Genomic DNA, 144,179 nt, shown 5'->3' with positions numbered 1-144,179 from the left:
TGTGTGAGTGCTGTGGGATGAAGTGTAGTGCTTGTGTTTGCCTGTGCCACTCTTGTTTGCTGCCTTGTGTGCATGCTCGTCTGTCTGTGTGCTTGGGATGGAATGGGGTTGAGGAGAATGGGACTGGGAAGTGGAAGTTGGAGGGGGGAGGTAGAAACAGGGACAATGGCTGCCATCAGAGAGAAGGCCAGAGCCTGCATCGATCTCTGTTGGGCCGCCAATCCACCATGAATGCCCTCCAGGAATGCATTGCATTGCTGCATCTGGGATGCCAGTCCCTGTATGACAATCACAATTGTTGACTGCCCTACAGAGACTGATCTCAGGAGTTCAATAGCCTCCTCACTCATGGCAGTAGGGCTCACTAGGGCAGGGCCTGAGGTGCCTGGGGCGAAGGAGATGCCCACCCAACTGGGTGAGCGGGCAACTGGCAGAGGGGCTACTGGGAGGGTGCTGCTGGTACGGGGTGACGGCTGTACCTGCAGCTGGGGTGGTCACAGAGGTGTCCCCCACCACCAGGGAGCTCCCATCGGAGGAGGTATCAGTCTGTGTTGTCCCCTCCAGTCTCCGCTGTGGTGCTCCCCTCACCCTCCGTCCCACTGGTTCCCTCAGCGTCAGTGGACTCTGCCTCCAGGGTCCTGTGGGATGCAGCTCCCTCTGTCGCTGGTGCCCCAGCTCCTCCGACAGATGATGCTGATGCACACAAGGACAGGATGACAAAACAAGAAAGGGGGGAGAGACAAAGGATACACTGGTCAATGACTGCACCAACACCACCATTGGCGTACACAGCACCCTCACTCATAGGGAACAGGCCTACACACCATGCATTGCACTACCAGTGAAATGGCTAGTCACCAAGGCATGAGAAGGAGCACACACGCCAACTACATCACACCTGCGACCCACGTAGCCCTGACTAGCAGTAACTACTAACAAGCAAGGTTACCTGTATTTGCCATGCAACCATCACCCTTCAGAGGACCCACGCTGCAATGCCTGGCCTGGCCTTAGGGGCACCCACTAATACACAACTACTACCCGGATACCACCCCACCAGCCATAAGTTGTAATGATACCCACTGTAGTCACCCCCTTGTGGCTGCTGTGATTCCCTCAAGTGCCGATCCAGCTCAGGGGAGGCCACTGCCAGTATGCAGGCCATCAAGGGGGTCAGGGTCCAATGGGCACCCCTTCCTTGTTGGGAGGTCATCCCCAGCTGGGCCTCCGCTGTCTTCCGTGCCCAGCGTCTCAATTCCTCCCACCATTCCCAACAGTGGGTGCTCCGCCTGCCATAGACCCCCAAAGTCTGCACCTCCTTGGCCATGGCACACCATATTCCCTTCTTTTGATGGGTGCTGACCTGCTGAAGCAATGAAGACAGGAAAACACCATTAAACTAACAGTCCAGGCTGTCACACACATGGCCTACCATGTCCGTTTCCATCACCATTGGCACACACATGACAGGTACACCACCAACAGATAATACTCCCTTACACAATGCCTTCACACATATCCCCATGCATCCATGCCACATGCATCATGCCCACAGTGTACACACCTGTTGGTCTGGAGGCCCATACAGCAGTCCATACTTGGGTAGGACCCCATCCACCAGTCGCTCCAACTCCTCTGAAGTGTAGGCTGAGGCCCTTTCCCCAGTCACTCGGACCATGGTAGGTTCCAGACATGGTTCACAGCAGCACATTCAGTGTAGTCTTCGCCTGTGGAAGGTCAGGAAACAAGTGAGGAATGATTGAGAAAATGGTGGTCACGTCCACAGCGGTGTACACTGTCACCTCTGGATTACAGCCCCATTGGCCACTGTACACCATAGGGGCCAATATTATCCAACGAGAGATAGCACAGCGGTTCACGACCGCCTACCGCTACAACGCACAACGTCAGCTGAATTACCTCACTTCCACCTGTCCCTCCACACAGGCAGTGGGTCGCCATTTCAAGGGGGGTGAACAGGCCTATCGATAATTGCTGCATCACAGGATAAATAGGCACATACTTTGAAAATTACACTGTCAAAATACATGATTGCACAATGTGGACTGCTGATGTGGTATAGTTTTTCAGGCTGTGACAGCCCACTCACTCTTGTGCCCCTTAGATACCTAATGCTGCGGATGAATAGGCGATGGAGACATAACCCCATGTACAGACCCCTGATGGACTTAGCTACACTGGAGAGCAGGCATATAATACTCACCTGTAGACTGGACAGGGCCACAATCACAGAGCTGTGTGCCCAGTTGGAGCCTGACCTGATCTCAGCTATCAGTCATCTTACTGGGATCCCCCCTCTTGTGCAGGTTCTATCAGTGCTCCATTTCCCGGCATCAGGTTCTTTCTAAGTGACAGTGGGCTTGGCAGCAAGAATGGTACAGCCAATGTTCTCAATCGTGCTGGCAAGAGTCTTGTCTGCCCTGGTGAAACACATGTGCAGCTACATTGCTTTCCCCCTGTTGGAAGATTTGGCCACTGTGAAGGCCAGATTTTATGCAATGGGACATATCCCCAATGTTATTGGTGTGATTGATGAAACACATATTGCGGCAGACTGAACAGGTGTACAGCAATCGTAAGAGTTTCCACTCCATGAATGTGTAGATGGTGTGCCTGGTGGACCAGTACATCTCCCACGTCAATGCTAAGTATCCTGGTGCGGTTCATGATGGTGGTGGTCCTGAGGAATAGCAGTATCCCAAGTGTGATGGCCAAACTACAGAGGCACAGAGTGTGGCTTATAGGTGAGCCTTGGTCCCCACCCAGTGTGTGTTAGTGTATGCCTCTGGTGTTTACCTCATAGGATAGTGTGTGGCTAAATGTTGTCCGTCAATACCTGCAGGTGACTCTGGCTACCCAAACCTATTGTGGCTGCTGACCCCTGTGAGGAATGCCAGGACAAGGGCTGAAGAATGTTATAGTGAGGCACGTGGGCAAACCAGAAGGATCACTGAGAGGACCTTCGGCCTCCTGAAGGCTAGGTTTAGGTGCCTTCATCTCACAGGTGGATTCCTGTGCTACTCACCCGAGAAGGTCTGCCAGATAGTAGTGGCATGGTGCATGTTGCACAACCTGGCCCTCAGATGCCATGTACCTTTTCTGCAGGAGGAGGAGACTGGGGATGCCCCTGTGGCAGCAATGGGCCCTGAGGACAGTGAGGATGAGGATGAAGACAACAGAACATTGGTGACCCATCAGTACTTCCAATGACGCACAGGTGAGACAGCACAACCTCACATTTCTATGACTATTGTTGTATTCTGTGTGGCAGTGGCATGCTGGCATTACCCATTTGTTACCTCTGCTTTCTGTCACCTATGGATTATCATTTAACAGATGTTTGTGATATGACAACAATGGCCTGATGTGATCAATACAGCCAGCAACATCTCATTCACTCTATGCTCTCACTATGTACAGTTCATTTGCAATAGATGTAGCAGCTTCAATCAATACAAATTTGCTCTACATAAAATACTAGTAGTCGAGTTTTATCCAAGGCTGTTTATTGTAGTCTTAAGAAAATGAGGGTGAAGTGCAATGGAATAGGGTGATGATGGAGGAAAGTCCGGGGTATTTTTCAAGTCTGTTTGTAGCACAGGTGCAGTGTCCAAGGGGACATAGGAAGGGGAGAAATGGCAGTTCAAGGTGGTCAAGGTGACTGAGTGGGACACAAGGGGGACAATCAGGAGAGTCTAATTTCCTGGAGGTGGTCTTGGCAATTGTCTCTGGATTCGGTCTGGGTCGCAGGGAATGTTTGCGGGTGGTTCACCTTCTGCAGGGGGAGGGATGCTGGTGGCCTGTGGGTCCTGTGGCGGGGCCTCCTGGCCACTAGCAGCAGCAGAAGTGGAGGGCTGTTCAGTTGACTGGCTAGTGGTAGGGGCCCGCTGCTGTGCTATTGCCTCCCTCATGATGTTGGCCATGTCTGCCAGCACCCCTGCTATGGAGATCAGGGTGTTGTTAATGGCCTGCAAGCCCTCCCTCATCTCCTGATACTGTCCCTCCTGCTGCCACCTGTTCTTCTGCACATTGTCTAGGATCTGGCCCATCATATCCTGGGAATGTTGGTAGGCTCCCAGGATCTCAGAGAGTGGGTTCCCTGCTCCTATCCTCCCCATGGTGCATAGCAGTCCTCCTAGTGTCCCTATTGGCCTGTGCCTCTGTCCCCTGAACTGTGTGCCCACTGTCACTGACCCCAGGTCCCTGATTGTCTTGGGGGCGAGGTGTGGACTGGGGTTCCTGTACAGGTGGGCACACTGATGATTGATGTGCCCTGGGGACAGAGGTGTGGGTACGCTGAGTGGGAGCTGTGGTGTTGGTTCCTGATGGTGGAGGCTCTGTGGTGGTCTATGAGTGGGCTTGGATGACTGGCTGTCCAGTGTTCCCTGATGGGCCAGGTAGGTCCTCCAGATCCTGAAGTCCAGAGTTATTGTCATCACTAGGGGTCTCTTCTGTTGGGGGAGTGGATAGTGGTGGAACCTCCTGTCCACTGACATTGGCTGGGGTACCTTTGGGGATATAAATGATGTATTATGCTTCAAGTGTCTGACATATGTACTTCCCTAGCTTCCCTTCTATTTTTGGTGTTACTCTGCCAGCTTTTGCTTGTGTATGGTGATATATTGTGGTTATGTTAGTTTCCCTATGCTGTGCATGCTTTAGTGATGGGTGTCCATGCAGGGCTGGGAGGGGTGTCTATGCATTGGTTTGGCATGCAGGGCTTGGCATGGCAGTTAGTGAAATGTGTAGGTGCAGTGTGTGGGATGGAGTGGAGTGATGGGAGTGAGGGTGTGGGTGTGAGCTGGCATGCAGGTATTAAGGGGGGTGATAGGTAGTGAGCTGTGGGGAGGAGGTGGGGGTTCACCGCCAGTCCTCTGATTGGCGAGCTGGTGTCTTGCTGCTATGGAACATACCTTCCCCTGTAGGTCGTTGTTCCATGGCATTGACCTTGTCCACGATTCTCCGCCACAGCTCCATCTTCCTTGCTATAGATATCTGCTATACCCCTGCTCCAAACAGCTGTGGCTCTACCCTGACAATTTCCTCCATCATGACCCTTAACTCCTCCTCAGTGAAACGGGGGTGCCTTTGTGGTGCCATGGGTGTTATGTGATGTGGAGTGCATGATGGGTGTAAGTGGTGTGTGTGTCTAGTTGTCTCTGTGCTCTTCTTCTCAGTCTCTGGTGGCAATTGTTGTTCATAAAGGGTTGTGGGTAATATGGGTGGGTGTTTTATAGTGGTGTGGGTGTGGTGTGGGTATGGGTGTCAGGTGTGTGTATGGGTGTCAGGTATGTGTTTTTAGTATTGGCCAATGTGGTGTTGTTTTGCATGTGGGTGTCCATTCTGAGCATGGCGGTATGTACCGCCAATGGTTTACCACCATTAAATGTCCGCTGTTGTGATTTGTGGGTCATAATGTGATGGGCATTGTTTTGTTGGCATAATGGTATGGCTTTTGGGACCGCCAGTTTATCACTGACCTTTGGTCTGGCGGATTTCTGTATGTGGCTGTAGTCAGTCGGATTGGTGTGTGTGTGTCATAATATGGTGAATGGATGTCGGCCACCGCAGCGGTATGTTGGCGGCCATCAGCATGGCAGTAAGCGGAATTTGCCGCCAGTGTTATAATGAGGACCTTTGTTTTAACAGTACGTATCCAGTTGAACATTCTTGAATTTGTTCTTGTGGCAGAGCTGAACTTTGAAATAAAATGTCATTGTCACTTGACAGACTGAGACATTATACCTTGGATGTGATTATTAATGATTTCGAGCTGTGCATTAAATAGAGACATTTGAACTTTATAACAGGTGATTCATGGAATAGAAAGAAGATTTTTTCATTTGAACTTTGTTGGAAGACAATTGCTTGCTATGTGCTTTGCTCACAACAAAAAGACTAAAAGAACTGAAAGAGACAGTTGCTATTTTTGCTGCCACCATTTGCATTTTTAAATTTTCACATTTTATTTTTTTATTTTGATTACCGGTCTGAACTTAGAGAACTCATGGAGCCCACTAGAAAAAGGAGCAGTAAACTTAGATACTTATGCGTAGGAGTGTTAATTGTGACAGTTATCCTGATGATCGCTTACCTATACCTTCTAGATCAAGAAATGTTAGATCAGCAAGAACCCCGAATTCTACAGGGCCCACAGACAATGGAAGGCACACACTAGATGATAAGGAATTACATGTAGACAGCTCAATAGAAGAGCTTTCCTCAAATGCTTATTACAATTGCTTTATAAGTACATTGATACTATGGATGCTAAGAACTGCTATCTGCTATGTCTGTACACAATTACCTGCATCAGTTAATGAGGGAATTACCTATCACAATTTACCCTTGACATATGCTATTTCATGTAGTTTGTTGATGAGCCTTTTATGTGAACAGGAACAGTTTCAGTATTATTGCTCCAATTATGATCTTGTCTTTTCGGAAGTACCCATCATGAGACACCTGAATAAAGCAGCCAAAGGAAAAACCATAGATAAAGTAGGAGGGTTTTTTGAGCCTCCCTTGACATTTGGTACAGTTTATGGCCATAGAAATAACTTGACCTGTATTCTTACCCCAGGAGAAAAAGAAGTTTAAGAACAAGTTGAAGATAGAAGAAGAGGAATGAAAACCAAGACAAAAAGAGGAGTAGTTGTACACGTTTGGGGAAAAGAAGAAGCCCATTCAGCAGCGGGAATTTAAGCTATTTTGACTTTAGATTGGCAACATGTAAGGAAATTATGCCTATATAGACCCATGTTGAAAACAAACACAAAATTCATAGGGACAAATGAGCGCAGACATGTATTCAAATTTCAGAGTAGTTGGACATTTATTTTTAATAGACAGGATTCAGCAATTACAGGAGTTTATTTCAATTGTGGAAAACAAGCTTATATCAGATTACCGAAAGGATGGTATGGTATATGTTTTTTATGAATAGTTTTTCTAAAAAATTATCTCTTTGATGATCCTGTGTGGGGTGAGAAGTCAAATACGGGAATCAAGAGAGTTGGCAGTGTTTCAGAGATTGTATGGGATATTTTTGGTCCTATGATTTCATCTGTATGAGTGATCTTGAATGATCTGAAGATAAGGAAGTTGTCAGCTATTGTAGATAAGTTGGCTACAGATACAGCAGGTGCCTTCTTGTTAGTCAACACTGAAATAGTTGAAATAAGATCAATGGTTTTGCAAAATTGTCTTATTTTAAACATCCTTCTTGCGAAAGAGGGCGGAGTTTGCAAGTTGCTTAAAGTTCAACAATGTTGTACTTTTATACCGATAATAGCGAGGAGGTGAGAAAGTATGTTAAGAATATGACTGATCTGAAAGAGGATTTGAAGGAGTTAGAAGGAACAGGTGCTTGGGAAGCTATAGGAAGTCGTTTTTCAGCAGTTTCAAGAAAGTGTTTTGGAAATGTAGGTAGTGGAATTATTGGCAGTATTCTGAGACCTTTGCTGATAATAGCTTTATGTGCCTTAGTTGTGTTTGGTTCCTTCACATTCTACAAGAAAATGAAAGCGAAGAGAGCAGAGAAGGGGAGAAGAAAAGAGGATTTTGAACTTGACAATAGACCAAGTATCTATCACAGTGACATTAAGCAGTTAGATGAGTCCAGAAGATCCTACCTGGCATGACCTCAGAGATTTTGATCTGTCTCATTAATATGAGAGAATATAATCTGATGTGATTGCTTGATTCGAATGGTGTAGCTGAGACTTGGCTGTTACAGTTGATGTCACAATGAACATCTATATGTGACCATATTTGTATTACATTGTCTGTAGCTCTAACAAATTAACTGTGAAGTGATGCACTGAGAGCCTATATTGAAGTGCATTCATGTAGACTAATGATTTGATGTATGTGGTATATAGATGAATTTAAGTATAATCATTTCATTTGATTTCCTATGTTTCCTTATGACGTCAAGAAATAGTTTTGATTAAAATGATAATTAATTTCTTTATGAATATGCCTTAAACGTCATATGCCAATGTCTCAAATTGAAGTTCCCCATTATACCGATTAACATGCCTAAACAAGTTATATTACTTTTGAAATCGGCTGTAACATGAATATTGACAAGAGTTATTAATGAGCTATTTTTATTCTATTTGCTTTAGTTTAGCCATAATGATTTGCTGGGACTCAATCTTGCAGAATCTGAGAAATGCTGTTTTCTTTTTGCTAACGTGTCATTTCTTTACAGATGGCGCTCCAACAGAATGTTAGTTTGGAAATAGATATGCTCTTGTTTTATTCATGGAGAGCCTCAGAAAGTAATCTTGAAGTTGTTACACTGAGAATCGGAGAACATTATAATTTGTTGCAAAGTCGTACAGGAAAGCTAAAATGGATACCTTCCTATGACGGTCCTGGGAACCTGCCCTGATGTTGCAGATGACTTTCGTATGATGTGTTACGATTGGACAGTGAAACGTTTGGATTTGTATAGCGTTACCCATGGACAGATCATTATTCACTTTGGAGTTTAATTTACTGTTTCCCAATTGGATTTGAACAGACATCATCCAAATTTGGAGAGACACCATTTGAACTTTGAGAGTTACAGACCACTTTGCCCCGAACCTCTCCAAGTGCCAAACTGACAGAACTTAGATTTTTCTCCTGACCCATGAGAAGACTTGACCAAGCTTCTGAAATGCTTACACCTTCTCATTTTACCTACTTTTTCCCAACCTTGGTTAGCCTCATTTTGCACCAGATGTCTTTTTTCCAAAGTCTTTTTGTACTTTATTTCCTTTTTAGTTTCTTGCCCCCATATATTGTAGCCCTGCACATTTAATTTAGTGACTTGTCACCTTTATGGATTTCCCTTGCTTAATCAACGAACTTAGGTGATTTTCAGATTGCCTTAATGCTTAGAAGAGTTGGACGGCGCTTGTTGCTGAGTACCACATTCACTGCTATTGTTCTGCATAGGCTTGATTGAGTGTTTAGTATGTATTATGCTAATCAATTTTGGATTGTTTCAAGGTTTGGGTCATCCAATGGTAATAATGTATATTTATGGTCTTTTATTGCGAGTTGTTTACATTTGCCTGAGTTTGAACTTGTAGTAAAACGCTTTAACTTTATTTGTGACTTGGGTTTTCCTTGTGTGGCTAAATCGGTCATACTGTAAATTTAAATGTTAATTGAATGTGTTGTTGATTTTCTCTTACCCATTAGCTAGGGTGAAAAAGATCTGTCAACCTCATTTAAGGTCATACTAGAAATACTCCAGTAGTCTTTAGTGAGGTTTGCAGCCCAATTGGACGGCTTACACTTGATGGGATTCTGGGATGTTAGTCACTAATGGGGTTGCCTCATAGGGAACTCAATCACTGCTAGGCACAGCACCACAGGGGTCCTCAAGCACACACAATGCTTTGCAATGTTGAGGGGATGGAGGGAAGTCAGAAGACGATTGCTCTCATTTCACAATGCACATTCACAGATGACTGGTTCTACACAGTAAAGAGACCTCAGCTTAGTGTCTGCAGGGAAAGCCTGTGCTCATCTCTGATCCTTACAGTCTTCATTATTTGAAGGTCTTTATGGCAGCACTGTCAGCTGGCTGTGGTTGCTCATGGCTGATATGAGGCAGGTTCTCCTTTACCTCAGGTTGCATCAACTGGTCTTGACAGACAGCATTTCTGTCTTGTTTCTCCCTAATCCTCCAGATACGTATAGAGTCTCATCCAAGTGGAGGATGAACACTAAATAAACCAAATGAGGTAGCTTACACCCAGAACAACAACATTCATCCTTCAGCTAACTGACCACTCAAAGTTACTGTTTTTGGCAAACATTTGGATCAAACCAATCATGTTTTCCTTTCAGGTGGACCACAGCTTAGTGACATTTAGCTTCAAGGCAACTCAAACTCTTAGGCATGGATTGGGGTCCATACAGACTTTGATATAGCTGAGCCTCTTGTTTTTCTGGCGGAACAGGACTCATGAGGAGGTCGATGGGCAGGCTGACCATCTCTCTGTTATAGAGATACACCTTTAGCATGCCCTTGGCTACAACCTTTATAAGTGTACCTGTCTGAGAATAAAGTCTGACCTGCTGGAACTGGTTTGGTCCAGATAAGGCAAGTACCAAGGATCCATTCTGCTCCATTCAGTAGAAGTCTGTTGAAAACCAGGCTAATACACAAAGCTTTACAGTGGTTTTTAGGGTGGAATGAGAGGGAATGGGGGAGAAGAGCATTGTAGGGCGGCAAGAAGAGAAAAGAGAAGACAGTGGCACTATAACTAAACCTGAAGAAGCACCCTACAACCCTAGGTACTACAAACTAATGGTGAGGCCAAACTTGGACACCAAACCTCTTACATGTCATGATATAATACTCTTTTTTACATGGGGAAAGTCTCAAGACTATCTCAGCATTGAGGCACATGTAAAAAGAAAAGATCTGTGTCCCAATACTATAGCAAGCTGGCACCAACTCTTAATAGTATCATGACCTGGTCATGGGGACAGTCCTCATCTGAATTAAAAGGAATATCAAGTTGAGTGGATGCCTATCACCCAACATTTGGAAATCCTTTGGTGTGCAATATACAACATCACCTAGAGAATTAATCAGGAGACTAATGTCAGTGGTTTTCTGAGCAAGAGAACAAACTGAGTTTGACCGAATCAGAAAATGAGAATTAGGATTGTGGCTTGACACTGCAAGAGGGTATTTTGACGATAGAGAACCAACAGTATCCTCATTCGTAAATATGAGCCAGGGATCACTGGTACATAGGTAGGATGCACAGCTTTTTCTTCATTGCCTTGTTATGTGGCAGGGAACTATTAGCCTACTTTATGCTGGAGCAAAATAGAGATTCTTAGAAGGCTGTCCTGAGATACCTGCAGAAGAATCCATTAGGGTCTCCTTGACCCCTTCCCAAAGACCACTTGAAAAAAGATGTAATTTCTGGATGTTCTACATTTTACACCTCTCTTAGCAGTTTTGTTGGCCTGGTGCATATTTTTGGTGCTAGATGAGTAAGGATTCCTTTATTTCTGTGGGGTATGCCCTATTGAAACCTAGGGCATGCCTAAACAATACATTGACAGCTACTTAGATCCTTCACATTCCAGGTTTCTAGAAGGTTAGAAGACTATCACTACTCAATTGCATGAGAAAATCAAGAAGAACACCTTGCTTAAAAAACAAGGGGCAGATTTAAGAAAAGTGGCGCTGCACCCACTGCAGTGCCACTTTTCTTGTGCCCCTTAGCACCCCCCTACTGCCACCATGTGTTTGCCATATTTAAAATATGGCAAACCATGATGCAGGGTAGAGGACAATAGCATCAACATTTTCGATGCTATTGATATACTGCTCAGGGTTAGCGCTAAAATTTTAGCGCTAACCCTGAACAGCCCATAGGGGCCCATTGTAACCAATGGTGTGGCCCCTTTTAATGCCTGCTCTGAGCAGGCATTACAAATGCAGCAAAAAGTGGCACAAAGAAATCTTTTAGATTTCTTTGTGCCATTTTTTCTGCCCCCTTAACGGAGGAACGCCCCTCCTTGCATACATTTTGCCTGGCGCAAAGGGTTACAAATCTGGTGCGGTGATTTTGGCCTCGTTGGGCCACCTTAGCATTAAAACAAAGCTGCTAATGTGTCTCAAGGAGGCGCTAGGCCCTCTTAAATCTGGGTTCAACAGCCTGGCATCCACTATGTAAATAGTAACCAGAAAATGCAAATCACAGACAGTGGAAACCTTTCTCTATTTCAGGGGTGTAGCTATGAATGGGCCTGCAAGTGTTGTGGCTTCTGGGATAAAGGTCCTCTTACCAGATGTGTCATATGCTTCTGTCAAAACTGAAAATTACCCTCTTTATGGCGAGTCAATGAGATTTGTGGTAAAAAATTGTCTAGCACCTTTCTAAGCTTGCTCACCATGACCCTATACAACAGGTAACAACGTGGCAATATATGCAAAATCAATTTGCAATCAGCCAAAATGGTTTGTAACATTTCTCAAGGATCCATAGTGGCTCCTACTCTTTCCAATTTGTACAAGGAAACATAGGGCCTTCAGTTGGAGAGATCATCATTTCCAATTTAATATTATGCTGATGTCACCCAGCTATACCTATGAATTTTAAATATCAGCAACATCCACTTTGTTAAATCTGCATCCAAATGCTGGGACCATAGGTAATTAAAAAAAATATTTTTTCTGTCCCAAAATCTCCAGTCAGACAAAATCCCTTGGAGTTACTTTAGATTTGTGTTGGAAAGGAATGTCCACTTTATGGTAAACAGAATTGCACCCCTGCCCTGAGTGACCTAACCTTAAATGAAACTCGCATCCTGACTTTCTTTTGGCCCAGTCCTGCATAAATGCTGAGACATAGACCCAAAACTGACCCTGAGACCCATAGTCTGGCTCATAGGTTAAGGAGGAGTACCAAAAGTGTGCCTGTTTAGCGACACAAGACCATCATTTATGTCCCTGAGACATGCACCATGAGCACTGGTGCAGCATTCTGTTTTTGAAAACTTAGTGAGGGACAAGCCTTTCTTCTGTTTCAGAATTAAACGTGTTGCCTGTTGTTCTACTCATGTGCCATGTCTAGGCTCTGTGCTGGCATCTGTGTGTGTGTCAAGAGGATGTGTGTGTGTGGTGGCATCTAGCAGAAATATGTGTTGCTTACAAGCATATGTATGCTAGAAGCCAGTGGGATCTACTTTGGATTCCCTTTGGGTTTGACATGGCACAAGGCAGAGGTGGTGATACAGTCTACCCAGGTAGTGGAAGTTTATTGCCTGTATTCCTGAGCTGGAGGGAGAAGCCTCAGACACTTACGTGTAGAGGGAGGGAGATAGGCATATTTTTAGAAATTTAATGCAACCTATTTAGCAAGTGGCTGCTGATTTGAGTAATAGAAGGGAACGGGGGTGAGCCAAAAGGTTCTTTGGTTAGTGGGAGAGGAGCTTCTAGGCATGGTCTCAGTCTTTTATCTTCCTCCACGTGCTTACAGGTCTCAGAGGTTCATTTGAATAGCCAGGTCTTTAGGGCTCCTTGGAATTCCAGATGAGAGACGATGGTCTAGAGATGCATGGGGAGGCTGTTTCAGGTTTCTGCCGCTATGTGGAAGAAGACACATCCTCCACTTCTGCTTCGGTGGATGTGTGGAGAGTGGGCAAGCAACAGGGAGGCAGAGGATAGTCTTCTTGACTGTTGGTGGAAATTCAGGTAGTCGTTAATGTAGGCAGGTTCTTGGTTGTGTAGAGCTTTATGTGTGTGGGTCAGCAGCTTGAACACATGCCCCTTCTGCATGGGAAGCCAGTGGAGTTGCCTGAGGTGTGGTGTGATGTGACATCGGGGAAAGTCAAGGATGAGTCTGGCTACGGAATTCTGTATGGTCTGAAGTCTTTGTAGGAATTGCAAGGTGACTCCTATGTAGAGGGTGTTGCAGTAGTCTAGTCGATTGGTGATGAGGGCCTGTGTCATGGTGCATCTCGTGTGTGGTGGTAGCTACTTGCAGAACTTACGTAGCATGCACAGAGAGAATAAGCAGATTAAGGAGACAGAGTTAATCTGTGTTTCCATGGTGAGCCTGTTGTCCATGATGATTCTGAGTTTCTGGCATAATAGGGGGGAGTGGGAGTTCAGGAGTCGTTCCATGTGTTGCTGCTCTTGCCGAAGATCAGAACTTCAGTCTTGTCTTTGTTTAGCTGCAGGCAGTGTTCTTTCATCCAGGTGGAACCACTTCTCATGCAGCTGTGGAAGTTGATTTTGGTGGTGGTGGGGTGGTCGATGAGCGAGAGGATGACAAGAGTGTTGTTTGCAGAGGAGATTATGTTGAGGCTGTGGGATCTGACGATGTTGGCTAGTGGTGTTATATATGAGTTAAATAGAGTGGGGCTGAAGGAGGACCCTGCAGGTGATGTATTTTGGTTTGGAGGTGAACGTAAGTAGATTAATCTTCTGGGTTCTTCCAGTGAGTAAAGAGGTGATCATCTGAGTGCAGCCCCCTGGATGCCGATGAGGATGAGTCTTTTGATCAGCGTGTGGTGGGATAAGATATCGAGGGCTGCCGAGGGGTCGAGGAGGATCAGGGCCACTGTTTCTCTTTGGTCAAGGAGGGTACATATGTCATCCATGTCTGTGATCAGGGCAGTCTTGGTGCTGGGATTTCTGCAGAAGCCGGACTGGGCTTTCCTGCTTGGAGCCAGCAGCATCACCATCTGCTGTGACAGCCATCATCTTACACTAAGAATTGTCTGTAGTGCCTTGACCTCCCTGTTAAACCAAAGACCATGCTCATCAACAAAGACTTACCTGAGCACCTGCTTCTGCGACTGCCACAGAGTAAGATGGAGAATCTGTATTGACTTTGACGTTGCTGAACCTAAGGACTACATCTCAGAGGGAACGGATTCCACGCTGCAAGTGCTTGAGTCATGTGTCTATCATTGATCCACTACACCCAAGATGGTCTGATGCAGAGAGGAAGCAGTGCTGCTGAGATGAGCCCCAGTGACCCTGAACACAACTGCTAATTCTGCAATTGCACACCGGTGCTTAAATGATCTAAAATGCATATCATTACACATGGAGAGAGGAAGAGGGAGGAGGGGGGATAACTATGGAGGAACACTCCGTACTTAGCTCCCTATAATTCAAAGTACACACGAAAGTACGGGGTTCTCTAGAAGCGGACGTCGCGGATATTAGCGTAGTCCTAGGTTGTATGTATTCCTATTTGGAAGGGTAACGTCAGTGGAATGTCAGTTGGAAATTACCGAGTGGAACAGCGAGGGGTGGGAAGAAGGGAATTTCCTTTTACGGACTAGGTGGTCTCACACACTATATAGTGTCATGCTTCATCATTTGACCACCTAGACCCACCCAGGTAGGACATTGCCACCTGGGCGGACTCAACCTCACTGTTAAAGGAACAGGAGGGAGTGCGTAAATAAACTTGTTTCTGGAAAGATCGGGATCCAGCTAATCTACTGAAAAACTAAAAACACCTAAGCAGACACCTGTGAAGAGCAACAAATTTAATGGTGGTGTCTGTCTGGTGTAGTTAAAAAAGGGGGGGTTGGGACACCTCTGTGAGGACAAGGACTCACAGGGTCACCTAACTAATTACTAGCCAACATGTTTCTGCCCTCAAAAGTGAGCCAATGAAGGTCTCGGGGCATTCGTCAGGGCCTAGGATCCCTACGTCTCACGTTGGAGGAAAATACTCTATGGGGAAATCAAAGAGTGAGAAAATGAAAAAAGAATGATCTACATTACCCAAGGAATTACCTTGAGGCGGCCTATGGGGAGAAAAACAATTAATTAGCACTCTGGTGGCACACAGCACTGCAAAACCAACCGACTACACACGTGTCAAGGGGATGCATTCATGCACGAAACACATATGTTCAAAAAAGGTAAAATACATGCGTGGAGTGACTGAGTGGGTATATCTACACAAGTGGACAGTCCTATCACTGCAGGGAATTATAGTTCTTACCCTTTTCTTAGAGGCAGCTAGCCTCTGGTATCCAGGAGGGGGAGTGTCCCCTTATAGTCACACACTAAGGGATAGAGATGAACATAAGGACGAAGTGAGGAGAGGAACAGAAGTAGGCAGAATAGATACAGAGGGAGCGATAGGGGGGGGGAAAAAAGCAAGTTCCCAGTAGGAACCCACTATTGCTGGTAGAAAAATACTGGTTAAGAGAAACCGAAGTGACTATAGACAAAAAAGGTAAGATTAAAAGCAATAAGGGCTTATCTGTGTTGCCTGTGATCCGGTATGCCACTCACTACATCAAAGGGGACGCTCGCCGTGCGCCTACTTCGTCCTCTCCTTGGACCGCTTGTGACAAGTGGCTGAGGGAGAACGGTCTATTTATGGCTGTAAGAAATTCCAGGTGCGCCCTGTTAGCGCGTAAATTGGAGTTCAATTAATGTTAATCACCGCCGCGGGCCTCTTTGCGTTACTAGCCTCGATATGATTGCCGTAATGGCGGGCGCACCGGCCAAGCCGGGGCGCCGGCATGAATGTGATCGAGTTCAAAGGCGGGCCTCTTTAGGTTGATGGCGCGATGTGCTTAGCCGCACCCGCGGGCGCCCCAGCAGTGCTGGGGCGCCGGCATGAATGCGGGCGAGTGCAAGGGTGGGGCCCGAGCCGGAAGATTCCGGCCCGAGCGCCACCAGCGGAAGGCTCGCGTTTACAGTGGCCGCTGGGAAATGTAGTTCCCAGCGGTCCCGTAGCCCAAAGGGCTAAGAAAGAAAGAAAAAACGAGGAAAAACGAGGGGAAGGATAAAGAAAAGGAAGGAGAGGGTGGGGGGAAAAAAAGAGGGGGGGGAAACGAAAGAAAGGGAGGAGGGAGAAGGGATATTGTAGAAGAAATGCAACCGGGGGGGGGGGGGGGAAAGGGGATAGAAAAAGATAGAGCAGAAGCGGACGGAAGGGAGGACTCATAAATTAGTCAGAGAAATCATTTATTGAGTGTGAACCAAGGGATCTCATCATTAAGACCATTGGTGTCCGTGTGTAATCTCCAGACCCAACGTTGTTCGGCCTGGAGCAATCTCTGTGTCATATTGGAGGACGATGGAGATAGTTGCTCAATGACCGTCCAGTGTAAGTCATCTGCCGAATGTTTTTCCAGAAGGAAGTGGTTAGTCAATTTAGTAGCCTCTCGTTTACAACGGATCGTACTCCTATGTTCACAGATTCTCGTGGCGACCTTTCTAGATGTCATTCCCACGTATTTAAGGTTACAGGGGCATCTAATCAAATATATCACGTTTTTGCTGTTACAGTTGGTTAGGGATCTTTGAGCCCATGGAGTCTTAAGGTCTAGGTCTATTGTGGTTGACTTTTTGGTGAAACAGCAGACACTGCAGTTGCCACATGGGTAGTGTCCTCTTGGTGGTGGGAGGCCCCATAGTGTGGTTAGTGTCGTCAGGGAATTGTTTTTTTCTTCTTTGGGTCTTGTGTGGACAACCATGTCCCGTATGTTTGTGGCTCTTTTAAACGCATGTAGTGGCTGCTGAAAAGGTAAACCACCAGATATAAGGATTTTCCACTCATCATTGATGATTTTCTGAATCTTATTGGATAGTGGATTAAAGGTAGTCACACACACAATTTGTTCAGTGTCAGACGTCCTAGTGCGTGGTTGTAGTAGTTGGTCCCTATTATTATTCCCCGCTCTTTTGTATGCTCTCTTCACCAGATGTGTGGGATAATCCTTGGTTTGCAGCTTACTAACCAATTTCTCAGCGTGTTTACGGTAGTTTGTGAGGGTGGAACAATTCCGTCGTAGACGTAAGAATTGACCAACCGGGAGATTCTCCCTCAGGGACCTTGGGTGGAAGCTTTTGAATTGGAGCAGGTTATTCCGATCTGTGGGTTTATAATAGACCTCTGTGGCTAGAGCCCCATTGCTTTCATAGATTGATAGGTCAAGAAATGCTAGTTGGTTGTCACCTATGGTCATGGTGAAGTTCAGGAAAGGGTTAGCTGTATTTAACCAATTTACAAAATTCATCGCCTCATCTCTAGTTCCTGTCCAGACCAATAGAATGTCATCTATATATCGTTTCCAGAGTTTAATCTGCTGGGAAAACGGGTTGTCATCGTGGTTGACTACCTGTCTCTCAAAGTGATCAACATAGAGACATGCTAGGCTAGGTGCGAAAGTGCTACCCATAGATGTACCCTGTATTTGCAGGAAAAAGTTATCCTCAAACTTGAAGTAGTTCCTTGTGAGAGCCAAATGTGCCAAGTCAAGTATGAAGTCAGGCGGTGTACGTGACTCTCCTCTATTGGCTTCCAAAAGGTCGCTAATGACCTGCAGAGTGGCCTCCTGGGGAATGTTGGTGTATAGGGATTCTACATCCAGGGTGATCAACAGTTCTCTAGTTGTGTCAAAAGCCACAGAGTCTAATAAGACTAACACATCCGTCGTGTCTTTTAGGTAAGTAGGAATTCTTCTGACCAATGGCTGAAGGAAGAAATCCACAAATTGAGACAGGGGTTCTAGAACCGATCCGATCCCGGATACAATAGGTCTCCCTGGTGGGGGAATTTTCCCTTTATGCATTTTAGGGAGAATATAAAAGTAGGGAATCCTAGGGTTAGCCTGTATCAGGAAGTCTGCCTCATGTCGAGTAATCCAGTCGTTCTCTAAGCCCTTAATCACGAAAAAGGAAATTTCATCTTGAATATCAGGTGTGGGGTCTCGAGATAAGCGTTTATAATGGTGGGTGTTACCCAACAGACGTTCGCACTCATCTCTATACATTTTAAGTGGAGAAATTACCGTTGCTCCCCCTTTGTCTGCTGGTTTAATGATTATCGTGGGGTCAGATGTCAGGCCTTTCAGAGCTGAAAGCTCGGCCGTACTCATATTCTGGTATGTTTTTTTGGTGGTCCCAGTAAGTGCGTTGACTTTTAGGGATACTGATTTCTCAAAAGCCAGGACCTCGGGGGGCATCTGTCCCGTAGTTGGGCAGAAGGTGGACTTTGGGCGCAGGCCAGTGTTTTTGTCTGAAGCCTCGTAATGTTTCTCCAAGAAGAACGTTTTCAAGCGTATCTTTCGAAACAAACCCGCTAGTTCTGTTCGGGTTTTAAATAAGTCAATTTTGGGCGTGGGCACAAAGTTTAAGCCCTTGTTTAGTGCCTTAGTTTCAATTTCACTCAGAACCCGGTTACTCAGATTGATAATGTTATCTGTTTGATTATCCGTCAGGCTCGTTACAGTGTTTTGCTTGTCCCTGGGAGGGGTTCCCTTTGTGCAGTATTCTCTGGGGTGTCCTCTCTTGGCCTCCAATGTACCTCTTTCCTTTTTCCTTTTCCCCTCCCGTTGCCTCTGTCTAAAAAAGGCTGCGGTGGCTCAGGAAAAGACCATTGTGCAGGGTGTTGGAAAAAGGGCGCCTGGTATTGAGGTGGGAGTCCATATTGGGAAGGCCAACCCCATTGTTGATTATGGTATGGAGGGCAGGGGGGTAACATAGGTGGGTGATTCCACCTTCCCCGGCGTTGCCCACGTCGTCCGCGACGTTGCCGCAAATTGTCTGATGATGAACTATCATTATCTGAACTGGTGTTACCACCAGATGAGGTGTCGGATATGTTGTTAGTTTTCGCTACATAATCCGATTTGGTATAAGGGTATATCTTCTCGTGGGAGAACCGATCGAGATCTTTTTGGAATTTAGAAATCTTTCGCTGAGTGAGATATTCCTTATGCTCGTTCATATTTTTGTTAACCTCCTCTAGTTTCTTTTTAAAGGAGAGAATGCTCATCCCTGATTTAAGGTTATTCTCACTCGTTTTTATCTGAATTAGGAGTGCCTCGGATAACCTTGTCGCTGTTTTTATGATCAGGATGAGCCAATCTCTAGTACACTTCCATGCTATCAAAGCCCAATCCTTTCTAAATTCTAGATCTTCAAGGAATATACGTGGGGCATTGGTGACCAACAGTCCATTTGGTGCTGTATTGCTTCGGAGGTATTCAGTCAGAACGGCCCCGTGGAGAATAGTTTTGACATGAGATCGTTTTAGTTCTACTAGTGTATCCCAGTCGCCCAACTGGGACAAACTCTTGGAGAGGGTGGTATCACCAAGAAGTGAGGGGGCCGACAGAATGGCTGTCAGATCCTCATCACTGAAGGAGAGTCCTTCCGCCATACTGGGGAAGAAAGAGCACCGATATGAGGCAGTAGGGGGAGAGGGGAAAAGAGAGGGAAGAGGACAAACAACCTTAGTGTTGGTGTGTGGTCCTGGACAAAGGAGCAATAATTACTCACTAGAGGGGGGGGGAACTCTCGCAGCTAGCAGCTGCTCAACTATCATTACACATGGAGAGAGGAAGAGGGAGGAGGGGGGATAACTATGGAGGAACACTCCGTACTTAGCTCCCTATAATTCAAAGTACACACGAAAGTACGGGGTTCTCTAGAAGCGGACGTCGCGGATATTAGCGTAGTCCTAGGTTGTATGTATTCCTATTTGGAAGGGTAACGTCAGTGGAATGTCAGTTGGAAATTACCGAGTGGAACAGCGAGGGGTGGGAAGAAGGGAATTTCCTTTTACGGACTAGGTGGTCTCACACACTATATAGTGTCATGCTTCATCATTTGACCACCTAGACCCACCCAGGTAGGACATTGCCACCTGGGCGGACTCAACCTCACTGTTAAAGGAACAGGAGGGAGTGCGTAAATAAACTTGTTTCTGGAAAGATCGGGATCCAGCTAATCTACTGAAAAACTAAAAACACCTAAGCAGACACCTGTGAAGAGCAACAAATTTAATGGTGGTGTCTGTCTGGTGTAGTTAAAAAAGGGGGGGTTGGGACACCTCTGTGAGGACAAGGACTCACAGGGTCACCTAACTAATTACTAGCCAACATGTTTCTGCCCTCAAAAGTGAGCCAATGAAGGTCTCGGGGCATTCGTCAGGGCCTAGGATCCCTACGTCTCACGTTGGAGGAAAATACTCTATGGGGAAATCAAAGAGTGAGAAAATGAAAAAAGAATGATCTACATTACCCAAGGAATTACCTTGAGGCGGCCTATGGGGAGAAAAACAATTAATTAGCACTCTGGTGGCACACAGCACTGCAAAACCAACCGACTACACACGTGTCAAGGGGATGCATTCATGCACGAAACACATATGTTCAAAAAAGGTAAAATACATGCGTGGAGTGACTGAGTGGGTATATCTACACAAGTGGACAGTCCTATCACTGCAGGGAATTATAGTTCTTACCCTTTTCTTAGAGGCAGCTAGCCTCTGGTATCCAGGAGGGGGAGTGTCCCCTTATAGTCACACACTAAGGGATAGAGATGAACATAAGGACGAAGTGAGGAGAGGAACAGAAGTAGGCAGAATAGATACAGAGGGAGTGATAGGGGGGGGGAAAAAAGCAAGTTCCCAGTAGGAACCCACTATTGCTGGTAGAAAAATACTGGTTAAGAGAAACCGAAGTGACTATAGACAAAAAAGGTAAGATTAAAAGCAATAAGGGCTTATCTGTGTTGCCTGTGATCCGGTATGCCACTCACTACATCAAAGGGGACGCTCGCCGTGCGCCTACTTCGTCCTCTCCTTGGACCGCTTGTGACAAGTGGCTGAGGGAGAACAGTCTATTTATGGCTGTAAGAAATTCCAGGTGCGCCCTGTTAGCGCGTAAATTGGAGTTCAATTAATGTTAATCACCGCCGCGGGCCTCTTTGCGTTACTAGCCTCGATATGATTGCCGTAATGGCGGGCGCACCGGCCAAGCCGGGGCGCCGGCATGAATGTGATCGAGTTCAAAGGCGGGCCTCTTTAGGTTGATGGCGCGATGTGCTTAGCCGCACCCGCGGGCGCCCCAGCAGTGCTGGGGCGCCGGCATGAATGCGGGCGAGTGCAAGGGTGGGGCCCGAGCCGGAAGATTCCGGCCCGAGCGCCACCAGCGGAAGGCTCGCGTTTACAGTGGCCGCTGGGAAATGTAGTTCCCAGCGGTCCCGTAGCCCAAAGGGCTAAGAAAGAAAGAAAAAACGAGGAAAAACGAGGGGAAGGATAAAGAAAAGGAAGGAGAGGGTGGGGGGAAAAAAAGAGGGGGGGGAAACGAAAGAAAGGGAGGAGGGAGAAGGGATATTGTAGAAGAAATGCAACCGGGGGGGGGGGGGGGGGGGAAAGGGGAAGAAAAAGATAGAGCAGAAGCGGACGGAAGGGAGGACTCATAAATTAGTCAGAGAAATCATTTATTGAGTGTGAACCAAGGGATCTCATCATTAAGACCATTGGTGTCCGTGTGTAATCTCCAGACCCAACGTTTTTCGGCCTGGAGCAATCTCTGTGTCATATTGGAGGACGATGGAGATAGTTGCTCAATGACCGTCCAGTGTAAGTCATCTGCCGAATGTTTTTCCAGAAGGAAGTGGTTAGTCAATTTAGTAGCCTCTCGTTTACAACGGATCGTACTCCTATGTTCACAGATTCTCGTGGCGACCTTTCTAGATGTCATTCCCACGTATTTAAGGTTACAGGGGCATCTAATCAAATATATCACGTTTTTGCTGTTACAGTTGGTTAGGGATCTTTGAGCCCATGGAGTCTTAAGGTCTAGGTCTATTGTGGTTGACTTTTTGGTGAAACAGCAGACACTGCAGTTGCCACATGGGTAGTGTCCTCTTGGTGGTGGGAGGCCCCATAGTGTGGTTAGTGTCGTCAGGGAATTGTTTTTTTCTTCTTTGGGTCTTGTGTGGACAACCATGTCCCGTATGTTTGTGGCTCTTTTAAACGCATGTAGTGGCTGCTGAAAAGGTAAACCACCAGATATAAGGATTTTCCACTCATCATTGATGATTTTCTGAATCTTATTGGATAGTGGATTAAAGGTAGTCACACACACAATTTGTTCAGTGTCAGACGTCCTAGTGCGTGGTTGTAGTAGTTGGTCCCTATTATTATTCCCCGCTCTTTTGTATGCTCTCTTCACCAGATGTGTGGGATAATCCTTGGTTTGCAGCTTACTAACCAATTTCTCAGCGTGTTTACGGTAGTTTGTGAGGGTGGAACAATTCCGTCGTAGACGTAAGAATTGACCAACCGGGAGATTCTCCCTCAGGGACCTTGGGTGGAAGCTTTTGAATTGGAGCAGGTTATTCCGATCTGTGGGTTTATAATAGACCTCTGTGGCTAGAGCCCCATTGCTTTCATAGATTGATAGGTCAAGAAATGCTAGTTGGTTGTCACCTATGGTCATGGTGAAGTTCAGGAAAGGGTTAGCTGTATTTAACCAATTTACAAAATTCATCGCCTCATCTCTAGTTCCTGTCCAGACCAATAGAATGTCATCTATATATCGTTTCCAGAGTTTAATCTGCTGGGAAAACGGGTTGTCATCGTGGTTGACTACCTGTCTCTCAAAGTGATCAACATAGAGACATGCTAGGCTAGGTGCGAAAGTGCTACCCATAGATGTACCCTGTATTTGCAGGAAAAAGTTATCCTCAAACTTGAAGTAGTTCCTTGTGAGAGCCAAATGTGCCAAGTCAAGTATGAAGTCAGGCGGTGTACGTGACTCTCCTCTATTGGCTTCCAAAAGGTCGCTAATGACCTGCAGAGTGGCCTCCTGGGGAATGTTGGTGTATAGGGATTCTACATCCAGGGTGATCAACAGTTCTCTAGTTGTGTCAAAAGCCACAGAGTCTAATAAGACTAACACATCCGTCGTGTCTTTTAGGTAAGTAGGAATTCTTCTGACCAATGGCTGAAGGAAGAAATCCACAAATTGAGACAGGGGTTCTAGAACCGATCCGATCCCGGATACAATAGGTCTCCCTGGTGGGGGAATTTTCCCTTTATGCATTTTAGGGAGAATATAAAAGTAGGGAATCCTAGGGTTAGCCTGTATCAGGAAGTCTGCCTCATGTCGAGTAATCCAGTCGTTCTCTAAGCCCTTAATCACGAAAAAGGAAATTTCATCTTGCATATCAGGTGTGGGGTCTCGAGATAAGCGTTTATAATGGTGGGTGTTACCCAACAGACGTTCGCACTCATCTCTATACATTTTAAGTGGAGAAATTACCGTTGCTCCCCCTTTGTCTGCTGGTTTAATGATTATCGTGGGGTCAGATGTCAGGCCTTTCAGAGCTGAAAGCTCGGCCGTACTCATATTCTGGTATGTTTTTTTGGTGGTCCCAGTAAGTGCGTTGACTTTTAGGGATACTAATTTCTCAAAAGCCAGGACCTCGGGGGGCATCTGTCCCGTAGTTGGGCAGAAGGTGGACTTTGGGCGTAGGCCAGTGTTTTTGTCTGAAGCCTCGTAATGTTTCTCCAAGAAGAACGTTTTCAAGCGTATCTTTCGAAACAAACCCGCTAGTTCTGTTCGGGTTTTAAATAAGTCAATTTTGGGCGTGGGCACAAAGTTTAAGCCCTTGTTTAGTGCCTTAGTTTCAATTTCACTCAGAACCCGGTTACTCAGATTGATAATGTTATCTGTTTGATTATCCGTCAGGCTCGTTACAGTGTTTTGCTTGTCCCTGGGAGGGGTTCCCTTTGTGCAGTATTCTCTGGGGTGTCCTCTCTTGGCCTCCAATGTACCTCTTTCCTTTTTCCTTTTCCCCTCCCGTTGCCTCTGTCTAAAAAAGGCTGCGGTGGCTCAGGAAAAGACCATTGTGCAGGGTGTTGGAAAAAGGGCGCCTGGTATTGAGGTGGGAGTCCATATTGGGAAGGCCAACCCCATTGTTGATTATGGTATGGAGGGCAGGGGGGTAACATAGGTGGGTGATTCCACCTTCCCCGGCGTTGCCCACGTCGTCCGCGACGTTGCCGCAAATTGTCTGATGATGAACTATCATTATCTGAACTGGTGTTACCACCAGATGAGGTGTCGGATATGTTGTTAGTTTTCGCTACATAATCCGATTTGGTATAAGGGTATATCTTCTCGTGGGAGAACCGATCGAGATCTTTTTGGAATTTAGAAATCTTTCGCTGAGTGAGATATTCCTTATGCTCGTTCATATTTTTGTTAACCTCCTCTAGTTTCTTTTTAAAGGAGAGAATGCTCATCCCTGATTTAAGGTTATTCTCACTCGTTTTTATCTGAATTAGGAGTGCCTCGGATAACCTTGTCGCTGTTTTTATGATCAGGATGAGCCAATCTCTAGTACACTTCCATGCTATCAAAGCCCAATCCTTTCTAAATTCTAGATCTTCAAGGAATATACGTGGGGCATTGGTGACCAACAGTCCATTTGGTGCTGTATTGCTTCGGAGGTATTCAGTCAGAACGGCCCCGTGGAGAATAGTTTTGACATGAGATCGTTTTAGTTCTACTAGTGTATCCCAGTCGCCCAACTGGGACAAACTCTTGGAGAGGGTGGTATCACAAAGAAGTGAGGGGGCCGACAGAATGGCTGTCAGATCCTCATCACTGAAGGAGAGTCCTTCCGCCATACTGGGGAAGAAAGAGCACCGATATGAGGCAGTAGGGGGAGAGGGGAAAAGAGAGGGAAGAGGACAAACAACCTTAGTGTTGGTGTGTGGTCCTGGACAAAGGAGCAATAATTACTCACTAGAGGGGGGGGGAACTCTCGCAGCTAGCAGCTGCTCAACTATCATTACACATGGAGAGAGGAAGAGGGAGGAGGGGGGATAACTATGGAGGAACACTCCGTACTTAGCTCCCTATAATTCAAAGTACACACGAAAGTACGGGGTTCTCTAGAAGCGGACGTCGCGGATATTAGCGTAGTCCTAGGTTGTATGTATTCCTATTTGGAAGGGTAACGTCAGTGGAATGTCAGTTGGAAATTACCGAGTGGAACAGCGAGGGGTGGGAAGAAGGGAATTTCCTTTTACGGACTAGGTGGTCTCACACACTATATAGTGTCATGCTTCATCATTTGACCACCTAGACCCACCCAGGTAGGACATTGCCACCTGGGCGGACTCAACCTCACTGTTAAAGGAACAGGAGGGAGTGCGTAAATAAACTTGTTTCTGGAAAGATCGGGATCCAGCTAATCTACTGAAAAACTAAAAACACCTAAGCAGACACCTGTGAAGAGCAACAAATTTAATGGTGGTGTCTGTCTGGTGTAGTTAAAAAAGGGGGGGTTGGGACACCTCTGTGAGGACAAGGACTCACAGGGTCACCTAACTAATTACTAGCCAACATGTTTCTGCCCTCAAAAGTGAGCCAATGAAGGTCTCGGGGCATTCGTCAGGGCCTAGGATCCCTACGTCTCACGTTGGAGGAAAATACTCTATGGGGAAATCAAAGAGTGAGAAAATGAAAAAAGAATGATCTACATTACCCAAGGAATTACCTTGAGGCGGCCTATGGGGAGAAAAACAATTAATTAGCACTCTGGTGGCACACAGCACTGCAAAACCAACCGACTACACACGTGTCAAGGGGATGCATTCATGCACGAAACACATATGTTCAAAAAAGGTAAAATACATGCGTGGAGTGACTGAGTGGGTATATCTACACAAGTGGACAGTCCTATCACTGCAGGGAATTATAGTTCTTACCCTTTTCTTAGAGGCAGCTAGCCTCTGGTATCCAGGAGGGGGAGTGTCCCCTTATAGTCACACACTAAGGGATAGAGATGAACATAAGGACGAAGTGAGGAGAGGAACAGAAGTAGGCAGAATAGATACAGAGGGAGCGATAGGGGGGGGGGAAAAAAGCAAGTTCCCAGTAGGAACCCACTATTGCTGGTAGAAAAATACTGGTTAAGAGAAACCGAAGTGACTATAGACAAAAAAGGTAAGATTAAAAGCAATAAGGGCTTATCTGTGTTGCCTGTGATCCGGTATGCCACTCACTACATCAAAGGGGACGCTCGCCGTGCGCCTACTTCGTCCTCTCCTTGGACCGCTTGTGACAAGTGGCTGAGGGAGAACAGTCTATTTATGGCTGTAAGAAATTCCAGGTGCGCCCTGTTAGCGCGTAAATTGGAGTTCAATTAATGTTAATCACCGCCGCGGGCCTCTTTGCGTTACTAGCCTCGATATGATTGCCGTAATGGCGGGCGCACCGGCCAAGCCGGGGCGCCGGCATGAATGTGATCGAGTTCAAAGGCGGGCCTCTTTAGGTTGATGGCGCGATGTGCTTAGCCGCACCCGCGGGCGCCCCAGCAGTGCTGGGGCGCCGGCATGAATGCGGGCGAGTGCAAGGGTGGGGCCCGAGCCGGAAGATTCCGGCCCGAGCGCCACCAGCGGAAGGCTCGCGTTTACAGTGGCCGCTGGGAAATGTAGTTCCCAGCGGTCCCGTAGCCCAAAGGGCTAAGAAAGAAAGAAAAAACGAGGAAAAACGAGGGGAAGGATAAAGAAAAGGAAGGAGAGGGTGGGGGGAAAAAAAGAGGGGGACGGGTGCGGCTAAGCACATCGCGCCATCAACCTAAAGAGGCCCGCCTTTGAACTCGATCACATTCATGCCGGCGCCCCGGCTTGGCCGGTGCGCCCGCCATTACGGCAATCATATCGAGGCTAGTAACGCAAAGAGGCCCGCGGCGGTGATTAACATTAATTGAACTCCAATTTACGCGCTAACAGGGCGCACCTGGAATTTCTTACAGCCATAAATAGACCGTTCTCCCTCAGCCACTTGTCACAAGCGGTCCAAGGAGAGGACGAAGTAGGCGCACGGCGAGCGTCCCCTTTGATGTAGTGAGTGGCATACCGGATCACAGGCAACACAGATAAGCCCTTATTGCTTTTAATCTTACCTTTTTTGTCTATAGTCACTTCGGTTTCTCTTAACCAGTATTTTTCTACCAGCAATAGTGGGTTCCTACTGGGAACTTGCTTTTTTCCCCCCCCCTATCGCTCCCTCTGTATCTATTCTGCCTACTTCTGTTCCTCTCCTCACTTCGTCCTTATGTTCATCTCTATCCCTTAGTGTGTGACTATAAGGGGACACTCCCCCTCCTGGATACCAGAGGCTAGCTGCCTCTAAGAAAAGGGTAAGAACTATAATTCCCTGCAGTGATAGGACTGTCCACTTGTGTAGATATACCCACTCAGTCACTCCACGCATGTATTTTACCTTTTTTGAACATATGTGTTTCGTGCATGAATGCATCCCCTTGACACGTGTGTAGTCGGTTGGTTTTGCAGTGCTGTGTGCCACCAGAGTGCTAATTAATTGTTTTTCTCCCCATAGGCCGCCTCAAGGTAATTCCTTGGGTAATGTAGATCATTCTTTTTTCATTTTCTCACTCTTTGATTTCCCCATAGAGTATTTTCCTCCAACGTGAGACGTAGGGATCCTAGGCCCTGACGAATGCCCCGAGACCTTCATTGGCTCACTTTTGAGGGCAGAAACATGTTGGCTAGTAATTAGTTAGGTGACCCTGTGAGTCCTTGTCCTCACAGAGGTGTCCCAACCCCCCCTTTTTTAACTACACCAGACAGACACCACCATTAAATTTGTTGCTCTTCACAGGTGTCTGCTTAGGTGTTTTTAGTTTTTCAGTAGATTAGCTGGATCCCGATCTTTCCAGAAACAAGTTTATTTACGCACTCCCTCCTGTTCCTTTAACAGTGAGGTTGAGTCCGCCCAGGTGGCAATGTCCTACCTGGGTGGGTCTAGGTGGTCAAATGATGAAGCATGACACTATATAGTGTGTGAGACCACCTAGTCCGTAAAAGGAAATTCCCTTCTTCCCACCCCTCGCTGTTCCACTCGGTAATTTCCAACTGACATTCCACTGACGTTACCCTTCCAAATAGGAATACATACAACCTAGGACTACGCTAATATCCGCGACGTCCGCTTCTAGAGAACCCCTAAAATGCATATCAACAATCAGGTGATACAAACATCTGAAGAATAATGATTGTGGACTGGCTAAACAGAGCTTCTTGGTGGAACTTTGAGAACCTCATTGAAACCTACATATCTGAACTACCTAATTGAGTGTCTGGTGTGACCTACGGTTTACAGACTACAGGGAAGCTGCTCCACTTTAGCCATAGTGTGTCACGTTCTTCAGTTGACGAACTTCTGTTTGCAGCCTTAGAGCGATGGGAAAATACGCAAGTCCAGGTTTACACTATCCTTGTCTTCCAAAGGTATGGTTGACCCCTTCTGGTAGCCATGATGCCACCAATGATGAAATGTCTAAGCAGGCAGTGCCCTCCAGGTGTAGCCCCCTAGAGGAAAAACCCCAAAGTTGGAGATTTACAGGAGGCCAATAAGGACTGGTACTGAAGGTTGAAGACCAGGACCACATCAAGGCACAATGGTGCAGATAAGGCAAGTGGAAATGTCAAGAACCAGGTGAATAGAAAGGTTCAGTAAGGGAAGCAACAGGAGCAAGAATCAGAAGTCAGCAATGTTGCAATGCAAGGAGAAAGACAATTCTGCTCCCTATATACCTAAAAACAGGAAATGACACTGAGGAAGAAATGAGGCAACCATGATGGATTTGGAAATGCTGGCAGGAATGCATGATAAGCCTCCATGATGGATTGGGTAAGTAAAAAACGTTCCTCAGGAATTCTGGGAAGGAGTAGCTACAGACAGCAAGAATATGGCCCCCAAGGAGAGGAATGGCTCAAACCCACTCGACAAGCGAGGCAAAGAATTACCCTCTGAGACCCGCTGCAGGACTCCCTAGCCTACAATTAAGTGTTTAGGATGTCCCGTTGTGTAACGTGGGATGCCGTTGAGGTCCGGGGCTTTTCAGGGAATTGCGGAAAACATCGGGGATCCAGTGTATGAGCATGAACAGAGGCAGCAACTTCCCAAGATCTCTTGCTAGGAGGATAACCCTTCTAATTAATCAGAAATCACAGATGTACTGAACCTCATACTCAGGAATAGGATGAAAGAAAACATACTGTTAGGGATAAGGAATGTAGGGATTCAATTGAGAGTTATGAAAGGCAGGATGCACCTTCCATGAACGTGGCAACTGGGATTTTGATGTGCATTACCCTGAAGAGCCTATAAAACTGTGGTTTATATTTGTTTAAGGAGAGATGGTGAGGCAAGTATTTGGAAGATAGCCAAACCTTGTCACCTGCTTGATAGGATTAGGACTGTCGCCAGGGAGTGCCAGAGGAGGCCTCATCTTCTGCTTGGACTCCCATAGATTAAGGAAGACTTTTTGTTTTATCTTTTGAAGGTGTTGTGTAAAAGAAGCAGCTGCTGGAACTGACGTAGAGTCCTTTAGGCCTGATGGAAAGGTTCTAAGGTTCTTGGATGATATCTGTATAAACAAATGAAGGGTATTGTTTTTAAGGCACCATGGACTTTATTGTTATAAGAAAATTCAGCCAGAGATGGATAGGTAGACCAGTCATTTTGGGTTGAATTACAAAAACAATGAAGATATAATTCTACACTTTGGTTTAGGGGTTCGGTCTGACCATTGGTTTGCGGATGGAAGACTGAAAATAGTGCTACCTCGATGTGCAAGGATTTATAGAGATGTTTCTAGAAGCAATATATTTACAGCGGACCTCGGTCTGAGATAATGGTTTGAGGAATGTTGTGCAGTTGGACATATTTCATGCATAAATAAATAAAAATAAATCCAGGATTTGTAATGTGCGGCAAATCACCTGTGAGGGTCTCAAGCGCTGAATTGGGGGCACAGACAAATTTGCCCAGAATCACACAATGTTGAACTTATGCCGAGACTCAAACCTGGTTCCCCCAGCTCTGAAGTCAGCAGCTCAGGTCGTTAAGCCACACCCTCTCTCCAAAAATGCATAAAAATCTTCCCCAATATTTAACGGAAGGGAATTTTCTTAGAGGGGTGAAATATGCCATCTTAGAAAAGTAGTCTATAGTCACCATTATGACTTGATTACCTGCAGAAGGGTGTAAGGCTGAAATTAAATCAATGGACACCCTATGCCAAGGTTCATGAGAAACCGGTAGGGGATAAAACCTTGGCCGAGTATGAGATGACTTAACTTGAGCACAGATTGGACAAGAGGTGACAGACTTCAGCATTTTCACATACAGATGCCACCAGAAAAAAATCGAAGGAATAACTCTGGTGGACTTGGCACATTGATGACCAGCTATAAGTGAATCATAGCACATCTGAAAGGCCTTGAGCTGTGATTACTTGGTTGGAAGAAATATGTCTGTGTCACTACAGTCTCTCGTTTATGAACCAGGTTTTGTAAGGAATTCCGGTCCTCCTTGTTATTCATCCTGTCTGGACTTTATTTAAAAAGACTACGTTTTTCCCAATATGTATTGTGGGTCCAGGATATTCAGCTAAAAAGTAGACTCTCAGGATATTGTCTAGAAAGAGCATCAGCAATTATGTTCTGGGATCCTGATGTATTGATTGAAAATTAGTCCCATCTTGCTCGGCGGCTGTTCAAGCATTGCATGTTGCGAAGACATAGGTTTCTGTTATACCTGACAGCGTTAAGCTGGTTTTCTACCCAACCTGTTGCCTTCCTCCTCCATTTTTCCTCCCTTGTTTTTGCTGGTATTCGGATTCTGCACTTTGCCACTGCTAACCAGTGCTAAAGTGCTTGTGCTCTCTCCACTAAACTTGGTAATATTGGCTTATCCCCAATTGGCATATTAAGGTTACCTATAAGTACACTATGGCCCTCATTACAACCCTGGCGGTCGGTGATAAATCGGCGGTAACACCGCCAACAGGCCAGCGGTAAAAAAAATTGAATCATGACCACGGCGGAAACCGCCAACACAAACAGCCACTTTAAAACACCGACCGCCACGGTGGTAGCAACAAACACCGTGCCGATAACCGCCAACAGCCAGGCGGAAGACAATGTACTGCCCACTGCATTACAACATGCCTATCCGCCAGTTCTTCCGGGGCGGTACCAATGCCATCAAAAGAACGGCAGAAACAGTACTCTGAAGGGAAACAACTCACCTCTCGACACTCAAGGAAGAACTACGACGCCATGGAGCCCGAGCTACACTTTTTCCCAATGCTGGAGCACCTTCTCATACACCAGGAACATGAACAGCAGCGAAGACGACCACGGTGAGTACTGCAACTAGCACACAAGGGAGGGGGGAGGAAAAAGAGAGTGACACACACACACGCAACATGCAACACCCCCAACACCATAAACACAAACAGATGCAACAACATTACATATACACCCCGTAACCCTCACGAATAACACAAGGACAAAAGGAATGGATTAAACTGAGTGTAATGTTATAAATTTAGAAAAATACATTCTTAAAGCAACAAACAGTATGTACAATATATACAAAAGGAGGGACACTGCCCACTCCAAAATGTTCGTGGCACGCTGGGTCAAAACACATGGGTCAAAGCCACACTTGACTGCAGCCTCAATACAGAGAGAATACTGCAGGGACATCAGGTTGAAAACACACAGGCACCTCAGGGGGAAGGGGAATGGGGGGATACCTCAGCCGGAAGATGGTACACGCCACTGGCCTGGAGGGGGCTCCATGCCCACAGCTTGGTCCTGGGGAGTGCAAAACCACAGTCTCTCTAGTGGGTGGATTGCCCATTGCTTGGTCCTGGGGAGTGCAAAGCCACAGTCTCTCAAGAGGGTGATTTGCCCACTGCTTGGTCCTGGGGAGTGCAAAGCCACAGTCTCTCAAGTGGGTGGTTTGCCCTCTGTTTGGTCCTGGGAAGTGCAAAGCCACAGTCTCTCAGGTGGATGTTTTCTTCCACTGGTTCTGGAGGGGGGCTTGTGCCCAGTGTGCTTCACCCTGGCAAGGTGGGGCTGAGTGGATGCCTTCTTCCACTTGTTCTGTAGGGGGCCTTGTGCCCAGTGTGCTTCATCCTGGCAAGGAGGGAGTAAGTGGATGCCTTCTTCCACTGGTTCTGGAGGGGGCCTTGTGCCCAGTGTGCTTCATCCTGGCAAGGAGGGGCTGAGTCGATGCCTTTTTCCACTGATTCTGGAGGGGGCCTTGTGCCTAGTGTACTTCATCCTGGATGGGGCAAAGTCACAGTCTCTCACCTGTGTGTGCAGGGGCCAGGACGCACTGCAGCCCATTTAGTCACCACTACACACTGCTCGCCGACGGTGACGGCTGCTCAGTGGATGCCAATTGCGCTGCAGGTGGCGGTGCTGGCAGTGGTGATAATAGCCTCCAGGCCTTCTCCTGCAGCCTCGGACAGCTGCCCACTGGGGCTGCTGCTGTCAGTGCTGCTGCTGGCGGCGGTGCATGTGGCAATGCTAGACACGGTGCAGGTGGCGGTGCTGGCCGCTGTGCAGGTGGCGGTGCTGCCAGAGGTGGTGGTAGCCTCCAGGCCTTCACCTGCAGCCTCGGATGGCTGTCCACTGGGGCTTCTGCTGCTGGCAGTGGTGCTGCTGGCAGCTGTGTATGTTGTGGTGCTGGATGCTGTGCAGGTGGCGGTGCTGCCAGTGGTGGTGGTAGCCTCCAGGACGTCACCTGCAGCCTTGAACGGCTGAATTGCCATGGCTGGTGTTGTGTGCCCCTTCCTGCCCATAGGAGATGGTGGTGCCTCCTTGCTTCTGCCAGCTGGTGTCTTTTTGTTGCCCTTGCTGGCTGGTGTTCTCTTCTTGCCCTTGCTAGATGGTGGACCCTTCCTGGCCTTGGCAGGTGGTGCTGGCACACTGGCTGGGCTGACGGGTGACTCCTTGGAGCCTCTCACACCTGCAGTTACTGCAGACACCACAGTGGCCATGGACTGGGTGGCTGAGGTGCTGGGCTGGGTTCTGGCCACCGGTGCCCAAGCTGAAGGACAGGAAAGGGTAGGGAATAGGTCAATGTTGACAAGGAAAAGCTTCTTAGGGACACTAGGGTGGGAAGAGTGTGAAGGTTTGGGAGTGGAGGAAGAGGGATTGGTTGTAGGAGGTGTCTGTCTGCTGTTTTTGGGTGCAGGTGCACGGGCTGGATGCTGTTCTGTTGTGATGGCTGTTGGGTGTCTGTGTGCTTGCGTTTGTCTACTTTGGGAGGGAAGGTCAGAGACACAATGGGAGAGGGATACAGGGGACGTGTGCATGGATGTGGGGGTGGTGACAGCCAGTGAGGGGCGTGTAGTGATAGGCGTGCTGGTGATGGAGGTAGTGGATGAGGATGTAGTGCATGCAGGTGTGAGTGGAGACGCTACTTTAAGGAAAGAGGGCGACGAGGAGGAAGGGGACACAGTGGCGGCGGTGGATGTTGGTGTGTCTACATGGGGATGGTGCTTGTGTGAGTGCTTGTGAGATGAAGTGTGGTGCATGTGTATGCCTGAGCCACTTCTGTGTGTTGATTTGGATGATTGCTGGTCTGAAGGTGTGCTTGGGATAGGCTGTGGTTGAGGAAACTGGGTAGAGGGAGTTGGAGGGGGGAGGCTGGAGACAGGGACAATAGCTGCCATTAGTGCATTGGCCAGAGCCTGGAATGCTCTCTGTTGGGCCACCACACCAGAATAAATGCCATCCAGGTATGCATTTGTTTGTTGCAAATTCCCTGCTACACCCTGGATGGTATTCAGTATGGTTGCTGCCCAACAGAGAGGGATCCAAGGAGGTCAATAGCCTCCTCACTGAGGGCAGCAGGACTGACTGGGGCAGGGCCTGAGGTGCCTGGGGCGAAGGAGATGCCCACCCTCCTGGGTAAGTGGGCACGGGAAACTCACTGAGGGGCTGCTGGGAGGGCGCTGCTGGTACTGGGGTGGCAGATGTGCCTGTAGTTGGGGTGGCCACAGAGGTGTCCGCCACCGCCAGAGAACTGCCATCGGAGGAGTTGTCGCTGTCAGTAGTGTCCCCTCCTGTCTCTGTCGTGGTGCTCCCCTTGCCCTCCGTCTCACTGGTGCCCTCACCATCGGTCGATTCGACCTCCAGGCCCATGTGGGATGCAGCTCCCTCCCATCACCGGTGCCTCTGCTCCTCTGCCAGATAATGCTAATGCACACAAGGACAGGGCGACTAAACAAAAAGAGGGAGGAGAGACAGAAGATACACTTGGTCAATGCCAGCAACAACACTACCGTTGGCGTACACAACTCATAGGGAACAGCCCTATGCACTAGGCCATTGCACTACCAGTTACAATGCTAGTCACCAGGCAATGGGGTACAATGCCTAATGCTATTAGCTGCACACCTGAAACCCACAGGACCCTGCCTAGTAGTAGATGCCCACTAACATTATTGGGGTTGGAGTGCATCTGAGCTTGCCCATCATTGAACATACCCTGCCATGCTCGCCCTCACCTAGGAGCACCCACAGGCCACATCCCCCACCCAGGTAATACCTTAACACGTGCAAAGTCATGATTATGAATCTGTACTCACCCCCATTGTGGCTGCTGTGATGCCTTCAAGCACCCATCCAACTCTGGATAGGCCACCGCCAGGATGCGGAACATCAGGGGGGTCAGTGTACGACCGGCACCCCTTCCTCGTTGGGAGGCCTGCCCCAGCTGGGCCTCCACCATCTTCCTTGCCCAGCGGCGCATGTCCTCCCACAGTTTACGGCAGTGGGTGATCGGCCTGTCAAAGACCCCAAGGGTCCGCATATCCTTGGCGATGGCACACCAAATACCCTTTTTCTGATGGGCGCTGAACTGCAGAAAAAAAACAGTAGAAAAGGTATTAGTCATACCGTCCGGATTGCGTCCGGATTGTTATACTCATGGCCCAACATATCCCCCATCTCCTTACACACATACATGCAGCACTCTGCCCAGGACCCCTCAGATCCCCCCACATGAGGCTTACACACACAGCAATCCAAACATTCATGGCCTACGCATCATGCCCACAGTGTACTCACCTGTTTGTCTGGAGGACCATAGAGTAAAGTGTACTGGGGTAGGACCCCATCCACTAGTCTCACCAGCTCCTCCAAAGTGAAGGCAGAGGCCCTTTCCCCAGACACTTGAGCCATTCTCGCTTCCAGACACAGGTCACAGCAGCACTTGCATTGTAGGTCCTCTCCTGTTAAAGGTCAGGTAGCAAGTGAGTGAACAGATAGAAAATGGTGGTCACGTCCGTGGCGGTGCGTACCGTTACCACCGGCATACATCGCCATTGCCTCCTGGAACCCATAGGGCCCAATGATAACTAATGCGGTGTTGCGCGACGGTCGGTGACTGCCGACCGCAACGGCAAACAACGCCAGCGGAATTAACTCATTTCCGCTTGTCCCTCCTCACAGGTCAGGCAGTCGCCATTTCAGGGGGGCTCAGGCCATGGTACCTAACTGCATCACAGCCGACATTGGCACATCAACTGACTTACGACTTCACATACTGTTTCTGTAAAGAAACAAATTGCATATTAATGTTGGAATATGTGTGTATATGACCATCTGCTCACCGTTTTTCACCCTAGAGTTCAACCACTGAGGATGAATAGGAGATGGGGACAGCCCCCCGTGTACAGACCCCTGGTGGACCTGACGACAATGGAGGACAGGCACATTATCCTGACCTACAGACTTGATAGGGCCACAATCCAAGAACTGTGTGCCCAATTGGAGCCAGACCTGATCTCAGCTATCCGCCACCCTACAGGTATCCCCCCTCTAGTGCAGGTCCTGTCAGTCCTCCATTTCCTGGCAAGTGGCTCCTTCCAAGCGACAGTGGCCATGACATCAGGGATGTCACAGCCTATGTTCTCAAACGTGCTGACCAGAGTGTTGTCTGCCCTGATGAAACACATGCGCAGCTACATTAAATTCCCCTAGGTGGAGGATTTTGCCACAGTGAAGGCTGACTTCTATGCACTGGGGCATATCCCCAACATCATTGGTGCCATTGATGGTATACATATTGCATTTGTTCCCCCCCCCCCGTAGAAATGAACAAGTGTTCAGAAATAGAAAAAGCTTTCACTCTCTGAATGTGCAGATGGTGTGTTCGGCGGACCAGTACATCTCCCATGTCAATGCAAAGTATCCTGGCTCTGTGCATGATGCATTTATCCTGAGGAATAGCAGCATCCCATTTGTGATGTCTCAACTCCAGAGGCACCGGATGCGGCTAATAGGTGAGCCCATGGTCCCCACCCAGTTGATGTAGGTATATGGGTTTGGCCCCAAGGGTGAGTGTGTGGCTAACAGGTATCCCTCGATATTTGCAGGTGACTCTGGTTACCCCAACCTCTCATGGCTACTGACCCCAGTGAGGAATGCCAAGACAAGGGCAGAGGAATGTTACAATGAGGCACATGGGCAAACAAGGATGATAATTGAGCGAACCTTTGGCCTCCTGAAGGCCAGATTCCGGTGCCTCCATCTAACAGGTGGATCCCTGTACTACTCACCCAAGAAGGGGTGCTAGATCATCGTTGCATGTTGCATGTTGCACAACCTGGCCTTGAGACAGCAGGTACCTTTTCTGCAGGAGGATGAGCCTGGGGATGGTCGTGTGGCAGCAGTGGAGCCTGTGGACAGTGACGAAGAGGAGGCAGAGGAAGAAGATGTGGATAACAGAACTACACTAATTCAACAGTACTTCCAGTGACACGCAGGTAAGACACTGTATCTTCACCTTCCATTGGAGTTTTTTGTTTGACATTGAACATGGCAGTCTGAATTCCCTATTTCTATGGCCACTTATTGTACCCTTTGGCATCTCTATTTTCAGGTCTCTGTGCCCCACTCTGGCTCCCAGTGTGTTTACTGCTGCCCACTACAGGTCATACCTATGTAAAGTTTGAAGTGCATTTGAATAGCAATGTTTACAGTTTGTGAAACTAATACATTTGTCAAACAATTTACAGACTCCATATTTGATTTTGTTCCAAGGGTGTTTATTTTTGTTCTAATAAGTGGAGTGGGTATTGCAATGGGCTAGGTTGCTGATGGAGGAAAGTCCAGGGTAGAGTTCAGTCTATTTGTAGCACAGGTGCATTGTCCAAGGGGGCATAGGAAGGGGAGCAATGGCAGTTCAAGGTGGACAGGGTGACCGAGTGGGACACAAGGGTGACAATCAGGGGCGTCTAATTTCCTGGCTGGGGTCTTGACAATGTTCTCTGGCTTCTGCCTAGATCACAGGGAACGTTTGTGGGGTGGTTCTCCTTCTGCAGGGGGTGAGGTGCTGGTGGCCTGTTGTTCCCGTGGCGGGCCTCCTGTCCACTAGCGTCGGCGGAGGTGGAGAGCTGTTCTTCGGTGTGGCTAATGTCAGGGGCCCGTTGGTGTGCCACTGCCTCCCTCATGGTGTTGGCCATGTCTGCCAGCACCCCAACAATGGTGACCAGGGTGGTGTAGATATCCCTCAGGTCCTCCATGATCCTCAGGTACATTCCCTCCTGCAGCCACTGGGTCTCCTGCAACTTGGCCAGTATCTGGTCCATGGTCTCCTGGGAATGGTGGTATGCTCCCAGGATGTTGGTGAGTGCCCCGTGGAGAGTCGGTTCCTTGGGCCTGTCCTCCCTTCTCTCGCACAGCAGTCCTCCCAGCTTCCCTATTGTCCTGTACCTCTGTTCTATGAACTGTGTGCCCACTGCCACTGACCCCGGGTCCCTGATTGTCCTGTGTTTGTGGGGTTGCCTGGGGTCCCTGTAGTGGTGGACACACTGCTGATTGACGTGTCGTGGGGACAGAGGGATGGGCCCGCTGGGTGGGTGCTGTGGTGGTGTTTCGTGAGGGGGGAGGCTCTGTGGTGGGTTGGGACTGTGCCTGGGTCACCGACTGTCCAGAAGTCACTGATGGGCCAGGTTGGTCGTCGTGATCCAGGCGTACAGAGCTGCTGTCATCACTGTGGGCCTCTTCTGGGGGGGGACTGGATGTGGCTGGCACCTCCTCTCTGGTGACGTTGAGTGGGGGTCCTGTGGGGATGTAAATGCAGTGTTATTGTATCTGCATGTGCCATTTTGTGCATGGATATGTTTCCATCTATGGTTGTAAACAGCAAGGCAACTTTGGCTTGTGTGAGTTGTGATTGGTTTGGCTAAGTGATTGTCACTAGTGTGCATGCTGTGGTGATGGGTGTCCACGCAGGTCTGTGATGGGGGTCCATGCATTGGTGTTGCATGCAGGGCTTGGTATTGGGATAGGTGGGTTGTGATGGTGGGGTATATGTGTGGTGGTGAGGTGATGGGGGTGAGGGTAGGGGAAGGTGTTTGTGATGGCATGCAGGTAGGGTAGGGGATAAAGTAGTAAACATTTGACTTACCAGAGTCCAGTCCTCCTGCTACTCCTGCCAGGCCCTCAGGATACATGATCACCAAGACTTGCTCCTCCCATGTTGTGGGGGAGGAAGTGGGGATCCACCACCAGTCCTCTGTACAGATATCTGGTGTCTTGCAACCACAGATCGCACCTTCCCCCGTAGGTCGTTCCACCTCTTCCTGATGTCATCACTTGTTCTGGGGTGCTGTCCCACCATGTTGACCCTGTCCGCGACTCTCCGCCATAGCTCCATCTTCCTTGCAATGGACGTCATTGTGGTGCCATGGGTGTAGTGTGAGTGGTATGTGTGAGGGTGTGTGGGGTGATGTGTTGGGGTGCCTGCTGTGAGGTGCGTGGATGGTGTATGGGTGATGGTGTTTTGTGGCTCAGATTCAATGGGTGCTCCTGGCTTGTCTCTCTCTCACTTGCCAAAATCTTTGGGTCGTAAAGGGTTGTGGGTAGTGTGAGTGTGTGTTTTATAGTGTTGTGGGTGTGTGGGTGTGGTGTGTGTATGTCTATCAGGTGTGTGTATTTTGAATTGTCCAATGTGATGTTGTTTTGTTAGTGTGTGGGTATTTTGAGCGCGGCGGTGTGTACCGCCAATGGGTTACCTCGCTGTGGTGATTTGTGGGTCATTATGCTGTGGGCGTATTTCTGTTGGCGTAACGGTGAAGGTTTTGGTACCCCCAGTTTATCACTGACCTTTGGGCTGGAGGACTTGTGTGTGTGTGTCTGTATAGTGGTGGATTCCTATGTGTGGGTCATAATACGGGTAGCGGTATACTGCCGTGGTCGCGGTATGTTGGTGGCAGTCAGCATGATGTTAAGCGGCACTTACCGCCAATGTTGTTATGAGGACCCATATGTGCCTACGATCTGTAAATTAAATGTTACTTGTGGGGCTGCAACACTGATTGTACCACCCACTTAAGTAGTCCTTTAAACATATCTCAGGCCTGCCATTTCAGAGCCTGTGTGCACAGTTGCACACTGCCATATTGACCTTTAGAATAACCCTTTTGCCAGGCCCAAACCTTCCCTTTTTATATGTATACGTATAAGTTACCCCTAAGTTAGACCCTCGATAACTAAGGGGGCAGGAGGCATTGTTTTTAAATGGCAGGACATGTACTTTTGAATTTTATATGTCTTGGTAGAGAAAATCTCCCAAAGGCATTTTTCAATACAGAAAGGTCTATCTCTCCCTTAGGAAAACATTGGGATTGCCTTATTACATTTTATAAGTGTAATTTTCAATCTGGAAGAGATTTGTTTTTCAAGTTTTGTGTGTCTTTAAGCACAATTTAAAATCACATCTTATGGTGGATTCGGATTTTAAATTTCAATTCTGAAAATGTCACTTTTAGAAAGTTGGCATTTTCTGACTTTAGCCATTTGGTGCCTGCTGTCTGTCTCTGATCACTTTTCTGGGATGGGTGACAGCTGGGCTTTGTGTATTTCCTCTAGACAGACACACCCAATGGGAGCTTAGGTGTGACTTGATGGGTCATCCTGGCTGTTAGACTTTTCATCCTTGGCGTGGTCTCCCTTAACTTTTTGCCTCTGTTCCCCAGGTTGTTGATGTGTGCTGGACTCTGATTTTGCTGTTTTTGTTACTCTGGGCACTTTACCACTGCTAACCAGTGCTAAAGTGCAAGTGCTCCTGTTTAAATTGTATGTAAGTGGTTCATCCATGATTGGCATATTTGAATTACTAGTAAGTCCCTAGTAATGTGCACTAGAGGTGCCAGGGCCTGTAAATCAAATGCTACTAGTGGGCCTGCAGCACTGGTTGTGCCACCCACATAAGTAGCTCTGTAATCATGTCTCAGACCTGCCCCTGCAGTGTCTGTATGTGTATTTTTACACTGTAAATTCGACTTGGCAAGTGTACCCACTTGCCAGGCCTAAACCTTCCCTTTCCTTACATGTAAGGCACCCCTAAGGTAGGCCCTAGGTAGCCCCAAGGGCAGGGTGCAGTGTATGGATAAGGTAGGACATATAGTAATGTGGTTTATATGTCCTGACAGTGAAATACTGCCAATTTCGTTTTCACTGTTGCAAGGTCTGTCTCTCTCTCATAGGATAATATGGGGGCTACCTTTAAATATGATTAAAGTGTAGATTCCCCTAGAGAGTAGATGGACATGTGGAGTTTGGGACCCCTGAACTCACAATTTAAAAATACATCTTTTAGTAAAGTTGATTTTGAGATTGTGCGTTTGGAAATGCCACTTTTAGAAAGTGAGCATTTTCTTGCTTAAACCATTCTGTGACTCTGACTGGTTTGTGGATTCCCTGTCTGGGTCAGTTTGACAGTTGGGTTGTTTTTCACCTCACACCAGACAGTGACACAAAGGGAGCTGGGGTGTGATCTGCATTTCCTGATTAGCCATCTCTGCTAGGAGGGAGGGGTGGAGTGGTCACTCTCATCTGAAAGGACTGTGCCTGCCTCTGACAATGCTGTCTCCAGCCCCCTGGTGTGTGTCTGAGGCCTTGCCTGGGCGAGGCAGGATTTCACAAGAAGGTGTGAGTCCCCTTTGAAGAAAGGTGACTTCAAAGACTAAAATGGGTATAAGAAGGGCACCCAAACTTACAAACTTGAGAAACACTTCTGGAATCAAGAGGAACCTCTGCCTGGAGAAGAGCTGATCGCTGAGGAACAAGTGCTGCCCTGCCTGTGACTGTGCTTTGTGGAGCTTTCCTGCAGTGCTGCTTCTGCCTGAGTAAGAGGGCAAAGACTGGACTTTGTGTGCCTTCCATCTTGAAGAAGAAATCTCCAAGGGCTTGATGTAGAGCTTGCCTCCTGTTGTTGAAGTCTCAGGGATAGCAAAGACTTCTTCCTGCCAGCACCTGGAGTCTCTGGAGAGACCCCTACTCTGCTCTGTGGTGCCCTTCCAGTTCCTGGGACCCTGAAAGGAGAGGCTGGCAGCCTAAGGACAAAAATACACGCACCGAGCACCGTGCGGAGAAAAGATCGACGCGAATCCGATCGCGGCTGAGAAAACGACGCGACGCCGGTTCCGCAGCTGAGAAACGACGCCGCAGGAAACGCGACCGAAAAACCGACGCCCGGAGCAGGAGAAACGACGCGCAGCATCGCTGACGGAGGCTGAGAGATCGCACCCTGCGCCGCGGGACTTTCGGATCGTCGTGTGGCTGGCTTTTTCAACGCGCACCGCCGTGCCGAGTTGTTTTCGACGCACACAGCCGTGCAGGGTTACTTTCGACGCACACCGCCCGTGCGGGGTTATTTTTGACGCAAACCAGGTACATTTTCACGCTAGCAGCGCTAGTGTGGTGTTACAACTACCTAAAGACTCTTTTTATTTTAAACCTTTAAAAAATCATAACTTGACTTGTGTATGTTGGATTTTTGTCGTTTTGGTCTTGTTTTGTCTAGATAAATATTTCCTATTTTTCTAAACTGGTGTTGTGTCATTTTGTAGTGTTTTCATTAAGTTACTGTGTGTGTTGGTACAAATACTTTACACCTAGCACTCTGAGGTTAAGCCTACTGCTCTGCCAAGCTACCAAGGGGGTAAGCAGGGGTTAGCTGAGGGTGATTCTCTTTTATCCTAACTAGAGTGAGGGTCCTTGCTTGAACAGGGGGTAACCTGACTGTCAACCAGAGACCCCATTTCTAACATTGGCAGAATGGGTGGGAGGGGCTGAGCACAGCCTTACTTACATCTGAATAGGCTGTGTCCTGTCCCGATATAAAGGGGGTAATAAACCCTTGTAGTGGATCTGGAGCTAGGACAGGAAGGGCAGGACCCTTGTGCACTTCAAAGGCCTGCCTTTCAAGTCTAACCCACTTCAAAAGCCCAACTGGTTATAAGCACTAGACCTCTGACACCACCAACTCAGTACACTTCTGGACCTGTGAATACCATGAAGAAGAACTGCTGTGCTGCTGAAGGACTACCACTCTGCTGGACTCCAGCTTTGCTGAACACATGCCTTGTTGTGCTGTCCTGCTGCCTATTCTTCCCCTGAATGGGTGAGAAGGACTGGACCAGCATCACTTAAACCCATCACTGGCATCCTGATCCGAAGTCTCAGGGACAGAAAAGACTTCCAACCTCCCTGCTCCTGCACCTGGCCTCTGCCTTCTAAGTGGGCCTAAGATGCTCTGTCTTCTGTGATCCTCATGGGAACTAGCACAAACCCCACAAAACCTTACTGCACAGCTGCCAGCCTCACCGAAATTGATGCTGGGCAGCGCAAAGTCCCACAAACTCTCACTGCACAGCTGCCAGTCCATCAGAAATGATGGAATGCAATGCCAAGGCCCACATAGCCTTGCCGCACAGCTCCCTGGGATTGGCACGAAGTGTCGCCAAGCCCCGCAAAGCCTTGCTGCACAGCTTCTTGGAACTGACGCCACATGACTTAAAGCCTTCCAAAGGATTGTGGCGCAGACCGTGCACCAGGACTTAAGGTACTGTGTTTAGTGTGCTCTAGTGCGTCCCTGTAGTTGGCCCCACTCAATCACAGTAGGCCTGAACTTGTGACTTTGCCCGTTCTGGTACGACCAAATAAGCACAGTTGACGCTTTGGGCTTCTATGAGCTATTTTCACTTAAATCTTTATAGTTGCATATCTCAGGATCTACGTATTGGAGCCTAGTCATTTTGGTCCTGTTCTATTTATTAAATTAAACTTTATTTTTCTAGGCTGGTGTGGATAATTTTTTGTGCGGTTTTCACTGTTGTACTGTTTGAAGAGTTGTGCACAAATATTTGATATATTGCTTCTTAAGTTAAGCCTGACTGCTCTGTGTCAAGCTACCAGAGGGTCAGCACAAGTTAACTTTTAGTGTGTATCTGACTTACCCTGACTAGGACTGTGGTTCCTGCTTGGACAGGGTGCATATCTCTGCCAAACAGAAACCCGATTCCTAACACAGACCCTGGACTTCGTAGCCTGGAGCTATTTGTGTTGATAACATGCAACCCTCCACCCAAAGTTCTGATTGTTGCCAATGGTGACTGCACTGCTAGCTTGAACTTCCAATCCAGGACTATGACTTCTGCAACCCGCTGTCAACGAGCATCTCTCTGGATCCAGCCTGCAGCCTGACGACCTTGTCAATAAGTGCTTCTCGTGTGAAACTGGACTATATTAGAAGCTAAACTTACCACTGGGGCAAATCTGGTTCCTGTAACCGATCTACGGTTCATTGTGGTCAGCCTTAACTTTTGACTTTGACCAGGTCCGAAATGAGCACTTAGGCCCTGATTTATAATTTTTTTGTGCCACATTACCGTTATTTATTGATGCAAAAGCGGCCCAAACGTACAAAATACAATTGTATTTTTGCGCTGCATTACTGTCATTTATTGACGCAAAAGCGGCGCAAACTTACAAAATACAATCGTATTTGTAAGTTTGCGCCACTTTTGCATCATAAAAGGACGGTCATGAGGTGCCAAAAAGTATAAATCAGGACCTTAGTGCTTGTTAGTGTATTTTCTAACGAAAGTTTTTTAAATTCATATCTCCGGTTCTACTTATTGGATTTTTGTCATTTTGGTGTCAAACAATTTGTTAAAATTTACAGTGCTTTTCTAAATTGGTATGGGGTTTATCTTGTGTTGTGCCAGCAGTCTTCCCTTTTCTCAACTTCTTTATGGTGAAAACAAATTCTTTTAGTAAGATAAGTAAAATTGGCCTTGTTGCTTTGGACTTAGCATGGGCAAATGTACACAAGTAAACCAATCAATTACTTTAGTTTAGTCAAGGGATATATTTTATTTGAACATTTCCTTAAAGTATTGAAGTGTAACAGGGTTTTGTTGACTAGCCTGTTGCTAATGCGGTCAAAAATTGATCTTCCTTCCATCATAAGCTTTGGTTTTCCAAGCCTGAAATGAACTGTAATCTTCCCTCCCTTGCAGTACTGTAACCCACTTACTTTTCACGTCTTCCTGTTTATCTCATCTGGTTGGCATCCTAGCTCTTTCTGCAGGTTTGCAATTTTTTCTATTTATTGAGTGTATTGATTAGAGCCTAACACTAAGGAAGATCATCTCTGGCAGTTGTCTTTCAATGGTTTTGTGCTATTTTAAAAGTATTTGCTGCCTGTATACCCTGCTGAGTCCTTACCCTCCTAATGAAGGCTTTGAAAGCATCCAAGATGACCTCTGATCTGAGAGACTTATAGATGACTTAGGTGGTCATTACAACCCTGGCGGTCGGTGTTAGAGCGGCGGTAAGACCGCCAACAGGCCAGCGGAAAAAAAAATGGAATCACGACTGTGGTGGAAACCACCAACATAGACAGCCACTTTAACACTCCGGCCGCCACGGCGGTACAAACAAACAGCATGGCGGTCACCGCCAACAGACAGGCAGAGGACAATGTACCGCCCAAAGTATCACAACCTACCAATCCGCCACCTTTTCCGGGGCGGATTCACCGTGAACAAAAACACGGCGGAAACAGGACTTCAAAGGGAAAACGCTCACCTCTACACACTACACGAGGAATCCGGACGCCATGGAACCCGAGCACCAGATCCTGCCAGCCCTTATATTCTTTCTCCTCTACCAGGAGCACGAACGCCGGCGGCAAAGACCATGGTGAGTACTGCACCTACGACACAGGGGAGGGAGGACCAAAAAAACAGGGACACACAAATGCAACACCCCCACCCCCACCCTCACCCACTACAGCACACACACTAATACAGCATGATACATTACAGTTACACCCCCTAAACTCCCCAGAAGAATGCAAAGACAAAAGGAAATGAGTGTAACCATTGTAATATATTAAAATCCAGTACGCAAAAATATATATACACTATAAACAAATATATACACCAAGAATAGTAGTCCAGGTAGTGCTCCATTGAAGTCCGTGGAACACTGGGCCCACACGGCATGGGCAAGGCCCACACTCAATCCCCGAACATGACGGAGAGAACACTGCAGGGGCATCAGATAGCAATAAAACAGGCACCTCAGGGGGAAGGGAAGGGTGGGCACCTCAGCCGGTTGAGTGCACGACGCCAAATCCACGTGGGGGCCACATGCCCACTGTTCAATCCTGGGGAGTGTAAAGCCACAGTCTCTCAAGTCTCTACAGTGGGTGGGTTGCCCACTGTTCCATCCTGGGGAGTGCAAAACCACAGTCTCTCAAGTCTCTACAGTGGGTGGGTTGCCCACTGTTCCATCCTGGGGAGTGCAAAGCCACAGTCTCCCAAGTGGATAACAGTCTCCACTGGTTCTGGAGGGGGCCTTGTGCCCAGAGTGCTTCATCCTGCCAAGGACTGAGGTAGTGGATGTGAATCTCCACTGGTTCTGGAGGGGGCCTTGCTCCCAGAGTGATTCATCCTGCTCGTGACGGACTCAGTAGCATCAGTGCCCTTGGCGCTCATGGGCCAGCGGTGCTTGTGGCGGCAGTGTCCTGTTCAGCGGTGCTTGTGGCGGTGGTGTCCTTGGCAGCGGTGCTTTTGGCGGCAGTGTCCTGTTCAGCGGTGCTTGTGGCGGTGGTGTCCTTGGCAGCGGTGCTTGTGGCGGCAGTGTCCTGTTCAGCAGTGCTTGTGGCGGCGGTGTCCTTGGCAGCGGTGCTTGTGGCGGCAGTGTCTTGTTCAGCGGTGATTGTGGCTGTGGTGTCCTGTTCAGCGGTGCTTGTTGCAGCAGTGTCATGTTCAGCGGTGCTTGTGGTGGCAGTGTCATGTTCAGCGGTGCTTGTGGCTGCGGTGTCCTGTTCAGCGGTGCTTGTGGCAGCAGTGTCCTGTTCAGCGGTGCCTGTGCCGGCGGGGTCCTTGGCAGTGACTCAGCTGCTGGCGGTCCTGTCTGGCCCAGCGGGGCTGGTTCTGGCGGTCCTTTATGGCCCAGAAGGGCTGGTGCTGGCGGTCCCTTATGGCCCAGCGGGGCTGGTGCTGGCAGTCCCTTATGGCCCAGCGGGGCTGGTGCTGGCGGTCCTGTCCTGGGCAGCTGGGCTGGTGCTGGCGGTCCTGTCCTGGGCAGCTGGGCTGGTGGTGGCCTCCTGTACAGCAGGGCTGGTGCTGGCGGTGGCCTCCTGGGCAGCGGGGATAATGGCGGTGGCCTCCTGGGCAGCAGGGCTGGTGCTGGCGGTGGCTTCCTTGGCAGCGGGGATGATGGTGGTGGCCTCCTGGGCAGAAGGGCTGGTGCTGGCGGGGGCCTCCCGGGCAGCGGGGATGATGGCGGCGGCCTCCTGGGCAGCGGGGATGATGGCGGTCTTCTCCGCCGTGCTGCTCTTCCCAGACTTGCTGAGTTCCTTGTGCCCCTTCCCCACCTTGGAAGGTGTCACAGCTGACTCCACACTCCCACCTGTACCCCTGGGAGCGGCTTTGGTGACTGGAGTCTTCCCCCTCTCTCGCCGGGCACTGGCCAACTTTTGATGCTTGACAGGTGGGGGACTGTCCGTGCTGTGCCTCCGTGCCACACTGGCTGCCCTGCTGCCCGGTGCACTCCAGATTCCGGTGACTACAGGCACCACTGGTCCCGGAGATGTTGTGGCTGAGGTGCTAGGTTGGGACCTGGAGAGTGGAGACTGACAGGGTGGGGGAGGTGAGGTTAAGAGGTCAAGGGTGGACAGGAAAAGTTTCTTGGGAACACTGGGACGGGTAGCTGGAGGGGGTTTGGGAGTGGAGGAAGAGGTTGTGGTTGTAGGAGGTATTCGTTTGGTTACTTTGGGTGAAGGTGCATGCGCTGTAGGCTGTTGTGAGGTGGATGGCTGTTGGGTGGGTGTGTGGCTGCGTTTGTGTATCTTGGGAGGGGACGTCACAGACACACTGGGAGAGGACACGGGGACGTGTGAATGGTAGTGGGGGTGGTGACTGCACGTGAGCAGGATGTGGTGGTGTGTGTGCTGGAAGTAGTTGCTGTAGATGTAGTGCATGCAGGTGTGAGTGGAGACGAGACTGGGAGGGAGGAGGGAGACGAGGAGGAGGGGGACACAGTGAAGGCAGTGGACATTGGTGTGTCTGCATGTGTGTGATGCTTGCCTGAGTGCCTGTGGGATGTGTGGTACTTATGTTTGCCTGAGCTACCCTTGTGTGTTGACGTGTGTGCATGCTGGTCTGAAGGTGTGCTTGGGATAGGCTGAGGTAGACGGGATTGGGTCTGGGTGGAGGAAGTTGGAGGGGGGAGGCTAGAGACAGGGACAATAGCTGCCATCAGTGCTGAGGCAGAGTCTGAAAAGCTCGCTGAAGGCCCGCCTGACCAGAATGAATGCCCTCCAGTAATGTATTTGTTTGTTGCAACTTCCTTTCTACACCCTGGATGACATTCAAAATGGTAGACTGCCCAACAGTGAGGGACCTGAGGAGGTCAATGGCCTCCTCACTGAGGGCAGCAGGGGTGACTGGGGCAGGGGCTGAGGTGCCTGGGGCAAAGGTGATGCCCACCCTTGTGGGTGAGCGGGCACCGGACAAAGGCTGAGGGCCTGCTGGGAGGGCGGTGCTGGTAGGGGGGGAGCTCCCATCAGAGGACGTGTCCGTATCACTGGTGTCAGCTCCTGTCCCCGCCGTGGAGCTCCCCTCGCCCTCCGTCCCACTGGCGAATTCTGAGTCCGTAGTGTCACCCTCCTGGGCCATGTGGGATGCAGCTCCTCCCTGCTCCGGTGCCACTGCTCCTCCGCCTGATGATGCTAATGCACACAAGAACAGGGAGACCACAAAAAGGGGGGGAACGACAGAAGAAAGACATGTTGAGTGCATGCATTACCGCTACCGTTGGCAGACACGACAGACACAGAAGCCCCCTGCACTACGCCATGCACTTGGGGTCCACTGTTCAATCCCTGGGACATGGCCTACAAGGCTATGGCCGACATCTGCACACATAGATGTCACAGGAGCCTGACTAGGTGTACTTGGCACTGTACACAGGTGGGGTGGGGTGCCACAGGGTCTGCCAGAACAAGGGGACCTAACTAGCACACTCGCCCTGGCCTAGGGAAACCCACAGCCCACCTCCCCCACCCAGACACCTCCACTGCGCGCAAAATCAGCAGAATGAGAGTGTACTCACCCCCTTGTGGCTGCTGTGATGCCCTCAAGCGCCCATCCAACTCCGGGTACACCACCACCAGGATCCTGAACATCAGGGGTTCATGGTGCGACGGGCACCCCTCCCACGTTGGGAGCCCATCCCCAACTGGGCCTCCGCTGTCTTCTTGCTCCAGCGGCGAATTCCTCCCATCTCTTACGGCAGTGGGTGCTCCGTGTTTGGTAGACCCCCAGGGTGCGGATGTCCTTGGCGATGGCACGCCAAATATCCTTCTTCTGGTGGGCGCTGACCTACATGAATTGTACAGGGGAAAAAGAAAAGTTATTACCAACTGCACCGTCACAGTCATTGGGCCCCATCCCTACCCTTGCCATGTGCCACATGCACTCACTGTCGATTCATGCAGGCCTCAATCTCGCCCCCCATCTTTCATCCACCCCACTCCACACAGGCATAGCCCATGCAGCATGCTCCCAGTGTACTTACCTGTTTGTCTGGAAGACCGTAGAGTAGCGTGTACTGGGGGAGGACCCCATCCATGAGTTTCTCCAACTCCTCCGATGTGAAGGCAGGGGCCCTTTTCCCAGACGCACGAGCCATTGTCTCTTCCAGACTGAGGTCACAGCAGCACTTGCAGTGTAGGTCCTCTCCTGTCGAAGATCAGGTATCGAGTGATTGAACAGACAGAAAATGGCGGTCACGTCCACGGCGGTGCATACCGTCACCGCCGGCCTACATCGTCATTGGCTCCTGGGACCCATAGGGTCCAATGTTAACCAATTCAGAATTGCGCTGCGGTCTTCGACCGCCTACCGCGACATTGTATAACGCCAGCGCAGTTCCTCACATCCCATTGTCCCACTTTACAGGTCAGGCAGCCGCCTTTTCAAGGGCCCACATGGCTTAATTTTTAACTGTGTCACACATCCCTAGGCCTTGCCTCAACACTCATACAGGCCAAATTTCGGATTATGATTTGTGTTCTGTATAAGATGTGGGTACGTACCTCTAAGTTGGTTGACTCTGTGCTCGCTGTTGTCCTTCATAGGCACCATCCGCTGGGACATGTGAGGAGATGGCGGCATCCTCCGGTGTACAGACCGCTGGCGGACCTGTTGACAATGGAGGACAGACATGTGATCATCACCTACAGGCTTGATCGTGCCACAATCCTGGAACTGTGTGCCCAGCTGGAGCCAGACCTGATGTCAGCTATCCGCCATCCCGGAGGAATCCCCCCTCTAGTGCATGTGCTGTCAGTACTCCATTTCCTTGCAAGTGGGTCATTTCAAACAACAGTGGCCATAGCATCAGGGATGTCCCAGCCTATGTTTCCCAACGTGTTGTCCAGAGTGTTGTCTGCCCTGCTGAAACACATGCAGAGCTACATTGTTTTCCCTCAGGTGGAGGATTTGCCTACAGTGAAAGGTGACTTCTATGCCCTGGGACATATCCCCAACATCATAGGTGCCATTGATGGGACACATGTGGCTTTGGTACCCCCCCGCAGGAGTGAACAGGTGTACAGAAACCGGAAGAGTTATCATTCGATGAATGTGCAGATGGTGTGTTTGGCAGACCAGTACATCTCCCATGTGAATGCCAAATTCCCTGGCTCAATGCATGACGCTTACATCCTGTGGAATAGCAGCCCTTATGTGATGGGTCAACTCCAGAGGCACTGTGTGTGGCTATTAGGTGAGCACCTGGAAGCAAGTCAGTGGGAATGGTTGTCTGGGTCTGGGGATATCCCTTTAGGTTAGTGTGTGTCTAACAGTTGCCTCGCCATTTGCAGGTGACTCTGGTTACCCCAACCTGTCATGGCTACTGACCTCAGTGAGGAATCCCAGGACAAGGGCAGAGGAACGCTACAATGAGGCCCATGGGCGGACTCGGAGGATTATAGAGCGGACCTTCGGCCTCCTGAAGGCGAGGTTCAGGTGCCTCCATATGACAGGTGGATCCCTATTCTACTCACCAAAGAATGTGTGCCAGATCATCGTGGCCTGCTGTATGCTTCACAACTTAGCTTTGTGATGACAGGTGCCTTTTCTGCAGGAGGATGGTCCAGATGGCGGTGTTGTGGCAGCTGTGGAGCCTGTGGACAGTGAAGACGAGGAAGCAGAAGAAGAGGACATCGACAACAGGAACTCGGTTATCCTGCAATACTTCCAGTGGGACACAGGTAAGAATACAAACATGCCTACTACATGTACTTTAACACTACTACCTCTCTACTGTCTGTCATTTTCACCCAGTGTATGGTCACTGAGTCGTCACTTTCCCTTACGATTTCACAGATGTTGGTCCCACTGTGTGACATCTGCTTTGTTTCCTCATGGACTAGAGCTGTGTGACATAGGGATGTTGACATTACAATTGAAAGAGCATTTTGTCACTGTAATTGCTAATACACTATTTCGAACTCACAGACAGGCTCCAGATTGTTTTGTGCTTTAAGGGTGTTTATTTCAGTGCTCATTATTGGAGGGGGTTGTAAAATGGTGAGGGGTGATGGTGGAGGAATGTCCATGGCAGAGTCCAGTCTATTAGTCTCACAGGTGCATTGCCCAAATGGGCATAGGAAGTGGAGCTGGGGCAGTTTGAGGATGGACAGGGTGACAAGGTGGGACAGAAGGATGACATTCAAGGTGGTCTCATTTCTTGGCGGGGGTCTTGGCATCATTCTCTGTATTTGTCCTGGATCTCAGGGACCGTTTGCGGGGTGGTTCTCCCTCTGCAGGGGGTGGGCAGCTGGTGTGGTGGTCCTGTGGCGGTGCCTCATGTCCACTAGCGCCGGCGGAGGTGGTGGGCAGTTCATCGTCCAGGCTAGTGTCAGGGGCCCCTTGTTGTGCCACAGTGTCCCTCCTGGTGTTGAGGACTTCCTTCAGCACCCCTACGATGGTGCCCAGGGTGGAATTGATGGATCTGAGTTCCTCCCTGAAGCCCAAATACTGTTCCTCCTGCAGGCGCTGGGTCTCCTGAAACTTATCCAGGACCGTTGCCGTCGTCTCCTGGGAATGGTGGTAGGCTCCCATGATGTTGGAGAGGGCCTCGTGGAGAGTGGGTTCCCTGGGCCTGTCCTCCCCCTGTCGCACAGCAGCCCTCCCAGTTCCCCTGTGTTCCTGTGCCTCCGTCCCCTGGACCGTGTGCCCACTGCCACTGCCCCCAGGTCCCTGTTGTTGGGGTGGTGGGTTAGCCTGGGTTCCCTGTAGCGGTGGACACACTGCTGCTTGACGTGTCCTGGGGACAGAGGTATGGGCCCGCTGGGTGGGTGCTGTGCTGGTGTTTCCAGAGGGGGGAAGCTCTGTGGTGGTCTGTGACTGTGTCAGGGAAACCGACTGTCCAGAGGTCCCAGATGGGCTGGGCTGGTCATCCAGATCCAGTTGGACAGAGCTGCTGTCATCACTATGGGCCTCTTCTGTTTGTGGTGTGGACATGTGTGGACCCACCTGTCCGGTGACGTTGGGTAGGGTTCCTGCAGGGGTATAAAAGGATGTTTATTACATCTGAGTGTGCCATGGTGTGCAATGGGTGGGTGACCCTGTACCCCAGTGCTTGCATTCCTGTGTGGTTCCTTGTGTGATGGTGGTTTAGGGGGGTTTATGGGTATGCGCGTGGCCATGCTTTGGTGATGGGTGTCCATGCTTTGTTGTTGTATGCAGGGCTTGGTGTTAGGATGTGTGGTTTGTGATGTTGGGACATTTGTGAGGAGTTGGAGTGATGGGGGTGAGGGTGGGGTTATGTGATAGCATGCAAGTAGTTTGGGGGAGATGTTATTAGTTGTGGGGGAGGAGGTGGGGGTCCGCCGCCAGTCCTCTGTACCGCAATGTGGTGTCTTGAGACCACGGAACGCACCTTCCCCGGTTGGTCGTTCCACCTCTTCTTAATGTCATCCCTATTTCTTGGGTGCTGTCCCACTGCGTTGACCCTGTCCACTATTCTGCGCCATAGCTCCATCTTCCTAGCTATGGAGGTGTGCTGCACCTGTGATCCAAATAGCTGTGGCTCTACCCGGACGATTTCCTCCACCATGACCCTGAGCTCCTCCTCAGAGAACCTGGGGTGTCTTTGCCATGCTATGGGGTGGTGTGGGTGATGTGTGGGGTGGTGTGTGTAGTGATAAGTGGGGTGATATTTAGTGGTGTGTTGTGTGAGGTGCGTGGAAGTTATGTGGGTGATGGTATTGTGTGCCTGTGGATGCTTGGTAGTTGTTTGTAGTGTCTCTCTCTGGCCTTCTCTCGGTAATTTTGTCGTAGCGGTTTGTGGGTGATGTGGGTGTGTGTTTTATATTGTAATGGGTGTGTGGGAGTGGTGTGTGTATGTGTATCAGGTATGTGTATTTGGAATTATCCAATGTGGTAATGTTTTGTAAATGTGTGTGTATTTTGAGCGCGGCGGTGTGTACCGCCAATGGAATACCGCGGTTGAATGACCGCCACGTGGATTTGTGTGTTGTGATACTGTGAGTGTATTTCTGTTGGTGTGACGGTGGAGGTTTTGTTTTTGCCAGTTTATCACTGACCTTTGGTGTGGCGGACTTGTGTGGGTGTCTGAATTTTGGCAGATTCCGAGCAGTGGGTCATAATGACCGTGGCAAAATTCTGCTGCTGCGGCGGTGTGTTGGCAGTCTTCTACATGGCGGTAAACGGCTTTTGCCGCCAATGTTGTAATGAGGGCCTTAGTTATTTCTCTTACTCCTCCCACAAGTGTGTCATTAATTTGGAAATAATGTAATCTTGAGAAATACCCATTTTTGGAATTAAATATAAAGCCTATTGTTTTGGAGCGCTTCATCCTTCAAAATGCCTATCAGGCGCAACTCTTTGATTATGTTATGTAACAGTGTTCTAGAATTGCTGAACGTAATATAGGACACTGATGATGATTGAACTTGTATTTCATTTAGGAATATATTAAAATATTCACTCACCATATATTGATCTGGAAATTCCAATATTTTTGCCAACTATATCTGAAATGTTTTTTGGAGCATGTACATGTGAGCCATAAAAGATAGGACTCTAAACATGAAAGGATCTACTTTAATTTAGACTAACGTCCATCTTCCCACAGTGCCTGCTTTGGCACAGATTATTTCCATCATGAAATGGGATGGGATTAGGACTGCTGCCCCTTTTGTGTTTGCAGGTTTGCTGAGAGTATATACTGTTCTTTCGCCACCCGCCAACCACAAATCTTTTTATTTCATCTTCTAGAATATGTGGTACTTATAAAAGCATTAAATCAATTTTTATTTCTTTAAATATTCCAGGATTTTAACTATCCACTCAAGTTTTCTTAAGCTGCTACCATTCTGTTAAGGTATCTCCCTCCCTACTTTATTTATTTCTGTTTAGTCTTTCTATTCCTATTTTGCTGCGAAACACAGCTCAATAATATCTAGTGCTTTACAATTTTTCAGGATTAATTCATCTACATCTGTGGTGTGTTTGTAGTTGAAAATATTGTTTCTCTACATTATTATTATTGCCTCTGGGAACTTTATTAGAAGAGTGGCCCCTAGGTCTGTTAAGTCTTGCCTCTACTTTCCAAGTTCTCACTGTGTATCTTTGGTCATTCAACTCATGTCAGGCTGAATGAAGAAGTTATAGGTTTGGTACAGAAATGTTTTGTCTTTTAAAGCTGCAGCCTTTTTTCTTTCAGACTGTAGGTCAAAAAGTTCACTAAAATTATCCATGATCATCCAGAATGCAGCAAACGTAGAAATAGGAAAAACAAGAAGAAACAAACAGGTCTACCACTAATGATAAATCTGGGATTGCACCATACTACATGTGTGGATGTGTGGGAACACCTACACTCCACCCATGTAACGCCTTCCTTGGCCAGAGTAATACAAGGCAGTGATTTGCGCTGCCTTGCGTTATTCCAGATTTATCAAGCTTCTCAGAGCAACACAAGGTGGCCTTGCATGGCTTGATAAATCTGACTTTTGCATCGCCCTTGTGTCTCCTTGCATGGCACTAGACCAACTCAAAACCATGATAAAACTGGCCTTTAGAGTCTGATTCACAAAGTGCATTTTGTAGTACCTTTTATAATACTAAATTAGTACTATACAACATGCTACAAAATGCTATTCATAAATGGCAACTTTAAAGTACTACTGCAGAAAAGCAGTAGTAAGTCAAGCACCTCAAAAGGCCAACAACTGGTACTGCCACATCCTCCTGTAGAAAATAATGGAGGTAGGGATGTTAAATAAAACCCTTAGGAAATAATGTTAAATCAAACACAATGCTTTTAATGGTTAAAAATACAAATAGATATAATTTAATGTTAAAAAAATCTAAACGTACTACATATTTATTATTCAATTGTAAAACATTTTAACATTTTTTAAATTTAAATACTAATGTAACTTTTTTGTTTATTAAAATATAATTAAATGATAGTTCATTTTATTCACCCCTTTTAATAATTAGGAAAGCATAACAAAAATAATGTTTCTTTAGATGGAAATATATTATTTTATTTTAACTTTGGAAAATAATTTTAATGTGATTTATTATATTTACATTAATTAAAGAATACATTCAAACTAAAGTTAGTAGTGCTGCAACATTTTTCTATTATGCTCCACACTTAAAATAAGTCTAAACAGTTACATTGTTATCTAACATAAAAAATAATCTTTTTTGAGTTAAATAAACTTTTTTAATTTAAGCACCACAATGTCCAAAAAATGTATGTCTTTATTGTTGTAAATTATTCACTATTCCAGATCACAAAACATTTTTGACTGGTACTATTACATGTCCTTGATGGTACATTAAGGGAGTGTTTGCTCTCAGCAGCTTTTACCAACGTATTAGTTAAACATGACTCAAGATGTGGTAATGTCTGATTTGTGCATGTGTGTTGAGTGTCATGTGCTTTTTAATTTTTAATTGTGTTATTATGTGGTTTTGTATTTTCTATTGTGTACTATTGTGTTATGTTCTGGTGTCCACTTTAGATACTTCAAGCAAGGCTTACTACCATCTTCAAGCAGAAGCAGCACATGCTTCGAAATATCATGTGACATGCAAAAAGTTAAATGATGCTGTTCCCACCTCTTCAACTACTTTAGAAACTATCCAGATCAAAACTGTGGCAGAAACCAAGTCATAGCTGAACACTTTAATTACTCACTTTTTGTTATATGACTCATGGTCTCTTACACAGTTGTGGCCTGACTGGTGGCTTAAATAACTGAAAAGCAAGTACAGTGCTATTTTACCTCTTTAGATACTAATGGATGGTTGCATCTCTCATGAATTTGAAAAGGTATGTGCCGCACTGGGTTGGACTTACAGCAGTATTTGCTGACGTATCTAAAGTGAACAACAGAACACACAATAACACACCAAGGAAATAACCAACAACACAATGAAAACATAACAGAAGACAAAACACCCACAGTAAAACACAACTATATTACATAGCAATAATAGAGCAAATATATTACCACCCCAATAAATGCTACAAAGCAAATTTGAAAAACATTATTGTCATACCTCGATTATTGTCACACCCGTCATATTATGGGAGTACTAAGTGTACTCAACAAGCACTCGCCTAACTTAGCACCAAGTTTGTGCAATAGCCCAGTCAGACATATTTTGTGATTCCACCCTGGACCCTTACTTTGTGTGGTGTCCAGATATGTTCCTCACTATTTGAAGAAAAAGTAATTTGTATCTTGGTGTGAATAGAATGTTCTAAAGAGGTTGTGTGGTAAAGCACAATAGGACCCGCTTAGTACCTGCATTTTAGAATGCACATTTTAATTTAGCATTTCCTCTCTGATTGTGACCCTTTTACATGACTTTTCACTCGTGCAATAATGTAGTGAGAAATCACTGTACATGCAGCTTGTTTCTTGTAAATGTTGCTGCTATCTGGTCTGTACACTCTGTCCATGGCTAAGCACACAGAATGCAATACCCTAGTATTGTGATTGTCCTTTGAGCCAGCTCTTCACTTACAGAAATATCACAGCATCAGCCCCGCACCTCTGACACAGTGTGACACGAACAGTGCTGGTATTATGAACACATTCAGCAGAGGAGCAGTTCTGCTAGAATTATGCTTGAATGTGGTACACAGGGACCCAAGATGCAGCGTTGCTGTCTCTGATATAGGCTATGATGTCTACCCTGCACAGGACAATACCTCAAATTACACCAGATCAGCTTCCTAGCTTCCTGGTACATCTTATCCAGGTATGTGGGTATAGACTATCCCAATTGATCTGGCATAGAGGACTCCCACTATGCTCTTGATAGTGTTGGTAGCAACATATAGGAGTGTACCAACCTAATAACACTACCAGGGTTGAATTATTTACCTTTTTCACCATTTTCATACTGATGGTCACCATGCTTTCTCTCGTTTGCCTCATAATCGCAACTCATGTTTTTATGCAGGAATACAATTGTTGCAATAATTGTTCTAAAAGACATTTCCGTATCTTTTTTGTGTCTCATCTTGGTACAAAGGGTGACAATGAAAGGGTAGATCTGTTTCCACAATTCCCTTGGGAATCTGAGTAGTCATGTTCGAGGTTGCAAATGCCATCTGGTACCCTGGGGTTTAGGGGATCAGATGGAACACTTTGAGCTAGCTAGGAACTGTGGCAACATTTCCTGATGATATAAGCAGACTGAGTCCCTATATACTGACATTTATGTTGTCCAGATACACAATCCTACTTGATTTGTGGAAATAATTTACCATGGCGCCACTAACATTCTATGTCAGGTAGCTATTTAATGGGTTTCCTTAGTAGTAGATATGTGTGCCCAAGGTCCCCCTTTTCACCTTTCTATAAAGACGTTTGTGGTGTTAGAGATTTATCCTCCTTAGTTGAATAGAAAATCCGTATTTTAGTCTGTAGATTGCTCAAGCTTGAACCTTTAAAAATATCCCTCCACTATTGTGTTACCTCTCTGAATCCTAGTCTGTAAAATGGTGAATGCAATGAACATTCCAGTTAATTATCGAAATACTGCCACAACATATTTGGTACAATAGGGACTCCCTCTCACAGGTGGAAAAGTTACCTTCATGAAAGAGGTCAACAAAGATATAAATGTAGTTTTTTATTAATGGGTCGACTTCCCTACAGTAGACACAAATGCACAAACATTTCATACATACACTGAGGTAGCAGCACCTAATAATACAGACCCTACCACCAATTAAAAAAAGCATAAACATATCAGGAACATCACAACTGATTCAAAGTTACCCTTCCGCATATACTATAAAAAACAAGACTGGGTCCTGTAAGTAATGATGGGGCAACCTGGCCTGTCTTAGCCGGCTACACACCATACCCAAATTCAGCACCATTAAGTGTGGGTGAACTTCGTACCCCATAAACAGAGTTAGTTAGACTATGTAGACATCTTACCCAGTTTGTTTTGCGAACGATAACAACTTCCCCAGCGAGCGCTATTCAAGCTATCCAGCCACAGTTAGCTGTGCCTGCAATTAGTCCTGTCACTATTAATGCAATTATGGGTAAGGTTTCCACCAGACAGTTAGAGATTCTGTTCTGGGTTGCTCAAAAAACATATCAGCTTGAAGCAGTGTTCCCCCATAGAGGACCCCAAGATAAACATAGGATTCTCACTATGTGCCTACCACTTGAAATGGTTCCCCCTATTGAAGAATGTGGCACTTAGGGCACCGTCTTTGCTGTTGTTTATTCCATATCACATGGTACACCATCAATAGCTGCTTTGCCTGAGGTTCTAAAATAGATTCAGAACAAATACAGGGCCACCATTCACTGGACTTGGGAATGAAATTAATTAGAAGCTTGGTCTCAGTTTCCTCAGTTATATTAAGTGCTTGCGGTATGCCAACAACTTGTGCAGGTTCCTGTATAAGATCAAGAATATGAGTTACCAAAAATTATTTCGGACACCAATAGCTCTATAGGTCGAAATAATTTAGGAGCCAGGCCTAATAAACTGCAGCTGAAGGGCAAATCTGACCAAGATAATTTCAAACAGGCACCTGAGTCCTTTAAAAAATGATGGGAAAAACAAATAAATAAAGATAAAATGAAAACCCTGGGTGGATCTCTGCAACCAGAGCCCACTGAAAAAGCATCATAGTTTGCATAACTGTGATACATTGAAACAGCCTGATAGGTATAAGTATGGTGATACATGTCCTTATTCCTTTCAGGACTAACCAGACAAACAGTCTGAGAGATGAGGACAGTCCTAGCCAGGCATGAAGAGTATGTGAAACCTATAACAGACTCATAATGCTCATCTAACATCATCATAAAAAAGGAAGCGAAATTTCCACAACAAAATCCCCAATTTAAAAAGTAGAAAATGGCAGGTATGTCTGTTAAGTATGCCACATATACTTAGAAAACTCCTTCAGATCAAGACGTTGGCATTGACACTGCTAGACAGTGCAGCAAAGGTCATGATGGTTCACTGGAATCTTCAAAAGTTTCTGGTTTCAACAGCACCTAGTAAACTTGTTCAAGTTGAAACACCAGATCAGCAGGTGAGGCCTCCAAACAGACTTTATGAATTGGAAATTTGAACTGAGGATGACATACTGTGCACTATGAAGGTGATTTTCCGGGATAAATTAACGTATACATATGACATTCTCGGGGCTGATGGGGATTGGCTGCCCGAGTTTGTTACGAAAGACCTACAAGTTGAAGATGTAGTACTACCCTTCTCTGTTCTTGTTCCTAACAGAGTTAAACAAGTGTATGGCAAAGACTGGGCTCTTGCATAAGCCCCCACACTATACTACAATCACGTAGGTTAGGATGAGGGTTTCCCCTGTGGTGTAGCCATTTTAGTAATAGCTCCATGCACGTTATGTAACATACTAGGCCTGCCACTGTGCACTTTAACCTAGATATATTTTATTCGGCTATGCTTTATTATTGTTACAATAGCCACTTTTATGGTCTTGTTTTATTTCTTTCTATCTAACTGTTTTCGCCTAGGCCAGCACTCCGTTCTCAAACAAGACAATCCTGCTCAGTCGGTGCTTTTACCATGGTTGCAGTAAGATAGGTTGCCGTGAACGTGGTAAAAGTTTAGTCTCTGACATTCATAGAAAACACAAGTCCTTACGTAGGGACATTTTCTCAGAACATCAGCTGTTTATTAGAAAAACACTTCCCTGTCCCTTACACGTTAGAGGGAGATTCCAGCCAGAGAACCACAACTGTATGCTGATTGCCGAATGCTCCGCTACAGCTTTTTTTTGCAGACTTCAGGCCTTTGCTCAGGGATGTGGGATGATGTTTTCCCAGGGGAACCTGAAGGGCAGAATTAGAGTTTAACACGCTGTGCTCTATTATAGCCTAGGTAATAATTAGTCTATTGACTAGTGACAATATGGTAGCATTATTTTTATGTTTTACTCTCCTTGTCACAATTTTAATCTTGTCATGCTGTATTTGTCCTGGTTATTGCAGTCCACTCTTTGCTTTCTAAGATGCAGTTGCTTTATTAAAGCAGTATTGAAATATATACTGCCTCTGTTTGTCATTGTGTATGTGAGATTAATGTAACTAAGAGAAATGGATGAGACCTGAGTGAGCATGGCTTCCCTGAGAAACCAGTTATGTTATGCGCTCGGCTGCCCAATCATCCCTGCTTTTGGGTAGAGATGAGGCACTTCTATTTAGCCGGAGCGGAATCCAGATTGGAGTGACAAGTGGCACCTGTAGTGGGTCAGGCTCAGTCTCCACACCGCATGTGATTCTGCCAGTCAAAATACAGTAGTCTTATTAGAATAATGAGAGTCTACGCGACATGGCACCGCCAATGTTTGGTCAGGCTCTAATTTTTGAGTCCTCCTAAGTATCTCTGTCTCATTATATACATGGACACCTCAGTACTATGTACAGAGACGTCCGTGGTATTGAGGATTTCCTCCTCAGCTAAGTAGGACACCCTATCTGATGCTGGAGGTTGTTCAAGCTTGAACTCTAAAAGGAAAATACCTATTTGGCGTGCCATCTCCGAACAAATTTACCATCTATTATGGCGAATCCGCAACAGGTAGCAATTGCAGTAAATATGAGACAACCCCTGACTGCACAATTACAGGCAAATGGCCTAACGGCCCAGTGGGGTCCAGTCACATTTGTGGTGGACACCCATCCAGCTTAAAGACCAGAACTTTTCTACTCTTAGGTCACATTTCTAGCAGTTGATGGGAACACAAACACATTTCATCACTATACACTTGCAAATGTACCTGGACAATACAGAGCATATGCATATTTTGAAATACCTTTATCTTATCAAGAACATAATAATTGGCTTGATGGCACCCTACTCCACACAATCTTACCAGTTAGGTTAGGTCCTCTTAGTAATAATGGTCCTACCTGGCCTTTATTGGCCAATTATACACCTCACCCTGCAATAGCAAATTTAGCAGTAGCTGAGGTTCGTTGCTTATATACTGAACTGACAGCGATATACAGACGATTAGTACAGTTTGTAATGCAAACATTGAATACAAACCCAGCATGGACTGCTCCAGCGCAACCACATGCAGTAACGCCAGGTATTAACCCTGCAACTGTACATTCAATTATGGGTAAAGTACCCACCAAACGAGAAGAAATTCTGTTTTGGATAGCTCAAAAAATAAATGTACTGGAAGCAGTATTTCCCCATAGGGGACCTCAGGATAAACATAGAATTCTAACGATGTGCTTGCCATTTGGGATGGTCCCCACAGTAGATAACTGTAATACCTGGGGCACGAGATTTGCTGCGCTCTATACTACCGCACACGGTACACCCACACTTGCCAACTTATCGGAAGTGTTGAAACAAATTCAAGATGAATACGGGGCTTCCCCGGCCCTGGATTTGGGGATGCAATTAATGGGCAATTTTGCCACAGTATCCTCAATTATTTGAAGTAATCTTAAAGGGGAAGCAGTCGCACTAGCAGTGTGCATGTGGCTCCGTGGTGTTCCTCAACAGGATCAGAAACGCGAGCTGCCATAGATTACCGCAGAGACCTATTCTAGATTTGGTCAAGACAGTCTAGGGGCCAGACCAAGTAAACCACAATTTCAGGGCAAATCTAATAAAGATTTTTCCAAGAAAGCTCCTGAGGAAACGCTGGGCCAAAAAATGACAAACTCCTAGAAAAGAAAGGGGAGAATGTATAATCTCCGAAATAGAGATAATATAAAAACACCTGATAGATATAAATATACTAATGCATGCCAATCTCGTTCCTTTCAGGATTCATTGGAAAAATGCAGTGAGAGAGGTAGGCGATCAGAGCGAAGAACAGAGTACGTGAAACCGAGACAGCAATCACAACGCTTATCAGAGGTTTCTGTTAAAAAGGAAGAGAAGCCTCCCCAACAAAAAAACCCAATTTAAAAAGAAAAAGGTGGCAGCAGTTGCAGTACAACATGCCGCTCAAGAAGAGGGTTCTCTTGAAGAACAGGAAGTGGGCATTGGCTCTGCTAGACAGCGGGCAGAGGTCACAATAGTTCGCCGGAGTCTCTTTTAGAGCATCTGAAGGTGAAAGCAACTGATGACTTTCTACAATTGGAAATTGTGGACTTGTGAGTCTCCACTCCTGATAGGGTGAATAAAGTAACGCTACAGTGAGAAGGAGACATCAAAGGAGACATCGAACGCACAATAGACGCAATCTTTTGGCATCGCGTGGTAAATATATATGATATCTTGTTGGCCAAACAAGATTGGCCACCTGAATTTGTCTGTCCCTGCCCATGCGGGGAAGATGTTATTAAACATTCTTTCTCACTCCTTGTTCTGGAGGAACTCGCAGAATCCTACGCCATCGATTGGGCATTGGCGCAGGCACCCGCATTATATCGCAGCCATGTAATTCTTATTAAAAACCAACCCTATCCTCAATCTCAACATCCAATAAAACATGATGCAAAAGAACCCGTGAGAGAAATTCTCACACAACTTGAGTACCAGGGCGTAATTGAACCTTGTGTCTCCCCAATGAATAACCCTCTATTTCCAGTAGCTAAACCAGGCCATTCGTACACAATAGTCTTAGACTACAGACACTTAAATAGTCATACACCCACATATGTTATACAAAATTGACATAGAACAGCACTGATGAACAACATAGTGCGTAAAAAATACAAAACAACACTGGATAATTCAAATGTTTTTTTTCTGCCAGAATATAGCGCCTGAGAGTAGAGACTTAACAAGTTTCAGTGCACTAGGCTCTCAGAATTTTTTTTTTTGTTTACCCCAAGAACAGCCCAGGGCTGTTCGCAGCTCGTGTGACTGCAATTTTGCACGACATTGACCCTGAAGCATTGTCCTATGTAGATCTATCTTATCGATGATGAATTGCTACAACATTTAAAACGGTAGCCCGCATTGTTGTGGGATTTGCTGAATTTGGCTACAAATTCACCTTAAAAAAAACAAAAATAGCCTTCCTCAGCGTCCTGTTTCTGGGATATGAGCTATCGAGTGAAGGAAAGAGCCTAGCGCCACAATTCTTAGAAAAATGTGCACAATTACAACCTCCAAATATAATTTAAAAACTCCAATCTCTATTGGGTTTCCTAAGTTTTGGCAGAACTTACATTCCAGATTATGCATCACGCATAAAACCCTCATATGACTTAATACTTCCTGACTTTTCAAGTACATTTTGGACAGTCGAACACACACGTATTCTCAGGGACCTGCAGACAGACATGCTTGCAGCACAACATTTACACACAAGGGGCAACAAAAGACACCTGGTCATCAGAGTAATTGCTGGTGCCATTGGTTTCACCTATGTGACCTTTAATGAGGGTGAGACCGTCCCGATTGCATACAAATCACATTTGTACTCAACAGCAGAACAACGCTTTGCTCCCACGGAGAAAATTCTCACTGCTATTCAGTTGGCTGTCATTAAAGAAAGACCTCTAGCCCAGGGTAAACACATTATTGTTGTTTCTCCCATCCCAGCCCTAGAGGCTGTTACAAAAGCCAGTGTTCCTAATGCTAAAGCATTACATCCACGTTGGATACAATGGGCCACGTCTTTGACAGCCACTGATGTAGACTACATTTTTTACCCAAAATTACAAACTCAAGAATTTTTGCAATATGAACTAGAATACCCAGTTCCAGCAAAAACACTGCCTATTGAACAATATCATAGAGTCATGTACACCGATGGCTCTGCACAACCTGCAATTGGCACAAAGCACCAGTGGCTACATGGAGGATAATAAAGTTTGTACCCAACAGACATTCACACAAACCCTAGGGGATTGCACCGCACAACTAGCAGAGCTGAACGCTCTGGTGATGGCACTGGAGCATACGGATCCTGCACAGCACACGCTGATTGTTTGCGATTCGTACTATTGTGTCCAGTCCTTCAATGAATACCTGCATTACTGGCAACAGAATGGGTTCAGAGATTCTAAAGGCAACACCATCAAACACAGACTTCTGTGGGGGAAAGTAGCGGATGTGAAGGAAATGCTAACTAATGTCCATGTTGTGCATACACTTGGACACCAGCGCGTTGGAATACATGTGGCTGGAAATACACTGGCTGATGAAGCCACAGTCAGCACTTGCTAGAGCCACTGCTGCTGCAGTAACTCGCTCAGAAGCGAAACCGGACTCAGACATATGGGCTGCTGTGAAAGCTACGGCTGATGGTGCACCCTATCCAAAAGCATTCTCTGCTAAATATTCCTACCGAATGGGAGGCTGCCTAAACGCTGAAGATAAGATATCAAGCGTAGGGGTTCGAGAAATTCCCAATAAAGATATGGGACCAGAGTTGATTAAAGCAGCACATGAGGGGGCAGCATCTGCCCATGCTGGTGTAGCGGCTACGATATCATTGTTACATGGAACTATCTGTGGCTTTCTTTGACTGTACTAGCCTTCCTGCTCTGGATTGGGTTTGTCATCACGTTCTTTTCGGTCATTTTCTTCCTGAAAAATCAACAGTTGAACTGGTGGATGAGGCCCTAAAACCACACTTTTCTTCTCACAAGGTCCGCAGAGACTTGTCTTTTGTGAACATTTCTGCTATACCAATTCCTGATTGGATTGTTTGGGATAAAGTAACATTCGATATACATGGCCCTACGAAGGTCATTCAAATACCAAATGTGTTTAAACTTTCGATGAATGACATAATAATACCTGGAGTTGTTTCTGATGATTGGGATGTAAAATCAGTTGATTCTTTGATAACTGAATTGCAGTATTATACTGTATTTGAAAACGAAGATGTTTATCAGTCTAAAGAGAATTATAGTGATATGTTTTGCTATAATTATTATGGGCACCATTTCATCCACAGAGCAAGCACCCCAAAGACTGTTTTTAACTATACACAATGGGGACATTGCCCGACTCCACCATAAGGGAGTTCCAAAACATACTCTGAAAAGTTTACATAGTTTTCTAGGCACGATGTTAGAAATGCTAAGTCGTATTATTTTAAATTGCCGCCTACAGAAAACAAATGCATACTATTGGCAAATACGATATTTAAATATTCGGATTCCTTTGTTTCCCGGTTGACCATAGAAGGCTATGAACATTGGCTGAAGTCGATTGACTTAAAAAGTGTGAGTGGGGAACTAGACATCGGCAAATAAGGGGGAAGGAAGCTTTATTTAGAGCATGCCTGATACCTGTTCAACTGATATTTTTTAATGAAACTGTACAACAAAAGAGTTGTTTAGGCTTAGCAAAAATTAAGGAATTGAACACGCCCAGCATACCTGCCCCAGCTAAATTTTATAAATGGCAAAAATATATCAATGGAAATGACGATCAGCTCGATGAATGGTTCCAGAATGGCACATTTAACATTTCACTGACATGTCCTGGCGGGTGGTTATTGTGACCAATAGATACCAATGGGTGTCACAAATGTTTTATCAACTCCTCGGGGGGTTTTAGAACTAGTAGGCCGGACCCTCGCTATATATCATCCGAACATGCGGTTATAGTAACAACATACAGTGTAGGGAAACTATGCAAGCAATGGTTAAATTCTTCCTCACTAGATGCGGTTGGAGAACACCTAAGTCTCCTGTCTAATAACACCGACTTGCAGGACTTCCTGTTAGGCCCCAGAAAACAGTGCGGAAAACGCTTCCTGTATGAATTATGTTATGAAATTTGGAAGCTTTCACAACAAGAAGCTGCTGCCCGGTTAAAGCAAATGGACCAGGACAATTTAGGCAGCAGAATCACCTGAATTGTGGGGTACTAGGTACAAGTCCATGCCATGTGACACCTGTTGGCCTAATCTGGGTTTCCGGGCTAACTAGCAGCGCCTCATCTCTGCCCAAAACAGGGATGATTGTGGCAACCGTACGCATGACAAGAAAGACTCCTCAGGGGAATTGTGGTCAATAAGATCTAACCACTTTCTCTCAGTTACAATATTCTCACATAGGCAAAGATAAACAGAGGCAGAATATAGTTCAATAATGGTTTACTGAAGTAACTGCATTTTAGATAATATGGTATGTATAGCAATAACTAGAATGATAAAACACACTAAAAGCAAAAAGGTGACTAGCAGTGTGAAACACAAAAACGATCCCACCAAACTGTCACTAACAGTGATATATATCTCTCCTACCCAACCTATGTTAGAGCACAGCATAATAAGCCTAATCTGCCCTTCAGGTTTCCCTCCTGGGAAGACATTATTCCCCATACCTGAGCAAGGAAGCCTGTAGTCTAGAGAGACACAGTCCCCATATGGGCCAGCGACTCGGTACTCTAAGCAAGCAGCTGGAGTGAAGGCAAGTGGCATACAGTTGTGGTCATCTGGCTGGAATCTCTCTCTAACATGTATGGGACAAAGGAATGTTTTTATAATAAAACAGTTGACATTCTAAGAAAGGGTCCCCACATGGGAATATGTGTGTTTCTGTGAATGTTGGAGATACAGCCTAACACTTTGCCGGCAACCCTATCTGACTGCAGCCTTGAGGAAAACACAAAGTGAAATTAATGTCCTGCTAAGAATGTAATGCTTTCCTAGGCGATTGAACAGCTAGATAGAGAAAAAGAAAACAATACCGCAAATGTGGCTAATGCTAGAAAAATAAAGCAATGCTGAATAAAATGTAAGTGGGCTAAAGTGCACAACGGCAGGCCTGGTTTGCTAAATCACGTGTCTAAACTATGGCTAAAATAACTATACAACACCCTCCCCATGCCAGTTCAAAGGTGGTTTAAAGCCCAAAATAAAATAAAAGCCTAATAAAGTCTATTTATAAAAACATATAAACATAAATGTCAATAATGTCAAGTTAAAAGACAATTGAGCATAGAGAAAAGGAAGGACAACTTAAAACTTCAGTAGTGGTGCCAAAAAAAAAAAGAAATTCAAAAGTCAGTGTCATTTTTAAAAACGCCAATTATGTCTGGGACAATTGAAGCCAGGAAATGTTCCACTGCGGCAGGTGGTAAAATATCCAAATCATTGCCAAAGAAAACCATAGAGCACTCGTGTTCCAAAGCCTGAGCTCCAGCAGAGGCAGCAGCATTCCATGTTGTACCCAATATTGAGTTAAGAGTCGCATTGTCCACAAAGGGAAACTCATAAATGGCTTCCCGTTGCAAACGCACCCTGAACGTGCATGTCTGGTAGTGAGCCCTCATCAAGAACATCAACAGATCCGCGTCCAGTGAGAGTAAGTGCTGCGTAGCAAGACAGACTTTCAGTGCACATTCGAAAAGGCATCAAGGACATCAAACACAGGCTGCAAACAATATAAGATCGGTCGGAATGACAGAGACCAATCACACTCCAGTTGCTCCAGGAATGGTGCTCCGAAATACTGCATCATGCATTAACGACACAGTTGCGCTGGTGGAAGCACTTTCAGTCCTCCTTTGCTGTGGAGAGACATCCATTGCACAGAAAAAGTAGCAACAGCAAGATGCCACCTATTATAACCAAAGCAATCGGAAATCCACTGAAAATACTCGAAAATATTGAATGTCTGGCCGAAGGTATTAAGCTAAATATAGAGGAGAAGGTGTGAATGAAACCAGAACCAACAGCCTTAAAGAAATGCACAATTCCAGTAGTACTGAACACGTTAAATATTCGTCTCACAAGTTCATCAAAGTATCTCAGAAAGTTTGTACTTAAAAGTGACTGAATCTCTGCCGATGACCTCGCAACTTGAAGCGCATAGGTCTTGCGTGCAGATGTAAGCGTCACATGTTTTTGAAACAATAAAGCCTTAAGGGGCATATTTATAATTTGCTAGCGCCACTTTGCGCCACATTTACGTCATTATTTTTTTTGTTAATGTGTCCCAACAAGGCCAAAATCCCTGTGCTGTATTTACAGAGTGCCAAAATGCATGCATTGTGCCACTCTATAACCCTTTGCACTACATTATGCCTGCACCAGGCATAATGTATGCAAAGGGGGCGTTTCCCTGTTAGAGGTGCTGGAAAAATGGCACCATTTTTTACGGCATTTTTAACACTTGCTTAAGAGCAGGCATTAAAAGGCGTCTTTCATTCTTTAGAATGGGGCCCTATGTACTCTTCAGGAGTAGCTCCAATATTTTGCAGAGTACATCAGTAGCGTCACGAAAAATGACACTATTGCCCTCTACCTGGCACCATAGTGCGCCGTGTTTTAAATATGGTGCACAAATGGTGGTGATAGGGAAGTGCTAAGTGGCGCTGGGAAAGTGGTGCTGCACACAGTCCAGTGCCACTTTCCAGAAATCTGCCCCTAAGTCTCCTCAACTTGTCAAAATTCACATCTGAAGTAGGAATATGAGGCCAAATATCTGCTACTTCTCGTTGTTGTCTGGGGGGAAGAGGACATTTCTGAAACATGTGACAATTTGGCAGACCAAAATGACATAAGCCATTTCAGCTTGCATTCCACAACAGCTGTCACTCTGTACTAAGTCTATTGCAGAGAATACAATGTTGTTTAAAGTGTATGTCTGGTTGGGCAAGGTGTTAATACTATAATCTACAATGGCTAATGCTTTCTGATAGGCATACCCACACAAGTGAGGTACCATTTTTATCGGGAGACTTGGGGGAACACAGAATAGCAGAACAAGTGTTATTGCCCCTTGTCTTTCTCTACATTTTTTCCTTCCAAATGTAAGACAGTGTGTAAAAAATAAGTCTATTTGAGAAATGCCCCGTAAATTCACATGCTAGTATGAGGACCTTGGAATTCAGAGATGTGCAAATAACCACTGCTTCTCAACATCTTATCTTGTGCCCATTTTGGAAATACAAAGGTTTCCGTGATACCTATTTTTCACTCTTTATATTTCATCAGATGAATTGCTGTGTACCTGGTATGCAATGAAAACCCATTGCAAGGTGCAGCTCCTTTATTGGCTCTGGATACCTAGAGTTCTTGATGAACCTACAAGCCCTCTATATCCCCGCAACCAAAAGAGTCCAGCAGACGTACCAGTATATTGCTTTTGAAAATCTGACATTGCAGGAAAAAGTTACAGAGTAAAATGTGGAGAAAATAGCTGTTTTTTACCTCAATTTCAATATGTTTTTTATTTCGGCTGTTATGTTCTGTAGGGAAACCTTGTAGGGTATACACAAATGACCCCATGGTGAATTAAGAATTTTGTCTACTTTTTAGAAATGCTTAGCTTTCCGGGATCCAGCATTGGTTTTAAACCTATTTCTGTCACTAACTAGAAAGAGCCTAAAAGCACAAAAAATTGTAAAAATGAGGTACGTACCAGTAAAATGCAAAAATTGTGTTAAAAAATTTCGTTTTCTGACTCAAATCTGTCTGTTCCTGAAAGCTGGGAAGATGGTGATTTTAGCACTGCAAACCCTTTGTTGATGCCATTTTCAGGTAAAAAACCACACGCCTTCTTCTGCAGCTCTTTTTTCCCATTTAAAAAAAAAAAAGACATTTTTGCTGTATTATGGCTAATTTCTTGGTGTCCTCCAGGGGGACCCACAAACTCTGGGCACCTCTATAATCCCTTGGATGTTGGGAAAAAATTACGCACATTTGGCGTGGGTAGCTTATGTGGAAAAAAGTTATGAGGGCCTAAGCGTGAACTGCTCCAAATAGCCAAAAAAAGGCCTGGCATCTGAGGGGGAACAGGCCTGGCAGCGAAGGGATTAATGTGCCTATTCTACATTGCGACCTCCATTTTAGTAGTCACAAAGCCTGTGCAGTCACGGTGTTCTGACAAGAATAATACTTTTGACTTCTGGCTTCATATCTCTATATTAAAAATACTGAGGTGCCCGCTATTGTATTGAAGGATCGCGATTCGGCCATATTTTGGTCACAATGTCATGTACTGCACCTATTTGTTTATAACCTACCAGTGGCGGCCCGTCCTTTAGGGCGGAGGGGCTACGCCCCCCCACCCCATGAAGAGTGTCTGTCAGGCTGAACAAAGGTCAGCCTGACAGACACTCTTCATGTTCAGGTCAGGCAGCCAGGAGCAGACATGCGCGATTTGTGCATACTCCTGGCTGCCTGAGCTGAATTTTGCTGGGCTGAGGAGATCACAACTCCTATGGGCGTGACCTCCTCGGCCCAGCAAAGGTGCTTCGAGGCCCTCCCCTGGGTGACGAGGAAAGCGTCACCAATTGACACTCTCCCTGGGCGCTTCAGTTTAAGCCCTGAAGCGCCCAGGGCGAGTGTCAATCAGTGACACTTCGTCACTGAGTGGGGTGGGGTCAGTAGTCTCACTGACACCATCCCACTCTGTGACGAAGCTGGGACTGCTGCCTTCCCTCATTGGCTGACCTCAGGTCAGCCAATGAGGGAAGGCAGCAGTCCCAACCCTCCTGGGACCTGGAGGCTAAAGGTAAGTGTGTGTGTGTGTGTGTATGTATGTGTGTTATGTTTTAAATTGAATGTTTGGTGCGCGCGTGCATGTTTGAGTGTTATGAGCGTGCACGTTTGAGTGTTATGAGTGTTGTTAATGGATGTGCGTGCGTGCGTGTGTGAAAGAATGAATGTGTGTGATCTTGTAAACTGAATGTTTGGTGCGTGCGTGCATGTTTGAATGGAATGAGTGTTGTTAATGGATGTGCGTGCGTGCGTGTGTGTGTGTGAGTGAAAGAATGAATGTGTGTGATCTTGTAAAATGAATGTTTGGCGCGTGCGTGCATGTTTGAATGGAATGAGTGTTGTTAATGGATGTGGGTGCGTGCGTGTGTGTGTGAAAGAATGAATGTGTGTGATCTTGTAAAATGAATGTTTGGTGCGTGCGTGCATGTTTGAATGGAATGAGTGTTGTTAATGGATGAGCGTGTGTGTGTGTGTGTGTTCCCCGCCCGCCCCCCTCCCAAAGCTGCCTGCCGCCACTGTAATCTACATATTTAGAGAATTTGAAACTGTAGCATTGATAGCATTATCTCTATTTTTTTGCTTTAACATTGAGTCAATTTCTCAACGTTTCTATGTAGGAGTTATAGTTTATTCAGCATCCCTTTCCATCAAAACAAAATACCCCAATTAAAGAAATACATACCACAATCCACAACCGCGCTATCAGAGAAAACTATTAGCACATTACGAGTAAAGTTAGTAGGCTATTTCTAGCACTACCAATATAAATTAAAATACTCCAATCAAATATTTTTAAATCATTTAACAAAAGACAGCAGGGGCTTATGTGCCTATCATCCATTTTGTAGAATAGCAGAGTAGAAAAACACATTTGGGAAGAATGCGCGTGGCAAATAACCTTATAGGGAATATATAGGCGAAAAATATGTACAGAAACTAACATATGTAAACCGAAAGCAAGGGGGATACATCCGTTCCCAGGGAAACGGGTATTGTTTTTTCTCTGGTGAGCTCTCAGATGTAACCATGCCATTCTCCCTGGTTACTTAAGATCAAACGGAAAAGTACGAATGACAAGTGCTCTGGCATTAAGTACTGGGTTTGAAAATTAACTGCATAAATAAGATTAGAATGACTGCATTCAACACATCTTGAAACATACAGGGGGTGGCGGCCGTCGTCAAACTCAAACTGATCAGTGACAACAGGCAAGTGAAAAACGCCCACGTGAAAATCAAATAATTATTGTAGAGATTGGTTGGAACAAGGATGCTCTTTGCAGGTAATAGCTCTTATTTGAATGGATTCCGAAGACACAAGAAAAATACAAATACACTGTTCGAGGCGAATTAAAAAAGAACGCAAAATGCTTTGAAGTGTAGCTACTAATGACATTTTGACTCAGTGTTGTTAGCACTGAACTAATTAAGGAAACCAATGTTTTAGAAACCGCTAAAAGGATGACTTTAAGATTGACAGACATGTTTGATAGACACCTTTGAGTTTCTGTTGCTATTGCTAGTCTGCCATGTTTTATTAAATGCCAGAAAGCATTAAAGGTGTTCAGTGAAGGAGCCGAGAGCATTTTTGAGTTCAGACATGAAGATTTTCAGGGTCACAAGATAGTGTGACACTCAAGCTTTTGAAGGGAAGTCCCCGCCTTGTGTGCACATCTGTACCACCCTGACACTGCATTTTATTTGGTTCACAAAGTATGTATATCTGCATGTGAATATGTGGTATTTGTCTAGTGTGAACCTAGACAAAAGGCAGTGGATCAACTTACAGTGTCAAAGGCAAGGGTACAGCCACCGGGCTTGGGTGGACTGGGATTGATTTTTGATGTTGTCTTCTTTAAATGGATGCACCTTCAATTATTTACTAAAAAGGAACAAGTTTTGGCGAACCGGATGGATACAGGGATATTCTTCCAGATTCTGGGTTCAAACCTGAAGAAGTCCTGTTGACTTGTACTGTTTGTATTCACTTCTTTGCCTTCAGTCTGATGGTGTCTTGGCTGTGAGTGTACCGAATGCTGCCGGAGGCGGTGAGCATGTGAACCAAATATAGAGAGGTGCAGGTCATGATGGATTTATAAATTATACAGTATGCTTTGAAGATGGTGCAGATCAGCACTGGGATCAAGTGGTGTTCCACCAACATGGGGATGATGGCCCATGATGAAATAAGCTGCAGCATGTATAAAACCCTTAATGTGTGGCTTGTGCAGTCTTAGAGGCCATGGGTTAGAGAGTTGCCACCATCTAGATGCAAGAGCACACTGGCTTGACAGGTGGGTTGGAGAGGTATGAAGAGCACATGTCGGTTTGCCGTAGCAAGGTAGCCAGCCAAACCTAAATGTGCACTTCAAACTTAGGTGGTCATTATGAACATGGCAGGGAAGACTGCCAACCGCCGTGTTGGCGGTGAACAGAACCCTGCCGGTGGCAGCGAATGGAAACTCGCCATATAATGATAGAAAAACTCAACCCAGCCAAAAAATCCCAGACCACCACTCCCCGCCAGGACACTGTCGGCGGGAATCCCATCCCACCCCACCCTGCCTCCGCCAAGCACACCCACATCCCGCCCTCCAAATAATGATGCACAAATCACCTCGGGGACAGTGGTGTCCGTACGACCATTGGCGGCTGCGACCGCCGCGGACTGGCAAGTGGGCCCAACAACAAGAAGTGCACACATTGGCTAGGCCTATCACCCACACACCTGACACATCCTGAACACCATAAAACACCCCCATACACACCCCACAATCCCTTGCAACAAAACCAGGACCAAAAGACGGAGAGCACCAGAGCCAGACAGCGAACGCCAGCATACAGGACACGCATATCGACCCACACAGGAGCACCCATACCCCGTCCCCAGTCCTGACGCCATCCACCACCCTCACCATGTCCCCCAAAAAATCCACGCTTCACCGAAAGGGAGCTAAGGACCATGGTGGACGAGATCCTGAAGGTGGGGCCACAAATCTTCAGCTCCAAGGTGCAGCACACACCCATTGCATAGAAATTGGAGTGGTGGCAGACCATTGTCAACAGGGTGAGTGCAGTGGGACACCATCCACGCACCAGGGACGACAGATGGAATGACCTGCTGGGGAAGGTCAGGGCCATGGCATCCAGGCACCACATCGCAGTGCAGCAAACTGGGGAGGACCGCCACCAACACCACCCGACTACACCGACTGGGAGGAGAAGGTACTCGCCATCCTGCACCCAGAGGGACTCACTGGACTCATTGGAGGAATGGACTCGGGTAAGTCATCTACAATTACCCCATATACAACACATCTGAAATGCATGCACCACCCCACCCAACCAACACCCACCAGGACCAACACCCCACCCAGGCATCAACCACCACATCCACCACCCTGCATTACCCACAACTCACTACCAGGCCCACATCACTCCCACTGTGCACAGCCACCCACCCCTGGACGTACCCACAATGGAATAATACCCCCAGCACAATGTAAGCCCACCACTGCCACTAAATGCAATGTCCTCCTCACAGAGGCACCCTGGAAGGCCACTGAAAGTCACACCAGCACAAAATTGCACAGTTCTGTACACCTCAAACCCTCAGGCATATGTAACAGACATTTCTATGTCCCCCAACAGGCACCACCACCCATGCAACCCTAATGGAGGGGACAAGGAGTGCCACAGCACTCCAGGGAGATAGAGGCACCTCACAGGACACTGGTGAAGGATCCCTGGACACTGATGAGCAGGCAGGCCCCTCACACAGCCATGGATGCTCACCATGCAGCAGCCCCACCCAGGAAACCGCTGTCACCCCTAACACCTAGTCAAGACCAGCAGGCCAGGGGAGGCGTACCCACACCAGTGGACCCAGGGCACAGACAGGTGGAACACAGCAACAGAGGCCACAGTCTCCCACTCCCAACATGCAGGAAGGTGAGGGCCCCAGTACTAATGGCACATCAAGACCTGCGCAGGGGACATAGGCACAGGGGGCTATGGCAAGGTCAAGTGCCCCAGTGGGCCAGGGGGTAGGGCACCGGATGGATGTAGCAGCCCAGGACGTCATTGCAGAGGTATTGGGGGCCTACCAACATACCCAAGATAGGCTGGCACAGATTGTGTCCATCCTGGAACAAAGCCAGAGGATGCAGCTGAAACAACAGCAACAGGCCATGGAGCAGTGGAAAGAACACAACGCCACAATGGCCGCCATTGCTGGAGCACTGCTGCAGTTGGTCAACAACAAATCTGACACCCACACTGGACAAGAGGCCCCTCCACACCAGCCCTGGACAACCAGGAACAGATGACCCAAGCAGCAGAAACAGCACAGGAAATACCCTCCCAGGAATCACAAGGGCCAACCATGCCACCACAAGAAGCTCCACAGCAGGCACCCAAACGTAGTCTCAGGCCAAGATATGGCACTGGAAACACAGCTAAGAAAAAGACCCACTCCAACAATTGACACTGCTACTACTGCAAAGCAACCATCCCACCCATTCACCAACTACACTCAGCTGAGGGCAAAGTTAAGTACTATACTACAAATAGGACCCACCTAAGACATCCAACGGGGTGCCCCAAGTCGGTTTTGAGGACACCCAACCCTTACAACTTCCATCACTGTATATAGCACAATTCACTGTATTCGACCAATAAACACAATTCTCACCTGTAACACTGTCCCCTGTCTTCAATGTTGAACAAATTGGAGTATGGATGCAACTGGCAGACAACAAACTTTATTGTCAATTTGTGCTTGGTGGTGGTAATGTGTGTTTCAAATTAGGCAAGGAGGGAATGCATATATTGTCTGTCAGTACCATGCTGAAAAGGTCCATGTCTCGCCTATCATGACCAATCCCCCCTATATGACATGGCCCACTGACAGCATCAGTCACTAACCACAATTACAGGTTTAAGTCCCAGACAGTTATTGGAAGTAGAGTTGTATCAGTTGGTTCCTGGAATTGATATCTTCCCCTTCCTCATCCATACCATCACTCTCCTCACCTCTCTGAGGTAACTGATAAGGACCCATAGCACCCTCCACCTCCAAAAGGAGGATAGAATGTCTAACAGCCACGTTGTGCAGCATGCAGGAAGCTACCACTATTCTACACATCTTATCAGGACCATAGGCCAGGGACCCCCCAGCGATATGTAGACACCGGAATCTAGCCTTCAGTAGACCTATAGTACACTCTATCACCCTCCTAGTACGTAAATGGGCCTCATTGTATTCCCTCTCTGCATCCGTCCTGGGATTCCTCACTGGTGTCAGGAGCCAACGCAAGTTTGGGTAGCCAGAATTGTAGGAAAGTACCATCTTGCCTAGCATGTTACCCCCATATTTCACTGTATATATGTTGTTTTAGTGTATGTGTCACTGGGACCCTGCCAGCCAGGGCCCCAGTGCTCATAAGTGTGCCCTGTATGTGTTCCCTGTGTGATGACTAACTGTCTCACTGAGGCTCTGCTCACCAGACCCTCAGTGGTTATGCTCTCTCTGCTTTCCAAATTGTCACTAACAGGCTAGTGACCAATTTCACCAATTCACATTGGCATACTGGAACACCCTTATAATTCCCTAGTATATGGTACTGAGGTACCCAGGGTATTGGGGTTCCAGGAGATCCCTATGGGCTGCAGCATTTCTTTTGCCACCAATAGGGAGCTCTGACAATTCTTACACAGGCCTGCCACTGCAGCCTGAGTGAAATAACGTCCACGTTATTTCACAGCCATTTACCACTGCACTTAAGTAACTTATAAGTCACCTATATGTCTAACCTTCACCTGGTGAAGGTTGGGTGCTAAGATACTTAGTGTGTGGGCACCCTGGCACTAGCCAAGGTGCCCCCACATCGTTCAGGGCAAATTCCCCGGACTTTGTGAGTGCGGGGACACCATTACACGCGTGCACTATACATAGGTCACTACCTATGTATAGCGTCACAATGGTAACTCCGAACATGGCCATGTAACATGTCTAAGATCATGGAATTGTCACCCCAATGCCATCCTGGCATTGGGGAGACAATTCCATGATCCCTTGAGTCTCTAGCACAGACCTGGGTACTGCCAAACTGCCTTTCCCGGGGTTTCACTGCAGCTGCTGCTGCTGCCAACCCCTCAGACAGGTTTCTGCCCTCCTGGGGTCCAGCCAGGCCTGGCCAAGGAAGGCAGAACAAAGGACTTCCTCAGAGAGAGGGTGCTACACCCTCTCCCTTTGGAAAAAGGTGTCAGGGCTGGGGAGGAGTAGCCTCCCCCAGCCTCTGGAAATGCTTTGATGGGCACAGATGGTGCCCATCTCTGCATAAGCCAGTCTACACCAGTTCAGGGATCCCCCAGCCCTGCTCTGGCGCAAAACTGGACAAAGGAAAGGGGAGTGACCACTCCCCTGACCTGCACCTCCCAGGGGAGGTGCCCAGAGCTCCTCCAGTGTGCTCCAGACCTCTGCCATCTTGGAAACAGAGGTGCTGCTGGCACAATGGACTGCACTGAGTGGCCAGTGCCAGCAGGTGACGTCAGAGACTCCTTCTGATAGGCTCTTACCTGTGTTGCTAGCCTATCCTCCTTCCTAGGTAGCCAAACCTCCTTTTCTGGCTATTTAGGGTCTCTGCTTTGGGGAATTCTTTAGATAACGAATGCAAGTGCTCATCCGAGTTCCTCTGCATCTCTCTCTTCACCTTCTGCCAAAGGATCGACCGCTGACTGCTCAGGACGCCTGCAAAACCGCAACAAAGTAGCAAAGACGACTACTGCAACCTTGTATCACTGATCCTGCCGCCTTCTCGACTGTTTTCCTGGTGGTGCATGCTCTGGGGGTAGCCTGCCTCCTTCTTGACCCAGGAGCTCTGAAGAAATCTCCCGTGGGTCGATGGAATCTTCCCCCTGCAACCGCAGGCAACAAAAGACTGCATCATCAGTCCTCTGGGTCCCCTCTCAGCACGACGAGCGTGGTCCCTGGAACTCAGCAACTCAGTCCAAGTGACTCCCATAGTCCAGTGACTCTTCAGTCCAAGTTTGGTGGAGGTAAGTCCTTGCCTCCCCACGCTAGACTGCATTGCTGGGTACCGCATGATTTGCAGCTGCTCCGGCTCCTGTGCACTCTTCCAGGATTTCCTTCGTGCACAGCCAAGCCTGGGTCCCCGACACTCTAACCTGCAGTGCACAACCTTCTGAGTTGTCCTTTGGCATTGTGGGACTCCCTTTTGTGTCTTCGGGTGAGCTCCGGTTCACTCCTCTTCTAAGTGCCTGTTCCAGTACTTCCGCGGGTGCTGCCTGCTTCAGTGAGGGCTCCCTGACTTGCTGGGCACCCCCCTCTGTCTCCTCATCCAAGTGGCGACATTCTGGTCCATCCTGGGCCACAGCAGCATCCAAAAACCCTAACCGCGACCCTTGCAGCTAGCAAGGCTTGTTTGCAGTCTTTCTGCATGGGAATACCTCTGCAAGCTTCTTCACGACGTTGGACATCCATCCTACAAAGGGGAAGTCCCTAGTCCTCTTCGTTCTTGCAGAATCCACAGCTTCTACCATCCAGTGGCAGCTTCTTTGCACCCTCAGCTGGCATTTCCTGGGCATCTGCCCACTCTCGACTTTGTCGCGACTCTTGGACTTGGTCCCCTTGTTCCACAGGTACTCTTGTCTGGAAATCCACTTTGGTTGCATTGCTGGTGTTGGTCTTCCTTGCAGAATTCCCCTATCACGACTTCTGTGCTCTCTGGGGAATATAGGTGCACTTTACACCTACTTTTCAGGGTCTTGGGGTGGGCTATTTTTCTAACCCTCACTGTTTTCTTACAGTCCCAGCGACCCTCTACAAGCTCACATAGGCTTGGGGTCCATTCATGGTTCGCATTCCACTTTTGGGGTATATGGTTTATGTTGCCCCTATACCTATGTGCTCCTGTTGCAATCTACTGTAACTTTACATTGCTTGCATTACTTCCTTTTGCTATTACTGCATATTTTTGGTATTGTGTACATATATCTTATGTATATTTGGCATCCTCATACTGAGGGTACTCACTGAGATACTTTTGGCATATTGTCATAAAAATAAAGTACCTTTATTTTTAGTATATCTGTGTATTGTGTTTTCTTATGATATTGTGCATATGACACCAGTGGCATAGTAGGAGCTTTGCATGTCTCCTAGTTCAGCCTAAGCTGCTCTGCTATAGCTACCTTCTATCAGCCTAAGCTGCTAGAAACACCTCTTCTACACTAATAAGGGATAACTGGACCTGGTACAGAGTGTAAGTACCCCTTGGTACCCACTACAAGCCAGGCCAGCCTCCTACAAGAATCACCTAGAAAAAGGGTCAATACAGACTCGTCATTGTAATGTCCCTTAGTCAGACAGGCAAGTTCTCTGCAATGTGTCAGTTAGTGACAGGCAAACTTACCTATGATCCACCCTCTGTCCTCTTGTAGTTGTTCCATCTTCTGTGGCACACTACTGTTCCTCAAAACAAATGAATCATGGACTGAACCGGAAACATGGAATTTCCATGGGAAATGTACTGGTCTGCAGTACATACCAATTGGATGTTCATGGAGTGAAAGTTCTTCCTGTTTCTGTACACCTGTTCACTGACTCTTGGGGGGATGATAGCTCTGGGTGCCATCGATAGCACCTATGACATGGGGAATGTTTGCAAAGGCATAGAAGTCAGACTTGATGACAGGGGGGTCAGCACTTTGGGGGAATCACACATAGGATTGTAGATGTTGTACAAATGCATTCAGAAACCTTGTCAGTACCAGTACCAGGCTGAACATTGGCTGTGAGAAACCAGCACCCATGCCCACTGTCACTTGAAATGAGCCTGTAGCCAGGAAATGGAGTGCGGAGAGCACCTGCAGCTAAGTTGGAATGGCATGCTGATTACAATTTCCGGGAGTCAGTGCAGGATCCAGTAATGCACATAGGTCCTGAATAGTTGCACATGTGAGTCTGTAAGTGATAATGATCTGATACTCCACCATGGTCCCCATATCCACAAGGGTCGGTACCTATGAGGTGTTACAAAAAGGAGTGATGTGCACATGAATTGGCTTATTTGATAAAGACATGCAGTGCATTGTTCATAGTAGGGTCTGTACAATTACTGCAACCTGACAGATGTACATGTACATCACTAGGAGGGAACAGAGTAAACCATGGGTGCTATTATACGCAATGGATAGAGGCCGAGGTGCTTCATATGGCTAGTAGGCCCTGCATTGTGAGTATTAAGAATTTTAAGATGTGTAGGTGATGGCAAACTTTCTGCCCACTGTAGTTCTGCCTCTTCGTTGTGGAAGTGACCTAATACTGCTAGCGGTTGACGTCACAGCGTACGGCGGTGTTGACCGCTGTTCGCACCCTCATTGGCTAACATGGATGCCAATGGGGAATCCTGGCGTATCATGATCACCGCCGGCGGTGACGGTGCACACCGCCGTGGAACGTACGTGCGTTCGTCATCGTTTGATCACTTGACTCCCGGATCTCATGCGAACAGGTACTCCACTCTGTGTACTGCTGTCGCCTTCCTCTGGCTATGGATGTTCCAAATGGTGCAGGGGAAAGGGCCTTGGCCTTCACCCAGGAAGAACTGGAGAAGATAGTGGAAGGGGTCCTGCCCCTGTAAGACAGACTCTACGACCGGCCAGAGGTACAGGTGAGTCCGGGTTTGGGGGGCACTGTGTGAGTAATGGATGGAGTGAATTGCACATATGTGTGCTCCTGTGAGCCAGGATGGGCCATGGTGCATGGAATGCTGCGTGCCACTGTCATGCATGTCTGAGAGTACTGTCAGTCCCATGTTTGGCAATCTGCCAGCTGTTGCCAGTGCAGGTGCCTGACCTCTGTGTTCCATTTCTGTGTCACCCTACTAGGTCAGCGCCCACCAGAAGAGGGCACATTGGCATGCCATTGCCAGGTAGGTATGGACCCTGGGGGTCTACAACCAGCGAAGCACCCACTGTCAAAAGAGGTGGGAGGACCTGCGGGGCTGGGGGCGAAAGATCAGTGAGGCCCAGCTGGGGAAGTCCTCCCAACGTGGAATGGTTGCCCGTCAGGCACTGACCGCCCTCATACGAAGGATCCTGGCGGTGGCGTACCCAGACCTGGATGGGCGCTTGAAGGCTGCACAGCAGTCACAAGGGGGTGAGTACTCACAGACGATACTTCAGCCTGGAAGGATGAGTGTGTGTGCGATAGGGCTCATGGTGCTTAGAGCAGGGATTTTGACTGGTGTCCATCAATACTGTATGTTCCCCAAAGGGTGTAGGGGTGTCCCTGTCAGGTTTCACCTACCTCAGCTCCAATACTCTTTCAGGGGATGGGGGTAGGTCAGTATTCTGCTCAGTAGTCAGGGGCATGGCCATGTGCATAGTGTACGGTGCTGGCTGTTGGGTGTGTTTGCTGGGTGGGTGTATATCTGGCCATTGTGTATCAGCATTCAGCTATTTACAAGTGTCTCTCCTGTTTTGTCTCCCCATCCCTGTTCTCTTGTGTTGGTTTGGTAAAGCATTAACATCAAGTAATGGAGCTGAAGCACCAGCAAGTGGGGAGGCAGCGGCCCATGGATCCTCCGAGGCAGAGACAACGGATGCCCAGGGGACCAGTGGGTGGGAGGGTGAGGGGACTTCCACGGGGGAGGCTACTACCACAGGAGGTAGTGACTCTGAGACCTCCTCCGATGGGGTCCCCCAGCGGTGGCGGACCCTAGTGGATACACTACTACTGTAAGATCTTCCGCCACCACCCACACCATCACTGTCCTCCCTTCTGCTCCCCACCGAGTTGCCCGTGCCCGCCGACCCAGAAAGGTGGGCGTCTCCTTTGCCCCAAGCACCTCCTCCCCTGCCCCAGTCATCCCTGCTGCCCTCACAGAGGAGGCTATTGACCTCCTGAGAACCATCTCTGTAGGGCAGACAACCATTGTCAATGCCATCCAGGGTCTGGCATCAGAGGTGCAGCAGACCAATGCCTATTTGGATGGCATTCACAATGCCGTGTCTGCCCCACAGAGATCTTTTCAGGCTCTGGCCTCCTCTTGGACAGCAGCCAGTTTCCCTGGCCATTCCGTCCCCCCTCCAACCTCCTCTACCCCTTCCAGCACCCCACTCCCTTCACCCGTCCAAAGCACACAATCAGACCCGCTCGCAGGCACATCAACACACAAGAAGCGCACTTCCAAACACAAGCACCACACTTCCCACCACAAACATTCACACAGCCAACAGACACCTGCAAACACAACAACATCCACTTCCCCCAGTGTGCCCGCCTCTTCGCCTCCCTATCTGTCCCCTCTACATGCACACCCTCATGCACTGCACCTTTACTCACTGTTACTGCTCCTCTTCCTGCACTCACCACGACAGCAGACAGCTATACATGCACCCTATACACCACACCTGCACTCACCACCTCTACTGTAGTTCACACATGAAGCACACTCATCAGACTTGCAGACACCCATCCAACATACATCCACACTAGCTGTCTGTCTTCTCCCACTGTGTCCACCCTGCCTCCCAAAACACACAAACGCACCAAGACACCCACCCATCAGACATCCACCATACCACAGCATACTGAGCAGTCACCTGCACCCACTACACGCACACCTACACCCCATACATCAACTCTCTATGCCTCCACTCCCACGCCCTCATCCACGCCCACCCCAATTGCTCCCAAGAAACTTTTCCTCTCCCATGCACACCTGGTGGAATCGCCACTGTGTGCAATTCAGTTGGCTGGTTGAGGCTGAGGGACATGGAGTGGGTGATGTGGTTGTGTCTGTAGATGTGCCACTTGCATGGGGGTTCAATGTTGTTGGGTATGTTTGGGTGTGTGCTGTGTTGCTGTATGTAAATATATTGATTTCTTTCTAAAACCCTTGGTAAATGAGACTAAAGCGTACATAAGAGACACCATGGAAGCTATTACATTGATTGATGATTTAGAGTTTTGACATCAGAGTCAACTTTTGGTTACTATGGATATTGTCTCATTGTATACGAATATTCCGCAGGAACAGGCCTTACAGGTTATGACAAAAGCACTTGATGCAAGGATCCAACCAGTCCAAGTGCCAACTAGCTTTATAATTGAGTTGTTAGAAATTGCAATGGTTAAGAATGTTTTCTATTTCCAGGGTGATTTTAATTTTCAAACAAGAAGAGTTGCGATGGGAGCGACCTTTGCCCCAGACGTAGCTATTTTATATATTGGTGCCTTTGAACAGCAATATATTTATGATGAATCTTTGCCATATTTTGCCAAAATAAAAATGTGGAAAAGATACATCAATGATGTAATCATCATCTGGACAGGTACGGAGACAGATCTAGTGGATTTTCATAGTTGGCTGAATAATAGATCTAGTGATATTCAGTTTACTATGAAACAAAGTCTCTTTGAAATTGATTTCCTGGATTTGGCCATAAAGGTGGAGGAACAACACTTATATACTACCTTGTACAGAAAACAAAGTGAAAAAAACTCTTTACTTCAGTATTCTAGACAACATCCACGCAACTTGCGAGATAATCTACCTTTTGGTCAATTCCTCTGCATTTGGAGGAATTGTTCTCGAAAACAGGATTATTTCTTGGAATCTGATGATCTGGTAAATCGCCTGTTAATACGTGGGTACCCTAGGAGTCTAGTTAGAAAGGCACGTAAAAGGGCATGGTTTTGCCATCATGAGAATCTTTTGACACCTAAACAGAGATCTGATAATGAGAAGGGAAGACTAATTTGTGTTACCACTTATTGTACTCAAAGTACAGAAATAAGAGACATCATTAATCAATATTGGAATATGATCTCTGATGACCTAGAGATAGAGGATCCACCTATGCATGCATTTAAGAGGGGAAAGAATATTAAGGAGTGGGTTGTGAGTTCACTGTTATATGAACCAACTAGACCCTCTTTGACATTGATGTTAAACTTGCCAAGAATTGTGGGTCATTTTAAATGTGGAACGTGTAAGGCATGTTTACAATTTATGGAGACTAAGCTGTTCCAATATAAAAATGTTTCGGTGACTATGAAAGAACATACCAATTGCAACAGTTGTAATGTAATTTATGTTATCAAATGTCCCTGCGAATTGTTATATTTGGGTCAGACTAAACAGAAAGTAAAGGCGCAAATTTTACAGCATTGCAGCCGAATTAGGTGTAAAACGTCTGGAGCACCTTTGGTGGACCATTTTACTGCATTGAACCATTCGGCGGACTCCCTACGATGGACGGTGTTTGAGAAAATCAATCACAATTCTCGTGGGGGGACCTGACAAGGACGCTAAAACTAAGGGAATGCAAATGGATTCATTTGTTAGACTCAGTAGGCAATGGTTTGAATGAGTATGAGGAAATTGCCAGGCAAACAGCTAGTTTGGCTAATGGGTGATCCATGGGGAGCTGACTTTGGAATTTGGAGGTAATTCCTTGGATATAGAAGTTAGAGTGAGTAGGATATGTTGTATGTGTCATCATTAGGATGGAGGATGAGGAGTGGTTCTATGAATGACATAATTTCCTTTCCCTCTGATATGAAAAGAAAACCTCCTTAAAGTTGTTGCGAGATCTGGGTTGCATCAGATTAATTGACATTGGCACAGTAATATCGTTCCTTTAAATTATTGCATGATATATAAAAGCCTGTGAATTGTGAGTATTAGTTGGGGGTGTATATTGTTGAATTGTATGTATTTAGTATTTATATATTTATATATTGTACGTATTTAGTATTTTGCCATTGATAATGTGTGGGTATTTGGTGCAATATCGGATGAGAGACGGCGATTATAAAGCCGTAAGAATTTGTTGTAGGATGTAGTTCCTTTTTAAAAAGAAGGGCTATTTTGGTTTGCTCACATAAATAAACGTATTCTTTGTCGGTCCCCCGTTCGGTAATATTTTCTCAACGTGAGTAAGAATAGCTTCGTCGAGGGGCCGTATGAGCTAAAAGATTGGAATGTTGCCCAGCTGAGTTTTGTTAATTTTTTTGGAAGCGTGACGGCAGGTCCGTGTTCCTATAGGAACTCACGCTGGGGCCACGCCTTACTACGTCTGCTTGGATAAGATAAAAGGGCGTCTTGAGAAACACAGCGTTTTCTCTGCAGAAGGATGTGAGACACGTTTGAAGTCGGCATACAAATGAATAGAGAGGTATATTATCGGAGGACTGGGGAACACTGTGGCATGGGTATTTTCACCCAGTCCCTTTTGTATTTGAGACGGATGTCTCTGATTTAATAATTGGATTTACGATTGAATTCTATAGCAGGACCGGAGGCGAGGATTATGCAGATCTTTCTTCACTTTTTATTAATTAGCAAGTTCAAAGTTAAACACAAAATGAACAAAAAAACTACAAGTTCCATGAAGCCGCCGCCATGGTAACCAGTATCCAATGAGGTTCCTCCATTAACGCCGGTATAAATATCCTCAAATGCGTCACATTTCCTCTTTCTTCACTGCTACCAACCGTCAGATAAGTGCCTTTACTGCCTCTGGTTATTTTTTCTATTGTCCTCATAGTGTTTGAGTTGCTTAGAGCGTTATTTCCTTTGAATTATACTGTTGTAGCAACGAGCGTTGCTACGGGCGTGTGCTCGGCTCGGAACAAGCGTTCCGCTCGAGCGCTTTCATTATTCTCTCAACACGCTTCGGGCCCGACAGAGGGCGCGCGCGGTGTTGTTTCAAGCGCGTTTGAGCGCTCGTGTGTTTAAAACACTCAGCGCTCGTTTTGGCATTATTATTTAAGTTTAATTTTCAAATTTCTTTCACACTACTGTGTTTTCTTAGTTTCCCTACCCCGTGACACCTATTTGGTAGGCATTACCCCTGAGGGGAAGAATTTTTGACTTACAATAGCTACTGCTTGACCGAGGGGGTAGGGAATTACCCTTTATATATTTTTTATGGGGTGTACTCTCTGTCGCATTGTTGTGTTTCGTCTGAACCTCAGCATGCATTCCTCACAGGAACATGAGCCTTTTGCCAACATGTCCCCAGGTGAGGGTCCCTCTCACCGTACCCTTCCCCCTGGGGTGGACGCTTTGTTCTCGCAAGCGATTTCACACGCCTTGGCCCCTCTTAGGGAAACAGTAGCTAAACTCACGGAACAGGTGTCCAAGGGTACAGGCATGTTTGGTATGACGGGAGCGGAGGGTGATACCTCTACCCTTTTGGCTCCCAAGAAAATGCGCAAGCGCGACGCAGGGCACCTGGAGGATAGCGAATTTTTATCACACTTCAAGAGTGCGCGCGCGCATAAGCGTTTACCCTCCCGGGAGGGTCGATTGGCCGGAGTAATGGGTGACATGCTTCACCACCTATGGAACTCTGACTTGGGGTCACCTAAAGGCATCATGGGAGGTTCAGACGAGGATTCCTCATCTTTGGATGATGACTCAGGTCGCCCTTGGCGTCCTAATGCTACCCTACCTGATCCTTCTGACCCGGGGGATTCTGACTCCGATATGTTTGAACCGGAGGGTATCTACCATCCGCGTTCCTCGGAGTGGCGTCCAGACCACAAGGTGGCTGAGTATGTCGCCAGTAAAATTAGACAACCTTTGGACAAGGAGGTGCGTGCTCGTTTATGGGCGGAATGCCCACGTCCGTCTTTATCAGATAAGGTCGCTTTTACACCTGGTATAGACCCAAAAATGTGTACCTTTTTTGCAAAGTACACCAAAGATCCCAAGAAGGGAATCGATCGATCCTGGAGGGCATGCCAGGACAAACTTCTCGATGTGTTGGGACCCCTCACACAGATAATTCAATTGGCAGAACGCGCCAAGCAATCAAACACTTCCCTTCAGACAGACATTGTCGCAGGATGGGCCCAGAGAGCTGTCTGTCTACTGGGCAACGCGAACTGTGCCATTTCGGCAGAAAGGCGCAGGTCTTTATTAATAAAAATAGACCCCAAATTAGGGGAGCTTTCTAACTCGGAGGCAGGGGCTATTGCCCAAGGCAATTTATTTGGTGACCCTTTTGTAAAGGAGTTGGGTAAATTTGTTGCTACTTTTTCGGCTCTCGATAAAGCCCAATCATCCATCAAAAAGATTTTCCCCAATAAGGTTTTTGGCAGGGCCGGACGAGGCAGTGGTCGCTCTTCCGGCCGTCTTTACCAGCAAGGCCCCGGTTCCTTCTGAAACAACGGTTGGCGTGATGGCCGACAGGGAACGTTCTTCCCCAACAGAGGGAGGGGGAAAGGCAGAACTTCCAGGAATGCACGAGGAGCATCTAATGCCCCAGGAGGTCCCTCTGGTAAGGCTTATCCCTTTTTCCCCTCAAAACTTCGGAGGGAGATTGCGGTTTTTCAAGACCAATTGGAGGCGTATTACATCAGACGCATGGGTTCTACAGACAGTGTCAGGGTTTCAGATAGAATTCTGGGGTACCCCGCTTCAAGGAAAACTGCCACCGCCAATAGTGTTTTCTGCAGCAGACTACGAACTCATAGACTTAGAAGCTCAGGATCTACTGCACAAGGGCGCCATATCCTTCACATCCCGGCATCCCACGGGTTTTGTAAGCAACATCTTCTTAGTAGAAAAGAAGGACAAGGATTTTCGGCCTGTCATCAATCTTCGGGCATTCAACGAATGGGTTGTTTACAGGCATTTCAAAATGGAGGGTATTCATTTGCTCCGCGACCTCCTTCTACAAGGGGACTGGATGGTTCGTCTAGATCTCAAGGACGGATACCTCACCGTCCCTATTTTTCCCCCTCATCGCAGATTCCTGCAATTCATCTGGAACGATCAGGTATTCGAATTCACCACTTGAAATGGAAGTGGATTATTGTGTGTATGTGGTCTGTTATGTATTGTGCAGGATAACACACATGACTAAGGTACAGTCAGTGTGTGTGTGTGACTTACCTCTATTCCATTGCCACTGCCATTGTATGATGTCCTTTGGATCCAACGATGGGCTCCCTCTGTTAGCAAACAGCCAGTACACCGCCTACAGGGATGTAACCTCTCAGTATGGTCGGCAAGAACCTGCCAGCCTGACGGCTAGGAAGAGCAGAGCCACAAACATCTAAATATCGGGTCGAACACTGTTGATGTGTTTTTGGGTCCACTGCAGTGGCGGTTTGGCGGTATTACCGCCAAGGTCTAAATGAGGCAGTCTATTGGTTCAGAGATATGGGTATATAAGCCCTGTCATCCATCTAAGTTGCTGAAAATAAATTCCTAAGGTGGATTTTGAGGATACCACTGAGTATACCTGCAGAGATTGTGCATGACGAAGTGGGGGCACAATATTAAAATATACAAAAATATAAATAATATACAACTCCGCCGTGGACTATTGTGGTGTTTTGTCTGGTTAAAGAAGGATCTGGAATTCAGTCGATTTGTTCTGAAAGATTGCTTGGGACAGGATTATACCCATCGTATCCCATAGTTGCACTACATTAAAGGTATTCTGGGTGCCCTTGGCAGACCTGAACTCTTCTTTGAACCAGAACAAAATTTCTAAAACAGATATTTTATGGGTCAAGGAATCATTTTGCATTTATGTTTATGAAAAAAGGGTTGAACTCTTGCTGTCTATAAATTCTTGTAACCAATATGCCATGGTGATGACCTTGTGTAAAATAGAATTTAATTTGACTTTGATATGCCAGCTTGGCACAGACAACATTTGTTATTTTTGCTTGAATATATTTCCTCAGCTTGGAGCTGGCTGGCATAAACCATCAGATTCTCCAGTTTGCAGATGTGAAATGGCTGCTGCACTGTACCCTTTACATATTGTTTTTATGTGCCCTAAATTTGCTAATTTGTGTCACAAGTATACACATCCTCTTCTTTTGCCATTTAATTTTAAGCAAGCTTTAAAGTATCTACAATTTTGAGCCAGTATTAACGTTTGGTTTTGTGTATCATGGTTTTTAGCTGGGGTGTGTCACTCTGCGATATGACATTTTGCTGTATTGTTTTTGATGATTTTATGTTACTGTTTATAATGATGTGCTTTTAAGATTTACTGTGTTAAATTGAATAAAGCGATTTTTGATTTGATTTGAACCCAAGTCAATTTGTTTTAAGTGAGAGTTGGGATATGAAACCTTACAGGTCCATGCCATTGAGCCAGGTTTTGACTAGTCCTTACTTATTGTTCTTTGCAAATGATAAGAATTTTGTCCTTGTGGGGTTGAGCTTCAGGTTTCTCATTCAGATCTGCATGAGGTTAAAAAGGGTGTGCCCCTGAATACTGAAGCCAGAATATCGAGGGAGGTAAATATTGAGGACACAATATCTAACATCAATATAGAATCTCGGTATTGAATATTAATATATACTGTATCTGCCTAACTTCTCATGTATGTGCCATGAGCATGGAATATCTGGAGTGCAGCAAACTTTGAAGTACAGTTGTGTATTATTTGCATGCAAGGTGATGCTGTTATTGGTAAGTAGAGCTACAAAGAGCTCAATCTAAAGGTTGAAGATGACAAGAGATATAAGATGGAACCTTAGTGGGCATCTTAGTAATAAGGATCCTCTGGGTCCTGGAGGTACCCGTGTGAATGAATTGGTGTTGGTTAGATAGGTAGGAGGAGTACAAGTTCAGGACATTATGAGGGAATACGACTTCAGAATTCAGGGTGTATATGAGGGTGGGAGCCATCTTTATCTGTACTTACAGAAGAGGTTGTCTATGAGTTGTAAGACTGCTGTCTCCATGCTGCAATGCAATCTGAAGCCAGATTTGCATTCATGCAGGAGATGGTTAGCATTAATGTGACCTTGGAGCTGAGAGTACATTGGCTTTTCAGTGATGTTGTTGATGAAGTGTAGCTGAGTGATAGGCTGATAACTGGCGAGTTCATGAAGGTCTAGGGTGAGTTTCTTCAGGAGTGGAAGTATCTGGCCTCTCCTGAGAACTTGGGAGATGCCTTGAGTGAGGGAGCTGTTGACAATGGTGAGTAAAGATGAGAGATGTTCTGCAGAGAGCTTTGATGAAGGACAAGGGTAAGATATCATCTTCATATGAGGTGGCTAGATTGGTAGTCATGCAGGAGATGGTTAGCACTGATGTGACCTTGGAGCTGAGAGTAGATTGGCTTTTCTGTGATCTATATGATGAACAGTAGTTAAGTAATAGACTGATAACTGGCAAGTTCATGAAGATCTGGTGCAGGTTTCCTCAGGAGGCAAAGGATCTGGCCTGTCCCAAGAACGTATTGGTGGATGCCTTGAGTAAGGAGTTGTTGTCAACAATGAATAGGAATGAGAGATGTTCCAGCGGGGGAGCTTTGAGGAAGGGCAAGGGTAAGATGTTGTCTTTATGTGAGGTGGCTTTGAAGGAGCTGAATATGCCAGTGAGATTTTCTAGAGGCATGGATTTGAAGGATGACTAATCCAGAGTGCTAAATGGCATGAGTTTAAGAGTAGTAGTAGATTTGGTATTTTTGCTATGCTGTTGGGTTATCTATATTTTTAACTGGAGAACTGGTTAACCGTGTTGCATTTGTCTGTGGAGTAAGGGTCTTACGTGATGAGGTAAACCAGAGCTTTGTGTTGAAGAGTGTTCTTTTGCCATCTTCATTGATGGGGTTGGTATAGTATTTGTCTTTGGATGATATGATGAGTTGTCTGTGTTGCTTGGAATGACTTAAGTAGTAGGGGTCCAGCTGGCTGGTGAAGTCTTCTTGGTTGGTGGCTGCATCAGAGATCCACTGTCCTATAATTCTCAGAACTATTTAGAGGAGGAGGGGGTCATCTGCAGTTCCCTGTCGCATCGCTTTAAAGCGCTTTCACATCACCTGCTGCATGGGTCAGGCTGGCTGGTGACTTTATGTCGGTTGGTGGCTGCACCTGGAGGAGGAAGGGCCATCAACAGTTTCTCACCACAGTGCTAAAAAGTGCTTCAAATCACCAGCATCGTGGTCCAGCGGGCTAGTGGCTTTTTGGTGGTTGGTGGTTGCATCAGGGACTCACTGACTCATAATTCCAGAAGCTGGTTAGAGGAGGAGGGGCTGCCTACAGCTTCCCACTGCAGTGCTATAGAGCACTTTCATATCACCCACAGCTTGGGTTCAGCTGGCTGGTTTTGTTGGTTTGTTGGTTGGTGGCTGCATCGGGGACTCACTGTCCCATAAGTTCAGGAGCTGGTTGGAGGAGGAAGGGCCACCTGCAATTTCCTACTGTGAAAGGGCTTTCACATCACCCGCCGTGCAAGTCCAGCTGGCTGGTGACTTTTTGTTGGTTGGTGGTTGCATCAGGCACTCGCTGTCCAGTAATTCCATGAGCTGGTTTGAGGAGGAGGGGCCACCTGCTGTTTCTCACTGCAATGGTATAAAGTGCTTTTACATCACCTGTGGTGTGATGGCCACTTGCTGGGCAAAGAATGGGCCAAAAGCTCTCCCGTTATTGCCTGGAAAACGCTGGGCTGGGCCACCCCATTAGTTTTGCCAAAACTCGGGTACTGTTTGTATTTTTCTTTTCTTTTCATTTCCTTCCTGTGATTGTTTGTACCTGCAAACTGGAACACCATGGGTAAATAGAAAGTGCAGGAGAACGGTATAGGGCCCCTTCCAGTTCCACTCTTGATGGGTTTCTGCAGAAAGCAGTGGAGGTAATCAGCAAGGAAATTGAGTTGGATGAATTCTGACCCTCAATTTTGTCCTCCCTGCTCTGACCTTCCCCTTGTGTACCCAGAACACAATCAGCACCAGTGGCTGTTACCCTCGGCCACCCTAGCACCAAATTCTAACTGGAGCAAAAGGATGAAGTTCTCCAATTGTGTGCGTGGCCCCAGCCCCACCAAAGGAGTCAGAAGGGGCCCAAGTGCAGATGCTACATCACACACTGCAGTACTCATGCTCCGAGGTACCTAAGGGAGCAGCAGGCAAGAGGAAGAGGCTCGCTGTCAACACCAAATCCAAAAGGCTGTGTGCTCCAGCTTACATGTGGAAGGTGCACCCACACCTGGGGAAAAGGCCAAGACACATGATGGGGCTGCAGGACCTGTGACAAACTCATTTCAGCTGTAATGGGCAAGCTAGAGCCTATTTACCACTGTCTGAATGTTCTAGAATCAGAGATTCAGAAACTTAAATGCCTAAAAACTTCTAGGCCCCAGGCAGCCATTCCCTGTACTATGCCCCTCACCAGCAAGGCAACCTGCCCCCAGCCCTTGCCTATCAGGGGTGTCCCGGCAAGACCACAGTTGTTCCCCACAGCTGGAGTATCTGGTAGCAAAAATAGCCCGACCACTTGTGAGCCAAAAGGAGCAGATTGCCGGCTAACCAAAGGGGCAGACAGGGGAGGGAAGGGTGTCGAGCCCAATCAGGGGCCAAGCTCAGGGACAGAAGCCCACATCATTGAACTTGCCACCAGATGCCTGCCCGTATGTTACAATATTGTCTAAAGTGTCTTGTTTAGGAAATGATTCTGATGAGTCTTTTCCCAACTGAAAAACAAGACTCTTAATTGGCTTTGTACTCATGCTGGGTTGTCCTATTCAGATGCTTGCCATATATTGATGGTTAGGAGGGTGGATTGGGTAGGGCCTTTGCCCAAGATATTCCTGGGGATTGTATTGTTGTAAACTTTAGGCACCAAATTATTGCCCAAAACCTCCTCGCTAATTGTATGCACCATAAGCTGCCAGATTCTAACATCTTCCTTCTACTGTTGGGCTTCTTCTATCATCACCTAAGGGACAGACGTGGGGTTGCTTTTCAGCCCTCATTGGTGGGTTATCGAAGTTGTACACTGGGAGCAATTGTTGGTCATCAGGGTCTACCTGCCCCAACAGCAACTCCCTCTCCACTAACTGATGTTGATTGACTTCTTAGCAACCAGAAGGTGTCCAGCAACAACATTATTTCCTGCCCAGTTAGCCCTATGCATAGCTCTACCCCAGGTATAACTGTCCCTGTACTTCTAGACGATGAGCCAGGTCTCATTTTAGGTGAGGTGGGCTTTTTGGTTAACTCTTCCATTGACATTACATCTCTGCCTCTAAATATACATGAGTGCCCTCCTACGAATGCCATAAAAACTTTCCTTTGGCAATCTATCGCTCTTCCCCCGCATACAACCCTATTGAGTTGGAATTTTGCAGACAGGGATTAGGGGCAAACTCTGTCCCTGAGTATGACACCTTTGGTGATGGCCATGATATTAGCCTATTCCAGGAGACATATGCAATAGACCAAGTGAACCGGGCGGCTATAAAAGTTATAGTATTCCAGCTATCAAATCCAGTGCAGGACGTCCCTCAGATGGCCTATTAGCTCTGGTCCGGTCCACTCTATCCTACTCCATGTGGGTTCACCTGGTGTCCAAGGGTTGATTTATTCCCGCCCAAATCCCAAACCTCGCCTGATAATTAACATCTATAATAGGAGCTGTAGCCCGAAGCAGGAATCAAAAACCTTACAACTATTGGATAAAGTATTATTTGACTATTCAAGTATTCATTATGTGCTTGTGACGGGGGAATTTAATCTCTCAGATGAACCAAGTGGGTTGGCCTGTGACCTGTCAAGTGTTGAGGAAGCAACCTGGGATGTGCCCGATCTCGCTTGTTGTGTCAGAAGGAACTCTCTAGAGCAGCACTCCAGGTTGTGGAGCTCATCTTGACACCAGGAATTTGGGCCTGCAATAGCTGAGCCCCCTCTGATAAAACACTTGCACCGAAATGTAGACGAGGGCAGTACAATAATACAATTGATTACATCCTTCTGGATGTAAGACTATGGAGCAAATTCAAAGACATTTTGGTGGTAGAACAAGAGGAAAATGACCACAATCCCGTCTATTACATTGAAAATCAATGATCCTCCTTCACCTGGCGGATGCAGACTGTGCCCAGACCCAGCTTGTAGTCACATATAAAAGGAGGAATGTCAAATGGGAAACAGTGGGTTCTCACCCTAAGGAACTAAGGCCCTATATTAAATCCTCATTTCCCACATGGATAGTATTTACATAAATTGGGGGAATATCGAATTAATTTCAGCAGAGCACAATATGGCATTTTCCAAACTTAGGGACCTACTCACTAAAGGAACCTGGGGTTCCAAAACCAATTACCCCAAAGGGTTAGTACAATGGCCCCTGTAAAAAGGGGAAGACTTATTTGCTAAAAGCTATAAAAGGGGGAGGGGCACACAAGCCATCAGGAAAAGTAGGGCTATTTACCGGGCTACTCTAAGGGAAGCCAAAGCAACCTGGGAAGTCAGCATTTGGTCTGATCGATTGGATGCCCCTACAACCAACTACCAGAAGAAATTCTGGACCTTGCTTAGTGCGGGCGATGGGAGACCTGGTAAACCCGCAGACACATCCATTCTACCTTGCGAATGCATTAACCATTTTGAGAAATTGTACTCTTCACTTAATGCCACTGAGATGACCCTTGTATCTGCCAGCCATTCCATTATTACAGATCCTAACTTCCCCCAGTAGTTTTCTCCCGGTGGAAACTGAGCATGCAGTGGCCTCATTTAAGCTTAGAAAAGCACAGACCTTGACAAGATCCCCAAAGATGTTTTAAAGCAGATTTTACGGTTTGGGCACCTCAACACCATCTCTACGGAAGGGGCAATCCCAATATCTTGGAGGGGAGCAGACATTGTCTCAATTTTTAAAAAGGGGGACTCCAGTATCTCGCCCAACTACAGAACAATCAGTTTAATAGACAATGTGCAAAAGATTTTCTGCTCAAGTGGTTGTTGGATTGGTGTGAGGAAACCCACGTCCTCTCTGGATTGCAAGTAGAATTCAGGCACAGGACCAGCAGAGTTGACCAGGTTTTCTGTTGTCTCCTTGTTAAATGGAAGACGGTGGACCTGGCCAAGGGTGGACTTTTTGTGGCCTTTTTTATGGGCGAGCGCAAAGCGCTCTGTCCATTCTGTAATCTCTCTTTGGGCTTCAAACCACGCCCATGTCACGTCAGTCACTTACATTGGTTTGTGGGCTTGCCTTTTAAAATCCACTTGCTTTCATTTGTGAAAGACATGCATACGTCCTGCCTTTTGCGGTGTTTAGCCTACCTACACAGCATCGGTAAACTACTAAAAACATACAAGGCTCGATGTTTTCAGCCTGGGGTCTGGACTACTTTATCTGTTTATTTTCCATGCAGCGCTAATAGCTCTAACTTGAGCAAATGCGAGACTCGTTGCATTGAAAATGCTTGCTTATCTTCTTGCTGTTTTTGACCAGGAGCCTAGAGGAAAGCTTTGGGAGGTCCTCCAGGGAATGGGGATTCCCCCAAATCACCTGTATTTGATTTGGCTACTCCACAAGGAGAACTACGCCAAAGTTAGGTGTGGCACGAATGAAGAACTAACTGAGGCTTTCCTGGTAAACCAAGGCATGGCGCAGAACTGCATGCCTGCCTCAACCCTCGTTCTCTTATACATAAATGCCTTTGGCCCTGATTTAGATCTTGGAGGTGTTACTGCCAAGCCATATCGACAGCAAACCCGAAAAGAGTGTTAAGCTAACTGTGATCTGCCCGCTGTATTTAGATGTTACAGTTCTGCAAGCGGATTGAATGGAGATGGATTGCTGACAGAGGGAGATAGTGGCAGATTCCAGTGGACTTCGTACAATGGCAGGGGCTATGAAAGAGAGGTGAGTGAGACGCACACACTGTACCTAAGCCTTAACACAGGTGTATCCCTGCACTACACACTACACAACACAGCACATACATTAAATAACGTATTGCCATTCCAACACAACACAACCCATCCATGCCGGAAACACACATTGACATACATCCATTGCACAACACACACACACCATTGACACTGCACCCACACATGACACAAGCACAACAAACAACACAACTACACACTCAGATACACAAACACACTCAAACACAAGCACAACTACATACAGCATGACAAAGACCACCACACAATAACACTCACCTGAATTTGTCACACGGCAACACAACATACACAACAAAATCGGTCTCAGATGCAAGTGACACACATATAGACACAACAACACCACCCACTCCAGCTCCCTCCACCTCAAACAGCCAATCCATACACAAATAATACGCATACTGACACACACATACACAACAGATGGCACAAACCTATCTGTATAGGACCCCTTGCAATGCGCACACATGGACACCGTTTTCCAGTTTGAGTGTACCGTCTTTGTGGTGCCAGCATTTATTTTGCAATGAATGATGACACCCCAATGACAGTTTTGTATGTGTGTGATATACGTGTTGTGCCAGTGTGTCCCTAGCCATGTGTGACACCATCATGAACCCCACATATGCATGTAACAGTAATTTTAAGTAATTACTGTGACATATATCTGTCTACAGAGGCCCGACCCCCCCGATGCGGTGCCGACCTAAAGTATCTTGGCAATGCGGTGTCCCTATCTTTGTGTCTGGAGACAGGGGGGTTGTGTTTTCTCCTTGGGTCGGTGACAGCAGCAACGGCAGGTAATGTTGAGTTGTGTTCATTTGAAGACGGGGTGAAATGCGGAAAAAATGAGTTTTTCCCACCTTCCCCCCCAGTCCACCATCTCAAACATGGAGGTCAGACCGGCACTTTTTTCTTGGCAGTAAGGCACATCCAAATCTGCACAGCAGGAATGGTGTCCAGGGTTCCGCCATCAGCCACTTTTCCCTATTGATGTGGACGGTCTTTTTGGCAAAAACCAATGTTCGAATGCAGACTTTCGTCCATGGGACCGCCAACATCTAAATAAGGTTGGCAGACAATCACAGCTTTGGACGGGTTTTCAGTTAAAAAAAAGTCCACTGCAGATCCGTTACCACCAACATCTAAATCAGGCCCTGTGTCTCCCACCTACTAAATGATGTCAACGATTTCCCTACCCTCACTGGGGAAAAAATTCCCATGCTCCTTTTTGCAGACAACACTCTTTTACTGTCCAAAACAAGGAGGAGCCTGCAAAATCTGATTGATAGATTTAAACAGTTCTGTGGAGATTTTGGCCTTGAAATCAACACACTTAAAACCATATATATGACTTACTCCAAGAGAGGCAGGGCGAGAGAGGTTAAGTTGGGATCTGAAATACTGGCAAGAGTTGGGGAGTTTGACTACCTGGGCATCAGGCTAGCTTAAACTGGATCCAGGAACCCTCAAGTCCTAAAGAGCACCATAGTAGTCAATCATAGACCTGGGGGCATATATAAATTTGCCAAAAAGCTAATTGAACCCCTGTACTTCCAGTGGTTAAAATCTACAAGACTCAAGCTAGAGGGGCAGCACTCTATGGTGTAGAAATATGGGGCCACTGCGTATAGAGGAAAATACCTTTTCAGAGCCCTTGTTGATTTGGGGAAGGGGACCCCACTGATTCCACTATGCCTGGACCTTGGCATCCAGGAAATAGCAACGCTGGCAGCAATAAGACCCTACTGTATTGGATCCGCATCTGGAGCATTCATGAATTGTCCCATTGTAGCAAGGTGTTGCAGGATGTTATAAATGGCAATGGAATGAGTAAAATTAAATGGCTGGGATCAATCAAAAGAGCCTGGATTAAGTTGGGCCTGGAAAATCTCTGGAAACAGCCTTGCTACATCCCCCCAAGTGATGCACTCTGAGTTAAAAAATTGGTCCAGGAGAATGCCAACAGTCGTAGGGAACTCAACTTTCACAGTGGTTTAACAAGTGTTTTATTACTCTACACATTTGTAAGTAAATTTGAGAGGTTCCTGGATTTCATCCGACCGGCACATGCACGTTCAGTCTAATTTCAGTTCAGGTACGGGGCACTTCCAGTAGCAGCCTTTACCATCCACTGGGGGGAGACAAATCAGGGGCCTGACCATTGTCTTTATTGTAAAAATATACTAGAAACTGATGAGCACTTGCTGTTATTTTGTCCACTGTATGCTAAACCCAGGAGCAAATGGATAGTCCCCTTGGGCAGATCCCTAAGTCTACTACATTGAGGAGAAGCCTATAGAATATGCAAATGTGATACTTCCTCAATTGTGGTAGTGGCAGTCTTGAATTTTTAGTACATAGCATGGTCACTAAGACAAAAATGACTAGTTATTGTACAAAGGCACATCCCACAGAGACCATTGAAAACCACATGATGAACTTGTGCACTGAATTTGTTTAAATAAGATTTAAAAGCACTTGAGAAACTTTGCACTGGATTTTTTATGATATTTATTCCTGTTTTATGCTGTTGTAACCTTCTAAACAGCTGTGCTTATAAAGTCTTAAAAAATATTTTTATCATGTATTGTTTTATGATGAAATTAATGTTTTGAACTATCAATAAACAATAGGTTGCGAATTCAATTGTGTAAAGTCGCTGGGAGTTCTGATTTGCTTCCATCTCTTTCCTCATCTGTAGTTGGAGTGTTTGTGGTCAGCAAGGTCTTTGGTGTCCTACAGTGGTTTCAGCTTGCACTTGCATATTTTAGTTGGATGGTGAGCATTCACATGGTTTTCCAGAAAAGTCATTTAAAAGGCTGTTGATGCTGCACATAAATTGGGCAAGGTGAGAGATAAGTTTAAGCTTTAGGCTCTCAAAAATAAATCTTGAACAATCTGAATATTTTTTATTCTGTTTTGGGTTGACCTCAGTGTGATGATTGAGTGCTGAACAGGGAGAGGGGGATAACAAGGTGGACAGTTCAGTATAGGAGCATAGGAGACTTACATTGGATGGTTTAGTGATGTTAAGAAAAGGTATAGGATACAGCCTTTTGACTGTATTAGTTGGGTGACAAGCTATACCATGTTGAGTTTATCAATGAGGTGGAGAAGGATGTCTCTATTTTCATACTTGCATTGTCTCGGTGAGTGTAAAGTCACCCGGGAGGGCAGTGTGGGCATGTATGATGGATGATGTGGTGAGAAAATCTGAGAATTTTCAATGAAGTCCTTGTTCTGTTAGGGTGACTGATACATGAGGTGAAAGGAGGCGGATGTGATTTGCCCACAGTGGAAAGTGGCATATGTAGAGCTCCATGGAGTTGATCGATGTATGCTTGCCTTGGTTGTAGTACCAAAGACGGATGAATGACAGCAAAATATAATCTCTTTCCATGTGTACAATCTGCATCATGTATGGTATTGTCTGGGGAGCAAGAACATCTAGGATGAGGGAGGATGTGGAGACGAGCCATTTTTTTTTAGAAGAGTGTATCAAGCTTGTTGCAGGCTATGAATTCTGCAATGTCTGTAGCATGGGGTCCTGTCGAGCACAAGTAAAAGATGAGTTGAAATGTGTGTTTGGTAGTCTGAGGGTGTGTTGTGGGGTGTGTATGAGGTTGCATTTGTGTTGTGAGAATACAGTGTGAGTGTGGGTATGGTCTAGGACTGGGTGTGATTGTTGGGATAGGCAGTGTGTAGGGCAGTTCTAAACATATGAAGAGATCTTACCTTGATGGGTTCTAGCCTTGGGCCCTTTCTGTCTCTTACAGGCCCAAACAGGTAATGCCCATGTCGGTCTGCCCTTAATATGCCTAAAATGTTTAACTCATGCCTGCATATGCCCTTTGCTGGGAAAGATGTTTTTGGCAGGAAAACAGTGATCTCACTTCCTATGGATTCAGATGTTGGGAAGTGCAGTGACATCACTTCCTATGGAGGTTACTGCTTGGACATAATTTCTACTCTGGGGCTTCTTCTTGTTAAGATGGTGGGTAACCACTGATGTCACCTCCTAAAAAGGATGCTCTGAACTTCCTATAACCTGCTTGCAGGGGTTTGGAGCTTTAGGCACACCGGGGTATCAATTAGAGCTTTTACCATGTTTATTCTTGAGCTTAACCTGACTATTGAGCCCAAATGTGATTGCCAAGTACACTCATAAAGCTTTTGAACCTCATGGTATGAATGTCTAACAGTTTAAAACTTATTCAAGGAGGTAGTATACGGTAAGAGACCCAGAACACAATTAACAAGACTATACAAGGTGTAATAATTCCTTGTCACGTCTACTCTTAATGGGAGAAAATAAGACATTCTTTATTTAAAACACTCACTTCATAATAATGTACTTAATATCCCAAAAGGTAGTAAATTATAGATGGGGTTACTGACAACTTCCTTTGGTCATGGGGATACAGTCTAAATCGTTTCTATATGGCAACCTCTTTGGTATCATTTGTGCACCAGTTCTCAGTGATTTTTCCTTCCATGGATGCTGGGACACAATAAGTCACTTTGGGAGGCTGACTAGGTTGTGGGTCATCACTTGAAATTCTTTCCTCCCCAAACATGCAGACCTAATCCCCATTTAGTTTCACTTAAGTTGCAGAGTACCATCTTTGTCCATTTGTTTGTTGCTGTTTGTGGCTGTGTAGGCAGCACATGTGGTCTTCTAGTTTTTGGTAGGGTCGGCAGAGCTCTATGTGGTATCCACTAGAACCAGGTGGAATTCTTATAATTGTCTCTGCATAAATTATAAAAAATACATAAATATGTGAAATTATGTGTTATTAAGCAATGTGCTAGCTTTGTCAGTTTAACCAAGAACAGAGATATGATTTAACCCTAATCCCTGGGGATGCTGACAGATAACTCAGGAGGCACCTTGGGGATTCCTGACAGGTAAACACAAGTCATGGCAGCACCACTAAAGGAGGGGGTGGTGGAGTCGCAGTATTCACACCTTGATGTATCTTGCACCTTGAGTTCTTCCTCTGGCCCAGACAGAAACACCATCCCAAAGAAACCTCATCACCAATGCCACTTGCAATGGTTAGTACTTAGATTGTGGTGCAGGCCTCTTCTCCAGCACTCTCACTTCCTTCTGAAGGTCTTGGTTTCTCTTGGACTTGGTCAGGCCTGAGTTCCTCAGTACCACCTATTCACAAGCATACACAGTCCACTGACACGTTGGAGACACTTTGGGACTCCTGTGCATCACCCGTGAGGAATAGTACAAGTCCTTTCGAAGTGCTGCATTGGACGTCTCCAGCTCATCCAGTCTTCTTCTCATCAGTGTCTTCCTTGTGTAAGAGCAAGGGCACCTTCAAGGTCCTTCCTAATCGGGTAGTCAGCTCTCTCCTTAAAATCAGGGACCAAACTGCCCATCTTGGCAGTCTCTGTCAATGTGCCCATGTTTCTGGTCTTGAACCTAGCAAGGAGAGTTGGCAGTAGAAATCCCATTCCTGGATCACAGAGTTTTTCAGCCACCGCTGGTGAGGAGAACCTGGATGCTGGTAGAAAAATATTGGCACCCTATCTGAAACATTCTGTCCCATCTTTATACTACAGTTGTAAACAGATGTGTATTCTACTAATCGGTTCTTCCCTTTTTGCCAGTCCACCCATACTGGTGCAGCCAAGGTCTTAATTACAAGCTCTATCAGGAAAGAAGGGTGGAGTTAGGATTATCCTGCCTGTAAAAATCCAAAACAGGGGTACAATAGAATGGCAGTCTGCCTCTCTTAACTATTTGCTTGCTTACCAATGGGATTGCCCTTTCAGGGAACAATGGAGCAGGTAAAGGCAGAGAGAACACCGTAGGTTTCAAAGATACCCTCTGTCTCATGTCTTACAGCCCCATTTGATCCACTACAAAATATTCCTGGCACATACTGCAAAAGCTCTATGATTCACATCTGCTTTCGGATTCCCCTGAGTGCTTAATTTTGGATGCAGCAATTGCAAAATGGAGATCAGTGTGGCTATAGCCATTTGTCACTCACCGGCTATTGATTGAAAAAACTATTGTGTGGACAGAATATTGTGTCAAAAATATCAAAGACCAAAATATTGGGAAGGTAAGTGCAAATAGGTAAGAATATATTTGCTATTCTTAACTCCACATCTATGTACCTTGAAGATATATATGTTGTCAAGGTAGGTAGATGTGAAGTTAAGTGTAGTAAAACTTTAATTTCCCATAGAAAGTTCCCTTCACAATATTTTTGATGTCGATAGTCTTTACACAATATTTGTACACATGACATTTTTCTTTTGATATTTTGTCCGAACACCGACACAACTTTTAACATACACAGCAATATACACACATGTCCGACATGTTTACATGGACTGGCATACCAATTTTCAAAATGCAGAAGAGGCAAGTAGGCATCCCTCCCAGGAAGAGTCATGCAAAAAAGCCTGCCCTGCCATTCCAATCTTTTGTTGCCACCCCTGTAAGCCCTGCATTCATGGTAAGCTGTAATAGTGATGCTTGGTTTAGAGAGTTTGCTTTTGGTGAGCACATAGCCCCATGATTGGTCTCAATCCATGAAGCTGAAACCACTTTCATCTCACACACATGATAGCTGTGTCTGCTGAAGTGGAGTTTTTCAACAACCTAAAGCTTGCTGCTGTGAACTTGAGGCAAGGGTGCACTCTCTCTAGAGCTCCGAAGGGGATTTTTCCTTGACCCAACAGTATGCAACATCCCTACGTATCTGGAGCTGGTCCAAGTGTTTTTGCTTGCTCTTCAGTAGAGCACATTGCTCTGCTGGATAGGGAGTGCATCTAAGTATTTTTGATTGTGAAGTGCAGGGTAGCTACTGCCCCATATGAAGCAAAGAGGAGACCAACCTTTGTTGGTGGCTGATTGAATTGTACAAAGGCACATGACTTTTTAACCGTGCCCCCAGGAGAAGGTCCACTGACCATCTCTTGGAAAATCCATTCAGACCCTCTTAACTAGAGTCCTTTCCCCAGAATGTGTGTGGAGTGGTTATGTTTCTGTGAACATTGAAAATCTGAGTGCTATGTGGATGGCTCAAACTGTGAGGACACAGTGATTTCAGTATGAGAAAGCGGTTCCCCTCCAAGCAGCCTTCATTGTGGCTGATGTAGCAGCTTTCATATCATAACTTTGGAACATCCTTCAACCCCTCTGCTGGGGTCGGGTGAATTCACATTCACATCCAGCCATGCCAGTGGAACTGGAGCCTTAGTATGAATGTCTGTGCTAGTGCAGGGTACAGCACCTGTTTCTGGGCAATTACGCTGTTTAAAGCACGTAAATGAAACTCAGAATTTATTTGTGTCAGTACATGAGCTGAAGAAAGATTAGCTGGGAAAACAGAGATAGGCAACCACTGCTCTCTTTTTCTGAGCTGTGCTGTCTGAAGCTCATATACTAATAAGTTAAATGTGTGCACTTTAGACAGTGCATTTGCACAGCTCTGACCTGCACGAGTACCCATGTTCATGATAAGGATCTGCTAGCACAGGGGTTTTAATAAAAAATTATTAATGAGAGTTCATGTATTTTGAATAATGGATTTGTGTAGAAAATATAATAACGTAGAAAAATAATTCACACATTTGAAAATGTGATGATGAGTGGCTGCCAATGTTCACGAAGTATACTTATTAATAGTCTAATGCTGTGAAATATTGAGCATATGTTTGACTAATGTAGTAATATGTCATATTAAAGGTTATGCATTATGTATTTGCTTTATTAATTGTAGGTCTTAACTTAGCGAAGGTCTTGGCCTCGTTGCCAGGCCTCATGTCAAGCTGTATTTCTTAACGTTTAATAAATGGCTGTCCTAGAGAGTTAAACTGTGATTTTACATTGTATTGTGTAAATGTGCTCACAGCTGAGAATGTTTTCTCATGAGAACCCACTGCTAGAAGATGCTGTTCTTGCTAAATGTAACAATGTGTGTAAGACGGACTTTCTTAGGCAGAGAACAATGGAGACTCTGGCCCTCATTACGACCCTGGCGGTATAGAACCGCCAGGGCCGCTGGACGCGGAGGCACCGCCGACAGGCCGGCGGTGCCCCGCGGGGCATTCTGACCGCGGCGGCTTAGCCGCGGTCAGAGAAGGGAAACCGGCGGTCTCCCGCCGGTTTCCCGCTGCCCCCAAGGAATCCTCCAAGCCGGCGCAGCTTGCTGCGCCGGCTTGGGGATTCCGACTCGCCCTCCCGCCATCCAGTTCCTGGCGGTTCTCCCGCCGGGAACCGGATGGCGGGAGGGGGAGTCGCGGGGCCCCTGGGGGCCCCTGCAGTGCCCATGCCAACGGCATGGGCACTGCAGGGGCCCCCGTAAGAGGGCCCCAAAATGTATTTCACTGTCTGCCTTGCAGACAGTGAAATACGCGACGGGTGCAACAGCACCCGTCGCACCTTCCCACTCCGCCGGCTCTATTACGAGCCGGCATCCTCGTGGGAAGGGAGTTTTTCCCTGGGCTGGCGGGCGGTCTTTTGGAGACCGCCCGCCAGCCCAGGGAAAAACTCATAATACCCTCTGCGGTCTTCTGACCGCGGAGCGGTATTACGGAGGGCGGAATTCTGGCGGGCGGCCTCCGCCGCCCGCCGGAGTCATAATGAGGGCCTCTGACTGGAGTAGAAGCTGCAACAATATTGTTACCTGACGAGCCGGATGATGAGAACATTGCAGGAAAAACCAATCAGTGACAAGTGAACGGAGTAATGGTAGAATTCATAGATTTGGAGTGTTAGTTTTATTGGATAAAGTGTGAACATGCGATCCCTTGACCAATAGGGATTTGTGAAGTAGTCTTAGTGAATTTAACGTAACAGGACTGCACCAAGAGACGATACACCATTGTTTCAATTCTTCTTGAGAGTTTACCTCTATTCTTTCAAGTTGCTTAAAGACTTTCATTTTTCTGAACTGTGATGCTGAATCCTGATGCCTTGCTGATCAACTGATGTCCTGATGATGAAGACTATCTTAGCTTGCCGATCCAACTGAGGAGAGATTATTGTACCCATGTATGATATGCATATTTGCTTTTTCTTTCTAGGTACCAACTGCACTGTTTTGTGAGAGCCATAGTTAGATGTGATTCCAAATTTGTGTTACTAAATTGTTTTGCATGAAGCCCAACATAATGATGCTAATCTGGTGTTAGTTTAGGATCCTCACTAATGAAAATCTGCTAATAAAGAATGATGCTTGATGAGTTTCTTTGCTGAAGCTACCTGTATGTGATCTTGTTTGCAAAATTGTTCTTGTTATTAATTTGCACCATAACCTTAGAATGTGTAATAGTTCAAGCTTTGATTAGATTACGTTTTTTCAGTCTCTTTGGACAGCCAGTGTTTCTGTATGTGTATCATTTGATTTTGAGATTAATTTACATAGCATTGTTAATATAGGGAAATAAATATTCTGACTTTTACTAAAAGGTGTTGATATTATGACTGAAAGGTCATGGTGTGTGACAGTTACTGACTCTATTGATTATTGATGTCATTGACTATTTATGATTGATATTGTGTATTGATTATTGATCTGCATGTATTGGAGTTATGGTGGGATCCTCTTAATTTGTGAGTCAAAAAGTTCAACAACCTATTTGCGTTCCCTTGTAAGTTTACTTATTAAGGTCAGACGCGCTAACAGTGATGGTAGCAGAGGTGATGGTTAGTCTCCTTAAGAGCCCATCATGAACAATAGTAACAGAGCTGCAGAGAAGATACCAGAGACTGATGGTTCATTTCCATAAGAGCCCTTTGAAGGTGTTCCCAGAGATGGTGGTAGCTTGATGATCTGGTCCTTTGAGATTTCATTATTACTGAGATTTGGATTTTATTTTTCAATGATGTTAATTGGAGAAAAAATGTATCCCTAAGTCCAGAAATGAATTTACCAGAATCTCGGATCTTGCTAATGATTGTTTGAGTATGTTTTCGGCGTTCTAGTGACAGTGACAGTGTGAATGATGTAGGTTGCACTTGCACAGCTTATGCCAATCGCAGGTGAATTGTGAGGTCTGTGAGGGTTTAGGGAGTTTGCGTACTCCAAATGAAGTTGTAGAAGGAGTGTGTGTGCTCCACAGTCTGAGAGTAGGGAAGTCATCGAACTTCACATATGTGTGGCACTTTGTGCTAAAAAATTATCCACTTGGTTGTTGATGTACAGACCCTGCATGGTCTAAGATTCCGGAGTATATGAGACACTTGGTTTTATGTTGTAATTTGTCTCATTTAGTAGGTCGATCGGACGTGGTCGACAAGTCAGCGTGTTAGTCAAAGTGAGTGAAAGAAAATTGCGACTGATATCTGGCGAGTGCTATCTGCACCAGGACAGATCCTCTGATCAGTTGAGAGTAAAATTTGCGGGTCGAATTTTGCTTGCGAATCTGGGAGACTGAGCAAGGAGGAGTAGCTGTAAGTGAGGGAAGAGCCGTCAGTGAAAAATCTGTAAAGTTTCCAAAGCGATTGTGTTACCTTTCCTGTAGTAAACTAGCAGATTTGTTTTTTGATTAGTGCTCGCAATTTTTGTATTAGTTTTGTGTGAATGGAAGTTTGGGAGGACAAGCCGCAAGACTTTGTCAGCCGCTCTACATGTGAGTATGACTTCATTGGAGCCACGCTGAGATAGGCTAGTTAATGAGAAGGGTCGCGCACGGATTGGCAGCCGTCAGTGAGAGGCCATTGGTTGAAAAAGTAGGTGAAGGGAATTCTGGGATTAAAAGTCACTTTCTGATTTGATTTTGAATAACAAAAGGTCGAAAAGAAGACATTTTTCAAAGCTTTAAAGAGTGCTTTAAGGAGAGATACATATATTACAACAAGTATAAGGGAGGCCACACTGCCAGAAGGTACACCAGTTTACATTGTGATGGAAGAAAAGGGTGTCACGCTGTATCTTTGGCTAAAGCAATAGTGCAAAGTGACAGAGAAGGATTGGAACTTAGCATTTCCTACAAATGGGACATTCAATTTGAGGGTTCTAGAGCATTTAAGGATGGTGCTAAATGAATCGAAGCCCCTTCTGAGACCAGCGCAGGTTGAGGCATTAGCGATTTGGGAGCTAGTAGCCAGACAGCAACAGAAATTCGAGAGGAGGATGAGAAAGGCAGAAAAGTCTTAGACAGAGGCTAGGTGGGACAGTGATCAGAGAGTTTGGAGGATGGAGACCTTGCACGGAATTAAATTGTTTCCGGCATTTACACAGGACAATGAGAAGGAAGGAAACCTACTAGAAGGACTAACAGAAGTCTGTCCGAGAATAGGGAGGCTAGAAAGTCTTCAACAGTGGAGGGAGAATCAGATGATGATGAGTTTATTTTGCAGTTGTTGAGAAATCGCCCACCACCATATGCAGCACATGAGAGTGGTCCGAGTATCAGTGCTGATCCAACAGCTCAGACACAGGTTAATGGGACAGTGAGTCTGATGCAGGTTAATGCTAGCCTGACACAGAATGCAATGCAGAGTGGTCCTAACCGCTTGGGTGCCAGGATGAGCTGGTCTTGCCCTCGGCACCGGGTCCCTGGTGCAGAGGACGAGACCAGCTCGTCCTGCTATGGGCCCCAAATGGCCGAGCACGCCCCTCCCCTGGGCAGAGATGGAAGGGGAATCACTTCCCCTTCCACCCCGGCCCCCCCCAGCCCCCTGTGGCGTCTGATGACGTTAGTGCGCTTTCGCTCGCTAACCTCATCAGAGGTCTTTCCTCCAGCGCTGGAAGCTCAGCTTATTTTTGTTAGGCCAATCTGCCCTCAAAGGGGACAGAAACCTCTAGGCACCATGGATTAGTGTGTGTGCATGTGTGTGTTTTGTTTGGAGGGGCAGCCCCTTGGGCAAGGGTCGCTCCCCATGGGGGCACATTACTGTTGGCCAAAACTGCCTCCTTGGGGGCAGATTGGCCTATTTTTGGAACGCCCATCTGCCCCCAAGGGGGGCAGAAAGCTCACCAGTGACCAGGGAAGATTTGTTTTTCAAAATAAGAGGTTGGGGGTAAGGCCATACCCCCACCCCAAATAAATGGGACCAAGGTTGTTCTACCCACCAGTGGGCAGATGGGGCAATTACCCCTGATCCACACCCCGGGGGGACAGAAAGTCTACTAGATGCCAGGGAATAAAAAAATAGTGGGGTGGTGGCTAACAACCAGTATGGGCCTGGTTATGCCCCCACCCGAACTCAAGGGGCTAACAGACTTTCAGCTGTCCCACGCACACTAAAACATCTTATCCCAGGGCAAGCAAGAGGACTTAGATTTATTTTTAGTTTTTGTGTTACATTTGGGCCATGAGAGCTTGGTAACTCTCAAAATCATCCCACTTGGAATGGTGAGGGCTTCACTTTTTTTTTTACTTTGGGACGCTGCCATGTAGAAAAATCCACAAGACCTAGACACATCTGAAAACTAAACATCTAGTTGATTCCAGGGTTGTGTGCTTCACATGCACCCGCACCATTTCCTTACTCACAATGCCCTGCAAACCTGCAACTTTGCTGGAAAGCACACATTTTTCCCACATTTTTGTGATGGAACTTTCCAGAATCTGCAGGAATCCACAAACTTTCTACCACCCAGCATTGTCTCATCAATACCGATAAAATTTCTTCTGCACTTGTCAGCCTAAAAATGTTTTTTTTCAAACTGCCCTTTTGGACCCACTTTGGTTCCCCCTCAATTTCAACATGTTTTTGGCTCTTCCCTGTCACAAACACTTGGCCCACCGACACAAGTGAGGTATAATTTTTACTGAGAGACTGAGGGGAATGTTGGGTGATAGGAAATTTGCCCCGGTGCGGTGATCCCACACAGAAATGTGGGAAAAGTATGATTTTTTAGCTAAATTTGAGGTTTGCTGAGGATTCTGGGTAAGAAAACATTGGGGGATCCACACAAGTCACACCTCCCTTGACTCCCTCGGGTGTCTAGTTTTCAGAAATGTCTGGGTTTCGTAGGTTTCCCTAGATGGCTGCTGAGCCCAGGACCAAAAACTCAGGTGCCCCCGCAAAAACAGGAAGTTTTCTATTTGATAATTTTTGTGTGTCCAGAAAGTGTTTTGGGGCATTTCCTGTTGCGAGCACAAGGCCTACCCACACAAGGGAGGTCCTATTTTTATTGGGAGACTTGGGGGGGAATGCTGAGTGGAAGGAAATTTGTGGCTCCTCTCAGATTCCAGAACTTTCTGTCACCGAAATGTGAGGAAATAGTGTTTTCTTACCCACATTTTGAGGTTTGCAAAGGATTCTGGGTAACAGATCCTTGTGAGAACCCCACAAGTCACCCCGTTCTTCGATTCCCCTAGGTCTCTAGTTTAAAAAAATGCACAGGTTTGATAGGTTTCCCTAGGCGCCGACTGAGCTAGAGGCCAAAATCCACAGGTAGGCACTTTGCAAAAAACACCTCTGTTTTCTTTGAGAAAATGTGATGTGTCCACTTTGTGTTTTGGGGAATTTCCTGTTGCGGGCACTAGGCCTACCCACACAAGTGAGGTACCATTTTTATCGGGAGACTTGGGGGAACACTGGGTGGAAGGAAATTTGTGGCTCCTCTCATATTCCAGAACTTTCTGTCACCGAATTGTGAGGAAAAAGTTTTTTTTTTAGCCAAATTTTGAGGTTTGCAAAGGATTCTGGGTGACAGAACCTGATGAGAGCCCCACAAGTCACCCCATCTTGGATTCCCCTAGGTCTCTAGTTTTAAAAAATGCACAGGTTTGGTAGGTTTCCCCAGGTGCCGGCTGAGCTAGAGGCCAAAATCCACAGGTAGGCACTTTGCAAAAAACACCTCTGTTTTCTTTGAGAAAATGTGATTTGTCCACGTTGTCTTTTGGGGCATTTCCTGTCGCAGGCGCTAGGCCTACCCACACAAGTGAGGTATCATTTTTATCGGGAGACTTGGGAGAACACAGAATAGCAAAACAAGTGTTATTGCCCCTTGTCGTTCTCTACATTTTTTCCTTCCAAATATAAGACAGTGTGTAAAAAAGTCGTCTATTTGAGAAATGCCCTGTAATTCATGTGCTAGTATGGGCACCCCAGAATTCAGAGATGTGCAAATAACCACTGCTCCTCAACACCTTATCTTGTGCCAATTTTGGAAATACAAAGGTTTTCTTGATACCTATTTTTCACTCTTTATATTTCAGCAAATTAATTGCTGTATACCCGGTATAGAATGAAAACCCACTGCAAGGTGCAGCTCGTTTATTGGCTTTGCGTACCTAGGGTTCTTGATGAACCTACAAGCTCTATATATCCCCACAACCAGAAGAGTCCAGTACGCGTAATGGTATATTGCTTTAAAAAATCTGACATTGCAGGAAAAAGTTAGAGTAAAATGTAGAGAAAAATTGCTGTTTTTTTACCTCAATTTCAATATGTTTTTATTTCAGTTATTTTCTGTAGGAAACCCTTGTAGGATTTACACAAATTACTTATTGATGAATTCAGAATTATGTCTACTTTTCAGAAATGTTTAGGTTTCTGGGATCCAGCATTGGTTTCACACCCATTTCTGTCACTGACTGAAAGGAGGCTGAAAGCACACAAATCGTAAAAATGGTGTATGTCCCAATAAAATGCCAAAATTGTGATGAAAAATTGGGTTTTCTGATTCAAGTCTGCCTGTTCCTGAAAGCCGAGAAGCTGGTGATTTTAGCACTGTAAACCCTTTGTTGATGCCAATTTCAGGGAAAACAACACAAGTCTTCTTCTGCAGCCCTTTTTCCCATTTTTTAAAAAACAAACACATTTTCACCCTATTTTGGCTAACTTTTTGGTCTCCTTCAGGGGAACCCACAAAGCCTGGTACCTCTAGAATCCCTAGGATGTTGGAACAAAAAGACGCAAATTTGGCATTGGTAGCTTATGTGGACAAAAAGTTATGAGGGACTAAGCGCGCCCTACCCCAAATAGCCAAAAAAGGCCTGGCACCTGAGGGGGAAAAGGCCTGGCAGCGAAGGGGTTAATGTGCCTTCTACTCCTGTAGTGCAAACTCAGGTGCAGCTTCCACAGGCCCAGAGAATTTACCCTGATGTGCCCATTATGGAAATGACTTCAAACTTAATGGTACCTATGGAACAGATTTTCCTGAGACCGATGTTGGTTCAGACTGAACCAACTCCACTTTTACTGCCCCAATCGCAGCCACAGGTCATGCCAAGATTCACTCCAGTAACAGGGACACAGTCAGATATGTCTTCAATGATAAATCAAAACATGGGGAATTACTCTCCCACAGAGCGTAAGTGCAAGACCAGCCCCAGATGCTATATTGTTACCTATTACTGTTGGTCCAGCTGTACCCTTATTTGCACAGAAGAAACCTACTATAGTTGAGCAGGGTGCCATGTCCCAGAATATAATGAGGGGAGGACATAATGAGAATGCCTGGGTATTCTCTCCTGTGGGACACACTGTTGATGGATCAAGATCATTGTTAGACCTCAGTCCATTTGTAGTACTTCCAAATACTATGGCAGGGTCAAAGGTTAGCCAGAGTTTGAAATTGTTGACACCACAGACCCCGAATGCAGTTGCATAGCAGGTGCCACCAGTCCAAGCCAGTAACATTTTGTTGTAAGGATTGACAGCTCAGCATTTGATTGAATGGTTAGACAAGTTGAATACCCCTCATAGTGCTCCTAAGGGAGAGGAGTGTTTTAATTATGCTAGGCTAAGCATGGAAGTGGGTGAACTAATTGAGGGAGCTATGGGTGTGAACAGGTTTGAATCCTACACAGAAGCAGAATTGAGATACTTGTGCCCGAAGCTTACAAGGGAAGTAAGCAATGTGCATCAGAAACTAGCAGACCCAGCAGAATAGTACGGCATAGCAATAGAGAAAACGAAGCACTTGAAAAGGAGTTACAGATTCGATTTTGAAACTTAAGATTCTGAACACATGAGATCTGCCGGAATGAAGGCACACCTTAAGGAATTGCTTCAACGTGCCCAGACTTGGGGAGCATTAGACAACTGGGAAGGCAGATGGGTAAAGAACAGAGACCAAAGAAAAAGGGATTCTATGGAGCTGACTGCAAATGTGCAGATCCCGTCAAAATTTTACTGATGAGAGAGATGCCAGGAGGAAATTTTATTCATGTACCTTGGAGCCGAAATGACATTCTATCATTTACAAATGATTATCCAAAATTGAGAGAGAAGCCAGTAGAGTGGTATAAGGAGACAGACAGGTTTGTGAAACTTGCACAATGCCTGTGGGAGGACTTGAATATGTTACTAGAGCTAGTGGTTCCAGCGGATCTGTGGGTCATATGTAAGAGGAGTGTAGATTGGCCAACAAGTGAACCAGAGAGAGACAAAAATACAGGTGCACCATCTTCAGAGGTAATGTAATATTACTATAAGGTGATTGAGTTTTTAAAAATGAAAATTTCACCTAAGAATATTGATTGGCAGAGGATTGACAAGACAGCTCAGGAAGCAAAGGAGTCGATACATGTGTCTTATGAGAGACTGTTGCAAGCATTCAAGCATTATAGTGGTACAGAGACATTTGAGGTGAAAGACATGATTAATTCTGTGTTCAGATTTGTTGAAGGGTTAATACCTGAAATTAGCCAGATAATTAAGAGTCATTTGATTTGCTGGCAAGCAAAGCCAATTGATGAGGTGTTGCAGTATGCAAAGTACTGTAGTGATGAGATTGAGTTGAACAGAGAAAGTTGAAAGAGAAGGCGATGGTGATGCAGATTAAAGCTGCCCAAACGGGTATGCAAAGGAATTTGTCCACAACAGTTACCGCAGCAGCAGCAGGGAAACAAGATGTTTCAGCCCCAGATGCGAGGTCGCGGAGGTAATGTGAATCGTGGTCCAGATTCAGGTACTGTGTTGGTTCAGAATGATGTGCAGGGAATTAAGTAATTATTGCCATGTCACGTATGAGTAGCCGTCGGACATTGGAAACAGGAGTGTCTGATGGTGCAGGAAGGTGTCGTTCAGCAAAGTAATTACATCAATTTGTTCCAGAACATGAGAGGGCCAAGAGTGAGAGGTACTGATCCAAATGTTCACAATAATGTGAATCAAGTGCAGAATTTTCAGCCCATGCAGCAGGTGCAAATGCCATGTGTACAAATGACACATTTGCAACCAATGCAACAGTAGTTCCCATTGTACCTAGACAGCAAATTCAAATACATCAAGCCCCAATGGAACAGCAGCAGATGAGGCTTTCTCAACAGGTCATAGGTCAGAGGCTTAACCAAATTAAAAACATAGTGCACCAATTCCCGTTACACAGTGAAAATGGAATAAATGATGATTGGATGAGCGACAGTTCAGATGAGGAGCCATGTGTGCTTGCAACTTTCTTAGAAGTAGATCAGAGAGGTCCCTATGTGAAGGGAAAGGTTATGGGTCACAGAGCTTCATTCTTGGTTCACACAGGAGCTACACACTCTACAGTGAGAAGTGCAGATGTTCCAAACTTGCCCCTTTCAGGTAAAACAGTTCAGATTGTAGGAGTAGCAAATCAGTATTTGATTAACCCAATTACAGAACCAGTTCAAGTTAAAATTTGCAACTTTCAGGGAATGCACAAATTTGTAGTCTGCGATTCAAGTCCGGTATCCCTGTTGGGAAGGGACTTGTTGTGTGAGACCAAATGTTCAATTACTTGTTCAAATGATGGCATTGATACTCAGATGAATAGTGATGATGAAGATGACCAAGCCCCAGAGATAGAAGGTGAAACTACAAGTGAGGAGTACCCTCTTATTTAATTTTTCCCGATGTTCACAGTGAAGGAGCTTTATCCTGATCTGCAGGGAAGGAGAAAGTGTGGGATTTGACAGGAAAAGAAGTAGGTCTGATAAAGGGAGTTGAGCCAGTTAAAGATACTGTAAAACCGAATGCAATTTTTCCACAACTTCCGCAGTACCACATGCTGCAAGATATCACCCAAAATAATTGCAGACTTTGTAAAGCAAGGGGTTTTTAGGGAAGTATTGAGGAGCCCATGTAATTCACCGATAATGGGTTTGCAAAAGCCCTGTGGGAAAGTCCAAATTGTCCAGGACTTGAGAAAAATAAATGAGATTGTGGTTAACTTTTGTCCCGGGGTGCCAAAACCAGCTGTGATAATGTTTCAGATTTAATGTGATGCCGAATGGTTCACTGTCATTGATTTGTCGCAAGCCTTCTTTTCTGTGCCTCTTCTTGAGGACAGCCAATTTCTCTTTTGTTTCAAATTTCTGGATCGAGTTTATTGTTGGTGCAGAATTCCTCAAGGGTTTTCAGAGTCACCTTCCATATTCAATCAGATCTTGAAAAAGAATTTGGAGTCATTGGAATTGCCTTTTAAATCGACTTTGGTACAGTACATTGATGACTTGCTGGTTGCGTCCAAGACAAGGGGCGAGTGCAAGTATGATACGATTGCCTTACTGAACCATTTGGAAAAGAATGGTCATAAAGTGCCTCCGCTTAAAGTGCAATACTGTCAAAAAGTAATGAATTATTTGGGTCACCAGAGTGAGAAAGGATCAAGAAAGATATTCAGAGAAAGGATTTCAGCCATATTGCAGATAAATCCCCTGACCACAGAGAGAGATGTCAGGATGTTTTTAGGGATGGTAGACTACTGTCGCCAATGGATTCCAAACTTTTTAGTCATTTCGAGACCATTGCAGAAGCTGACTCATAAGGAATTTACTGATCCTGTAGTGTTAGACCAGGCTGGAATGAAAGTGTTCAATGAATTGAGAGAGAATCTGTGTAAGGATCCAGCTTTGGGTATGCCTGACTACATGAAACCTTTTCTTGTCAAAAACGGGGGAATGGGAGATTAACTGGTCAAGTGTACAAACTCCCTCATCATAGTGAATCAATCAAAAAGGTACACTGTTCCAAAAAAAAAAGAAAAAAGGACAAAGTAACACAAGAAAGATCTGAGTATAGCAGGTATGAATAAGTTCAGAAGCAAAAGCCCTTGTGTATCATCATTGGGCTTGCTCCACGTCAAACTGGCACTGCAATGTCTGATGGGACCCTTGTGGGGGCCACTATGCCAGAATTTCACGAAGAGATAAAGGGTGGAGCATAGATGGAGAGAAAAGAAAAAACATTAAAATTGGCTCTGACACTCCCTTAAAAAACAATTTTATTAGTACGAGGAAGTGCTGGTCGAGGTTAAAACACAAAGTTATGGAAATAATGGTCCTTTCCTCTAACGAGCGAGTGGACAAAAAGACCTTAATTTTTCAACTCCAAAAAGTCAACATGTTTCATGCACACTGCCACACTTATCCATGGGATGTCATCATTTAATCCCTGGATGTGTGTTCCTAGCTTATACACCCAACGTTGTTCAACTTCTAAGAGCGCTCTCGTGGACGACTGAACAACTTCAAGAATAATCCACCGTAGGTCATTTGGTGTCTTTTGTGCATCACAATAGTGGATACTCAATTTTGTCGTTAGACGTCCACATCTTATGTTGCTACGGTGTTCATTTATTCAAATTTTTACTGATCTTGTGGTCATACCTATGTATCGTAGGCCACAGGGGCAAACGATCATGTAGATACAATTGTAGGTGTTACAATTGGTGTGTTTTAGAAGTCTCCAAGGACCAATAGGTTCGAGGTTGATTGTTTGGATACGTTTAGTAAGAGGGCAAACATTGCAATTGCCGCAGGGGAAATTACCATTCACAGGTGGAAGGGCCCACAATGTCTTTTTATCTGAGTCCTTGTTGAATAGTAGTGATCTTGTGTGTACAACAGAATCCTTAATATTGGGAGATCCTTTGAAAGCAAATAAAGGTATAGGTATGTTGACACTTGTCAGGATTGGCCAGCGTTTATTGATCAGCTTCTTGAGAAAGTTTGAAGCTGGTGAGAAAGTAGATACACAGGTTAAACAGGATGCAGGGACTCTTTGATGTTGGAGACAATAATGCCTCTCTGTTGTTGTTATGAGCTCGTTTACATGCTGTATTAATAGTTCTCGCTGGATAATGCCTCTCAAGTAGTTTTTTAGTAAGGTCATCAGCTTGTTGGTCAAAAAAAGAAATATTACTGCAATTGCAACGTAGTCTCAGAAATTGACCGTATGGTAAATTGTCCCATAGGGCTTTTGGATGGTAACTTTCATATGATAATAAACGGTTTTGGTCAGTCTTTTTGTGATACGTACAAGATTGTAATTTGCCATTGTTAATACTAATAGTAAGATCCAACAAAGAAATAACTTCAGTGGATACTGTGGAGGTAAACCTTAAAAAATGGTCAAGACTGTTCATCCAATTGGTAAAATGAGGGACCAATTGAGTATCTCCCTACCATACAATCAGGATATCATCAATATATCGTTGCCAAAATCTGATTTTACATTGAAGGGATTGGTAGTATTAAGAATACAGTGCTGTTCAAAATTGTACACATACAGACAAGCAAGACTAGGGGCAAAGGGACTCCCCATGGAAGTCCCGCGAGTCTGATGGTACAGCTGGTCCTCAATTTTCTTTTTTTTTCGGTAAGTGCTAAAGTAGCACATTGTATGATGAAATGTACAGGTGTAGATGTACTTAATGGTCTGTTTAAGAGAGCAGTCTCAATCACCCATAGTGTTTCTTTTTGTGGAATATTGGTATAGAGTGATTCTACGTCAAGGGTGATTAATGCTTGTACTGTCTCTGTCTCATTTATGGACTCGATCAAATTGAGGACCTCCTTAGTGTCCTTAAAGTGGATGATTCTCTTACAATGGGTTGTAAGAAGAAATCGCAAAAGGTAGAAAAGGGTTCTAATACTGACCCAATGCCTGAAACTATTGGACGTCCAGGGGGAGGTGTAATACCCTTGTGGAGTTTCGGGAGGCAGTAAAAATAGGGGATACGTGGATTAATGGTATCCAAAAAATCTGCCTCTCTCTGGGATATCCATGAATTAGATACCGCTTCATGGATCAAAGTCCGAATCTGTAGCTGTAATCTTTAGAGTCGGATCACATGAAGTCGGTGTGTAATAGGTGTAATCACTCAATAACTCAAAAACATGTTATTTTTTCTTTTCTCTCTATCTACGCTCCTTTCTTTATCTCTTCATGAAATTCTGACATAGTGACCCCTACAAGGGTCCCGTCAGACATTTCAGTGCCAGTCTGACGTGGAGCAAGCCCAATGATGATACATGAGGGCTTTTGCTTCTGAACTTATTCATACCTGCTATACTCAGATCTTTCTTGTGTTACTTTGTCCTTTTTTGTGGAACAACGTACCTTTTTGATTGATTTACATGAAACCTTTCACATTTTTTGTCATGATCATGATGCATGTTCTTTGTCTGTTTTGACACAGGTCCATGGAGGTGTAAACCGCCCAGTAGCATATTTTTCAGCTACTTTGGACTCAGTTGCAGTGGCCTTACCAGGTTGTTTGCGCACAGTTGCAGCGGTTGGTCAAACCCTTACACAGTGTGAAGGCATTGTGATGGGGCATCCACTGACTATGATAGTCCCTCACTCTATTGAGATTCTACTTACAATGAGGAAAACCCAATATTTGACTGGCGCAAGGTTGACCACATATGAAATGAGTATTCTAGGGTCACCAAATGTGTCATTGAAAAGATGTACAGTGCTGAACCTGGCAACCTTACTTCTGATTGAAAATGTTGAAATTGAGAAATTGGAAGACGTCGAACATGATTGTCTTGAAGTAATTGACTTGTGCACAAAACCGAGACCTGACATTAGAGATACCCAATTGGAAGAGAATGACCAAATTATCTTTGTTGATGGTTCTTGCCTGAGAGACAATGCAGGGACACTGAGAGCAGAATATGGCGTGCGCACATTTACTGGTGTTCTAGAAACTTCTTGGCTTTGAGGAGTGTATTCTGCCCATGTAGCGGAACTGGTAGCCCTTACTAGAACATGCCATGTTTCTGCTCAGCTGAAAGTTACAGTACATACAGATAGCCAGTATGGATTTGGAATAGTCCATGATTTTGGCCAGTTGTGGTCACAGAAGTTTCATGACCTCTTCTGTTTTACCAGTGAGAAATGGTGAAAGAATTAAAGAACTGCTACATGCTATATAAATGCCTGAAAAGATTGTCATGATAAAATGCAGTGCACATCTGCAGTGCATGACTTTGTAACATTGGGAAATGGATATTGGGATCAAGTCACAATGTTTTGCGCATTGAACTGTATATCTTTCAAAGATAAGTGGGAACTGTTACCTGAAGAAGATGAAACATGTCTAAGGTTTGAAACGAAAGTAATTGACACCTTTGAGGAATTGAAAATGTTGCAGAATAATTTTGACAGGGAGGAAAAACGTTCATGGAGCAAAATGAAATGTGCGCAAAGACAAGATGAATTGTGGGTTTCAGAAGAGGATCAATTGGTTTTGCCAAATAGTCTGCTGTCTCAAATGGCTAGGAATTATCATGGTCAAGCACATGTTGGGAGGGATGCCATGATTTGGTTGTTCAAACATGATTGGTTCAATTCAAGGTTTAGACAGGTTGCTGAAGCAGTTTGCCATCGTTGTGTCATTTGCCAGCAAGTGAACGTGGGGGAAGGGACAGTGGTTAACTTGAGCCACATTGGAAGAGCAGGAGGTCCATTCAGCAGAATGCTGATGGATTTTAATGAAATGCCTGCATGTGGAGGTCTGAGATATGTGTTGGTGTTTGTATGCATTTTTAGTCACTGGGTTGAATCTTACCCTACACAAAGAAATGGTAGTCTCACAGTAGCAAAACTACTGCTTAGGAAAAACAGATACCCCTGCTCAGGTTTCCTATCCCTTTAGAATCAGATAGGGGAAGTCACTTCAACAATGAAGAAATTAAATTACTGTGTGCAGCATTGAACATTGAGCAGAAGTTCTATTGTAGTTACCGCCCTGAAGCATCAGGACTAGTGGAGCAGATGAATGATACCTTGAAGTCAAGAGTTGCAAAGATGTGTGTGTCCACGAATTTGAAATTGCCTGACGCTTTGCCTTTAGTTTTGATGTCAATGAGAAACACACCCGACAGGAAGACAGGATTGTCACTGCATGAGATCCTTATGGGCCGAGCCATGAGGTTGCCAGCGGTGCCTGCGAATGCACTTGTCAGCAATACAGATGATATGGTGTTGGAATACCTCAAAGGTCTGGCTGATGTGGTTTTCTCTTTCTCTCAGCAGGTGGAGACTATCAAACTGCCATCGATCCATGACCCAGGGCACAACCTGAGAGCCGGAGATGGGGTTGTGGTTTGGAAACACATGAGGAAAATGTGTTTGGTGCCTTGTTGAAAAGGACCATTCCAGGTAGTTCTGACAACTACCACAGCTGTGAAGTGCACTGGAATTCCAATTTGGATCCATGCCAGTCACACAAAGAAAGTGGCATGTCCACTGGATCATGAGGAAGAAGAGTTGTTGAGAGTACCAACAACAGCGAAACAAGTCTCAGGGCCGGAAAAAGAACAAGGAGGAACTGAGACCGAATCTGAGCCCGTTGAGGACGGTTCAGTCACTCCTGTGAGAGACAAAGGAGAAGAACTCCAGGAGGGTGATGGAGAGCCTATCTCAACTGAGGCAGTAGGAGAGCCAGTTAGAGGAGGGCTTTCCAGAAGCAAACAATCTTGAGAGACAAACCAAGAAATTGCCAGACCCAGAGGGGAAAGGAGTTGAGGTGGATGGAAGTCACTGTGATCTGACTCCTCCTGAACCTGTTGCAGGTCAGTTAGGTGAAAACACCGCAGAACAAGAGGGTGTTTCAAGTTCGACTCTGAAGAGAACACTGACAAAAGTTCCACTGAAAGGAGATAAGTGTCTGGAGTCTCAAGGAAAGGGAAAGGAAGTGGTTGTTGAGACAACAATCGAGGAAGAAGTAAATGCAGCAAGGAGAGAAGATCTAAGTGAAGGAGAATTTAATGGTGATTGAAAGTTGAAAAGAAAGAGAATAGCAAGTCGAAGATACGCAGGTCCTGATTGGCCGTACGCAACAACAAGTGAATGGCAGCAGGAATTTTTGTCTTTTTATTTTGATAGAGATATTCCGGGTCAGTATTTTGGTACTTGAAGGAAGCTGATAAACTGAACTGTTGAAACAATCTGAGAAACATTTTTTTGAGAAAGAGACTAAAATAACCTTAAGGGACATTGATAACTTGATTTGACTTTTGAAACCTGATTTTGACAAGCTGCTTATAGATTTTGACAAGGGATCCTGGAAGTGAGATTGAAAGCTGTAAATAACTGCTTAAAGAAGAGTTGTTTGTTTTTGCTGTAGTTTTTCTACATTTTTCTTCTGCATTCTGATTCCTTACAGATCCTGAGTAACATTAGCCAGCAGGATAGGAATACTAGGCTCTGTAAATATATGAGTATTATTTTGGTGATTCTGTGCGGGATATTGTTTGTGGTATTGATTGTGGGTATGTCTGTACTTGATAAAAGTGAAGCCAACCATACTTATGCTTTTGAGACAACTAATGTACTAACGGCAATAGAGAATTTAGGTTAGATGAGAAGTATTTGCATGAGAGTACTAATGCGCAAGGAGAACTTTCTTCTAATGTCTTCTATCGCTTGTTGAGTGAGTTTGTTGAAACAATGGGTGCAAGGAATTATTACGTGTGTATGCAGATTCCTTAATCAGTTGAGGAAGCAGTTACGTACCATAGTTTGCCTTTAACATAGGGAATAAGTTGGGGTCTGCAACTAACAAGATTCTATAACCAGGAGTACATTCAGTATTTCTATTCAAATTATGACATGGTGTTTTCGTTTGTCCCTAAAATTAGGTATTTGAGTAGAGTAGCTAAGGATAATGACATAGTATTAGTTAGAGGATTCTTTGAACCTACATTGACATTTGGCACTGCTTACGCACACTGCAATAATTTAACATGCTTGCTTGCACCCTTAGATAAAAGCATCGTAGATCACACATATGACAGGAGAAAGTAATTGAAAGAGAAATTAGAAGAAGGCTTAGAGAAAAAGACTTACAGGACTGATTATGCTTATAGTGCAATTAAAACAAAAGGGGAATTAGCTTTACATGCGCAACACGTAGGGAAACTTTGTATATATAGGTCTAAATCACACACTGACACTTTATATGTGTTAACGAGTGAATGTAGACATGTGTTTTTGTTTCAGAGTAAATGGACGTTTATGTTGAATGGACAGGACCCAGCTATACCTGGGATTTATTACATTTGTGGTCTTAATGCTTATTACCGTCTTACAAGAGGATGGTATGGGACATGTTACTTGGGAATAGTTTTCCCAAAGATTTATCAAATTAATGACGTGAAGAAGTTTCGAAAGTGACTGAATTACATCATATGAGGCAGAGAAGCGAGTCTCCTCCTGGTATAGTGGGAGATATATTTGGAGCAATGATTCTTTCAGAAGGAGTCGTTCTGAATTCGATAAAGATTCGAAAGCTGTCTACTATTGTAGATAACATGCTGACAAATATATCAGGAGCAATACTCTGGATAGGTACTGAATTAGCTGCTGAAAGAGCTATGACTCTTCAGACTCGTCTTGCTTTAGACATTCTTTTAGCGAAGGATGGCGGAGTTTGTAGAATGATTCATTCTAGGCATTGTTGATCGCATATTCCTAACAATAATAAAGAAATTAGAGACTTAGGCCCTCATTCCGACCCTGGCGGTTTGAAACCGCCAGGGTGGAGGGCAGAGGAAGCACCGCCAACAGGCTGGCGGTGCTTCCCGGGCCATTCTGACCATGGTGGTAAAGCCGCGGTCAGAAAAGGGTAACCGGCGGTTTCCCGCCGGTTTACCCCTGGCCCAGGGAATCCTCCATGGCGGCGCTGCTTGCAGCGCCGCCATGGGGATTCCGACCACCTTCCCGCCAGCCTGTTTCTGGCGGTTTACACCGCCAGAACCAGGCTGGCGGGAACGGGTGTCGGGGGGCCCCTGGGGACCCACAAAGATTTTCAGTGTCTGCTTTGCAGACACTGAAAATCGCGACGGGTGCCACTGCACCCGTCGCACCCCTGCAAATCCGCCGGCTCCATTCGGAGCCGGCTTCCTCTTTGCAGGGGCTTTCCCGCTGGGCCGGCGGGCGATCTTTTGGAGATCGCCTGCCGGCCCAGCGGGAAAGTTAGAATGACCGCCCGGTCTTTTGGCGGTTTCCGCCCGGCGGGCGGCGCCCGCCGCCCGCCGGGGTCGGAATGACCCCCTTAATTACTAATCTGACTAATGAAAGTGCTGATTTGAAAGAATTGAAAGAACCAGGTGTTTGGGGAAAGATTGGCAAAGGTTTTGCTTCAGTGGGAAATTGCCTCAGCAACATTTGGAATGCGAATTCTATTGAAAATCATACAGGGGATGTCAATTACTGTGGTTTGCCTAATTGGAATATGGGTAATGTGTAAATTATGCAAAAGAATTAAACTGAAGAGGTCAAAGAATGATGAGAGGAGGGAAGAAAGGAAAAGGGAAAAAATGCACAGGGAAAACCCAAAAAGGGAACAAAAATATGATGGGATCGAATTGACCGAATTTTTGCTGAAGCAAAGAATTTGTGGGTGGTAGTTAGTGTGATGACACATTTAGTCATCAGAGGAGGGACTGCTAGCGCAGGTGTTTTAATAAAAATTATTAACGAAAGTTCATATATTCTGAGTAATGGACTTGTGTCAAAAAAATAATAACGTAGAAAAAAATGCACACACTGAAAATGTGATCACGATGAGTGGCCGTCACGAAGTGTACTTATTAATAGTCTAAAGCTATGAAATATTGACCATATGTTTGACTAATGTAGCAATATGTTATATTAAAGGTTATGCATTATGTATTAGCTTTATTAAATGTAGGCCTTAATTTAGTGAAGGTCTTGGCCTAGTCGCCATGCCTCATGTCAAGCTGTATTTCTTAGCCTTTAATAAATGGCTGTCTTAGAGAGTTAAACTGTGATTTTCCATTGTATTGTGTAAATGTGCTTGCAGCTGAGAATGTTTTCTCATGAGAACCGTCTGCTAGAAGATGCTGTTCTTGCTAAACGTAACAATATGTGTGTAATGCGTGTAAGAATGACTTTCTCAGGAGGAGAACATTGGAGACACTGACTGGAGTAGAAGCTGCAACAATATTGTTACCTGACGAGCCAGATGATGAGAACATTGCAGGAAAAAACAATCAGTGACAAGTGAACGGAGTAATGGTAGAATTCATAGATTTTGAGTTTTAGTTTTATTGGACATGCAATCCCTTTGACCAATAGGGATTTGGGAAGTAGTCTTAGTGAATTTAACGTAACGGGACTGCACCAAGAGACAGTACGCCATTCTTTCTATTCTTCTTGAGGGTTTACCTCTATTCTTTCAAGTTGATTAAAGACTTTTTGTTTTCTGAACTTTGAGGCTGAATCCTGATGCCTTGCTGATCGACTGATGTCCTGATGATGAAGACTATCTTAGCGCTGCCGATCCAACTGAGGAGAGGTATTATTGTTCCCATGTATGATATGCATATTTGCTTTTTCTTTCTAGGTACTAACTGTGCTGTTTTGCGACAGCCATAGTTAGATGATTTTCCAAACTTGTGTTACTAAATTGTTTTACATGAAGCCCAACATGCTGATGCTAATCTGGTGTTAGTTAAGGATCCTCACTAATGAAAATCTGCTAATAAGGAATGATGCTTGATAAGTTTCTTTGCTGAAGCTACCTGTATTTGATCTTGTTTGCGGAATTGTTCTTGTTATTAATTTGCACCGTAATCTTAGAATGTGTAATAGTTCAAGCTTTGATTAGATTACGTTTCTTCTGTCGCTTTGGACAGCCAGTGTTGTTTCTGTATGTGTATCATTTGATTTTGAGACTAATTTACATGTCTTTAGCATTGTTAGTATAGGGAAATAAATATTCAAACTTTTACTAAAAGGTGTGGTTTTTTATGAGTGAAAGGTCAGGGTGTGTGATATGCATGTACTAGAGTTATGGTGGGATCATCTTAATTGTGAGTCAAAAGGTTCATCGACCTATTCGTGTCTCTTGTATGTTTACCTATTAATGTCAGATGCGCTAACAGACCCAGCCTTAAAAGAGTACATTGATCGGAGATCTGCTCCATAACAGCTCATCCCTACTTGAGGTACTTTTTGTGTACAAAAACCCAGGAAAAAGTCTGCAATTATAATACCTACTTTGGTTGGTTGGGTTATAAAATGTGAAGGTGACATCTCTTTCTGCTCTGGCTTCTCAACTGTGCCTCAGGTTTGTATAAGGACTCGTGATTCATGGCCAGTACTTTTATTTGTCTTGACTTTCGAATAAAGCTCTACAGTAGTAGCTGAAACAATATGGTGTTAGAGGCAGAGTATTATTTGGTATTACAATCAAAGCTATTTAGAATCCTAGTCCTAGAAGACATGGCCCACAACTATGCCTTGATTGAAAGAAGACAAGCTTCATCAGCCTGAGTGCAGAGGAACAGGGCATGACCCTGAGCACCAGACCAATGACTAGTTGACTGAGACCTTCTTGTGCTTCAATAGAGAGTCTGTCGAGGAGCCGCGAGGGTCAATAGCACAGCTCAGCTAAAGAAAGTTGAAGCATCCTTGAGAAATCAATATTAAAAGAGGATCACCTACTAGACCTATCTTGTTGACAAACTAACTCATAATTCTGCATCCTAAAAAACCACACTGACCACACTGCAAGGCAGTATTAAACCATTACACTACTTTCTATGTTCAGTAACTTATCTCTCTGTACTGCATCTTCGAGATACTAACTCAACATGTTGAACTACAAGTTTATACTAAACCACAACATGACAATGCAACTAAAAACACTAATCCTCTACACTTAACTGTTTTCTAGGGCCAAAATGCATCACATTGACTACCTCCTTGGAATACTTCCCGACTAAAGTCTACTGATTGATCAACTACACTGCATGCCATCCCAAAGACAATAATCTACCATGCTGATTTGTACCCTGGGGAAACCAACCCACAACACTGCATTGCAGCCTACTAATTGTCACCAAACGCCAATACACTAAACGCTAAAACACAAAGAGCATCAAAGGAATATTAGCCCACCACACCACATTGCATCACAAGGATATATTTTACAGGCATTTATCCACCACATTGTACTGCACCCTACAGGCATTAACCCATCAAGCTTCAGCTTGGGATATTAACCCACCATGCTACACTAATCCATAAAAATAGAAATATAACACAATCAATTTAGGAATATAACCCAACCATGCGTAGCTGCAAAATGGATACAATAACTGACTTCAACACACTACCCATGTGGATCCTAACATACCACCCTACATTACAACCTAGGGTCACTAACTCAACACAATACGCCACAGCCCAGGATTACTAAGGTTTTGTGTTGAGATTCAGTCTGACACATAGGAGGTCATTCTGACCCTGGCGGTCATGGACCGCCAGGGCCAACGACCGCGGAAGCACCGCCAACAGGCTGGCGGTGCTTCTGGGGCCATTCTGACCGCGGCGGTATAGCTGCTGTCAGAAAAGGGAAACCAGCGGTTTCCCGCCGCCCCAGGAAATCCTCCACGGCAGCGCTGCAAGCAGCGCCGCCATGGGGATTCCGACCCCCTTCCCGCCATCCTGTTTCTGGCGGTTTTCACCGCCAGAAACAGGATGGCGGGAACAGGTGTCGTGGGGCCCCTGGGGGCCCCTGCAGTGCCCATGCCACTGGCATGGGCACTGCAGGGGCCCCCTAACAGGGCCCCATTCAGATTTTCAGTGTCTGCTTGGCAGACACTGAAAATCGCGACGGGTGCAACTGCACCCGTTGCACACCAGCAACTCCGCTGGCTCCATTCGGAGCCGGCTTCCTCATTGCTGGGGCTTTCCCGCTGGGTGGGCGGGCGGCCTTTTGGCGGTCGCCCGCCAGCCCAGCGGGAAAGTCAGAATGACCGCCGCGGTCTTTTGACCGCGGTACGGTCTTCTGGCGGTTCCCGCCAGACGGGCGGCTTCTGCCGCCCGCGGGGGTCAGAATGACCCCCATAATCCTTTATTCCATTTACTAAGCCATGCATAGCCACTTTGCAGATAAACACTTTAGAATCCCCACACTGTAGGTCTGCTTGAGATCGAGCCACTTGCAGGAATGCATCCCGCCTTTAAAGTTGAGGATGCGTGCTATCATTAGGCAATGTAGGACCCCTTGCGTTGGCTTGGGTGTTAGTGCTCTATGTGTCCTTTCAACCACAAACCACAGAGAGGTCTGCTCAGTGGGCATCCTGGACTTATTCCATGTTTCCAGAAACTCCTTGGCTTTGGGAGGCTCTGTGTCTCTGTGTCTTCCAGGATCCCCAGAAAGCACAGATTGTTGCACTGATAGAGGTTTTCCTTGCCTTCAATACAGCGATGAAGCTCAGCCATGTGGGAAGATCTGCTACTTCAGAGTAGTAATGTCATCTTACACTGTGGATAGGTGTCTCTGCTTCGGTGATTCTAGCTTTGGCGTTACACGGTCTTGATACATAAGGGCCATGTCCACTCACACTTCACTGATCTTTGTTTCAACAGAAGTTCGAGAGTCATGAATTGCTTGAAGAATAGTGGCGAGATCACCTTCAGTTGAGGAAAGTTTGTCAGCAGTAGCGCTCCTGACGTGGCGACTCAGTATTTGCCAGGAGGTGGTCAGTAGGGGTGCTTGTGAAGGTCGAGAAATTGACGGATGGTAGACAGGCCCAGTCAGAGTCTAGGCCCCTGGTGACCATAACATGGAGCAAGAGACTGTTACAGCACCTGCCACTGTTTGAATGCTGGATTTAGGGTCTTTATAAGTGGAAATGAGGCCTGAGAGGCCTTAGGCCACTCCATAATCTCCCGGCCTGGCGTAATCCATGGAGGCACCCCAACATCCCAGGCGCCACCCCAGTCGTCACATTCCACGGGGCACCGGCCTTTAGATGCAGTGGTCCGCACACAGGACAGGCAGCAGCAGCTCACCTGTAGCACCGGCTGGGATCCAGACAGCTCTGGGCTCAATAGCAGACGTGTGGGCAGCAGGGTGTGCACAGGAGCATAGCCTCTTCTTGGAAGCACAGCGGTAGTGTGTTATGGGCTGGGACAGGTCCGGGGGTCCGCTACCAGAATCTAGACAGTTCTTAGTCGTGCAGGTGGAGGCAAGAGACAGGATGAGCGCGAGTCCCAAGCATGCCTGCGACACTCATCAATGAAGGCGTTACCTCCCTTTGTCTTGGTGACGGTTGGGTGGAGGGCTCTGGAAGCCACAGGGCCCGCAGGGAACAAGTCCTTACACAGCGGTTTCCATGTTGTCAGGCCGCCGCCTCAAGTACTGCGGGAAGAAGGATTTCACTGTGGTCAGTCAGATGTCCATGCAGCAGGAAGGTCGAGATTCCTATTGCACTGCAGGAGAGGGAAAGAAATGTCCTAGAGTTGCAGGGATGAGAGCGTATGACAGAGGGGCTCTAGAACAGTCTCAAAGTGTGGGCTCCATCTTGACACTCCTGGCCATGCACCCTGTGATGCATCCTTTATTACATTAATTGTGAGTAAGAAAATATTATTCATTCTCAGAATAACAAAGAATTGACAAATAAAACAGGTAAAGTGTGTCTGGCACTGATTCTGCCACCTCTGAGCAGAGGTCGCAAGGGCAGTGCCTGGGGGTACTAGAGGCAAGCCAGGGGTCGTAGTTATGGCTCCTGGTGACCCCTAAATGACATCCATGGCACCATGGTGCAAAGGTGCCTGCATTAGCGCTACTCAGCTCACAGTGCGCCAGAGTAGGAGACAACAGAAATGTGCCATATCATATTAGATATGGTGCATTTTGGCTGAATCCCTTTCACACAAAGCTGTGAAAAAACTTTGCTTGCTTCCCTGACCTGCGTGAAATGTTTGCAAATATGCCCCTGTATCTTTAGGGACACTAAACAGCAACATTGCAATGAATCATAGGAATACTAACATGCCACAGTTCACTACATCCTAGGAAAACAAATGTATCAATCTGACTTGCACTTTTGAGTCATTAATCTAAAAACACAAAACCACGTTACAGGAAAACTATTTTGTTACACTTTATCATTGGGACACTTAGGCCCTCATTTTGACTTTGCCCGTCTTTTTGAAAGACGGCCAAAGCCACGGGTCCTGGAAGAGCACTAGTGCTGTTGGTCTTCCACCCACCATATTACGAATACTTCTGGATTTCCGCCACTCTGTGGGTAGGAATACAGCAGTAGTCATGCAGGTGGGTGGAGGTGCATGGGTGGTTCCACCACCGACCTACGAGCAGTAATGCAGCCTGGCGGTGTCCTGATGGCGGGATGCTGCTGGCGGTTGAAGCGCCCGTTCCCTGCCGGACGACCTCCTCGCCAGGCAAGGTAAGTCAGGTGTCCAGCAGGGGTTGGGCTTGGGAGGGTGGGGGGTGTTGTGTGTGCATGTGTGAGTGGGTGTTTTCTGCATGTCTGAATGTAACTGTTTGTGTGTGTGTGGGTGTTTGTCTTTTTGTGTGTATGCGTGTGTGAGTGGGCATTTGCGTGTGTGTATGCGAGTATGTCTGTGTGTGTGTATGGGCGTTTATATGTGTGTATGGCTGCATTAGTGTATGGGTGTGGGTATGGGTGTGTGCATGTGTGGTTGAATGCGTGTATGAATGTTGAAGTGAATGCGTGTATGAGTGCTAAAGTGAATGCGTTTATGAATGTTGAAGTGAATGCGTGTATGAGTGCTGAAGTGAATGCGTTTATGAATGTTGAAGTGAATACAAGTATGAGTGCTGAAGTGAATGCATGTATGAATGTTGAAGTGAATGCATGTATGGATGCATGTGAGTGAATGCATCTATGTCAGTGTTGGTGAATGAGTGTATGCGGGTTGCGTGTGGGTGCCTGTGTGCGTGTGCATGTATGCGGGGAGGGGGGCGCACTACCTGGAGAGGGGGTGGGGGAATATTGTTCTTGCAGTGGCGGGGGAGTCATCTACCGGTGACAAGGAAGAAATTCCCTGTCATCATCTGTAGCCTTTCCGCCAGGGTTTTCATGGCGTGCTACCGCTGCGGAAACCTTGCTGGAAAGCTGGCTCAAAATACCGCCGGCGGTCTTCTGTGGACCTCCGGGTCAGAGATGCTCATCTATGGCCCAGCAGGTCCAACCGCCCTGGCGGTATGAGCGGGGATGTGGCAGGTTGGCAGACTCCAACCCGCCACACTCATAATGTGGTGGTCTTCACCGCCAGCTTGTTGGCAGTGAAACCGCCAACATGGCCCTGGCGGTCAGAAGACCACCAGGGTCATAATAAGGTCCTAAGTATCTGAACTGGTATGATTCCAAGAAACAGAACGCTAATGGAATAAAACTATGACCTAGGGATTTAACTCCACTGTGCTGCATTTTACAGAAAGATAATCTACTACATTGCATTCTAGTTCCATAAGCCCACAATATTGCAATATGTTGCAGGATCGCTACCCCCCACAAAATGGCACTGCAAGTTATGACTATGGGAAAATCAGGTGAGGATCAGACAGAAAGGAAAGATGGAGTCATGGAGACTGCATAGACCAGATCATCGGCAGTTGGGGCTGAGACGCAGGTTCCAGATCTTCAGGGTCAAACAGAGAAAGGCAACCAATCAGGTTAACTGAAGCAAAGCATCCTGGTTAATTCAAGCAGGCTGGCAATACAAACAAGTTGCATCACAACTTCTTATTTGCATGGTTCCTGCCCACTCAATTTGCTATTCGTATTTAACATTTCCCTGCAACATTGTTTTGTTCCTCCCTTCCCCATGTTTCACCACACATAAACAAACCCTACAAAACATGTTCAAATTTCCCTCCCTAAGGAAAATCGAAATTGTTTTATTACCAAACCAGATGAAAACAACAGCTCGTACCATCATCACATCTTGGCTGGCCTTCTGCAGTGCTGTACTGGCCTGTATTTCTCAATCATCCATTGCTCTGTTGAAAGCCATCTTTCATTGTATAGCCAAACTCATTCCTGAAAGAAAATATTTCACCACATTTTACAGATTTTAATTGGATACCCATGGAGGATAGGCCATATGGCCATTCAAATGAAAAGTGCATCTGACATGGTGAAACTACTAGGAGTCTCAGGAGGTCAACTGGGTCTAAATAGCATGGACCCACTCCTTGGCATCCGAAATTCAAAATAATTTTACCACGACCTTCCAGGCACTAGGACTGCCTTGTTTCACAAAATAAGGTACTTTTGGGGACACTGGGAGGGTGGTATGCTCCAGGGTTATTTTTCAAATTATATATATTGGCTATATGTTCCTGTCATGGGCATGCTAGGCTGATGTATGTTTACTTTCTCATTACTTGCCATATAATATTATAGTGTTCCTGATATAGGCCTTTATGATATTTTCTATGACAAGTGCATTTATTTACTGTGATTCCTGACTACTGCTTATGTTGCAGAATCCTGAGTACTTACGTGTTCTAATGCGATGACTGCTTATCCTTGCAGAGTATTAGTAACTTGTGTAACATTCTGACAACGGCTAAGGTAGCAGGGTATTACTAACGTGTAATGTTTAGTGTAATTATGTTTCGTGCGATACGGTTTATTTTTACATAGCTTAGTGTTGTGTTTACTTTGTGGTGTACATCTTGCATCACGTGTGTTGTGTGTATTGCGCAAATGCTTTACACATTGCCTCCGGGTTAGGCCTGACTGCTCGTGCCAAGCTACCAAGGGGATGAGCAGGGGTTATCTTGGATGTGTAACTCCCTTGCCATGACTAGAGTGGGTGGGTTCTGCCTGGCTTAGGTACATACCCTAGCCAACCAGAAACCCCTTTTCTAACAGGGAGAATCTCCCCTTTCCAATGGTACCTCTGCCCAGTGGATTCCTGAGTGGGGATCTCCACAGGAGAGCAATCCCGAAGCATGTATCTACCCACTAGACCCCAGGGATATGGGGCGAGGCCTCTTAGACAAGGACTTGTGCTTCCCCACCATGGTCATACATTCAGTATTTCTGCCACCCTGTGGGGTGGATAGCGATAAGCACCCCCAATGTGACCCCTGAGGGTGACATAAAGCCCACTAGACTCCAGATATACCCTGACCACTATATAATGAATGAGCAGTCTCTGTATCCCTGGGAGGGATTAGGTGACACCAGGGAAATTTGGTAGAAAATAAATGTACAGGGGTGGGGGCTGCCCATGATTGATTTGGCCATGCCTCCACACTACAAAGGGTGACATAAATTTTTCTGCCCCCCAAAGGGTGGATGGGAGTGATTACCATGGGGGGCAGAAAGCCCCACTTGACCCACTTGGCAGCTGTTGGACTAACACTCTCTGCTTACTAGCAGCACCTCACCAAAATCCAACCGGTGAAGGTGATTGGTGGCAGCCTTGCATGGAACTCTGAAAAACCCTCAGGGAAAATCATGGTGAAACAAGCCTTACCCTTTTCTCTCCACATTTGAGTCCTTATACACACATAGGCAAGAAAGGAGATGCAGAACAGTTTTCAATACATTTATTGAAAAGACTGCAATCTGCTATAAAATACATGAGCTGTAATGATTAGGATAATGAGAAATAGCAAAATCAGGATTGTGAAAATTGGAGATGTAAATATAAACAACCCCAACATATTGTCATGAAATGACTACACAATTTCTACCTAAAAGCCTAATGTCTAGCCCCTAAGTGAGAGCTTGGCGATGTAAGCCAAGTTTGTCTGTACAGTGTCCATGAGAAACATACCCCTCCCCTGTTACCTTGCCACAAGGTCAGGCCACCAGTCTCCATATCAGGATCCGTGGAGACACGAGGCTGAGGTCGACTGAAAACCGGCATGCAGCATGGATGGAAATTCTGGCTGGAATACACTCTCATTCCCTTTGCCCTGTAAGATGTTTTTATAGAGGACATGTTTATATTTATGCACAGAAGCCTGATGCGGGTATGTACCTAAGCACTAGACTGTTTACGCAGTCTTGGGGCCAGCAGTACAAAATATTATCATGTGTGCCTCGCATTTTGTTCCTGTGATTCAGAGGAAAAGAACATGATGCAAAGTATGTCACCCATAGCACTGAGAATGACGCTACAGAATAGCAGCTAATAATGAAATTAGAATAATGCCACTAAAAGAAGCAATAATAAATTGAATAAAAAATTGAATACAGAATGCAGAGCATAATCACTAGGTAAAAAAGCACAGACCACAAGCATAATCTAAGCTATCACTGTGCCCAAGGAACTAACTAAAATGGACCCATAAAAGGTAGTTTTAGAATCCCCACAATGTTGGAAAAAAGGGCACAAATTTGACATGGATATCTTATGAAACAGTTACGGAGCCCTAAGGGTGACTACCCCTAATGGCCAAATAGTGCTCAGCACTGTGGGGGTAGGGCAGGAGTTAAGAGGTTAAAAATAGAAAGAGCAAAGCTATAGCAAAGTAAAGTATTAGCCCATCAAATAGACTTCTTATGAGAGCCTTGTTAGGAGTCCGATAGTAATTAACTGACTTTTTCCAACTGCAAGAGCCTTGGTGATTGAAAAAGATAAAAACAAATCCAAAGTCCACCACTTGAAATGTGTCTAAAAAGATTCTTTATCTTTTTTGCAATTCCTCCATTATACAAAAAGTCCCGGGCAACCAAAGCGTTTCACTCATTAAGTTTCAAAATATCCAGGGCTGGAAGATATATCCCAATTACAAATTCTTATAAAAGGCAATTCAAACACAGCATCACACCAACAGTTTGAGTATTTACATATATCATTCAGTATGAAGATTAAAATGAGAGCAATTAACAATTCTGTCAAACTTCAACTGTATCTGAAATTAATACAATCTAGGAACCATTTGTTAAAGTACTGTATCATAATTCTTATTAATATCATTATTTTGCTTCAAAGAACACATACCAGAAAAACCTGTGAAAAAAGTGACACCCGACCTATTGTTTGGATGCTCAGTGTCCCTCATCCTGTAAACATCAAGACATTTTTATACCATGGTACAGATCGCAGGACTGCCCACAATGTGTCAAATTAATGGTGAGTCTCTTACCTAAAGTTATTCGATAGGTTAAACAAAAAGTTGCTCAAAGCCTTGTCCATCTCAACACTCCACAAGGAACACACATCTCAATAAAATCAGGGTGCTCCAAGCAAGTGCTATCATGGAATGTATCTATCTATACCAGATAAATGACAGTACATCCATTGGCTGTAATCGTATCATGAAAAACATCCGACAACCCCCCCGGCTTAGCGACCCCTCCAGCTTTAGCGCTGATGGCACCCTGGTCAACAAACTTTGTTGGAGGCCCTCTACTGACTTTCTTCACAGATTATCTCACTACCATCCTCCAATGGTGCACCCCCATCTCTCCAAAGCCCTTTTTTCACATGTATGTCATTTCTTTTATAGCACTACTCATACTAATGTAGGGAGTCAGAGTGCTTTACATTGCACTCATTTTATACAGAGACAATTAATCACACATGTGTAAAATGAGCATGCAAAATGTTACATAAGACAATGAGGACTACAACATGGTGAAGTTAATGTCATCCATGTTGGTAGGCATTATAATTTATGAGCTCCTGGTCTGGAGAAGCACAAGCTCAATATTTAAAATGTAACACGGTCGTAGGCTTCATATTACTGCTAAGAAGTTAAAACTACCCAAACAAATCCTCTTCACAACCTTAGGATAATGAAAGACTGGGAGGAAAACGTACATTTCTAAACCATGTATTGCAATCGTTATGCAACACTTTGTTTACTGTTCATAGCTCACTGTGCTTTATTATGAGTGTGACTTATCACTTCAAGTCACAAAAGGATCTCTCAGTAAACCATTGAGCTATCTACCTAAAAAACAATTATTTGACCTGCATGATACATGCGCTATGGAGGAAGCCCATTAACCCTCTATGCTATTTGAGTAAAAACTGCTACTAGATGAAACTCTGATCTCTCTCCAGCAGGTAAAAATCAATTATCCTAACTTTTTCATTATTGCCTGAAAATTGCTGGGCACACAAGGAACTCTGAAGCATGTGCTTTTAACTTAATTGTACATCTAGAAAGAAAGCCTCCCAAGCTCAGCGCCCGATGCAGTGGTACTAGTCACACCGCCCTAAAGTTGACCCTGCCCCTCATGTCCCAAACCCTTGCACAATAATGATGTTGCCCAACCAGTCAACCACTCTAGTACTATTGGAAAATCATTCGGATAGCACATGTTGTACTTGGAGAACACAAGCAAAAGTGAAAGCAAAAATCTCACTATGGGGCACCTAAAATGTAATGAATTCGATTGAAAAAATACAGGGGTCTGAAAGTGGTGGCATAGTATCACTCTTAAAAACATACTGAGAATAACAAAGTCCATTGAGGATTTATAATTTTGACACTCCTCACTACCGACGAGCTAAAAAAAGACAGACGTATTAAAAGAACGGGAGAAATATCTACACAACACATCCTATTTTGTTATGAGAATACTAATCAAGCATGCAAACCACAAAACCATGGAGCGTTGGGAAGAGAATAAAAAAATAGAGCATGAGATTTAAAAAATTAGATCTTTAAAAAAAGATCCAAGAATACCAAACAGCCTTCAAAGAAAGGGAATGGAAGAAAAAATCAAAATTGACAATAGGCACTATATTGAGGCCAAACTTTCCACCTTTGCTAGAAAATTTATTAAGATCAATGTGGTACATGAGAAGTTACTCCCTAAAGAAAGTAATAGTCAGGCCACTAATGACAGTAGCAGCTCTGAACTGTCCTCATCTGATGAGGTGGGGCAAAGCTATGTCACCACTCCTACTACGACACCTTGCAGCACTTCTTTTTTATAAGATGTGAGAAGTTTCTGAATTGACTCAAAATAAATTAGGAACAAATGGAAAACAAACAGAACGGGGAAAAATAACAGATGCAGATGGAAGAAGTACAGGAATCCAAATCCCAGAAAAGAAATAGACATTGGATTAAGTGTAAATTTAAAAAACACTGATAACTCCAATCTAGACACAACTAACAATGTGACAAAAGACGATCTGACTGTTTTAAATGTATCAAATAGAAATCTGGCATGTGTTGACACCAACCTACTTAACAAAGGAGTTGGTTTCTGTATAGTCATAAAATGTGATTTTTCGGACTTACATGTGAACCTATTAATGGTCATTACAGATTTTGGACCCCTCCTCAAGGGGCACAAATGCTACAGATATCCTATTCTCTCTGAAGTATACTTTTCAGACACCTGGTATAATGGCACATGTAAGAAACGTAACGCATGATGAGAATCAAGCGTTGTACAATCTAAGGGTTGACAATACAATTGTTATTAGAGAGGCAGACAAAGGGGGCAGAGCTGTTCTGATGACTAGGACAGACTACAGTAAAAAGATAATGAGGCAACTGAATGATGAAAAATGTTTTAGGGCGTTGCTCACCAATCCCTATAACAAAGTACAATGTTTCTTAATAGTAGACATACACTGGAAGGAGATCAGCCTTCTCAGCGATTTTTTAAATAGATATCTCAAAATGGAAAACCAAAGATGCCCATGCATTTGCAGCCTGTCCAAAATAAACAAGCAGGCAAACTTTCCACTCGGTAGGCCAATTATCTCTGTTATTGGGTCATCTTCAGAACAGTTATAAGAGTTTGTTATTTTGTTTTTAAACACTCCAAAAAATACCACTTTTTATCAAGGAGATGAATGACATACTGAATAAATTTGAAGCTGTTGTGTGAGATACTGATTTAATAATGTTTGTGACACTAGATATCTTAAGTCTTTATACATGTACCAGAAAAGAGTTTGGACAGTGACTCTGGAGCACTTTTTATCAGCCTGAAAAGCCAACTATTATGATTATTCAAAAATGTTTTTTTTAAATGGCTTATATTATAACATCTTACAATCTGTTCTTACACGAGGATAAGTGATATCATCAGCCGCAGGGCACAGCCATGTGTTCCAGGTTTGCCCCTTCTTATGTCAGCCTGTCAATGGGCTGGTATGAGAGACAGGATGCCTGGGCCCATGGTGCTAGCAGATGAATGGAACGTGTTTGCTTGGGTAAGATACATTGATGATATCAGCTTTTTATGGACAAGAACACAGGATTAGTTGGTTGAATATCATCAATAGCTAAAACATTCAATATGAGGTTAACTACATTTATTGATGGACACAAATGCCCTTCTTGGTTTTGAGCTCTATACAACAGGCACCAAGAATCAACGTAGGCTGTATTGGAAAGAAGCACCTTGCAATAGTATACAAAATGCAGTGTCCATTCTATTTTAATGATTAATGGATTTCCTTATGGTGAGATACAGTGTGTTCACAGGAACCTCAGTGAAAATTACACATTTGAATCTAATCTTCAAAAGAACGTCTAAGCAGATATAAGAATATTACTGGATCCTAAATTAAAAATACAAAAAGATCAGATTTTTTTACTTAAATCAGGGAGACGCAAGATACAATCAAAATGGCATGTTTTCAACAAAATGAAAATGATTTAGACTACAGACACGGTTGCGGTCTAGATGTTTAGATGTTCTGAGCCTTTCTGGAACAACAATCACTTCCGGGTGTCTCTAGATATGAAACAATGGTTAAGATGGATCTTGTGTAGGACATCAATCCACCATGTGCAGTGTACTTAGGGCACAAGGTAAGCACATATGGAGATTTGTTTTAATTGTTGGTTACTATTGCTAAGGTTTTTTCAGTGCCCTGGAATAATTGGATAGTTTGGATGTTTGATTCACCTTTGTGTATCTATTACAACAATTTCACTGTAGCTATATGCAAGAAATTGGAGTTTTATTCATGGGGCGAAATGGCTGCATTTGCACACTGCAGTGATTTAAATAATAATTTGTTTCCTCTACATTGCCTCCCTTGGACTTAGATGTAGAAAATACATAGTATACTTTGTTCTAGACAATGCACTTTGGGAGGGCATTTACTTGACCTGACTTTACAATAGTATGAGTGTGCTTGAATCATTGGCACACATCTGTGATTATTGTTTGCGTCCATGTGCCCTCCTTTGATTTAGACATGGGATGTACATAATGCATTTTTCTAGAGACAGAGGCACTCATTACAAACCTGGCGGTAAATTCCGCTTACCGCCGTGCCGACAGCCGGCAACATACCGTAACCGTGGTGGAATGCCGCTACGGGTATTATGTCCCACACAGACAAATCCGCCACTATACAGACACCCAAACAAGTCCGCCACACCAAAGGTCATTGATAAACTGGCGATAGCAAAACCCACACCGTTACACCAACAGGAACACGCCCACAGTATCACGACCCATGAATCACTGCATCGGTCTTACAACCACTGTAAACCATTGGCGTACACACCACCACACTCAAAATACACATAAATTTGCAAAACACAACCACATTGGATAATTCAAACTACACACACCTGACACACATACACACGCCACATCCTCACCACTATAAAACACACACCCACATTACCCACCTGCACCGCCGCTGCCACAACGTCAGTCTGCAGCATCCCCCTCAAGGATCAGCCATCCGAGGCTGCCGGTGACAATATGGTGTCTCCCTCCACCACAACAGACACCTGCACCACGGCCAGCACTTGCAGCATCTCCGCCGCAGCCACCACCGGTACCACTATATCAGACATCAGCACCATCCCCTGTGGGCAGCTGTACGAGGCTGCAGGTGACGTCCTGGACCCTGACCATGCCACGATCAGCAGTTGGCAGCCTTAGTCACCCCAGGATGGAGTCTGGCTCTGCCTCCATGGAGTATCATGCTACCTGTTCCATGTACATCTCATGGCTCAGACACCCCGGTGAGATAATGGGAACTGGCACACCCCAGGTGCAGCATCACTGGGCACAATGCCCCCTCCAGAACCAGTGGAGAGATGCATCCACTCACCCTATCCTTGGCAGGATAAAGCACTCTAGGCACAATGCCCCCTCCAGAACCAGTGGATAGTGCATCCACTCACCCTATCCTTGGCAGGATGAAGCACTCTTGGCACAATGCCCCCTCCAGAACCAGTGGAGAGATGCATCCACTCACCCTATCCTTGACAGGACGAGGTACTCTGGGCACAATGACCCCTCCAGAACCAGTGGAACATGCCACCGACTTGAGAGACTGTGGCTTTTCACTCCCCAGGACCAGGCAGTGGGCAAACACCCCCACTTGAGAGACTGTGACTTTGCATTCCCCAGGACCAAGCAGAGGGCAAACCACCCACTTGAGAGACTGTGGCTTTGCACTCCCCAGGACCAAGCAGTGGGCACACCACCCACTTGAGAGACTGTGGCTTTGCATTCCCCAGGACCAAGCAGTGGGCACACCACCCACTTGAGAGACTGTGGCTTTGCATTACCCAGGACCAAGCAGTGGGCAAACCACCCACTTGATAGACTGTGGCTTTGCACTCCCCAGGACCAAGCAGTGGGCAAACCACCCACTTGAGAGACTGTGGCTTTTCACTCCCCAGGACCAAGTAGTGGGCATGGAGCCCCCTCGAGGGGCAGTGGCGTTGTACCATCTTCCAGCTGAGGTGCCCCTCCCTCGCCTTCCCCCTGAGGTGCCTGTGTTTTTTTCGACCTGATGCCCCTGCAGTGTTCTCTCCGTTTTGAGGCAGGTGTCATGTGTGGGCTTCGCCCATGATTTTTGGGACCACTGGTCCACGGACATTTACAAGGGACAGTGTACGGCCTTGTGTACATTATGTAAATATTTGTATTTAGTGTTTATTTAAAAATCTATTGCTATATCTGCATGTTCCAATATTACACTGGTTAAACTAATTTCCTTTTGTCCTTGCGTTCTTCCAGGGGGTGACGGGGTGTATCAGTAATGTTGTTGGATGTGTTGGTGTGTATGTTGTGGGTGAGGGTGGGGGGTGGGGGTGTTGCGTGTTGCATGTGTGTGTCTCACTCTCTTTTCCCTCCTCCTCTCCTCTGTGTGCTAGGTGCAGTACTCACCGTTGTCGTTGCCTCCACCTTCTTTCTACTTCCTGGTATATGAGAAGATCCACCAACATGGGGAGGATCTACAATTGGGGCTCCATGGTGTCCTGGTTGTTCGTGGCGTGTTGAAAGGTGAGTGGTTCCCCTTCGATGTACTGTTACCGCTGTGCTTTTGATGTCATTGGTACCGCCCCAGAAAAGCTGGCTGATTGGCCTCTCATAATAGTGTGGGCAGTACTTTGTCTTCCGTCTGTCTGTTTGCGGCGACCGCTGCGGTTTTGTTGCTACCGCCGTGGCGGTCCGAGTGTTAAAGTGTCTGTCTGTATTGCCAGCTTCCGCCGTGGTCGTGATCTCATTTTTTTTACCGCCGGCCTGTTGGCAATGTTACTGCCGCTTTAACACCGACTACCAGGGTTGTAATGAGGACCAAAGTGCTTGAGGCATTGCCTTCAGATGGATGAAGCTTTGAGAACTATTTCAGTAAAGTGTTCCATGAGAATCGTCCAGATGAACAAGACTGGATGTAGATAGAACTCACAGAGTGACATGGAGTAACACCCATAACTATTTCCTAGTACTATATGTAGGAAGGTAGGGAAGCATAATGTCAGGTTTCCCAAATTTTACAAGACATCTCCTGACAACATTCTGTCACGCTCCTAGAATGCGGTTCCATCCTTCCTGAGGATAAAGTACCAGACAAAGTCAAATACAAGGTGGAAAGGGGAATGAGGATGAGAGAGAGAGAGAGAGAGACAGAGAGAAGGAGACACATCACACCTAATTCTTTTTTAGCACAGCTTTTTCAGATGTTGGGCTCTGGTTGAGGCATCTATATACACTGAGGGGCACATGTATGACACAACTTGGTGCAAGAGCGATGCAACTGGAAAATGAGATTTATGAAGCCATGCAAGGCCACCTTGCCTGGCCCTGAGTGGCTTCATGAATCTTGAGTAATGCAACGCAGCACAAAGGCCTGTGTTGCATTACACTGCACCATGGAGGTGTTTCCATGGGTGTTGGTTGGGTGTTCCCACACAACATCCATGGATTTTGATGCATACCTAGAATAACCAGATGTGGTAGACTTGGAAATGCGCCAAAAACCTACGCCTCTCCAGGTGAGGTGTAATAAGGAAAAATAAATTTATTTTTCATCTTTTGTTCCTCCTTTTGTGTGATGCATTGAGTAGTCTTAGGAGATTGCTTTTGTGCAGGAAGGTGCCCCTTCCTGCACAAAAACAATCCTGCATGCAATGGAAGCACCCTTGCACTGTGGCGCGAGGCTGCCAAAAGGATGCCAGTGCAGGGAAAAATGCAGGAATGTACCGTATTAACTTAAATACGGCACAACCTTGCCCTTTCCGTGTCATGCAGTGCAGTGCAGCAAGGTGACTTGCTGTGCTGCACTTCTTGACAATCTTGTATGCCCCTGAGACTCTCCATTAACAAAAAGACTTGCTAATCAGAGAGTATATGCAGGGTTCCCGTACAGGAGAAAAACACAAACCATTCATAATGATTGAGTAATAAGCAAGTATACTCACCAGTTTCAGAATGGTGGGACACAGTGAACCTGAGCTGAGCAGGAGCAAAGTCGGTAAAGCAGCGGATCAGGTAATGGATCTGGACTATTCTGAGGAAGGGAGGGAATAGGTAACATAGGAACTGAAGAGAAGAAAATTAACAAAAATGGGGGATGAGAAATGGTGAACAACAAACAAGCAAGTAGAAAAATACTACAAATCAGAAAGTTCCCAGGCAGCTTCCTTAACACTTCACATTGTCCGAATAGTACTGCTACTTGACGTGACCCGAAATCCCACCCTTGACCCAGGCTAGCTTGCTACTTAAAGGATCTGAGCTCCCAAGGGCCAGCGCACAACAGCCTTAAAGTAATACGCCTCACAGGTCTGGTCATAGCTGCTCCAAAACCCAGATACCTTGCTGGTTCCTGATGCATAATAATAATAATGTTTGAGAGGTAACTTGGGACTGTCAGGCGGGGAGTCAACAGAGACGTATACGTCCTGAGAAATGTTGTAAATGCAAATTGTCATACTTATTCCTTAAATTATATTACAAATAATGAAAATAATTTAAGAGTTACACTTTGGCGTCTTGCAGAAAATAACATATTTAACTTTTTCCCAAGTTGATTTTCTCATAAGTATCCTATGGATACGCAGTACATGAATTAGTATCTTTGTCTCAGCAACACAATTGTATTAAAGGGAGAAGGTTATAATGTCATACTGTTCGAAATGGGATCTCTAGTTGGCTGTCGGTTTGCACCGTGTCAAAGTAGGGACCCTTACTCTAGTCAGGATAAGGGAGATAACCACTCAGATAACCCATGCTCATCCCCTTGGTAGCTTGACACTAGCAGTCAGGCTTATCTCAGAAGCAATGTGTAAAGCATTTGCACATAACACACAGTAATGCAGAAAAAACCCTACAAAAAAGCACCACACCAGTTTTAGAAAAATAGCCAATATTAATCTATATAAAACAAGACCAAATACAACAAAAGTCCAACATACAATGAATAAGATACAAATTATTCAAGAATTACTCTAAACGACAGTTCCTTGAAGTCAATAGCTTTGTCTGGGACTATCATGGCGTCGTGAACAACAAATCCAACATTTCAGGCCGGACGCAGCGTCGCGGGTCAGCTGCGGTGCCGGGAAGACCTGCAAACAGTACCTTGGAAATGAAGGGCATCGTGATCCTCGTGATGATATCTGAGAGCAGTGTTGCTGGTGTTGTGGTGTATGTTCTGGAGGTCGGTGCGGGGGTCATCGGGCCCTTGAAGTCACACGCGTTGCAGATCGACCTCTGGGCTGATGAAGTCAGGAGCACCTGCATGGATGGCGTCGGGCTGCAGTGCGAAGTGGGACGATGCGACGTGCAGTGCCCACAGGTCATGGTGCAGGCAGCGACTTGGTGACGGCATCCAGCAGCACTGGGGAGACCAGGGCTGTGGTGTGAAGCGGGGCAGTGCGATGTGTGGTGTCACCAGGTCACGGTGCAGGCAGCAGTGTCATCGTTGCGGAAGCGCTGCCGTCGGTAGGCACTAGTCGGAGGTGCAACGGAGTGCAAGGGTCAGTTTGCAGACAGGGACGCCTGGTGACGACACTGGAGTCGATCGTACTGGCGTTGGTGGACTGGGGCTGCGGTACGGGACAGGACGGTGCACAAGTAGTGTTCACACGCCATGGTGCAGGCAGCGGCGCCGGCATCAGCAGGAGCGGCGCCACCGGGAATGCCCAGGTTGCAGTGTGAGCAAGGCAATGCCGGAGTGCGGGGCCCACAGGTCACGGTGCAAGCAGCGGCTCAGTGGCAGCGTCAAATGGTGGCATTGGTGAGACCGGGGTTGTGCTGTGAAGCGGGCAGTGAGGTCTCATGTGGCATCAGCAGGTCACGGTGCAGGCTAGCGGCATCGATCAAATTGCAGTGGTTTCTCTTCCTGAACAGCACAAAACACACAGTTCCCATTGCTGTAGGCAGATGAAACTGAAGCCTTTGGTGTCCCTGAGACTTCCAACAGGAGGCAAGCTCTACTCCAAGCCCTTGGAGAACTCTCTCAAGTAGGATACACCACAAAGTTCACCCTTTGCTCTCTTTTACGGCAGAAGCAGCAACTGCAGGCCAACTCTGCACAGGAACACAGCAAAGGAGTAGTACTCCTCCTCCAGCTCTTCAGCTCGTCTTCTTGGCAGAGGTTCGTCTTGATCCAGAATGATTCTAAAAGTCTGGGATTCTGGGTCCACTACCTATACCCCTTTCTGCCTTTGAAGTAACTATACTTCAAAGGAAAGTCTCTGTTGTTCACAAGATCCTCCCATGCCCAGGCCTGGCCCCAGACATACTCCAGGGGGTTGGAGACTGCATTGTTTGAGGCCAGGCACTGTCCTTTCAAGTGTAAGTGACCACTCCTCTCTCCACTCTAGCTCAGGTGGCTCATCAGGATATGCAGGCGGCACCCCAGCTCCCTTTGTGTCACTGTCTAGAGGAAATTCACAACAGCACAACTGCCAGTCTGATCCAAATATGGAATACACAAGCAGGCAGAGACACAGAATGATTTAAGCAAGAAAATGCCCAATTTCTAAAAGTGGCATTTTCAAACTAGCAATCTAAAAAACAACTTCACTAAAAGATGTATTTTTAAATTGTGGGTTCAGAGACCCCAAACTCCAAGTTTCTATCTGCTCTCAAAGTAAAATTGCACTTTAAGGTTATTTAAAGGCAACCTCCACGTTAACCTATGAGAAAGATAGGCCTTGCAACAGTGAAAAACGAATTTGGCAGTATTTCACAGCTAGGTCATGTAAAACACATCCGTACTTGTCCGACCTTCTAAATACACTGCACCCTGCCTTTGGGGCTACCTAGGGCCTACCTTAGGGGTGACTCACATGCAGTAAAAGGGAAGGTTTAGGCCAGTCAAATTGGCATTTTAAAACTGCAAACACAGACACTGCAGTGGCAAGTCTGAGACGTTCTCAGGGCCACTCATGTGGGTGGCACAATCAGGCCCACTAGCAGCATTTGATTTACAGGCCATAGGCATCCCTGGTGCACTTTAGTAGGGACTTACCAGTAAATCAAATATGCCAATCCTGGATAACCTAATCAGCAATACACTCTACATAGGCAGCACTTGCACTTTAACAGCGCTCACAATGGACACCCACAGACAACACAACACCACATTGGACAACACACACCTGACACCCATACACACACCACACACACACACCACTATAAAACACACACCCACATTACCCACAACCCTTTACAAACAACAATTACTGTTAGGAGATTGACACCAAAACCACTGACACAACCAGAGCCACACACTATACACACCTATACACCACTCACGCCTCCCACATCACACACCCCAACACATTACTCAACACACCCTCACCTACACACCTCACAAAACACCCATGGCACCACAAAGACACCCCCGCTTCACAGAGGAGGAGCTAAGGGTCATGGTGGAAGAAATCATCAGGGTAGAGCCACAGCTATTTGGGGCACAAGTGCAGCAGATATCGATAGCTAGGAAGAAGGAGCTATGGTGGAGAATCGTGGACAGGGTCAACTCCTTGGGACAGCACTCAAGAACAAGGGATGACATCAGGAAGAGGTGGGAAGGTACATTCCATTGCAGCAAGACACCAGCTCGCTGTACAGAGGACTGGTGGTGTACCTCGGCCTCCTCCCCCACAACTAACAGCATGGGAGGAGCAAGTCTTGGCAATCCTGCATCCTGAGGGCATGGCCGGAGTAGGAGGAGGACTGGACTCTGGTAAGTCAACTCTCTACTACTACTACCCCCCTACCTGTATGCCATCACATACCCCCACCCTCACCCTCACTCCCATCACTCCACCACTTCCCACACACCCCACTATCACATCTCACTTATCCCAATGCCAAGCCCAGCATGCTCTACAAATGCATGGACACCCCTCACAGCCCTGCATGGACACTCATCACTAAAGCATGCACACCATAGAGAACTAACAACACCACCATACACTAACATACACAAGTGAAAGCTGCCAGGGCAAATACAACCAAAGAGGGCAAGCCACGGATGCACAATATGTCAGACACAGAAACCATAACATATCATTTACATCCCCACAGGTATCCCAGCCAATATCAGCGGAGAGGAGGTGCCAGCAATATCCAGTCCCCCAACAGAAGAGGCCCACAGTGATGATAGCAACTCTGGTCTTCAGGATCTGGATAACCAACCTGGCCCATCAGGGACCTCTGGACAGCCGTTTACCCAGGCCCAGACACACACCACCACAGAGCCTCCCCCATCAGGATACACCACCACAGCTCCCACCCAGCGTACCCACACTCCTGTCCCCAGGACACGTCAATTAGCAGTGTGTCCACCTCAACAGGGACCCCAGGCCACACCTCATACTCAAG

Source organism: Pleurodeles waltl, chromosome 2_1 (genome assembly GCF_031143425.1).
Source record: "Pleurodeles waltl isolate 20211129_DDA chromosome 2_1, aPleWal1.hap1.20221129, whole genome shotgun sequence".
In the NCBI taxonomy this organism is placed as follows: domain Eukaryota; kingdom Metazoa; phylum Chordata; class Amphibia; order Caudata; family Salamandridae; genus Pleurodeles; species Pleurodeles waltl.
Note: the sequence above shows the minus strand (reverse complement) of the source record.